We start from the raw sequence: 116034 nt of genomic DNA, 5'->3' as shown, positions 1-116034 counted from the left end.
TTGATGGGGGAGCAACCTCACTATTCATATTATAACTGTCATGGGCTGACCAAAGGTCCGCCGATCAATACTGATGTTGACTGCTTGATATTCTGATGAGTCAAATTCAAAAAGGGTAACTTTTTTCCCCAATCATCGCAATAATGTAGTTTATTTGAATTGTAGTCAATATCAGGCTATTGATACTAGAGTTTATGAACAACATTGTAGGATACTAATTACTAAAAAAAAAAAACCTAAATTGTAAGAAGTTTGACACGATTCAGTTACGGAACACCCCTTTGACGAATCGACTAGTCCATTGACCAACGTTTTTCTTTCATAGTTTTTGTATACCACCGCACAAACACGACAGGTGTCTGAGGCGTCCCTAACAAACGTGGCGTGTTCAATGGTTCAATATCTACTACTATTAAAACCGAATTGTCCTACACACAGGAAGGATACGTTATTGTTGTCTGGTGCGAGTAGTAGTCTGGAAATATCAAGAAAAACGCTGGGATTTTAAACAAAGGAATTTATATGATCGTGTTTTGCAGAATAAATCAAGGTAGGATTTCAGCTAGTTTCTTCTAAAAAGATTTGTTTGAATTTTAATATTAGGTTTATTTTTGATTTTTACCCATACACACATCGGTATTTTACGTTTTAATCTTTATTAAGTATATAAAGCTTATTGAATTTGATACAACTTCACAAATAATGTTAAATAAAGTTTGAATGCTTACATTTTATGTTGACACAAATGCAACTTTGTGTTATAAAAAGAAAAACATAAAGACAACCCAAATCCCAATTTTTTTTCTTTTCTTTTTTTTTTTTTTTTTTTTTTTTTTATCCCAGGGATTCTCATTTGATTTTCCACTGTCACTTGTCTCAATATTCGTACAAACAGTTCTTACATGACAAATACAATATACAATACCATTAACAATAAAAGCAAGTTAACCTTGGCCTAAGATAAAAAATGAGTCCCATTTCTGATAAAACTTGAAGTTTACTCCATTAGTAAAAAACATAAATTTTTCCATTGAATAGTACTTTTTCACCTCTCGTTTTAAAACTAAAAGTGATGGGCGTTTCCCGATCATTTTCATTGTATACACATGAAATCTACATATCTACAGGATCGAGTTAACCACATTGCTATTTTTGGTATTACCAAAAAGAAAGACTTCGTTATCCATTGCAAGGGAGAAATTAGTCTGTTCTTTTATCCATGAAAACACTGAGGACCAAAAAGAAATAGTATGGGTGCAGGAACAGAAAAGATGGAAAATGGTCTCTTCTTCTTTTTTGCAGAATGTACAGAGATTAGTGTCGATCTTATTGATTTTAAACAAAAATGAATTAGTGCCCAGGATCTGATGGATTAATCTAAATTGAAACCATCTTAGTTTAGTGTCCACAGTACATGAGTAGGGAATGTTAAAAATCAAAGACCACTTCGAAGAATCGTGGTTGGTATTAAGTTTGACGTTCCACTTGTCAATAAATTTCCTTTTGACCTGTTTAGATAGGACTAAAACATGATAGATTCTTTGTGACCCCTTTTTGTCCTTTAAAAGGACTTCAAGGTTGAAAGGTAAAAAAGGAAAATTAAGATGCGAGTGTTCTATCAAGATGTCCTTAAAGGACGACTTAATAGCTCTTAACACCCCACGAAGTTAGTGTGGACACTAAATGTGTTCTTGAAATCTTCAAGAGGGAGGAAATCCCCATTCTCGTCAATAAGATCACAAATAAACTTAACTCCTTTGCTTTCCCAATGTTTATAATAAATACACTTCCCACCAACTTTAATTTTATCATTAAACCAAAGCGTGCTCTTTAGTACCTCCACTGTAGTTGTGGGTAAGTGGACCCGAGTAAAATTAGACCACGATTTGAACACATCGAGCCAAAAATTATTATAAATTCTTTGCGTACCCACACATTTTGCTGAGCCACCTTCCAATAATAACAAACGAGTAATGCCAAAAATATGATTACATAAAGTGGACCAGTCTGACGACTGTTTAGCCTTGTAAAGTCTACGTAACCAGGTGATTTTTAAAACGTCTATATAAGCACGGACATCAACCATCCGCAACCCACCCAGACCATAATCTTGGAGCATTTGGTTTCTAGCAACACGGTCGTGTCCTTTCCAAATGAAGTTAAAGAACATAGTGTTTAATTCTTTGATCATATTACAGGGTGGGTCGGGGATGGTTAACACAAGGTAAGTAAGTTTAGACAAAAGTAAAGATTTGGCAACGGCAATTCTCCCTAGAACGGTTAAGTGTCTCTTAGACCAGTTGAAGATTTGTCCACGAATGGAACAAATAACTCTATTGTAATTTAACAAAACCATGGAATTTAGGTCAGTAGAAAACTCAATACCAAGAATTTTAAAAATGTGCTCATCCTCAACCCAGTTCACCTTAATCTCTTCACAAAGCTTTTCACCACAACCCTTCTTAGAACCAACCCAAATGGCGTTCGTTTTCTCAATGTTAACTTTCAATCCAGACATACTTGCAAATAGGTCAAGAATTTTAAACGCTGCTTGCAAAGACTTCTCGGTGCCATTCAAAAACAATACCGTATCATCCGCATACTGGGATTTTGTCATTGCATACCAACATGGATAAAACTTCTGCACACAAAAGGAACAAGTAAGGGCTTAATCCGTCTCCTTGCCTACAACCTCTTCCGATCTGGAATGATTCTGAAAGGAACCCATTAACTAAAACTGATGACGAGGCTTGGTTGTAAAGTACCCGGATCCATTTTGTAACTGAGGGACCGAAATTAAATTTATCGAGCACTTTAAAAATAAAATCGTGAGAAATGGAATCGAATGCTTTTTCAAAGTCAATAGAAAGAAGTAAACCCGGAATACTATTATTATCAGTGAGGTTCAGTAAATCGTACATCAACCTAATATTTTCTCCAATAAAACGGTCTGCCATGAATCCTTTCTGACTTTCATGAATGATAAAGGGAAGACAGGATTTCACTCTCTCTGCAATACATGCCGAGGCAATTTTGTAAGATGTGTTCAGCAGCGAAATGGGGCGCCAGTTTTTCAAATACTGCCGAGGTTTGTTCCCTTTTGGCAGGAGAGTAATAATCCCGTATTTCTGAGTGACCGAAAGTTGACCTGAAACTTAGGCACCATTTAATGAACGTAAAAGGTACCATGAAAGGTCGGGAGCAAAATTCAAAACTAAAACCGTCTGAGCCTGGGGACTTCCCCCCTTTCGCCCTTTTTAACACTCGCATTAGTTCTTCATGGGACAGGGGCCCCTCAATGCTATCACGCATGTTGTCAGAAAGAATACTCTTGTCAGCCGCAGCAAAAATAGAGTTTAAATCAATATTATCATCAATTCTCCGAGTAGAATAAAGTTTTTGGTAGACATTCCTAGCCTCCTGTAAAATGTCATTGGAACTAGTAAGTTTACAATTAGCGTCATTAATAACACATTTCATCGCTTTGTTGACGAAATTACGCTTCTCCCACTTTAAAAAGTGCTTTGAGGGTTTTTCACCACCCTCCATCCAACGAGTCTTAGACCTAATTAGAACACCCTCCATCTTAGCTTTACGGAGAGCAACAAGATCGGTCTGCTTAGCATTTAAAAGATCAACCGACTCAAGATCACCCTCCGAAACTTTAACAGAAAAAACACTAATCTCTTTCTCAAGCATGGACTCTGCTTTTCTGGTTTCTTTCGTCTTCCAAGCGGAGTAGGAGATCGTCTTGGATCTAATTTTCATCAATAACATTAACTTGATCATTAATAACAAAGTGAATGTCACGAGGATGCATTTTTCTTAGGCTGGAGCGTAAATAAGGGCAAGCGGCATATTCATCTACCAACTCCCCAATAGTGTCTTTAACTAAATCGGAGTAAGTATTATCAGTCAAAAGTGAGTTATTAAATTTCCAATACCCTTTACCACGTTCCATGTCGCTAAGATCCAATTTAATATCAACGAAAGAGTGATCAGTTCTGTACCCTGGCTTAATAGCACTACTAATAATTTTAGAGTTAAGCTCCGAGGAAATTAAAAAATAATCCAACCTGGATTGTTTCAGAGTTTGGTGTTGTCTCCAAGTGTATCTACGAAAATCTGGATTGTGAACTCGCCAAACATCTATTAAATCAAAGTCGTTACATAAACTAAGCACTCTGTTTCTAGCCAGAGGATTATTCAAATTAATGTAATTAACACAATCAAGGAAATCATTTAATATCAAGTTCCAGTCCCCACATAAAATAGCATGAGTATTATCCAAATCATTCAGGGCAGTACATATATCATCATAAAAGCCAGGGTCATCATTATTTGGCCCATACAGGTTAATCAGGGAGATATTGTACTCTCCAATTTCCAAATCCAAAATTAAAAAGTTACCATTGTCGTCATTTTTGACACGCTTGACTTTATACTCGAGATTGTTATTAAAAAGGATAGCAACTCCCCTGGAATTACTCCTAAAAGAACTAAAAAAACACTCAAAACCCCATTCATTCCGGACAAGATTTTCCATGCCCTTATCAAAATGAACATCTTGTAAACAATAAACAGAATATTTTTTACTTTTAAGAAAATGAAAAACATCTCTTCTCTTGGCTAAGTTTCCCAACCTTCGGCAGTTCATCGAGGCTATCGAAAACTGACTATTTTCCATCGCAGTTGTAAATTGTTGGTTTAAAAGCCGTCACTGATTAAATAATGCGTTTTTCCATTTACTACGGTCCATGCAATCGATCACAACTATTATAGTTCTGCCAATTGTGAAATATCACACCAGATTAAAAATTAAAAGATAGTACCACCACAATATTTAATTATGAGTCAAATTGTGCTACTATAGCATTCCAATAGCACCACGTCATCGTCCCGACACGTCCGGGTACACGTCCAAGGTACGCGGCTACCACGCGTCCCAACTCCTCCGGGCTGGAATGTGTATAGTAATATGATCACTAATCAATTAGCACGTACGACCTGCCGCAGTGGACATAAATACCACGAACCCATTTTCGCCTTTATGGGGTTTTTAAAAATAAAAATGAATAAGTAACATCCATTTTATCGGACCACCATAAAGTAAAGGCAAATTATAGAACTCCTTCTATTTTCATCATGTATAATTTGAAACACATTACTTTTAGTTTTCTTGCGTTTTTGTTTTAAAAGTACGTCAGATTCTCTTCTTTTTAAATTGAAGAAAGATGTAGCCTATATGAACGTACAACGACAATGGGAAGCTGACCCAACCTCCCCTCCCCACCGACAATTTCACCATAGACTCTCCATCAGTGCTTCGCGTGGATAGGCCTCAGCCCATTGAAGAGAGCCCTCTTTCTTATGTTTGAGAAAACCCGTGGCCAATCAAGTTCCTTGTGTCCTCTCTATCGTAGAAGCCACAGCATGCTTTATGTTATTTATGAGTCACGATGAAAATATTCCGAAATACCTGAGTAGGCCTGTAGGCTAATAGGTAGAATTTGTAATTACATTATCTTAATCTCTGTGTAGGTGTGTAGGCCTGCTGCAAATTCTAGTGATTAATGAATCCTTTCGTTAACTCGGAAAACAATAACCGGAACTATTTTGTTTCTGTTAAAGAAAGGGAGGGGTGGGAGGGGGGCGGGGGGGGTACTCCAGTTATTGTTTTTCTCAACATCCACTTTCAGTCAAACACTTTTTTTAACCGTCCTATAAAAGGAAGAAAACCCCAAATCAGCATTCAAAGCAATGCTATTCAATTCAGTTCCTGTGTGGTTTATAATGGCATCGATGATTTCTTGCTGAAAGTTTTCAAAGTTTTTTTTTAGGGGGGAGTTCCGGCTAGTTTTCTTTACCAGTCAATGGGCCGTTTTGTAAGTTCTCTTCCGGGACTGGAAGTAATGTTTCCAGTATCTAGAGGCGTATACCTAATACAAGAGAGAAATTCATGCTGAAAGACAATGGACACTTTTGGTAATTGTCAAAGACCAGTCTTCTCACTTGGTGTATCTCAACATATGCAAAAATAACAAACCAGTGAAAATTTGAGCTCGATTGGTCATCGGAGTTGCGAGATAACTATGAAAGAAAAACACCCTTGTCACACGAAGTTGTGTGCTTTCAGATGCTTGATTTCGAGACCTCAAATTCTAAACTTGAGGTCTAGAAATCAAATTCGTGGAAAATTACTTCTTTCTCGAAAACTATGGCACTTCAGAGGGAGCCGTTTCTCACAATGTTTTATACTATCAACCTCTCACCATTACTTGTAATCAAGAAAGGTTTTATGATAATAATTATTTTCAGAAATTACCAATAGTGTCCATTCCTTTTAAAAACAAAGCTTCAAATCGGGCCTGATGCCTAATTCCCAATGTTTGAATATAACACAAGATGACCTAACCTTATGCCTGCCTTCAGCGTGAAAAAACTACTTAATTTTAAAGATTTTCCTGCAGTCTGCAATCTGCCCCCCCCCCCCCCCCCCCCCGTTTGATATAGCCTTGTAAATTATCTCTGGTCTCCGGTGAGTCTACAATCAAGACAAAGGCGACTTTTGTCTTGAATGTATATTCATCAGAGAAAATTTGCACTTTTTACAGAGCTGTATGTACAGAAATTATTCACTGCTATCTCAAATGAATGAATCACAAGTTATTTTTGCAATCTGAGTCTGACTCACTGAAGTATTTGTTATAAACGTATCGGGTTGAAGGATGACTAATGAGTTGTCATTAAACTATCTTAATACAGTGGACGCATCAAAACATTATAATTATTGCCTCAGACTGGAATAACATAAGCGGAAAAATGAGAAATAACAAGAAAGGAAACAAGTTTCTCAGGTTCCTGATAAAATAACATAATAGTCCTAATTATTATTCAAACTTGATTTGTTGAGTTGTCATTCTCTGCAAAAAGCTGTACACGCACGTTTGTTCTAAAATCCAAAGAACGTGTTTATTAAAAAGTACATCATTATTAAAAAAAAAAATAACATCTTCATTAATTAAAAATTATTACACAGAGTATACATACGAAAACCAGTAGAAACTACCCCTAGCCACTTGTCAAAATAATATTACAGTTATGCAAATGATACGGATCACGTGACTAGCTCTAACTGCACACAAAATGCGGATGAATACCCTTTCAAATAGTCACTCGTGGATACACGTTTTCCAGTGTTAAAACACGCCGGAATTATTCTGAATACATTGTTAAAAGCTTGAATTTTAGTTAAGGTGAAGTTTAAATCCGTAAAGGTAAGTTAAAATGCGTGTTTTATGTGTTGTTTGTTTTGGGCGGATGTATATTAGTCTGGTAGAGCGGTCGAAATATGAAATGCAACGACTGTCCGCTGATTGTCTGTCTGCTGCACACAACGTGTGCCAAATACATGTACTTTGTGCATGCAACAAATACTGCAATAATAGCTGGCTACGTGGTAGGTTGCCTGCCGCGCCTATGGTGAATTTAGCACCGAACGTGTGTGTAAATGTGTCTGCATTCATATCATTATTTGCACACTTTGGGAAACAACACTTTGGCTCAGAATAGTGTGGTTGAAATAAGTAAGTACACTTAATTCCTGGTTTAATTTGTGTGATTTTTAACGATTTTTGTAAAGATGTTTTTGCAGGGTTTTTATTGTCGATCGTTTGTAGAAATGCATGTGCCATTTTGTAAAGTGGTTTACCGACCGTTTTTACGCGTGCGTTGTGTGTAACCAGTGGCGGGCCCAACCCACACTTTTACAGTAGGCCTACCCACATGTTACAAATACCGGGTGTCAAAATGGGGCTCGATCACTTTGCCTCAACAATCAAATCGTTTTAAGCCGAACAATCTACTTTGCATTTAGTTGTGTACTGTTTCTTAGATTTGCAGTTATTTGAGATAGCATATTTCTGTTTGAATGTACGATGAGTTTAAAGTATAATTTTGTACAATGATTTGGCTTGGGTTGAAAAAGTGACAGGTCAAAAGATGCGTTTGCTTGACGTGCAGTATGCAGACGCATGGGAACTTCCATTAACCAGTTGTGGTATGCACGGACATGTAAGAAGACCCTGTAATGAACTGATAAAGATTATCTTTATTTGAAATTTAATGAGAATCATTATCCATATGGATGGCATGCAAACAGGGCAAAATATGTTAAACTTTTCTGGATTTCTTTTTTTTTAAATAAAATTTAGAATTATAAATTATATTAATTATTATAATTATTATATTTTTATAATCAGATTCAGAAGTTTTAATTAAAAAGGGATACCAAAACTAGTTTTAGCTGGCAATGAAGCACCCGGTCAGTGCCCCAATAAGCTTTTTTATTCCGAGTGGGGAAAGTTTCTGTATGGCGCCACCACTTTTTCATTCGATATGAAATAGTATCTAATTTACCTCTAAGTCTAACTAAATAAGAGATAGGCCTATCCCTTTTTGTAAAAATAAGTGAAAAAGTGGTGGCGCCATACTGAAAATTATCCAATATTTTATTGCCAATGTGTCTTCGATAACACTACCAAAGTTATTGAGGCATAGGCCTGTCAGCTTACAAAGCACACTCAAATCCTTTTCAAGACATTGAAGTGTTTTTATTGATGTTGGAACAAATTACATAGTTTATTGAATTGTCACTTCACTAACTTTTGTTTTGTTTTATCTTTTTGTTTTGCAACTGACAGGATAAGATTAGTTCTTACATTTTGGATCATTACGTTGGATCTCTACACAGTAGTGACTTGCAATCATGGCAAGCAAACTGAAGGGAATTTTCCATCGTAAGCACGCTGCGCCCAGTGCGGAACGCCAGAAGCTACAGAAGGAGCTTTTTGCCTTCAACAAGGTAGGGGTTCATTTTAAACGGGGTCTGAAATTTTGGAGGGACAAGTCAAGAGGGGAGAATGTGTGACTCTGGAAATTGAGTCGTGAAAGAAAATATCAAGATTGCTGATGCAGTTTCAAATTTGAAACCAAGATTCCTTAAACCAGAATATTTTAATTAAATATCTTCTCTTTTTTTCTTCTTCACATTTCCCCTCCTTCTTTTCCTAAATCTAGTTTTGAGGTTGTTGTGATGATAAAAATCCTCCATCCTCCTGACTGTCTAAAGAGTGTTGGGAGGATGGAGGGTTACGATCATCGCAACTAGTTTTGGAGGGGCTTTCCATTTGGCATCAGAGCCAACTTTTACAGTTGTAGAAAAAGAAATCCAGCTTGTTGAATCATCGAGACCTATTCAAACAGTCCTCACTCACTGTATTCATTCTGTTTGTATTGCTAGCCCAAGAGCGTGATTTTTCCATTTTTTATGTGGGTACTGTTTACACTAATCTCAATTTTAAGAACCCCAGTCGCCATTTCAGAAATGCTGGCTGCTTTTTACTGGTGCCCGGTAAATACTTGTTAGCGTTTGCTTCAAACAAATACTGTCTGCTGCTGCAGTACAAAGTTCTTGCATTTTGTCTAAACACACCAGACTCGTGCTCGTTTTCTTGTCATCTTTGACCCATGGGTCCCTGTTGCAACCATGTATCAATAAACTTTACGCTAAAGAGATTTTGCGCAATTATGTTTTGGGTTCTCATCTGCAAGTAAAATCACACATGACGAACACCTGGTAGATAGGGGCTACTGATAGTTAAATCAATTAATCATCAATCCCAGACACACTAGAATAACGTTTTCAAGCTTGCAGCTTCGAGAAAAACTGACGCTGTCACTTTTTGCATTTGTATGGACGAGTTTTAAATTCCACTGAATTCAAAGACTAATTTTAATGACATAGTCAACCAATTCTTTAAGTTTAAGTCTTCCTAAATATTTATAAGCTATCTCCGCAAATTGCTCAGGATTGAATTTTCACTGTATACTAATGGGCGGTTTTGGGGAAAGAAAACAACAAAACCAGTTGCTGTGAAATTGGTCCCCTGGATTTATAACATTTGTAATACCCTGTTTTTTAATATATATTTTATTAGTTGCTTTTTGCTAGTATAATAATTTCTGGAGTTTCTTTCACAGTTTTCACTACTATAATCTCCCATTGCACAATCCATAAATGAATAACATGACACATGTAGCAGCAGTGAGTCAGACTTACTGAGCAAACACATTAGATCAGGGATGCAGGTAAAGTAGTGGGCATTATGCCAAGTGAAATCCCTCGCAGTCTGCAGATAGAATTCATTCAGAGTCAGTGCGGGGATGTCAACGACCTACATATTGATCGTCAATTTAGTATTGACTAGGCCAACCTGTTTGTCAGCTAGAGTCAGGGCGGCAACGGCAATGATGACTTTATTAGTTCAAAAATATTCACCGCGAATGATTTTTGTTTTGTAATTCAAACTGCTTTTTGTATTAAAAGTCGGTTATCAACTTGAGAGAGAGAGAGCAAGGGTTGAACTTTATAGAGCGTAAACAACAAGGTTTGAAGGTCTGGTGATGGAATGATCCTTTTTTAGTTATTGACATGATTGTGTCATTGAGCATCAATGGTAGGTACATGATCACTGATGTGTATCTTTTTGTGTGTACTTGCTAGCAAAAATGACAATGGTACAGTATGTTGATAAAAAAAATGGAAACAAGCTTCTTTCGTCAATATAAGAAAGGCAATGTTTTTGGTAGCATTATCATCAGTAACGGAAATCTTAACTGAATCCAAATTTACACGACAAGTTTAAAAGTGTTTAAAGCATGGCAATTCTCTTCCATCCATGAACATGAATGTTGAAAAGATAAAATATGACGTGCAAGCAAGCAAGCGTGTCTAAATGAGCCAATTCCCTTGGAACTGAACAAAAAGCTCCCCTCAACTTGATCCCAGAGTGACACATTCCATGGTAGATTGATGGCACAAATCCTCTGACAATCCCGCATCTTACATTCTCCGCATACCACACCACTCTATGATGTATCATTCATGCCTGGTTTACATCTCCCATCCTGCCAATTTAATTTTAATATTTGTTTCTTCTCTTCTTCCTTATTTCAGACTGTTGAACATGGATTTCCTCACAAGCCAAGTGCTCTGGCCTATGACCCCAAGCTGAAGCTGCTCGCTCTAGGCACCCAGAATGGAGTCATCAAGATGTATCCTTTTTTGATGTAGTTTTTTTGTGTTTTTTATTCTTGGGGATTTCACCCTGGGGTGTTTTGAGGAATGGCGCCAGTTCTCATCATCAACCAACCAAGGAGTAAGTTACATAGCATGACTTGAGGTAATATTCATCCTGTTTGAGGATTCTACGTTTACCCATATTTGGTTAGAAATTAGCCGTGACATTTATTACTAACGATTAACTATTCAATTTGTGTCCTATACGCTGTGTCTACAAAATGATTGCTTACAGTTAATTAAACCATATTGTATTTATATTGTATTTTAATGATGTAAATGCACCTTTGAATGCAAAGAATGAAGAGGACTGTTTGTTATGGCAGCATCTGGCAGCATACATAGTGGTAGATGGTATAGTACATGTAGAACTAATAGTTGGTACAAACCAATAAAAAAGATTAAAGTGGTGTTTGTGAAATCATACAAAGTTCAGTGACATTGGATGCAATCCCAGTCAAGGATTTCATCATCACTGAGTCATTTAAACTTTTAGATCAATCATAATTCATCCAATCGCAAAATGTACAAAATTGAACTTTGTATGTTTGCATTTTCACCATGCGTATAACACCCCCCATATCAGGGAGACTGGGTAAATAAGTTATTTTCCCGCCAGAGTACCAAATACCACTTCAATCTTTTAAAGGCTCGCTAGTGCTTGTTTGCCCCACCGAAAAGCAGGAAAAAAAGTAGACAGACAAAGAAATAAGACAAACATGAGTCGCTTTGTTAATTGTTGTCTAGAGGTACAAGGTCACCTTGTGCGTGTCCTGGTAGTTATTGTTCATTGGTATTCCACCATGCCAGCCATTACTTATTGTAAAGAGTTGGTTCACAGCTTCGGGTGCTTTGTGTGAAGTAAAAATGCGTATGAGGATTTGTCGGTCGTCAGACATTGGTTTAAGAGAGTGCTGGTTTATATTTGTCCTATTTGGTTAGTCTTTGACTCTTGAACATGTCTAGGAGTGGGTGGTGGTAATTCAAATTCAAGTTTGATTTAACTGAATTCTTTAGAAATTGTTTCATTGCTGGGATGAAATTTGACTCGATCTTTGTAACACTCCGCATGTCTTGCATTTTATGCAATCACTAAATGTTTCAAATTTGTTTTGTTTTTCTTTTTAGTGTTAATCACTTGGCACTTAATGTTCCCAAATAAGAGCACATTTTAATTTATTTAAGATCACCTGATGTTAGTAAGAAACAAGAAAACAAAATAAATGTCTACCCCATTATATTACGCTTTGTTAAACAACAAATAATTTAATGAACAATTTTACCCATGGGCACAGAGCCACAGTACAACTTTTACCCCCCCCCCCAAAAAAAAAAAATGATGATTCAGGTTTAAAATAGCAAACAAGGACCGTACATGTTGGCTCTACTCTTCTCATTGATTAATCTGAAAAGAGAATGTAAATGTACTTCCCAACAAATAAGTAACCAAACAGCTTTGATACAAACCAATTTACTGCGCCAGGAAGTTATCAATTTAGTAATCGGGGAGTATGGATGGAGTAGATTAGAATCTCCATGTATACACAGTCCCAGTAGCTCACTCAATGTCAGTGGAAAGTTATCCCTGGGAAAGTGTTGTAACTGGAAGTGGTGGGAAAATGGACAGTTGGTTTTCAGTTTGTTCGTGGTGAATTATTACATGTGTGGATTGTTGAGGATCAGGCTTTGAGTGGACCCACGTGAGCAGTAGCACCATACTGTAAATCTGTTTGAGAAATGTACTCATGTCGCAAATCTTTTCAAACTGTTGATGTTCTTGGTTTGTCCTTGCAAAAGTTCAGGACCCACTTTCCTAGACTGCTATTGCTAATAAAAAGCAGTGCTTAAAAACCTCTTATAATTTTTATAAAAAACAGGTTTTAGAGTAAAGAGGTTATCCCATAGGGTTGGAGATATATAGGTCATTTTGGTGCATGTAAACTTTGGGTTTCAATAAATCTTCATGAAAATTGGCACAGTCTGCTACATGTACAGTACTTGTATGCATGGGTGCATTGCTATCCTTCTTTTCTTGCGATGCTGCATGTACTGCACAGTGTTCCTGAAATAATGAATGAATCGTGACAAGGGAGAACACAAAGAGAAACCAGGCTCTGCAAGGTCTCCTTTAGAGTGGAATGCTGTTTATGGACGACTGGCAAATGTAATGCTGAATTTACTGTTTGAATAAACACCCAATCGATGACAGACCCTTGAATGGTCTGAACCATGGAATCTCATTCAGAAGTGTTGTTTGACCAATGTCAGATTTGACTCCAGGATTTATTATAATGCCGACTCGTTGAAGGTCCCAACAATAAAAATGAAGTGCACAAGGGAGCATGCACCCAATTATAGTTAAATTTTTTAGTTTTGACTGACTAGTTTTTGACATTAAACGCAAACCCTGTTGGCCTTTTTTGATGCAATCCCATCGTAAGAATTAGTATGATTTATTTAGCACTTTAATATTTTCAAACTCTGATAGATATCTTGATGTGGTTGGTGGTTACACAGCACTTGAATCTAACAATACTTAGGATTTGTCCAAGTTGCAGTAGTTGAAGAGTTAAAGGAACACGTTGCCTTGGATCGGTCGAGTTAGTCTTTGAAAAGCGTTCTGTAACCGTTATAAAATGCATGGGTAGAAAGATGTTGTAAAAGTAGAATACAATGATCCCCACAAATATGCCTTAAAATTGCACGATTTTCCTTTTACCTCGTCGACTAACACGGTCAGCCATTTTTATGGGAGTCAAATTTTAGACTCCCATTAATGGCCGACCGTGTTAATTTGCACAGTAAAAGGAAAACCACGCAATTTTGAGGCAAATATGTGTACATCATTGTATTCTACTTGTAAATCGTCTTTCCAACCAATGCATTTTATAACAAACGGTTAAAAACGCTTTTTACCAACCAACTCGTCCGATCCGAGACAATGTGTTGCTTTAATGATTCATGTTGATATTAGCCAATCTGGATTTCGTATCAAGACCATTTATTTAAATGATCGTTCGTTAGCGACTAGACAACTTCTACATGCATCATTCTTCACTTGGCTGATTCTATTGCATGTAGTCTCTACTTTACATGAACAGTCTGACCTGTATTAATGACATAACCTATGTGAGATTAATTACACTTGACTCACTGTAAAAGGTGTGACCATGTGTGACTGATCTAGTCATGGCTGCTTTTTCTCTCAACACAAACTGCACTTTTTTCCCCTCAAGGCAAGGAAGCCTTTCTATCACACATACCTGTACATGTACCTCTGTTTTTGTGTCCCCTGTTACTGTAGAGTGTCAAACAAACCTGGATTCAGAAGTCTGTAGCTTGTTTCACTGGATGACTCATCCATTCCCTGCCTTTGTAATTCCATAGTTTTTTTTTACCCTCGTTTTTTTTTCATTGAGGTGTCGTTGAATTGAATTTGAGATGAAGCGCCGTGCTTGTACAATGTCAAATGCAGCGACTTTTAAGTAGAAAAGGAGGTTGTTGACAATGTACTGTATTGCATATTAGGATGGGAGGCGGTAGATGAAAGACATCTCTCTTTTTTTTTGGGGGGGGGGGGAGGGGGTTGTATTTATTAGAATGAGAATCTGATACTGAGTTAGACGATAATACTAAAATGATAATGTAGTACATTGTAACTGGTCTCATAGGGACCTTTGTTTAGGTGTTCTCAAAAAAAAGTAGATCTTTATCAATTTGAATTTGAATTTGAATATCTGTAAGTTGCATACTTGAAACATGGAGCAATAAACTACTTGAAAGTTGTTTGAAAAAAATACCATTTAAGGCAATGACTTATTGTACACAGGTAAATTTTTGATGTGTTGTGTACACATGGCTTGAAAGTTAACTTCCTCCAACGAAAAACACCTAGGTGTCCATTTATTATGTTACAGAAATCTGTGCGATCTCCGAGTACATGTGTGTTGACTAGTTTTGTATGTAACAACAGGGTCAGCATTATAAGGGAATTTTTTTCTTTTCAAGTAATGTACCCCATCCAAAGACCCCCAAGCCTTGTTTTCAACAACCTTTCGCTGAATCCATGTTTAGATTGCACTTGAGCCGCATCCCAGACTCCAATTTAATTCACATTCGCTGAAAGACTCCGACTCTAAAAAGCGGACCCCCGTGTGTTTTTGATGTGTCTGTATGCACAGCATTCATGCACTGTAAGCCCGTCCCTTTGTCATCCGACAGCAACACATGCTGTGAATGTAATGTCAACATGTTCTTGAATGTGTAACCCGGATTGGTCACATGATTTAGTTTATGGTGGATGACTGAGTCGTGAGTGAAGGTTAAGCAGATTTGCATATGACCTGACCTGGCCTGACTCAAGGTCAATAGGATCTACTTTGCTTTAAAAAAAATCAAGGATACAATACATTCAGTAATCCATGTTGACCTTTAAAAATAAAGTTTCATGTGCGACATGTATGTTTCAGGTTGGGTCTACATTTCCCAAAATTGCATTACTGTACAATCATGCCTACTACATGTACTTATACATGTACACAATGTACTGTGTGTCTCTCTACTATAAAAGTATAGCGCTTTACAAACAGACTCAATTATAAACTTAGTAATAATTTTAACAAACAATGATATTTGGAGGCCATTTCCTTCATTGCCCTGTCCATGACTCCAGAGCCCTTCAAAATGTTCTCATGTTAGACTAAAGTCATTTTCAAACAGAAATGTCCTTTACGAAAATAATAGGCCTAAATGGCCTTGCTCCATCAAAAGACAAGGTTCCAGGCCTGGCAATATGTATTGAAGTTCATTGCACTATGCATAAATGGAAAACCTGGTCACAATGTACAATAAAAGCAAACCTTTGCCAGGCATTGGCCATCCGATACTAAATCTTGACAAGTTTAAACATGTAATTCCATAACCACAGCTACCATCAAAGGAATGCCTACTTCTACTTTAATACAAGATGTAACAAAAACAGTGAAACTGAAAGAAAAACCAGTAGCACACATTAAATCTATCTCATAATTTCATAAGCATAATGTATACAGAATCACCACAAGCTTTCCCCCTCGTCCAAGAATTGCACAATCCTGCTTGTGAAATCCCTGCATTGAGCAAACATTCTCACACAAAGAAACAGAAAGTTTGCTGTTGGTATTGTTCAGTCTACAAGTTCATTGCTTAACCTCGTTGCGTTACACAGCTGTGAGCATCGTTATAGTTTTTACCTTGGCCGTTATAGTCTTTACCTTGGCCGGACCCACCAAAAAAACACAATGAAGAACTATTGTTGGAGATAGACAGATGGTGCAGTTATCACACAGTGCATTGTTTCCTGGCGAATGGTCACATGCACTGTCTGGAATATGAATTTACAGAAACAAAAATTCATTGTCTGACTGTGTAGGCTTAAAAGGGTGTCCTATAGCCTAGAGATGTAAAACTGCAGGGCTCAATTTCATAAAGCCTATAGGCCTACACGTATAAGCCCATAAACTTACTCAGCACAAGAACTCTTGCTTAGCAATTTAAGTAGGCTGCCATCCTGAATACCGTACATTTAGCGTTGCTGTGACTGGTGGTACCCAACTAGTTTCTTGCTTAGCAAAGGAATTTGCAAAGCAGAATTTTTTGCTAAACAATTTTATGAAATTGGGTCCAGGAATGATCGTTCCCTGTCTGCAATTACATGAACAATGCGCTCATTTAAAATTTATTCATATTTGTTTATGTGAACAAATTACATTTTAATTGATTCAAAAGAGTTAGATTCTGAAAAGCAGTTTGCGTCTGTGATAAATAAAAATGTTTCAGTGCAATCACCTTTTTATATTGTATAATTATATTTTTATCATTGGCAGGGGTCTGGTTTTACACATCTTCTGATGACAGTTGTATACTTTTGTTTTAACCTTGACAGTCCCTGTACAACTTGTAACTATTGTGTATGTCTAAAGATTTTAAATAAATAAATGCCACCTTTTATTTTGGCCAAAGCTTTTGGAGACACTTTTTTTTACCCCGAGACATTAATTAGCGCACAGGGCCCATTTTCATAGAACTGGCTAACCACACAAAATCACTGATCACAACAAAAATTATGCTTACCAGATTAAGGTTAGCCAAAATAATATGTCACATGTGAATCTGTGACTGGTTTATTGCTTATTTTTGCTTATTTTTGCTTAGCAGAATGTTGTTGAGTGCAATTGTTTGCTTACAGGCAGCTCTATGAAATTTGGGCACAGGGCCCAATTTCATAGAGCTGCTAAATACAACAATTTGCTTAGCATGAAATTTCTTCCTTGATAAAAACAGAATTACCAACCAAATTTCCATGTGTTGCATATTGCTTTTTACTGGTATTCAGCTGTTGTTTGCTTATATCCTGAAAATCACGTGGAAATGTGGTTGGTGATCCTGTTTTTATCAAGGAAGAAATTTCATGCTATGCAAATTGTTGTGCTTAGCAGCTCTATGAAATTGGGCCCTGGTGTACATTAGTGCCCCACCCAGTACTTGTATGAGATGCCCAGACAAAGGAGAACAAAGATACATTATCTCTCCCCTCATCCATACTGCAGCGGTGGCAGTCTATATTAATGATACTTTGTACAAGCCCACATCTAGAGCATGAACAACTGCCTCTTTGTTCAGCTGGATTGTTCTTGGCCTCATTAATGTGAAGGGGCTGGCTGGCGGGGCCTGTGGATTGGTGGACGTGTGAATTGAATCATTCTACCATACATGATTCATTCGCTAATTTATGTTGAGTAGGAGATGGACTTGGGACATTATCATAAAGGGACCACTTGGCACAGATTTTTTTACTGAGCACAACAAAAAACTTGATCGTTATCATTTAAGGGCCATAAATGCACATCTGTTGTGACTGGTTCTGCGCTGATTTTGGCTATGTTTAGCTATTTAGTAAGCTGACTAGAGGACATTGCTTGGGAGATGTTATGTTGATTTTAATGCTAACACAATCATTGTATCAAATCATTTTTGTATACTTGCTATTTGATTGCGACTGATACAATGAATCCCCATGCCTGATGCTTCATGGCCCCTGGTCATTGCCTTGGTGCCCCTTGAACGTCAAAGAAATGCAAAATTTTCTCACAATTCCCTCAAAGTTGAAAGAAATTATGTGTATGTTTAAAGAGGATTGGATAGTTTGAGATATGACTCTGTCAGCTTGCAAAGTATACCCCCTTTCCTCCACGTATGGAAATCGGTGGCTGCAGCCTTGGAGGTAGGCATAAAATGTCTACAAATGAAAGCAAAGTGATTTGCACCTGAGAGTGATCCAACTGTCCCCCTGAGTGCACACAAGCACACAGAGAGACTCAAATCAACCTTGCAAGATCCCCAAGGTTGAGTAGGCTTAGTGACTCACCAGCCAACATCAATGTCATTTTGGTAACAACATTCATGTGAAACATGTTGAACATGATACAAGATTTGCAGACTTAGAACTCTTGCTGAGTCATGCTCTGAAATTTTGTTGTCTGGTCTTCGTCTACAAATGGACCCCCAAGGTGGTAAGGGTGTAACCAAAAATAAACACCTTCCTATATTTTGTGTCAGATTGGTTAGTGCTCAATGATCAGTTGAGTTGCCCCTTAACATTGGTCCACTGGCCAAAATTCTCTCCACCACAAGTTGGACCCCTGGCTTTTTCAGTGTTGAACAAGTATGTGAAATATGGACAAGTGAAAAAGACAAGCTGGCTTGTCTCTGAAAATGCTAAGGGCAAAACCCTGTGTGTGATTTGACAATGATAGGATGGGAGTGAGGGACAAAGAGATGAGGGGTAAGAGATCTACTTTTGCCTCCACAGTTTCTCAACCGACTACAATTAGCCTTTTTTTTTTTTTTTTTTTTTTTTTTTTTTTTTTTTTTTTTTTTTTAGTTCTTTTCTTTTTTATAGGTATGGTGACCACCTAGTTGACACTATAGAAGTATACTGCTTTGTTTGAGTGTAGATACCAACACATTTACCTAAACAATAACAGTGCCAATTGTATTGCTATAGTACCCTACAGCACTTTGTAAACCATTAGGCATACACAGTGATAGGAATGGGTCCGCATACCTTGCAGGAAAAATACTGAGCATTTGGAGAGGCCCATCAGGTCTGATAAAAGCAAAATAAGAACTCGGTATTATTGGTGTGCCCACCATACCTCACAATGGCGATCTAGTACTTGCCAGCAAGATAGACAGCTTTTGGTGGGTCCAGGATATTTATCCCTCGACCAACAGATGTCCTTTATCTATTTTAAAGATTTCAATTTCTTAAAATTTGCTCCTATTGCCCTGTAGACCTACTACAGTGGCTACTGTGTACTGAGGAGATACATTTTGTTTGAAGAATGTAATGAGAAAAGGATCCCCTCATTCCCATCGTTAAAAAAGGGGGCCAATGTGGCTAAAAAAATTCCTTTCCCTTTCCATATGTTTGCACCAAAGGAACAAAGAGATTCTAAACTCGTTAAAATTGGCGGGAAGACATACATGTAAACCATACATGTAAACCATCCCGAAAGGCAGCAGGCTTTAATAATAAAACTCAGATTTGCTTGGCTTCAGCCCACTAACCACATTTCGATGTTCATTCCATGATTCCCAATGTTTGTTTACAGGAAATAGAATGTGTCTTTTGTTTGGTCACAGAACCACCTGCTCTTTAGATTGACGTAACAATAGGAGATTCTTCAATTAATATCAACCTTGTGTGGTGTAAATAGAGGACCTCCTTATTATACCCAAACGATGGAGGGCATGATTGGCAAATTATGCTTGAAGAAACCCCCCATTCCACATAATGCACCCATACCACAGTGTAATTGTCTCTTTGTCTGTCTTTGTTTGGGATGGATGATCTTTGTTACATATATAGGGCCTACAATAATCACTGTCGTTGTGTTGGAAAAGCTGTTATTTTTCACCAGATGCCACGTGGACTTTTGTAACAGGGAATGCTTTTACGGAGTGTTCATGCATAAAACATCTGGGTTGGTTTTTTCAGGCTGCGTTTGACCATCGAATCCCTTTGGGAAATAACTCTACCAGTTTTTTTGATCATCAATGGAATGACCTATGATCATATTTCACAGTCAGCCTACTTAAATATGGCCATAACATTTTACTGCTGCCAATTTACAGCCTATAATTAATGGCATCGTACACTTTTAGCATGAATGAAAGTATTAAAGATCTATAAAAATTTAAATAATATCAGATTTTCAAGATGCAATCTGGGACAGAGCTTTGAGAACTCGAGCTGCAATTACAGACAAGATAATTGCTGTTTTAACTGAACAAAGAAAGAAATGTGTTTAAAAAAAAAAATGTTTTTCTTCGAGTGAGAACCAGTTTTACATAGTATTAAAAAAGGAGCTGGTTTCTGTTCAATCTAGACAACAAAATGTCATGGCATTTTGTCTGTGACTCTGCAATATGTAGTTTGCAAGCAATCTAATTATTGTATTCAGCTATTCATTTAAAGCCATTCATCATGGGCCCTTAATACCACAAGTCGGCGTCCCTCATTCATAAATTTACATTATATTGATGAGCAACTATTGATCTAAATAATTGCTTTTGTTACAGCTATGACTGTTTGTTTTCCAAACGCTTAGCTTCATTCAGTCCTAGTTCGGTAGTAATTAAGCAAGTATTGAATTCGCTTAATGCGAAGTACCAACCTCGACGTATACGATGGTATCATTAATCCGCTTTGAAATCAATCATGATTTGCAAAAAGTACATCCACCCTACTGACTCTGACTAGGTACTCCAACGAGTGGCAGAGTGGATGGCTCATATGCCCATAGGAAAGCCATCTTGTGCGTGTAGTACAAGAAGCACAGGTAGCACACGTACCGCACCCTACGTCATGGCAGTACAGTGTAGTGCAAATTTATTTGTTCACAATCAGCCAGGATTTTGTAGATGTGTGTACATAGTGCTTTGTCTGATCTATGACCTAAATTAATCATTGACTTATGTAAATTTTAGTCATATTTTTTTAATGAAATAATTCCGCAAATCTTCTGTAAAAGATACTTTCAAAGACAATATCCCATTCGACCAATACTTGTCTTAAGTCACAGTGATAAATCACATTAATATATTGCAATTTAATTAAGATTTAATTAAACAGCCTCTTCAAAAAGCTATGACTGGACGCTCGTGACAATTTTTCAAAGCATTTGGCGGCGAGAGTTAATGCAATTTTCAAATCTGTGGGTGTGAGACCTGGTGAGACGTGTCTAAAATAAAGGTGTTAAACCACCATCCTCTGATAACGGAATCTAATTTGTCTTGTCCCATGCATTGATTCTCTTATAAATCAATAGCAATTCCCAGCCTGTGGATGATCTTAAGCGGACCGTGAAGCAGCTTCATAAGTATGCTAAGCCAGGCGCTAGCGTCCCAACCCCCAACTGTCATAAAGTCACTCTGGATATTAATTATTGCCATGCTCTTCGATAGCCCTGCCAGGATTGAGCGGCAAACACATAGGTTATTTTGATGGGGGGGGGGGGGGGTAGGGGGGACAAAGGACAGGTTGTGTAATCACAGACTGCTAATTAGAGTTGCTCTTTATTGCAATACCGATTTGTTTTCGAGGGTATTCATTAGTCAAGGGTACAGATCGATGATCAAGTGAACCTATAAGTTGCATCAGTTCGAAAGAAGTGATATTCGTGTGTAGGTTTTACAGCAGCGGAGTATGTTTTGTCCATTTCAAATGGATGTGGGTTGTTAAAGGGAAGGTGTCTGTTTGGCAATACTCTTAAAATTATTGGCCATAAAAGCTTGCAGTTTAAACAAATAGAATGGTTAAAAAACCCACCCTTTAATTATTCTCAAATATCCATCAATCATTGGTTCATTTAACCACTGGGTTATTTCCACATCCAACCTCAATGAGGGATAGTTTTTTTTTTTTTCCCCTGTGTAAAATATGAGGGGAGGCTACAGGATAGGATCTAAAAGCAGTAATTTAACCCCAACGCCAAAGGTGAAACGGCTCGGCTTAAGAAAGGTGAGGGGCTCTAGAGAGATAGTATCTAAGGGTCGGGAGTTTTTAACCATCGCCTCATGTGGTTAGAGTTTACTAGGGGGCTACATCGATTCTTCATTTCAGACATTCTCTTGAGAAATCCATTTTTGGGTTTGATGGCATAGAGGCGCGACCCCGCCAGCCACCACTGTGTGTATTGTAGGCCCAGGCGAGTTTGGTAGTAATTGCAGGTCGTGCTGTGTATAGTGTGTATTAATATGTTACCCACGACCCCCGAGGCCAACGGGGGACAGTCTTTGCACACTTTTCCTGGTACGCTGTGCTCGATTCTTTGATCCGACTTGAACGAGTGACCTGAGAGTTTTATGTCTCATTGTCCTGCTGCAGTATTTAGGATATTCAGAGAGCAGGAGAATTCAGTCTGCAAACATGGACTTTTTTTTATAACCTAATTTTTGTTAATTCCCACGGCGCCCCCCCCCCTCTTAAAGTGAAAAAAGGAACTGATAACTTATCAATATATCCTGATGCAAATTTAACATAAATTCAGTTGCTGTAAATGCAACAGCTACTAGCTCCATATGGCCAAGCCTATTTAGTTTATTTGAAAAAATAACATATTTAGGAAGGCATTGTTTTCTTTGTTTGTGACTGATCTTCCTTATTGCCGACAAACTCACTGTGCAATTAATTCTAAGTTGAATGTAGTGTATAATAATAAAGTGTATGAAACAGGGAAAGTCATCGACAAATTTTCCAAAAGTTTTCTACACCACGTTTATGTTCAATCGTAAGATTACTTCAGTGGTGTGCAACTCCTTAGCCCAGTCAGTAGTCAGTCCAGTATCATGTAGATTGAGGTCACCGAGGTCAAAGTGTGCTGACTTTTGATGGGTGTTTCCCCCATAACAAGCCAGGCATACTTGTTTATCCTCGCAATGGCATTCCAGACTGAAGACTCTCAATAACTTGTGGTTTGGTGTCTTGGGTTACACCTTAAGGACAAGCAACCCTCATGCTGTGGTGTTAGAAAAGGAAATATTACTTTACACTCACTCAGGGTTATTTTAGTTATTTTGGCACTATTGTTTTGGTGTAGTGGAGAGCCTTGAGAACTTGTCCTAATGTAGATAATTTTGTAGGAATTTGAAACTTTGTATGGTGGAAGTAACTAAGAGAGGTTTGCGGTAACACCATGTGAAACCTGTAACGGTGGTTGTCAACTCCGCGCTGTGATCAGTGTGCTCTGATCATCTTCAGATAAGTTGATTTTTATGTCAAATAGCGTCTAATATTTAAAAACAATGGGAATTATTCAAAACTGAAGTTGATCTAATCAGGCCATTGCGACGTGACTGTTTTATGAGCAGGGCAGTAGTAAGTTTTGGATACAGGCATCTCTACACGAGAAATATTTATTTCTACAAAAACATTTGAAGGCGCATCAAGGCAATGACCTGTACAGTGGGACAATTGCCTCTGTTGCCTTCATTTGCCCTCAAGGTTAATGCATGAACACTTCCAGCCCCTGAAACATAATTTAAGAATGGGTTTTTTTAAAAGCGAAAAGCGAGCATGGTCCTCAATCAACTGTGGGAAGACTTGTACATTAACGCCTACCCAAAGGCCAGGCACAGTGACCTTCGACCGTGTTCAAACACTAGCGTCTTATTTTGCTGCCACGCTGGGCCTAATTCGCTGGCCATTATGCCCGCTAGTCCCAGAAGTATTCCCTGGTCCCTACTGCTACTTGTAAATGTGATGTGTTGTAAAATAATAATCAGCTTCCTCTAATGGTTCCCTACAGCAGTTTTTGAGGTTGTTTTGTTTCCCCCTTTGGTGCAGGATTAGCGTGTTTTTGTTTCTGTTACATTGCAGCCTGTGTTGGCCCCGAAGCAGTGAGTAGGTAGATTGTATGGTACTGTAACACATAATTTGATAGTATCATATAGCAGTTAGAATTGTTTGGCTTTGGTATGAAATATGCCGATGGATATGATGTGGTTTAGTCACTTGGATTGTAGAGAATGGACCAAGTGAACCCCCGAGAAAGTCAGTGGTTCATGCACACCTTACAACTAATAAAAAGCCTTGTACATGGGGCACGATGGTGTAAGCCTATTATTACATGGGTAGAATTGTGAATTTTTTTTTCAACCATGTATTTCTGTGGTTTATACAAATTCTCCAAGTCCAGGGGTTAAATTTCAAAATACTCACCACTTGACCACCATAGGCTGGACCAGAAATAATTTCACATGATCAAATTTACATATTTCTACATCACGCATTATTATTTTTAAAAAAGAAACACCAGATGTACTATTTGTTTTGGTTAAATGCTAGAGTGCAGCACTTGTTCAGTTCTATCCAGCCCATTCCTTAAATTATAGGACTTGGTCTAGTGGTTTTAATTGTGCCCACTGCTCACTTTAACCCCAGGTACTGAGCTAGTTATGTGTATTATCCAAACGAATGACTCAGTAAGCCGCGCTCATTATCTATTTACACACTGGGCATTGCTTGTCATGTTTATTTTTTTCAAATACTGCTGGTATGCTCCAAGCTCAACAAAGCGTTTCTCTTGCTTCCTGCTTGCTCTGGGCACTGCACAGAATGAGCGGCTGCTAAACAAAGCTTTTCAGTGATATTTATTCAGTCGCTATACACCACAACAAGGAACATGCTGCACAAGATCCATGAAAGCACCTCGTACAGAAGCCATTTCCTGTGATCCTCAAAGTCAGTGGATATTTCTGTTCTTCAAGTTTACTCGCCCCCACCCATCCCCTCACCACAATCCCTCCTTGAAGGCCAAACCATACTGTCAAGATGGGACAGCACAACAATCACAGAAGGCACACTGAAAGACATTCCTCTTGGGATTAGCCTCTTGTTTCTCATGTCAAGCAGGGATGATTGCTGCACTGGTTTATTTTCGGAACTATTTTTTCTTTTTGGGGCCAGAAGTGTTTGCTCTTATCACACAATTGGAAATAGGTCAGAAGGGTTGAGGGAATTACCAGAAAAAACCTTGAATAAAGATGTCTTTTGAGCTTTGGTAGTTAACACCATGTTTGTACTTGTCCAATATATTCTAAGTTTTTTTAATTTTATACACTTGTTGAAATGTTTCACTTTCAAAGAAGTGGCTCTCTAAATTCGGAACCACTCTACCTTCTTCTTCTGATACAGTGATACTCGTACTCATACCAGGGCCACACATGCACAGTAGTTTAAAACCAAACTACAAGTGAATGTAAAGTTCTGTAGAATGGTACCTGGCTACACTTGCCTACCTTCCAATCTTTCCACTACCCGAGCGATCATGTAGTGCTACTTCAAACAGTGTTTAGCAACACATGAAAATATCGTTAATGAATTTTCTATTGCATTGATGATTGTTAAACAGAGTCTCAACATTACGGCGTTGCTGCTGTCAAAGAAGCTTCACCCAGGTTGGATCGCCAAATTGTTTCTATAGTGTGGTTACTGCTGTGTTTGATGTGCTGCCTACTATTGCTGTGGTTACTTAGATGGTATTGAGTAACTATTAGTATTGCCAACCTGGATTTTTTGCTGCCGAATTGCCGACTTCACTGTTTAGTATTTTAAAATGTTTCCGCAGTAAAAATTCTGTACCTACCCCTACCTACATGTACCTGGAATGTTTTTCTCCGGCAAATACCATAACAATGCTTGCCCAGACAAGAAGCCTTAATTTCATAAAATAAGACTATTATTTCATATACTTGACATTAGATCACAGAAACATGGACGTAAACGAAATGTAGTGATTTAATTACTCAAAGTATTCCCTTTTGCTTAATCGGTTTCAACATTGAGTAGCTCAGGAGATGGGTTACTGCTCTTTGGTTTTTATTTTTAGCTGCAAAATAGAAGAATCTGCAAAGTTGTTATTCAGTATCTGCTGTAAACACCAAGCATCAAGGTGCTTTGGGTTAATACCCGTTAGGGTTGTGTAGGTTTAAGGGCACTTGAGTAGAGAGCGTGTTGTTAATATTACACGAGTATGGTGGTGCCACAGGAATTGTGACTTCATAATGCGATAAATCAAAGTACATTAATGATAAACAATGAAGAGACAAGTACAGAGATGAATGAGTGACATGTAGTAGGCCTACATTTAACTTTGGCAAAGTACCAAGGGTATGTTACTGTTCAAATATAAGTCATTTCAAATATTTAAGAGAACTTTATTCAAAGCAAACTTGTCAATAATGATGGAGTACCCTTTTCTTTAAAGCAGCAAATTTGTCGCAATGAGCAATTCTTTTTGAGAAACAAGTCGGCATTATTATTCTCTTTCACTTTTATTGAAATCGGATACAACCTTGTGCAGATCTCTTTTGGAGGAGTGACTTCGTTCCAGTTCGAAAGGTTTTCTCACGCCAATTCCAGTTCACACAAAATTCTACGGTCAACGCTCCTTCAAATATGCTTCTCCTAGACTATGGAACTCTCTTCCCAACAATATCATAGACTTTGCCAGGCTAGAAACATTAAAATCTTAACTTAAAACCCATCTTTTCAATCACAGAAGTGCTTAGAGACTTTAGTTTGTAATATGCGCTATATAAGAACTTTTTATTATTATTGTTATTATTAAAGAGCCGTTGGGATGGACTTGATGTTTCAAACAGTAACCTCTGCTCGTCTTCAGGAAAATAAATGCACGTCTTCGTCCCAAAGGACATTGACGCATTGCTGCAAGGTTTCTTATTCTAGGATGTACACCATGCAGAGATTCAAACACTGCTTGTTGTGTGAGCGTCCCTTGAACAAATGTAAATGTCTGAGCGAATTCTTGGCGTACAGCTTAAAAATCTTCACATGCTGTGAATTCATTCAAGAATTTCTCCTCTGCCCACAGGATGACCTCACCCTGTCGGTCCAATTCTCTTTCACCTGGTCCAAAACCTTGTTACAAATTGATGTTAGCAGAGAGGATGATGGGGGGTTTGTGTGTATGAAGTACTAGTATTTGCAAACCAGCGAGGTGTGAAGGTCCCTGGCCCTCGTGTGACATGAAAAGGGAGTGGTTTGACCTCACCCTGGGAACGCATGGCTGGCTGACACAGCAGCTGGCTGGTGAAGGATGGGTTGTCAGTCCAGGTGCAACTGCAACCAATGCATGCATCCATGAGGTCTCAACTGTCAATGGTTAGAAAATTGTTTGGAAAATCGTTCATATTATCATCATTTAAGCCTTTTTCCTTATTTCCAACCAGTTGAAAGTGTTTCATAAAGTATGTTTTCATCCACATTAAAAGAGATGGAGTGACATATTTGAAGACCTTAGTCAGGGTCAGGGCTTGCAGTGAGAAGCCAGCAAGACTACTTTTCATTTGACTAGTTCCCAAGCTTTTTATATATGTCTGTGTTCATAAATAGTGATACTTTTGAACACATAACTCACCAGCCGGACTACTTTAGTGAAAATTCTGACCAGACTAGTGAACCCCTGTTGGTACAACGCTGGTCATAGTGTTAACTAGAGGGTTTTATGCAGTTATGGGGTGTCTTTTGGACACCCTTTTTGCAATTTGGACATCCAATTTGAATGACCAATTATAAAATTTCCAGCAAATTTGAACACCCTTTTACCAAATCCTGTCCAAAACCTCCTCGCTGGTGGCATTGTACGTATGTAAACAGCATATTATATTTGCCACTGGTATGGTTGTACAATTGTGTACACTCCATACTGTGGATAGATCATTGACTGATAACCTACATGTACAAATGTATTAATATTTTGAAATGACTGGCAGATATAACTGTTGACTGGCAGCTTGTAGCTCCGTTGTACGGTGGTATTGCACTGTGTGTTATTTGTACCCAACCATTGCGGCTTAATCAAAATGAGATTGATCATCTAAGCTCATACTTGCCAAGTAGTTTGACATCATCTAGGAAACCTGAATCCCTAGTAAAATGCCTGATGGGCGGTTGCTGAAATACCTTGATTGACCCTTAGCAATAAAACATCATAAAACTGATATCACTGATCAGCACTTGAAAAAAATTCTGTTTTCCCTTTATTTTTCCAATTTCCAAGTGATCCTTTTTAATGTCGATCAGGTTGAAGGATGTTTACTGTACCAGGATACATTAACAACATTTATTCTTGTAAATTTGTCTTTGTTCAACTCAAAATCAGGATTTATTTCATGCAAAGTTTCATTGAAAATGGAAGCAAGAAAATAGAGAAATGAGTCGGTTGAAAAGTTTTACATCGTACTAGCTTTCCTAGCCGCATAGAAACTGGTCAACATGAATTCCCGTATGAATCATTGAGAGCTCAGCAGGTGACTCGTCAATAACGATCGGTGTTTCTTAGAAGTGACATTGATGAAGACATCATCATTTAGAGAATGAGGTTGTCTAGGTGACTCATCAATGATGTAGAACCTACTGTAATTCCCATGATACAAGTACTCGATAATAACACATAAAAGAGGCCAGTCAATAGCTAAGGGACGATAGCCTTGGTTTGACTAGTATGGTAGGGAAACATATTGCTTGTCATTATCAGCCTCGACCTCGACATTACGGGAGGAGCTGAAAAAGCTTGAGTCAGAACAAGAGGTGATAAACAAGAGGGAGTTAGAGTATAGATCAGAGTATAGGTTGGATAATGAGATACATACTAGCTATATAAACCATTTCTGAGTAATGTCTTCTACTACAATGACTTTCTTAGTCACAAGTTACTGCTTACATTTGAATTCCTCAAGAGTGTAGAGACAGTTGCTATGTCAAATGTTTCAGGGCAAGCCTTTGCAGAGCAACCTCCAGATGAGCAAACCCTGCTGACTTGTGCTATACAAGTACAAACTCATTGGGAAAAGTGTATGGGTGTTCACCGTCTTTTACTACATACTACGCAAAAGCAGGCCCGAATCACATAGCCTGTCTTTATAGTCAAAGGGAAGTCGATTTTGATCAAACACGTCATTGTACCAGACATTAGCAGACAATATTAAAATCTAACTCGCTAAATGGCTCATTCCATAATATTAGGTTTGGGAAGGGACCTTGCCCTTGAAATACGTAGCAGTAGACTTTTACCATTTGACTTGAATTGTAACCCGAGTAGTTTAAGGTCTACTGTTAAAATATCAACATAATTCCCCGTGGATAAGAACTATCTTGATCATTTATCATCGACATGGACAGGTTTATCAGTAATCAGATGGTGATTAGTTCTTCAGTCTCAGATCAAAACAAATCCATCTGAAAGAAACAGTTTGAGGCTACACAAATATTGATGTCATTATATGTGTATTCAGTTGAGTGTTTGCTTACTGAAGATACACCCAAGCCATGACCATGGATGAGAATTACACATATCATTTATGCATGGGTTCTCATGGTCACACCTTGAAACCCTCTGGGAAATAAAGGGCAAATGATGGCGTTATTCAGAGTTCAAGTTGAAGTCATCCGTGCGTATGTAGGCATTAGTTTTCCTTCCCCAGGGGACGCCGTTTCAGGGTACATGTAAGTTCATTTAAATCTTACACCACTCACTGTAATGTAATTGTTTAGAGTCTTTGACAATCAAAGCCCCTTCGTAGGTTAAATTTTAGGTTATTTAGCCCTTGATTTTCATTCTTTTTATCAAGGGGCACAGCAATTTTTTGTTGGTAAGAGGCACTTCTACAAGCAAATTGTAAATTTGTATTGAAACTTTGCAAAGGGCACCACAGCAAAAGCAAAGGGCACCACAGCAATTGCTGCGGGTGACATGGGTTATTTCGAAGCCTGGTTACTGTCATATTTTTCCTCATTTTTAATTTTTTGAGTCTACTTTGCTCATACATTACCTGTAGAGTGAACTACTTTATTGCATATTTCCTAGACCGGCCGGTAATCGGCTGGTATTCGCTAAATTTGTTATCTTTGTATTACTTGGGATGTTCCTCACAAACTGTAATTTTATTCACCATGTGGAGAGAGATGCTCAAAGCTTAGTGAATAGAGGCTCCGAAAGGCCTCGAGAGGTTCGGATCCAGATTTAAAACCGCAGGGTTGATGATTGTCTTGTTCCAACATCTTGAGTATGCTCATCTTCCTCATCAATCATCATCACTGTTGCTATGAGACAGTTGTTGCTATGATGCCATAGCCCGTTTCTCCCAGGGTCTCATCGGCCAGCAGGGTTCTGCGCCAATGTCACTCCTCATCTTACCCAGGAGTTCGTTTGTTGTCTCTCCCGGTGGGGACCAGAGACAAACTCTTGAAAGTGTGAAGACACTGTCATCGTCTTACTCTCTCTCTCTCTCTCCCTGTTTCTTCATCTCTATTGTATCCTGTCGATGTTGATTGAGAATGACACAAACACTCTGATGAGTCCTTGAAATGTGACTTATTTGTGGCCTCGTTAGATGGGATTTCACAAGTGCATGGGGACTGTCGGTTCATCTATCATTTAGTCAGTCAAGTTAATAAGTAATAACCAGGAATTATTATTTGCGAATACCTTGTAATAGTTTTGCAAGGGGGCCTTTTGGAGGTTGCCGTGCATCGCATTATTATGACACGGCATAGAGATGTGTAATGTATATTTGGTTAGCAGTATTATGAGATGGAGGTAGAAATAGCTGGGTCTTGAGTGTTCATAAAATATTTAGGCCTTGGATTTTGTTTTGTCCCCCCCCCCCTCTTTTTCAAGATGTTTTGCTTAAGTCTACAATATTGTGTAACCAAGGCCACCGTACCTGTTTACTTCTTGGTACATAATCAACTCAGACGGGTCGACCAGCACATTTTACAGGCATCACAGACTAATTAAAGTTGTTTACCATTTTACAACTGCACATTTTTTTCTCGTATTGTCATTTGTGCATGTTGATTAGCTATTTCTACTACTACACTACACAAATGTTTCAGTTTCTGTTGTTAGGTTGAAATTCACCAGCATGATGATATCAAATTCATATGTTAAAGAAGGTAGAGTACATCCATGCAGAATGATCATAAAGGCTGTGTGAGACGACATACAAGAAGTGCATTTACTTCTGCATGTACTGTGGCATGCCCAATTAAGCAATTCATTTCAAAAGTTTCAGTTTCGTTTGCAGGTTAAAAACACTATTCTAAAACACATACATCCAATGATGGCTGACAAATGCAGTCATGAAGAGGGAATAATGTGTCACTTTCTTGAACAATGTCAAATTATTCGAAACCAGCCTTTTCCCTCCGACCCCTCCCCCTTTGTCTGCCCGCCCATTGTTAATGTTTACCCCTTGCTTTTTAGCTATGTACTTTCTGACTCTTTTCTTCTCTATTTATGTATTTAAAATACTTGACTGCTTATGTTACACATTATCTGTTCATGTGTGTTGTGTTGTCATTTAGACTTTGAGAAAGACTGCTAGGGTTGAAACGTCAGACCAATAACTTATTTTTGCAAAATTATAACAGTATTAAGAAGTTGATTTGTGTTGGGTTGATGAGGAGGTTTGTAACAATTTGGACAAGAACGAGATAAGATTTCAAAATACTTCAAACCGATCATCATTGTGCCAAGATGGTGTCAAGAAGTGCCTTTAAGCATTCTTCTATAATATCCAAGAAGTAACTGGACCGTACCCTCAACATCTGTCTTCCTATATTTAGACAAACAGCCAGCCAACCCGTTTACAACAACAATGTCCCTAGTTTATGCCTTATGAAGCCTATAATAGTATCATCACATGGTGTCAGCTCGATCAGTGAAGCCACTGCAACTACCTTTGATGGACGAGTGATGACAAGAAACTGATGTCTGGTGTGAGGTTTTAAGTGTAATGAACAGAGCTGTAAATGAGATGGTTTATAATAAAGGAGTACTGAATGAACGAACAGTATAAGTACATTGTACATCTCTGCATAGACACAAGATATTCGGACACACCTTCATTATGTTAGAATCATAGCACCTCTATTCTTAATACGTAAGCCTTATGCTGTCTGTAGGGACTCATTGGCTATTTAGAGAAAGCCATATAGGAAATTTGAAGGAAATTGGATTGCTCCAGAGAATCTCCATTCAGTGCCATTTCCTGTGCAAACCTGCAGTATTTATTTTCATCTAGTGTGGCGTGTCATGGTTGAGAGCGCTGGACTCAGGCTCTTGTGTTTCTAACCAGCAGAGTGTGGGTTCGAATCCCGGTCATGGCTCTTGTGTTCTTGAGCAAGATACTTTACGATAGTTGCTTTGCCCTCCGGATGAGACAGGAAACTTAAAGGAACCCTGGACACTTATTATGGAAAAGTAGCGGTTAACTTGTTTTTTTCAGGTTCAACGAATTGCCCAATTAGGACACATTTGCATGTTAATGACAGAATAAACTGGGTGTCCAAACTCAAATTAGAATGTCCTCAAAGACACCCAGATGTCCCTCTATAGCTAAAACTTGATGCCTTTCATAATTGATGGAAACCTGAAGTCAGGTTTTCTCCAGGAATGTTTAGAATGAACCCAAGTCAAAGTCATTGATGACAGTTTGTGTATTATTCCAGTCCTGGGATAGGATTTATGATGATAGCGTTGATAAAGGGGGGGGGGGGCTCTCTCTCTCTCTCTCTCTCTCTCTCTGCCTGGGAAGTCACTCCCCTCCCACCTATGAGCTACATATTGGCTGAATCTATTAGCAGTGACTGTTGAAGGCACTGGACACCTTTGGTAATTGTTAAAGTCTTCTCACTTGGTGTATCCCAACATATGCATCAAATAACAAGTCTGTGAAAATTTGTACTTAATCGGTCATCAAAGTTGCAAGAGAAAAACACCCTTGTTGCACAAATTTGTGTGCTTTTAGATAACTTACCTTTCTCAACAACTACGTTACTTCAGAGGGAGCCATTTATCACAATGTTTTATACCATCAAGAGCTCTTCATTGCTTGTTACCAAGTAGCTTTTATGCTAACAATTATTTTGAGTAGTTACCGATAGTGTCCAGTGCCTTTAAAGAACTCTGTGAGGCACCCCTCCTGGCCAGGGTCCAATTATCAGGGGGATAGAGATCTATGGCTATGACCCTTAACATGTACTTCATCATCTTGCCTGGATTTCGCTATCAGTCCTATCATAATGCTTCATTATTCATGGTTATCCTCATCTGAATGCTTATTTAATCATGAACTATTGCCATGGTGATGGTTTGAGAAGAAGAATTTCCTTGAAATTTAACGGTTACAAAGGTTACTTGTACTTAAATTTTGAGTCAGCTCAAGTTAAACACTCTCTTGATAAGAACAGTTCCAACTCAACTTCAGTCAATCAATGTTTGCCCTTAATTATCCCCTGTGTAATTTCTTCTTCTGTACTGGACTTCATTTTCAAAGCCTGGACCGAATAAACACGGCCTGCTTCAGTTCACCACCTTGGCTCTCTTTTTCTCTCTCGGGCATATGGCTTGATATACGTGGGCGGGTTCAGACAGAGGACAACGTGTTTGTCTCGTCTTAAAGGTACTGGACACATTTGGTAATTGTCAAAGACCGGTATTATCACTTGGTGTATCCCAACATATGCATAAAATAGCAAATCTGTGAAAATTTTGACTCAAACTCAACTGCTTGGTCATCAAAGTTGTAAGATAATATTGATTGAAAAAAAAAAAAAACCTTGTTGCAAAAATTTGAGTGCTTTCAGATGGCTGCAAAAATAAGCCTTTCAATACTTGAGTAAGGAATTACCTCTTTCTCGAAAATACGTTACTCAGAGGTAGCCGTTTCTCACAATGTGTTATACTATCAACAGCTCTCCATTGCTCGTTACCAAGTAAGTTTTTATGCTAACAATTATTTTGAGTAATTACCAATAGTGTCCAGTTCCTTTAAAGTGTGCTCTACCCACGGCCTGTTTAGCTACTAGAAACCTTATTGGCTTTCCTCTAGAATAGTTGAGGAGAATTTAGAAAGTGGTTCATGTTTCTGGAATGGACTGGTGCCTGGTCAAGCAGATGATATGGCCCTGTGGTGGCCTGGACTTGTAACTCTGTTGTGTAGGTAATGGTGGCCCAAGGCTGTGAGGGACATGCACTTTCTGGTCGGTTCATAGTGTACCGGTAATGTGCATACATTTAGACGGTGTTCTTGCTACTGAAATGGTTTCACATATATACCTGACAGTGTAAATTATTGGGCTTTTGTTTACATTTTCTCTGGTCGCTTTTTGTTTGTTTTTGCATTTGGAACCTAAACTGGCCAGCATTTTGAGCTTTTTCAAAACTCTGTATCAGGATAATTAGTCTTTCACACCAAACAAAATGTATCAGGCTGATTTGTGTTGCCTTGGTACAGCCCAAAGTCAGTAGCATTTCTTTGAGTGATAATGCCCGCTCATGATAATGTATGTATTATGGGTTGTACATGTACTATTTATGACACTTTTTGAGTTATGTATAAAATATCGTACAAAACGATAATGGCACTTTTGAAATACATAAAATAGATCGTACATACACTATAACCTTAACACTGTAAGAAGTTAAAAATAAGCATTTGTTGTACAAGCGTTTTAATACAGGCTCATGTGTGAGCTTATTGAAGTGAATAACGCAGTCATGCACACACTACAGACTAGTAATCATCTTCTACAGTCAAATTTCCACTGTGTGCCCCCACTGCATTTTGAGATTGCTACAATGCTAGTGACATTTAAGAGTTGCCTCCTACTGACATTGAGGGGACGAAAAAATGGGCTTTGTTAAAAAATTAAAAAATGGACTGGTGCCGATGATGCAGTGATGCACATCACAGTAATCATCATTATACCCTCAGGGAGCTAAACAAAAAATGTCCAGGATGGAAAAAGAAGGCCCTTCAAGGCGGCAGGAGATATCTCAAATCAATACATCGTTGGCGATGTTTTCTTGGGTTGCGACGTTTTCTTGGTTTGCAACGTTTTCTGGGTTAGCGATGTTTTCTGGGTAAGCGATGTTTTTCTTGGTTTTCGATGTTTTCTGGGTGTGCAATGTTTTCTGGGTTTGCAATGTTTTCTTGGTTTTGCGACGTTTTCTGGGTTAGCGATGTTTTCTGGGTTAGCGATGTTTTCTTGGTTTTCGATGTTTTCTTGGTTTGGGATGTTTTCTGGGTTTTGCGAGGTTTTCTGGGTTATCGATTATTCTGGATTAGCGATGTTTTTTTGGTTTGCGATGTTTTCTGGGTTTGCCTAGCCACAACTAGAGTCCCATGATTGTTGACATAGTTTGCTCATTGTCTACATCCCTTTATCAATTGATCACAGGATGTGAATCCGCTACAATGTTGTGCCAAGGAAATATTAACAAGAGTTTTATTGCATTGACTTCCTTTGAGTGGGCTGCTGAGGAATCATTTGGATTATACACCATTGTATAGTGACCTGAAAAACAAATATTGAACTCTTGGTACATGAGTCAGAGATAGTTTTTACTGATAGCGTCACTAAAAATGTGTCTGTTTGAAGCTTCATCTAATAATATTGTGTCTCCAAGTGTTGGATATCATTTAAAAGCTCTCATGGGGCCAGTGATACTCCTTTAGAGAAATTTGTAAATTTGTCCTGCAAACTTTTCTATTCATCACAAATACACGGTTTGACAAGACTGAATTGAACTTCCACCAGACAAAAACTAAACGGTACATCATTCAGAATCAGAGCAGTTTACTCATTACTGGTTTTATACCAAAGACTGGGCAAGCAATGTTGATAATGATAGAGTTTCAGTTTACAACTTTATCATGCAGACAAACAAAGTACAATATTTCAGCCGTTTCATGGCTCAAAAAGGAATGCAGATCTGGTTTACTAGATCAATAAATTTTGCTGACACAACTTTAAAAAACGACATAGAAAATAATTGGCATAGTTAGTCTGCGACTGTTTGAAACCTTGCAGCTTTCTGTATGCTAGCAGTGTGAGAGGTTCCTTCTTGTCATTATACAAGATGCTTTATGTAGGAACAGTGCCATCTTAAGACAGCTGATATTAATCAAGGTCTTATCGGCAGGCAAGATGTAGCAAGAAGAAGAGGAGCTACCCTCTAATCATCCTCTCTCTACTACCCCTGAGCAATCTGCCCCTCCAATTAGGGAGATTGAGAAAGGAGGGTCTGGATAGTGTGTTCTTGTTTGATCAAAAAGCAATCTTAGATGGTGTTCTAGACACCTGAATGTTCCTTGAAAATAAACCAATCTTTCCATATTCGGATGATTTTTGTTTTTTTAAAGAAAGATCTCCCTGATTTTAGGCCTTGTACTGTACTTTCCGGAGGCAACGAATGCGATTGCCTCCATGCCCCATCGTCATTGCCCTGGGGCCCCTGAAATGCTCCAAAGTTACAATTGCCTCATAGCCGGTTGCCCTTTACCAGAGGAGAACATGCCTTGGTGCCCTTGCCCTGTCAAAAATGAAGCATACACGCCTGTGATTTGTTGTACAAAGTCTCCCTGATTGCAAAATGCAAATTTTTGCAGCTCTGGGATTCCAGAAAGATGTTGGGGTGAGAGGGAGAGGTAGATTTAAGTACTTAGCCAAATTCGTCCCATGTTCACCCATTGGGCCAGATCGATTCACCCATTCTTGGTTGCTCCTCAAGAGGAAGGTGTTTGCACAAACAGGTCATTACTTGTAAGATGTCTAATGCATACACAATTTTTTTTCTGAGCCACCTGTGAATATTCCAACATGCCTAATTACCTCTCCAGTCCAGTGTGGCCATATGTGCTGACAATAATAGCGCTCATTCCTAGCAGTTTTGAAACTCATGGGTATCCGTGGATCATCAAGTCTGCAGATCTGTGATATATGTATGTTTGTGATTTGAGCAATCGTGCATAGTGATTTCGTGGCTGAAAATTGCTTTTGATTCCATTCGGTGAATAAACCACCTTTCCAAATGAAAAACTGTCCTGGAATTACAACAAGGGCATGGCCTCTGTTGCCCCTACTATTGGCAGTGGTGCCCTGTCAAGGATGAAATTCCAGGCCTGATTAGAGAAAAAATATTTGAGGTTCAACAAAAAGATCCGGCAAGGCAAGGCCACTTTTAACTTCGGCAAAGAAAAACCTTATTTTTCTCTCATTTGACTGTATGGAATTGACAGCTGAAATTTTTCAATTACTTTAAAAAAAACTTGTGAATTGACATTTGGTAGTCTTTCCTTTGTGAGGCGCACCTCATCACACAGGGGCATCTTGTATTGGAGCATTTGAAAGGGCACCAAGGCAATGACCTGGGAGTCATAGAGGCACTTGCCTCTGTGAAGCACAAGGCCTGACTTTCGGAGAGGTTTATCCATAAAGGATCGTCACAGGATGAAGAAAGTAGTCTCGTTTAGTGTGGTTGTTAATATCCACATGGGGAGTTTTACTTCTCATCTCCGGGCGTCGACATGATGAATATAATCTCATCTGGTTGTCCGTCCTCCCCATCTCGTTTGTTTCATTTAGTCTCAAATATCGTCTCTGTCAGCATCAATTTGGGCCACTGTTGCTTCAATAGCCGGCCGCTGCTCTTCTCTTTCCAGTGGGAGTAACTGAGATCTTTATTCAGGTGTGATATTTCTCCCTCTTTCAGTCTTGATTAAGCTTGGGCGATACCACGATATTATCGAATATCGCGATACTAATTTGGAAACGATATCGATATCGGATCGATTTTGTATTAATCAAAATATCGGTAAATCGCGATATCGACTAAGTATCGCGATGTATTTCCTAGCCGAGACGTCTTGCGACAATAAATCTCATAGTGGAGATAATCTTACATCATCACTAAAGAGCTGCGAGTCACCTGCGGTCTGTGACAGTCACAGACGCAACCGCAAGATTCCTTTTCTGTTGTTAGGTTAATTTGTTTAGGTCCTATTCTCTGGTTAACTAAATAAAAAAATCAAAATCAGAAATGGTGTATCGGGTATTGTAATTACTCGGATGGTTGACTCTCATTGTAACTTCTAACTAAAAGCCCTACATTTACACAATGCACTTGAAATAATTGCAGTCTGGCAAACAGTGTCCATGATGGGTACACATGTAAATTCAATCAATTAAATATAATTGGTTGGATTATTAACTACATGTACAAGGCATCTGTGGGCAGGCTATCCACTATGGTAATCGGACAGCCATTCGTTGTTGCTGCATCCCACAGTCAACATTCTTAGAAATTACCACAAGACTGTTGGGGTCGAACAAGGCCTGCCTAGATCCGCTAAGCGAGATTGATACCTCTCGGTGGCATTTTCCTCACATCTCTGAGACACTGATCCTGGCCACTCCTTTTGAGTGTCAATTATCTTGGAGTTAGTTGAAGTGATTAAGAAATGTTATCTTATTTTATCATCTTCAGCCATTTATCAATTATGAAACAACTTTCATCTGTTGTTGAACTTTTATTTATATTGAATCATTTCATTATGAACACATATAAAGAATTTATAAGCTTTTTACATTTTAGGCTATTAAATTATTTGGGGTCAATCATATCCCATCTTATGAAGCTAAATGCAGATTAGTTTTTCCCAAATGTGTGAACAAAATACCGTAAGCTGATAAAAATGTGAATTCTACATTATGTCTTGTGTAAATCTGAACTAATACAGAACCATTCTTTGCTTCATTTCATTGAACCATTCCCCTCCACAATCATCATCACCATTTCTACTTCTTTACACATTTCAATTCATCCTCAGCGCACATGTTTTTTAATCTCACCATCAACATTAGAATAATAATATCACCCGAGGACACTCCTTCCATACCTAGATTAAAGTCTGCAAGACTGCAAGGGAACATTTCTCTCACAAACAGAAAAACATCTCTTCTCTCAACCCCCCCCCCCCCTCCTTAATATCTCTGTGCGTATAAACACACAACCCGTGTCTTAAAACCTGCCTTCTCTTCTGTGTATAAACCGTGGGGATAGTCCGTGCTTGGGGTGGGATCTCGGCTGGCTAGTTAGTCCGCATTTCCCAATGAGTTTGATTGTCTGGGCTGGAGTGGGATGCCTTTAAGGTATCGGTGTCTATACAGACGAAGCGCAGGTGTAGCGGCTGGAAATGGTATGGATTCAAGCAGCCTAACTGACACTCCTCGGATAGCTCGTATGGCAATAACATCCATTTCCCAATCACTATGGATTCTTTTATCGGATTCTCCCTTAGTGAGATCATCTTCAAAGTTGTTTTGTTTATACATGTTTATATCTTTACAGATCAGCATGAGAAATAGACGGGATATATTTTCAATTTTTTTTTAACCTGTTGAATTTGTGTTGACAAAATCATCTTACTGACAGATGTGTGGGTTTTGTCTTGGGCAGTGGAGCTTGCATACTTGTAACTTGATAATTTTTCTCAGTTCTCACATTATTAGTAGATCATATTTTTAATTATCTCAGTATGACCATACTGTATGTTTTTGAGTTGGGGATCTTGCATCTTGGAGCACAAAGCTCACCATATGTAATATATCTGCCTAGAATTGAAACTTATGTAACACAGTGTGTATTTTTCGGGCCTTGCTATTAGTTTTTTATTTTAGCCCCTCTCTTCCCACTATTACACACTCAATTAAAAATAATAACAACAACCCCCATGTACATTAACATTTTTTAAGGTGAAAAAAAAAAAATCATTTCAAATTTTGTTTTTCTTTTGTAACAAATCTTTAGACCAGGTAAGATTCCAGATCAATAATTCGCTGTGCGCATCTTTAAGATCTCCCTTCTCTTAATGAAATTTCATGTCAATTTAAAAAATTGTTTTGCAAGAACCCAGAGCTCCTGAATGTACTCAAGTCGGGGTAAATGATTGTGGGCTTTGGCCAGAGTACGTGATTAGGCTTGATAGAGAAGTTCTTCTTGTACACTCAGTGGCGAGTCGTCGGTGTTGAAGTCCGACAAGATGCCCCCCGCTGGGTCTGTAGCTTCTTAATGAATATCCACCATGCGGGAGTGGGTGAATCGAGTTATTACTTTTCATACAGAGAGACAGCCTGGTGACAATCATGGGAGTTGATTTGATTGTTTGCGCTCAATTAAGTTTTCATTAGCTATCTAAGCATTAGTTTTAAATGGAAAGAAGATTGCTGTTGGTAATTGAACCATTGTTTTTGAGATGCACTATTCAGAATTGAGATGTAGATATTGTGTTTATTGATCAAATCTGTTTATCAGGATCAAGTGATCATGGAAATAGTTTCTATTTTCAAAGAAGGAAATTGTTTTAAGGAAATATATAAATAAACCCTAAGTAAGTCTTTTAAAAAAAAAACTGAAGATTTCATCCGCTTGAAATATTCTTGTTATGTGTGCACATTTTTTGTTGTGAGAGTGCCTTCTGCACACTAGGTCTACACACATTGTTTGAGCAGCAATTAACTCTGTTTTGCCATCCTACGTGTATGTGCATGTTTGATTGAAAATGCCTGGGGATATTTCATTGTTTCCACTATCCAGACAATGCCAGAGCTGTCTGATTCTCCGGGAGAATTAAAGTGGCAAGTCTAGACACGTTGAATTCTTAAGCGGTGAAAATGTCGGGATGGCAGCCCGAACGTCAATAATTTTGGAGGTGAAACGCAGGTGATGAAAGAACATGAAGTATGAGTCGACCGCCGTCAATGAAGCGGTTGCCGTCTTGGCTTTTGTCTGCTGAAGTCCATAAAAGAGAAACTTTTGAACGGGAAAGGTCATTTTCATTTCGCAAAGGGCACTTTCGTTGGAAAATCTTAAAGTCAATGGGAAACTTTTGAAGGGGCACCAAGGTCAAGATAGGGGGCAAGCGTTCCCGTTTAATTCCCTTCCTGTTTAGTGTTTTACAGCGTGAATATTGCCAAATTGTTGTGTCAAAAGCTTTCGCCTCTTATTAAACAGTAATTTGATGGATTTATTAGGATTGCCAAGTGATTTGGAAATAATTCTTTTGCAAACATTAATATCAGCAGCCGTGGCCTTTTCTTCTCTCAGGTGTCGATTTCTCAAGGTGTTTTCTTAACATATTGATTTTTATCCTCAAATATCTTACGCTACATTTAATTTTCAACATGTAGCTTTTTGCATTGGCAAATATTGCATGGCGCTTTTATAATCGCACTTCAAATTAGTTGTTCATTAAAAGCTTGCTTGGAAGTAGGTGAAGTCTTAAACTCAATGTTATTTATACTTAGCTGTGCTTCAAGTATGGGGGTAATATACTGAAAACCGCAGGATTTGTAGCTCATAATTTTGACTGGACCAGAATTTGAGTCATGGGACCAGGCTCAATCTTAGAAAAGACGCAAGAAGACCGGAATCAAAATGACAACAGCCTAAATATAATTTAGTTTAGATAAGCGACCATTTATCTTATTTTGCTTAATTAGAAAATAGACTACTTTTATTTATAATACACTAATTGCATTAATATCAACATGTAGGCGAATCTAATAATAACGGAACTAACATTTGAAAAAAATGTTGATGATAATAATTTGAGCTGATGACAGTGACATCCACCTCCCATGTTGATTCGTCTCCTTGGCTAACATTACACATTGTAAACCGAGTCCCCCTGTATGGCGGATTATATTTTTGGATCATGTTCCTTAACCCAAGCTTGACACAGATACGGAGCTGCTGGCGTGGAGTTTATCGGTGTCCATGAAGGAGAGAGTGCAGTGTGGCAGCTTTTCTTCCTCCCTGAGCAGGTAGGTGTTGAGAGGATCTTGTGTCTTCCAAGATCAATAGACCATCAGGAATAATTCCTAGGTTTTTTTTCAATGAGTGGACTCATTTCTATATATAGTTTTAAAAAAAAACTTACAACCAAACTGTGAACATTTCCACAAATTGGACGGCTAAATTGTATTAGATCTTATGTCTCCCAAGATCAATAAACCATCAAAGGAATAATTCTGATGTTTTTTTTCAAAGAGTAAACTCTTTCAATATGCTCTAGTTTAGAAAAAACCCACCATACAACCAACCTGTGAACATGGTGAACATTTCCACCACTAATTTTACGGTTACATTGTATTAGATCTTATGTCTCCCAAGATCTTATGTCTCCCAAGATCTTATGTCTCCCAAGATCAATGAACCATCAAAGGAGTAATTCATACGAGTAAACTCTTTCCTATCCTCTAGTTTAAAAAACAAAACGCCATACAACGAACCTGTGAAAATTTCCATAAATTTGACGGCTAAATTGTATTAGATCTATCGCTCCCAAGATCAATAAACCATCAAAGGAATAATTCTGATGTTTTGGCAAAGAGTAAACTCATTCATATCCTCTAGTAAAAAAAAAAGAAAAAAAAAAAGACAACAAACCTGTGAACATTTCCACAATTTGACGGTCACATTGTGTTGGCAATTAAGGTAAAAAAGAGAAACTGTTTCTTCTTTGTGTAAAAGGCATAATATTCTTCCTACTTAAGACTGATTTTTTATTGTTTGCCCCTTTGGAAAAATCAGAAATAGCCTGAAAAGTCTAGATTAAACCCTATGTAGTTCACTGTTTTATAAGGATCAAATATTTTTGGACTGCAGCTAACAGTAACCTTCTGGGCGTCTTTAAATGCAATCTTGTGACTTTGACAGTATTTCAGATGGGAACATAGCCCTGGAAGATTGACACGTACATGTATGCATACTGCTAGTGCTACATGTTGAGTGTGAAGACTTTTTAAAATCAAAACTACAATCAAATTCTTTTGGAATATATCACTCAAAATCAATATACCTAGACTGACTTTACATGACGCATGAAGTGATCATCAAATGTTTGTTTGGTGAATTTAGGGTGGATTTGTTTTACCCAATCGTAGAGCTGGGAAAATTGTGTCGGTGAGAAGTGTTGCTTGTGATTGCCGTGGTCTAGTCACGCTTGTTGTTGTTGCGAAGGAGTCAAATCCGGTTTAGTTTATACTTGGATAAAATAACCACCTGCTCAAATAGGAAGCTTGTAAGGGAGGCAGTAAATAAAATACAATCTGGATCTCAACTTTTTTGAGAGAGTATAGGCCTAAATAGATACACTAATGTTTTGAAGTTCTTAACCAAACCAATAATGTATGAATATTTTAGAACATCATCTTGGTTGCATTGTTTCCAGGTTTGAAATTTCTATTTAAAAGCCAATAACCACTTGCTCGAATAGGAAGCTTTTCAAGGGAGGCAGTAAGACTAATACAACTGGGTCTCTACATTTTTGAGAGTATAAAAAAAAGACGCTTTTTGTTTTTGAAGTTCAAAACAGAACCAGTTTTGTATAAATATCTTAAGACATCATCTTGGTTCCACAGTTTCCATAATTGAAAGCAATATTTCAAAAGCCATTTTATATTTTGCTGCCTGCATCTCACACCAAAAAATACAAGCCAGTGAACACCGATCCACTGAATTCTGTGCATGTGTTGTCTGTCACATGGCATTCTTGCGCTATGTGGACAGTTTGTGTGTTGCAAACTGAACGTCTGGACATTCAAGACTCTTTCAATATTTGGTCGAAGCGAGCAATTCAATCTTGAAGGAGTTGCTCAGATTCCAGCATCAACAGTCAAAATAGTCTTGGTGCAAGACAGTGTTATCAACTATCCTGATCCAATTCTCCTTGCCGCACACTTTACTATCAAACTGCAGCGTGCGCTGTTGGAAACTTCCAAGAGCAGGGGTCGAAATTGAGGGAACTTTCATGGTAGTCAGCAGGGCTAGTCATCCAGAATTTTTAGTAGTCGTGATGAGATTTTGGTAGCCCGAAAAATACATTGAAGTCTTGAGTCACGGCACACTCAAAACGGACTCGCAGCTTACAGAAACAACTTCTATCAATGGGATAGTCGCGACGTTTGTGCTCATTAAGTGTATGGGGCCTATGGGTTTTACCATCTCAACAAGAACGTCTTGTGAAGTCAATGCTGAGATAAGAGCACAATGAACCTCAGCAAAGGCCACAAGTGCAGATGGAGAGCCATCCGTCGCAGACACAACAAGAGTGACCCACTTCTTCCAGTTTCATATTTACACAATTTTCTTGACTCTTATAGGAAACTTGCCACAGGGGCTGAAGTACATGGTACTGTTTCAAAAAAGGGTGACATTTTTATCAGAGTGTTGGGTTGTTCTATATACAAACTGAAACCCAAGTGCAGCGGCACTTACATGTAGCTTTTGAGGAGCAATTAGACCAAGGCTGAGAGGTACTTGTATTACAGAAGCTTCTTGGATACCTCTGGTGTTAACTTTGTGACCCTAAAGGGTGTGCACATTTGCCCTCTCAGATTGAAAAATGAGAGTTGTACACATGGATATTTAGTCAATGCTTGAATGATAAAACAAATCTTTCTTTTGGCTGGAGAAGATTGGCAAAGAGGAAACAAAACTTGTGTTATAGCGCTAAAAATAGGCCTACCACATGTTACAGGTTCATGTGTAAAGTGCCATTTTGATAGTGTTACAACAAGTGCTGCCTGTGTTTAATATGACCACAGGTGGTTTAGGCATTGAACTATTTACAGAGTGCATGATGTGTTATACATGTGTAACTTTCAGCGGTGGCTTATTGACTGGAATTGGGAGGAAATCTCTTGGAACCAGTGTTGATTTTACAGGATGGACCAAAATGGGTCACAAGAAGCTCACCAACAATTTGAGAGATATAACTTGAATCACATGGTTGAAGGGGGTCATAGAGAGGACTTGAACAAGTGAGTCCTCACTCAGGCCTTGAATTCACCCACAGCAGTTGCAGTGGTGCCCGTTGCTTTTGCTATGGTGCCCTGTTGCAAAGTTCCAATACAAGTTGACATTTTCCTCGTAGAGGTGCCCCTTACATGCTGTGCCCCTTCAAGAGGGAAGTTCAAGGCCTGCTCACTCTAGGTATAGACAGTATTGAATATGACGTCACCGCTCAAATATCTGCCCTACAACATGGCAACAGAGGAAGGCCAAAGGCGAGGTGGACAGATAACATTCGTGCACTTAATGGGGGGAGTCTGTATGGCCTGAGGAAGACCGCACTGGACAGGGACGCGTGGAAGGAATTCACTTCTCGGATCACCACGGGACAGCTGACACCCTAATGGACTAAAGAAGAAGACAACATGGCGTCTGTGCGTGCGTGTGTGTGTGCATGTGTCGTAGAAATCAAACTGGGAATGCTGCGTGTTTTGGTAGCTTTATTGGTATACGCGTTTGGACGCGCATACGGTTTGTCCTACAAGATGGCGACTTTCATAGCAAAAAAGGGGGTTATTCAATACGGTCTATTGTGTACATGTAGATGGATCACCAGCTAACACAGCTAGTCAAAAATATATTTCCTTACACATTCAAAGGACGTATACTACACTAATTTTCTGGTTATCATGATGACTCCCACTGTCTGGTTCTTGAACCAACCGTACTACATGTATCTATGAGATACCAAAGGAACCGTTATGTACTATTCTGTTGGCAACCAACTGCAGTACACGCGACAGGACTATTTTGGTAGCACATGAGTAATTTTTCAATCATGCACCCAAAAATATGTGAACATTCAAATGTGAATGGATTCTCTTCTTGGAGATTGGTTGCCTGTAATTTGCCTAGAGTGAGGTGATCCTTATGATGAGTTTTATGGTTTTAGTTATCATCTTAGCTAAGGTTGTTGTCTACAGGTTTTCATCCTTTTGTTGTTTCTCATTGTGTCCATAGGGCCGCATCATCAGCCTGCTCCAAGACAACAGTCTGCACCTGTGGGAGGTGAACATCAAGGATGGAAACTCAGTCCTTGAAGAAGTCAAGTCAACCTCCTTGGAAGGAAGGTAAGAAAATGTCACTTAGCCCCAAAAGAGAAATTCCATCAAGTTGAAGGCTGTCCAGTTTTTGTATCGGTTGTTGTTAATGAATAGATGATAACTTTTCTTCGGGATAACGAATGATACATGTAAATGTGTTTTTAATACCCATGCAACAACAGACACATCCCTGCATACAGATGCCAGAGCTGCAAAAATGAAAGAAACGATCTTGCCAGGTTCTGATGAGCAAATTTAATAATCTTACTGATTATGGTAACCTTTTCTTTGTGTTGAATGTAATCCTAAGAATGCCCCCTGATTGGCGGACAAAATCTCCCTGAGTGCAAGATGCAAATGTTGGCAGCTCTGCAATGTATAAACTCAAGCCAGCCACATCTCTTAATCCCATTTAACTTCTTGTCTTACAGACTCAAGAAGATCTCCGTATGCTGTCTATCATCGGACTGCAAGATCCTGTACCTGGGCACGGAGGGTGGTAACATCTACCTGTTGAACGTGGCCACTTTCGACATGGATGAGCTCATCATCTACCAGGACGTCGTCATGCAGAAGTAAGTACAGGGAGAGCACAGGTTGGGGATCCCTTCTCTGGACAGGGTTTCTCCACTAAATGATTCCCTTTTGAAGTCGTGTCCCCCCCCCCCCCCCAATGTACCAAGTGCAAGAAGATTCCTTAGTATGAAGCTGCTAGATCTTTTGAACTCAGTGTCCATGGTTAAGAAGAAAATATAAAAAAGGGGTAAACTTGCGGGTACAATTATGAGCAAGTTCGATCAGCGACCATTTGTCAACCACTAGTCAATGTTCTATGGTTACCTATGCATGAAGTACATCCTGGGTACCAGGTAAAATTGCCCAATGGTCGACAATAGTCAACTTTAGTCCCTTGATCGAACTATACTTATTAACTGTTACCTTCTTGCTAAAAGAAATAGGACATGGCAGACTCTGTTGACAACAGTCTCATCAGAATTAGCGAAACTTTAGTCCGTTTTCCAACATCCAGACGACAGTTGAGTTTTCCTTCATTCACAGTTCTAGAGTGCAAACCTCCCTGGAGCTTGCTGACCATTTTTCAGACAAAAGCTATAAATCCGCCGTTAGTGTCATGTATGGATTTTAACGCATGATCAACACTCGACTACGAGTAGCCTAACTACAAGTTGTAAACGCAAAGTGCACGACTGACAAACGTAGAATCGATGCAGACCTTCTTGCTCATAGGGTTTTTGTACTTTCTGCCCTCATATTCTTTTGCTGAAAGTCTCTTCATAGTGAGGATGTCTTTTTCCCTCATTTGAAATTAACTTGCCTTTCTCGGAAAAATTTTGTCAACATTTCTGAGAAAACTCTAGCGGGAATGTCAACATTCTCGCGATACTTCTCGGCAATGATCTTCGAACTGTAAACCCTTATAAAGTACAATGTCGATTCCCTCGCCGGCCAAATTATTAAATCAAATGCAATGGTATTGAGTAGTGAAATAGGAGCACTTTACTTCTGGCTGGTAAAGGTTTTTTCTTATACTGGTGGTGGGTGAATCTAATCTAACACAGTATAGTCATTCTTTTATTTGTCTTTTTAGAAAACAAATCAAATGTGGTGTTTGAATGTTGTCTGTCATGCAAACTCTCTGCAATGGTTTTATTTGGAATGCTGTCTCTTAAAAAAACAAAGTTGATATATTTTTTTTTGCTCTTGCTCTTCTCATCAAAAACAAAAAACGCATCTATAATTTACTATTTTATGACAGGATAGGAGCATACAAGTGCACTACGCCTAACACAACTGGTCAATATTGAACTCTTGACTGCTTCAACTTGCCCAGTTTGTGTCAGCCCTAGTGACATTATGCCTGATACAGCTAGAGTACGGCAACCCAATATTCAGCCTTTTGCTGCCTTCTGTCCACTGTTCATACAAACAGTCTGTTTAGCTTGCTCTAGGTTTCCATAGAAAAGCTGTGCATTGATCTCTCACACTATGGTATTCAGTCAAGGAGTTCAGCCACAAACAAAAATAGAAGAAAACCTAACCGCCAGAAAAAATGAAAGTGGGGTGTTTTTCCCAAGTTTGTTTATGAAGCTCCGCCATGGCTTATATGGGTGACAAAAGAAGAACCCCCAAGCAGTCTATTAAACCTGTATACAATTGGTGTACTACACATTGTCCCATGTTTGGGGGGGGGGGTTACTGTCGTAATTGGTCGAGGTGTGAACTTCATAGTTTGAGTGCCTTGGGTTTCCTACTTTGAGAAATCTCTGTCAAGGTTGATATTTGAGATGCTGGGTCTACAGTGTGGTGAAGCTGTTTTGTATAGCACCTGTATTCATGTCGATCATGACTCATACTCGGGATTTAGTCACCTTCATTCTTATGGCGTCTATGACAGGATCAGAGGAAAACAGATATAAGTGAGAAATTTTCTCTGAGTGGGAGTTTTGTTATAATCGGTGTTGAACATGTGGAAAATGGATGGATTTCTCACACTCTCGCATTTTAAAGTGTTTTTATTTTTTTAATATTACATGAAAGCAGAACATTTGTCTTTATTTTTATACCTTGATATAACTTGTAGCAGTGATGGAGTACAAGTCCGGTAGAAGTTCACTTCAGATTTATTTTGTTACAACGTCCTGGAATACAAGATGACCCATGTGTTTGCTTCGCATAGACTAGGTTTGACAGTGATTGGGGAAGGAAAAAAGTGAATAAATGTGTACCCCAGCATGTACTTTACTAAATGGCGTTTTCTAAACATCGACTCGGGTTGAATTGTTTCTCCAGGTCTGTTTTGGCTTGTGTATTAATCGAGATCCTCCACTGGATGAAAATTTATATAAATTCAGTTGATCTTATGTAGCTGGAGAGAAGTCGTGTGCTCATTGTTACTGGATGACCTTCAGTATATTGTACTGCGCTAACCCATTACAGACCATACATGTAGATGCTGGCTAATCTTACTCTAAAAATAATGAATTGCATGTTGTAATGCAAGTAATGTCATTTAAAGGCAGTGTACACTATTGGTTATTGTCAAAGACTAGTGTTCACAGTTGTTGTATCTCAACATATATGCATAAAATAACAAACCTGTGAAAATTTGAGCTCAATCGGTCGTCGAAGTTGCGAGATATTGATGAAAGAAAAAACACCCTTGTCACACGAAGTTGTGTGCTTTCAGATACTTGATTTCAAGACCTCAAATTCTAAACCTGAGGTCTCGAAATCAAATTAGTAGAAAATTACCTCTTTCTCAAAAACTACGCCACTTCAGAGGGAACTGTTTCTCACAATGTTTTATACTATCAACCTCTCCCCATTACTTGTCACCAAGTCAGGTTTTATGTTAATAATTATTTTGAGTAATTACCAATAGTGTCCACTGCCTTTCAACCATGAAGGAATTTCTTCAGTGTGTATTCTTCCGCAACATAAAATTTTTAAAAACAAGTGAGAATACTGGCCTTAGACAATTACACCAAAGGTGTTCAGTGCCTAAAACATTTTAAGCTGTTTTTTAGAAACGAAAATTCAATTTGCAAATATGGCTTTTTTTTTTAGTTGTCACGTTTCCTGTCATGACTACTACATGTATGTAGTAAATCGCTTCAAAGATGAAATGGACGGACATTGAGTTGATTTGGAAAATACACAATTTAGATATGCAAAAATCCCAGTTCAGTTAATATTATATTTAGCTTCTTTGTATTAGCAGAATGACCACAGCGGATCTATACTGATTTTTCTATAGCATTTTAGCGGCTTCACCATTATCAATAATAGCCTACCCTCAAAGCTATTTCTGTTTTTATTTTGATCAGGCATTATTAAGAAGGTCCCCTGTGACATTTCAGTCTGATTCATCGAATGGTATTAGATGTGGGGGCAAAAGAAGCGACATGTAACTGCCTTCAGAGTTAAGCCTACTTGTCAGTCCAGCCACATCAAACGCTAAATCCCCGGGCGGGGTTTGTATGCAAATGGCGTTCCTTGTGGACACTACCGGAGGCAGTCTTACTGGGGGTAAAAATAGAGGAGAAACAAACAAACTAAAGAAAGAAGAATAGTAATCTAGCAGGTCAGTTGATGCGACTGATCAGTGTGACCTGTTAGTCAGCTTCAAGAATTATGTCAAGATTGGCTTTTAAACGTCAAGGAATATTTTGCACAAGTAACAAGAAATTGAATAGGATGGTGTTGAATTGCTGATATAATATTATCTTGTCAGGGCAGTCTGTTCTAAAAGAAGGTCTAAAGGCTGAGTCACATTGCAGCAATACGAAAAAAACGACGCAATGAGAAAGCAGTCAATTGGTTGAATTGCTCCGTGCAACATTCGCACACACTCATTCAACCAATAGAATGCATTCTCTTTGCGTCGAGATAGCAGTGTGATTCGGCCTATACTGTTACATTTTAAGAGGGAAATCACATTTTTCTGGACTTGAAATTTGTAATACGTCTTCCACTGGTTGTCCCTTCTTCTTTAAAAAAAAAAAAAAAAAAGTACTGCAAAGCCAAACAAAATTAAGATAGATGCCTTTTCTAAATCATATCTCAAATGCACAAAGTCTGTTGTTCACTTGATACATGCAGACCACAGGTTTCTCCCTATTTACTGTCCATTTGCACAACGACCCACAAGTTTCACCTTGACATTTCCATCATCACCTCCAGGCTAGAAAGATGTCAGCTAATAATAATATTAGGAAAAAAACATGTATAAATGCCAACTCACTTGAATTACTTTCACAAAGAATCGTCTTGCATACATTGTCAATGAGATCTACTGAAACGCAGAACAACACGTAGGCGTAATATTTTTCTTTTCCTTTCTACAATCCTGTAAACTGAGACACGCCCAATAGATTCAATCTCAAAACGGTGAATTTACAAACGGGGTATGGATAAAAAGTTAAAGGCAAGTTGTAAGCATATTATTGTTATTTCCAATCCGCAAGTTTTCATCAAGAAAACATGTTTTTGGGGCTGTACATTCATTCTATCGCATTAGACAGTCACATAACTGCGGAAGCACTTAGAATGTAATACAATCCGTTAGTGCACAGACTTGATGAGGTAAGACGAATCAAGAAGTGGCGCACTTTGTCTTAATATGCATTATGCATGCTGATCACTGTGCTCATCAATAATGAAAGAAGATCTAATGATGATGGTGATGATGATGAGGCAGATAGTTGAACATCATCATTACCGTCTCTTCATCTGGCGGAGCAGTCTTGTTATTGGCCTTCCTTAATAACGAGATCGCTTCTTAGTAACATCCCAGTAGCCCCTTCATCCTTGCCCTTCAAGTCTCCTCATTCAGGGGGGGGGGGGCACATTGATGCTTATTTGCCCAGCGCAGTCTCTTCGGGAATAGCGATTTTAGCTGGGAGTAGCTTAGATGGGCAGCAACGAGTGCCCGTATGACTAATGACATCATGTGATAATCAATGGAGGTTGGACATTTATTGGGTGTTGGGCCACTGGGGGGGGGGGGGGGGCTGGGTATGACTGAGTGACTGGAATGAATGTGTTTCTGTTGTGCTGGTGGGCCCGCATTAACCCACGGCACCCACAGCTGTTGCAGCCTGTGCTTTTGCTGTTGTAGCCTTTGCAAAGTTTCAATACAAATTTACATTTTCCCTTTGCCAGAGGAAATTTGCTGTGCCCCTTTAAGAAAGAAGTTCAAGACCTGCTTGTGTGATATGTGGATTTTAACTTGCTGATGCATGTGCTTAGAGTTGATGATTTAAACTTGAACAGTCATCCAAACATACTGTAGCCCCCCAAAAAAAAAAAAAAAAAATATATATATATATATATAAATAAATAAATAAATAAATAAATAAAATAAAAATTCTTCATCAAAACTTGGATGAGAAATGGCAGACTATTACAAATTCAGACCTTTCAAAGTCTGCTTAGTAAAAAAAACTAAAATTGTACTTTTCTTAAAATAAGTTTAGTTATGTTCTTTGATCTACATGTTTTTAAGCTCTGCAGAGGGTTTCCGAAAGCTCCTTGGAATCTACATGTACACACATGTATAACTCCAGGGGGATACCAAAAGGATTGAAATGCCATCATTTCATGTACTTTCTAAGAAACTGGAAAATTACGCTACTTCAGAGGGAGCCGTTTCTTAGTGTGTTTTATACTACCAACATCTCTCTATTACCCGTTTCCAAGTAACGTTTTATGCTAAACATTATTTTGAGTAATTACCAATAGTGGCCACTGCCTTTAACACTCTTACACAGCAGTGACTCTCTCGTCTTTTATAATGACACTCAAAAGCCAATAAACTAATTTCAGCGCATTAAAATACACTTGAATACTTCATTGTTACTAGTATTTTTTCACACAGGGATCCTGTTCATCCTCATCGTTATTATTGTTTTTACATGAATCATCTATGATTTGTGAATGAATATTAAATAAGCACAGACGCTCATGTAACATTACACATGCAAGAAGCTTTAAACAGTTTTCATCTGCTAAGCCATGCATGCGGCTGTTTTATATTTTACATAATAGCCACCTTTAGACCTACTGAGGTGTGAGGAAGGAGAGAGAATCACGCCCGGTCTGGCCAGACTTGTTATCATTACGCCAGATTTTTTTTTCTGTTTCTTTTCTTCTCGTCATTTATTTAATGTTTGTTTGTTGTAGGGTTTGTGTAGGGACTATTGGTGTTTTTGAAGGGTGGTTTACCAGAAAGTACCAGGGATGTGTCGACTGTCGGTCCGTAATCTGAACAGTGTGACATCATGTGCATTATATGAGTCGATTTTGGCTCGATTGAAGAGTTCAAATTGACTTGAGCCCCTTTCATACGTCTGTACGAGAGCAATTTAGCAAGGGTCCCTTGCTAACTTGTAGCTCAGTTGTAAAGATTTTACAAAATGTAGGCCTACCTCATGTGAAAGGTTAACCATTTTTTCTACTGTCCAAGTTCTCATGCAAAATCTTGTCAAACATTGTCAAAGATTTTACAACTAAGCTAAAATTAAGCAAGGGACCCAAGTGAAATTGCTGTCGTGTGAATAGCACTTTGGAATTCATGTTCAATGATGTGAATATTGTCAATGGAATTAAATTCCGGGGAAGGATTCTTTTTGTCTGCAGCCTTAATCTATGTATTGATTTTTATCCCGATATCAAAAGTGACAATTGTTGGATGAGACAGAGAACAATTAGTCACAAAGGATTATTGATTGGGCTCTGTCTGGTAATTTTTTTGTTTTTATTGAATTTTTGTATGGCAGTTTTTACACTCAGTGACTCTGCTTGTTTGCAGCCAATTACTTAACCTTAAAAAAAGTCTCTGTAGGGAATGTTGGCTGGTAGTTTGTCGTGGACAGGCATGATATTTGTATGTTATTTTTGTTTTGCCTTAAAAATATCAGCAATATTGCTATTAAATAGCCTGACAGGCCTATCAAAACCTATACCATAATGATGTTCAAGTTTATGCCAGTTTTTGCCTGCAAAAATTAGTCATAGATGTGAAATTTCAGACGTTATCTGAATTCAGACTTTTTGATCTATATTTTGGGGGTTGAACAAAGAATTGACTAGAGTGGGATTCGAACCAACGACCTCCGGATTAACGTGCCGGCGCTCTACCAACTGAGCTATCTAGCCCTATAATGGCGGTGTCCGCTATTTTGTCAATATCTTTGTTCGGGGTGGCTTATATCTATAAAGTAAAACAAATGAGGGGGGGGGGGGGGGGGAGTGCTTTTGATACACTTCTTGAGTACTGAGGATAACATTTGCTTTGGAATCTGTCACCCAGAGAGTTACAAACATTCTGAAATGCCTTCATTTCAAAAGTTTCTGGTTTCATACCCCTTTTTCAGCAAAGACTCTTTTCTGTTGAATGTTCAAAGTGAATTTTTAGGAAAAAAAGCAAATTTATATGTTTTAAAATTAATTGATAAATTATTTCTGCAATATGCATGTCATCTAATTGTATAAACTTATGGCTGCCAGTACATACATTTACTCATACATGTACACTGACATTATCCTCTTAGAAAATAAAAATAAAAGGTGAATTTTTTATTTTCCCCCTTCTTTCTTCTAAAAATATTAACAATAAACAAATTACAAGTTTTTTTCTTCCCATTTCGTTGTTACTGTTGAGAAGCACAAAAATGCTCATTCAGTGCAGAAATTTTTTCCCATTCCAGAAATTCTGATGCATACACCATGTATGTACATCGAACAAATCACCCAAAAATAATTAGCAGTTTGTTTGAAGTGGAGAGAGTAGTGAGATATGCCCATTGAGATTGCAAAGCGTATGACTAGTTTAGTTTATGATTCAGCATGCTTCCCTAAATGGCAACAATTGACAGCGCTGTGTGCAATGCCAGGGCTAGATGGATTGGTACATGTAATATTCACGGCGTCTGAGTCACTAGGGAACAACTGTTAAAGAAACACAATTTCTTGTTTTACACAATTTATGGTTCACTGTCTTTGAACTTTTCTTTAAACTTTATTTTTTTTGAAGGATTGTCAGGGCTTGAACAAAAAATTGTATGTTTTATTTTATTCCATTTTTTTTCCTGGGATTGTTTGGTTTATTATTACTTTTTGGGTTTGACCCTTACACTGATGTCTCTTAGTTATTTTTTTATATTAATAGTTCATGCCAAAGAATTTTATACCAGAGGCATATTAATCATTATAAATGGTACCCAGCGAAGTGGCCCCATAGGAGCTGACCATCCAGTTCATGTAACATGCAGTCAGAGATGCACTACACAGCAGCAGTTGGAACATATGGTCAGGACAAAAGTGGGCGGGGCACTCTGTGCTTGCTTTATCGTTGTTAGGAAGTGTTCTCTTTGATGATTGGAGTGGGTTTCTATGGCCAACAGGATGAAAATTAACAAATTTCATTAACAAATTTGGATAATTTTTATAGAATTTATGATGAGCTATGGGTAAAGGGGTTGGGTACTTTTTGTACGACACAAAACACAACCGTCCACAGATTTACATTAAACTTACACGGTTGAAAGATAATGATGGTAGAAAGCTTCCCTGAAAATATTACGTGCTGAGGTGCTGTAATTTGTGAGAATGCACACAAAAAAATGTTTAAGCACATACAAAGGATGTCCTGAAAACAAATTGCTCTGTGATTTTCACTTTTTTTTTACTCTCTTAAAGACTTAGCGACTAATGAAGCTGAAACTTCTACAGGTGAATTTTGTTATCATTCACAGTGAAAAGTGATTCATGTCATGGCCAAAAACTTGATCTACAAAGAATATTAAAACCGTTCAATTGCAAAAGTTATTAGAAATAGTAATAAAAATGTATGATGAGCTGTGGTTAATTGCAAAAGTTATTACAGGCGATAGTTACCTTCAGGACCTGAGAAAATATATTCAGAATGAATTTATTTTGCTTCATTTCAAATAAACAACGATTGATTGTCAGACCAAAGTCTGAATATGAGCCTGATTAGGCCTGCATAAATAAATGTCATAGAATTTCTGAAGTTATGGTAAAAGCTAGAATAGATTGGGTCTGATAGTGCAGGCATCGTACCCATATTATGGAGACATCCCCTCATGCCCTTGTCTGTCTCCGCATAATCCTAACTCCTGAACGCAGTGAAATTGAAGTCTTCAACACGTACTTACCGCATCAATCCGTATGCGTCTTAGACTCTGCCCTCTTTGCTTCTTAAAAGCACTAGACATCTTTGGTAATTGTCAAAGACCAATATCTCAACTATGCAAAGAAATTCACCTGTGAAAATTTAAACTCAATTGGTCGTGAAGTCACAAGAGAATATTGGAGAAAAAACCAACCTTGTTGCACAAGTTTTGTGCTTCCAGATGCTTATTTTTTAGGGCTGGAAATCAAATTCAAATATTTTAGTGAGAAATTGCTTCTTTCTCAAAAACTACGTTACTTCAGAGGGAGCCGTTTCTCACAATGTTTTATATTATAAACAGCTCTCCATTGCTCGTTACCAAGTAAGTTTTTATGCTAAAAATTATTTTGAGTAATTATCAATAGTGTCCGGTGCCTTTAAAGAGAACAGGGATGTTCAGCGGACTTGCAGCCTTGTTTGTCTTCAAATGGCCCTGGATGTATCAAGTCAAGAGAGTAAGAGGAGAGAGATGGAGTCCTCCAGAGGTCGCTTGAGACATTTTTCATCTTTCCCTTCATCTGTCTTAAATAGTCTCCGTCCCATGCGAGGCTCCCAAGTCTCCTGTTGTACACTCTTGATTTGCAAAAGTCAACAAAAGGCCACCCCTGATAATTTCGGGAATAACTTCTGTATAAGTTCAAATCTAGTGAATTTTGTTTGTTTTACTTGGCACTCAATGCTCTCAAGAATAGCTTTTTGCTACTATTACTTTTTGTCGATATTATTTTCTTCTTTTTCTTCCTTCTTTTTTTGAAACTTTATTCTTTTATTCTAACCAGTAAAATCCCTTTAATATGTTTTGTATGAAGAAAAAAAACCCCACTGATACAAGCGAGAGCACAACCATAAACAGGGCATTAAATTTTACACTCGCAAATTATTTAAAATATTGGTGTAGAGCAAAACTGGAACCTTTCTTTTAATCCCTGATGCTATAATGAAATCGGACCTGTAGTTTTGTAGGTTTTTTAGCTGTTATCCTTGAGCCTGTCTCTTCACATGTCTGTAGTTGATTGATGGTAGTGTATAATGGTCTTCACTGATCGTCATCTTGATGTTGAAGCGCTATGAGATGAGGGCACAGCGTGGAGGTTGTGTGTTGTAGATCAATAGTAAGTCGGTGTTTGCATGGCGGGGGAACATTAGCACTGTCTTGTGGAACTTCAGGGGGCTGTATTTGCTCTGACTCGTCTTATCGTCCGAGGCTGGGACTTTACACTCGCAGATGAGAACACGGAGATGCTGTTGTCCATAGTTACAGGATGGTTAGATGTTATTGATCAGTGGGGAAATTTTTGAAATGTTTTTTAAAGAAGTTAAATTGTCCCGCTGTTAGTACAGACGTCATCCTCCTACATGTATGGGTATCCATTTTACATTTTGATGAGCCTTGTCTGATATTATGATTTAAAATTTAAACATAAATGTATATAATTTGTTTTTACCCTTTATGCATCGATGTGTATAAAGCACTGTATACTCGATACTTTCTGTGAAGAAAATCCACAGGCAAATCACCCGGGTGGGATTTGAACCCATGTTCTTTGCATAACACGAGCAGATGTCTTACCTCTTAACAAGACTATCGAGCTAGCCCAGTGGCTTGAGGCAGATTGAATCCAATGTGTACGCAGTGGGTAGTTCCACACAGGCAGGTTGCTACTTTTTGACTTTAGGTTGGCTATACCTAGTCTAGAAGCTCGCTTGACAGTCCTCGTGATCACTGTTTTAATACGCCAGGCTGGTTACTAAGTCAAGCATGTATTTGTACATGGTTCAGCCCTGGTATGTCCTTGTATTCTTTCGCTTGTTTTTCCCAAAGGCCAAATATCTTGCCTGTTCAAGTCCAAGATTGACACAGACGCTATTAGTGCATGTACATGTAGATCTGAAAATCATGAGGTACTTATACTTCTTTGAGTGGTCTCTCAGTCGGTTGTGTTTGGTCTGAATTGGTGCAAAGTAAGGTTTAACCCTAAATGTGAACATGTCGATATGCTTGGTTGACAAGGCGGCATCATCTCCACCTTACAGGGGGTTTGTCTTATTTAAGTACTGCCTATTTGATGGATCACCCATGCAGTGAGAATGTTGTCATAGTAACATGAACAAATCCTTCAGAACCACCTGCTGGAAACCGAAAGAAAAAAAAAAACGTTTCTCGGAGTGACAATAAATCTTGAACAGATTGTCATTGTCAAACATTCACTTAGCAGACGTTGGAATTGACATTTACATATTGATGATGTCAGGCTGCCGCCACCTCAGGCGTGTCTTTCGCATCGTGTCGTATGCTCGTCTGGATAGTATTCTAGTCGGTTCCCGGTTTGGGGTTACCAGCTAAGGTGTGTAGTAGAGTCCCAGCAGGACGAGCTCGTGGGGGGAGGCTGGTGCAGTGTGCATGAGCGAGCTTTGCCGACGACGCACGCTGACTCACCTGATGGTGGAGTGGAAGGGGAGGCCATGAATTTTACATGAGTTTGACATTTCTGAATCAATCCATACAATCCACATCACTTGCTTATTTATAGTAAGTGGATTTATAGTAAATTCAAATCGTTATGTTTCACAAATCCTTTTAAAAGGCTTAAACTAAGTCAAGCATCGTGTGGTTTGTTAGTTGGGATGAGTTTCTACAGTTATTTGTTGGACCTTTTCTTCCAGCCTGTTTCCCCCTTTTCCCCCCTTCTTTTTTTCGCTTTGTATTCTACAACTGATGATGCCAATTTAATTTCAAAACGTTTCTTTGTTTGTACACATGAGCTCTTCAGAAATGTTGGCAGCAGGTGTCATAACAAAGATATGAGCAAGAGACGAAGATGGGTGTTTGTTAAGAACTCTTGAACAAAAAATTGTTATAGCTTGCACAATATTATTATCTGATATTTTTAAGTATCACATTTGTTTTGCAAACAGTTATAGATAGATTGACAAATCATATATAAACTATATACAGGAACCGTCGCAAGTGGACTCTGGATAAATATCCTATCAGTCTCTACTATAGAGAGTATATTCCTGAACAAACGATCACCAGCAAATCAGAATGCATACAAAAGAATGGCTGACAAACGGATGTTCTTTTAATCAATCCTTAGGACTCCAGATGTTTAGCTTCGCTGTTCACTACTAAAAACCCATCTAAATATAAGAAAAAAACACAGTTGGTGGACTCGCTAATGGGTTATTGGTATGAATGCTTAGAAAAGGGCGTGCCAGCTGCTTGCGTAGAATAATGGGTGTGGTCATCTTTGAGCATTGAGCAAGCTTTGGGAGCAATATAACTTGGGTGTCACCCACTCATTAAACCCATGATCCAGCTTTTGTCTGCCTTTACAGACGCTCAATTTATTGCAGGATTTACCCTCTGTGCATTTGATTCTTTTAATATGAATTATATTATTCCTTGGGTCGATTTCACAAAGAGTTAGGAATCGTCTTCTCTCTAGTTAGGACAAGGATTAATATTCAGGTCTGCATGCTATAGTGCAGGGTTGGGACTCGTCCTAAGTCCTAAGATTAGTCTTTCTTAAGTTAGGAAGAGTTTTGTGAAATCGACGGCAGGTCTGAGCACACTTTTGAAAAAATATGTAAATTTATTGTTCATCTATTAATTTCATCTGCACCAATCAATTTTAACCAGGCTGCATGATTTAAACATTAAACCAATAATATCAAAAACACTACTATCATCCAAATCACATTGACTTTTAATGACTCACATGACTCTTAATATATCACATGACCATTTATATGTCACATGACCAATTAATCACATGACCATTAATCAATATTTCACATGACTATTAATATTCAACCAGTCATCTCAACCTAGTGACAGGTTGTTCTGGAGGTAGGGGCTGTTTTTTCTGCATCAGCTAAGAATAAAATCCTAAAAATTAATGGTGCGATACTTTTAATTGTTTTTAGAAGGCATTAAACCTCTCTTTGATGCCGCTTCAAAACCCGGCCATGCTTAATAAGCTACCAGTATTTATTTCTCCAGGTATAACTGAGACATTAAACAGTGCTTCCCAGGGGTAAATTGCTTTTGACTACATACATTAGTGTCAAGAACTGACAATAAATTCTGTAAGCCCTGAATCGAATAATCTTTATGAGGTAAAAGTTGGACATTTCTGTTGACCTCATTTCACTTCTCTCTACCCTCAACTAAGCTACTCACAACTACTGTGGCAATCGCCTGCATCGTTTTATAGTATGCATAGGTTTATCCTTAAACTAATTTACATTTTTGCAAAACAAGACTTGACACATTTGAAAATGGCAAAGTTGGGATGTGAGATTTTATCTCTGCTATTTTGTGTTTTAAAATGTAACAGGTGGTGGTTTAAAATAAAATGTGGTGCACATGTTACTGGGAAAGAAGTATTTATTTACTGATGAATATCCTCAAATTGGAAACTTTCTTGTCGGAGGAGGGCTTGAAGTCGGAATGAATTTTGGGACAATCTTTTGATTTGATGCCATTGCCTACATGTAATTCCAGGCCTTTAAACTTGGTTATACCATTTTTGGTAGTCAGTGGTGACAGTGTAATGTTCTATCCCTGGCTTGTAACCAGTCTTGTGTTGGGGTGGGGGGGGATGGGGGAACCAAGATAACAAATTATTGACTCTTGGTGAATGGTGTCTTGGCTTTGGCACCTTAATTAGATATGTGTATATAGGATGTGTGGGTTCAATCTTAATACCATTGGTTCAAATCTCACTCTGTCAGTAATCAAAGCTAACATTCAATCCAGCCCTGCTAATGCCACCTGCATTGCTCCATTGTAAAACACGCTTCTCCGCTTAGTCAAAATGCGCTACCCAACCCTGAGAAAATAACTGCATACTGACTCTTAGAAATCAAACAGAAAATAAATGAAAACTTGATTCTGTCTCCTCACTGCTATGTTTTTCCCAAATCAAAATTTCCGAGAGGCTGTCTTGGACACGCCCGTTGAGGTGAAGTCTCCTACAACCCTTGGTAAAAAAATGCATTAGGTGTCTGCATCACTTGTTGAAAGGAATTTGCAGTCCACTCAACAGCAATGAACAAAAACCAAAAGCAAACACATCCTAACCGGATTAAAGAATCCGGAATCTAACCCAATTACCCAGCGGAGCCTTTTTTGCCATGATGTTTTGCAGCGAGGTGGTGGTGTTAGCACGGCCGTACCATTGCTCTTTTTTTAACGTTACCATTTACTTTCCCATAAGGGGCCTATTTCATAAAGCTGCTAAGCTAACAAATTTCGCTAAGCTCATGAAAAAAAAACTTGCTCATCAGCACCAGGTTACCAGCCGACAAACACACCATGTAACATGCGTTACTGGTGGCTGGTTTCCTGTCAAATTTGTATTTTCGCTTAGCAGATGAATTTGTTAGATTGGCAGCTTTAGGGAATCGGACCCAACCTCTCCCCCCTGTGGTTCGCCTTTTTCCTCTTCTCACTCACTACACGCTTCACATTTATTTCCAACGACTACTTGCTTGGTTTCTAACCCTATCTCTAACCAGGTTACGTGATTCCTCCTCCTCCTTCAGCGTTCCCGATGACTACAAGGTCAACCCTGGCCCAGTAGAGGCCATCGCCCAGCACCCGACCGACGAGGAGAAGGTGAGGGCATTGAGAAACAAAACAAGTACATTACTCCACATTTATTTCACACTAACAGAATATTACAGAGAATGTCATTTCAAGGTGCACACATTACATCTTTTCAGAAGTAATACCATATTACATGAATTTGATATTATGTTGTGCAGAAATATCATCTTAATGTTATACATCCTGTCAGTATGGTCTTTAAGACATCATTTGAGATTAAGTGAGTTTATAAACTGCTAACAATTTATCCACAGCAATGATGATACACTACATTAATGTTGTTGTTTTATTATTCATCAAATCCAGCCGTTTTGCATTGCAAAAATATTTTGACTGAGCTAGATTTTGTGCAGAATGCTAGTATCGAGTAGCAATTGATGATTTTTTTAGAGGCAACTGAGACATTGTATGTAGCATTTTGCTTTGCTATACATGTACATTCAATGGAAAGGGTTTACTGCACATCTAAGATGACGGATTTTGATGAAAATATTTTAAATTCATACTGTAATAAACCACAAGGGAAACTGACTTGGTAGGTTGTAATTCATTTTAGGTATATTGACTAAGAAGCAGGATTTGAACCCTGAAACCTCCGGATCAATGTGCCAGCACTCTACCAACTGAGCCACCTAGCCCTGAATGTTGGCAGTCTCCTTATTTGTCAATAACATAAGATATACAGATGGATTGCACTAAGCGTCATCGTCCGCCATATTTAATGGAATGTGCTCGCATGCAATGCTATCATTGGCTAAGAGCTGTGCGTAGCGCGTACACTTATGCACTTTTGCATTGTGCACTTTTGCATTGTTTATACATCAAATATGGCGGTTGATGACGCTTAGTGCAATCCATCTGTTGGCAAAATAGGAAGACTGCCAAAATTAGGGCTACATGTAGATTAATCACGAGGTCACAAGTTTAAATCCCGCTCTTGTAAATTTTTCTTAGGTCAACCTCCAAACTAATATTTTAAATTCTAAACAGGTCAACCAGAAAACTAATATTTTAAATTCTAAACGCTTCTGATGAACAATTTTGAACACCCACAGTTTTTGATTGGATACAACCGGGGTCTGATTGTCGTCTGGCACCCGAAGGAACTGACTGCGGAAAAGACATTTGTGAGCAACCAGCAGCTTGAGTCTCTGTGCTGGCATCGTGATGGACTGCGCTTTACCAGCGCGCACAATGACGGCAGCTACTGCGTGTGGAATGCGCAAGATTCATCGGCGCCGGAGAAGGAACCCGTCATCCCATACGGTAAGGTTCAAATCCTAAGACTTGATCGGGATTTTGTCCCGATTTAGGAAATTATCATTGGTTTCCTCTCTCTTGTCTTCAGAGAAATAAGTGGAAGATGAAATGCAAGACAAGCAAGAAAGTAAGTTCTGTCTTCAGAAAGTGTTGGGAGACCAGTTTACCCCCCCCCCCTTACATATTTTTTAAGGACTTGTTCATCTTTCAAGATGGCAGCAGGTTGATTTCAATGTTTGTTTAGATCAATCTTCCCATCAAGGAACTTAAAGGTCCATTGATTGGAATGCCAGCAGTTCAACAACACCCTGGTTGGGTCTGATCATTTCATACGGTCAGGTTTTAGTCTTTAAGTCTAAATATCAAAGGTTTGATTAACAAAGCGAAATTCTTGAATAGAATATCAACTTTGACACTTCTCAGCACCAGAGGAGAACACAACAGTCACTCATTGTAAAGGGGTTGGTTTCTGAGAAGTTGGTAGATCTTGACCTACATCTTGAGGAATGCATTAAGTCATGTTAAGTGGTAAAGGAGAAGTAACTGGTTGTTGGTTTAACAGGGAATAGTGGATTAGAGCAGGTGCCGGGGTGTGGTGTGGTTTAGTGTGGTGTTGGTTGTGTGGTTTAGTGTTGTGTGGGTCAGTGTATGGGAATGCATTGTGGTTGTGGTTGGATTCCAAGAAGGTTGAACATATGAGAGGCTGTCACAGCGACTGGGATTAACAACCTAGAGGGGAGTGTGGGATGGGCTGATGCAGGGTTGGACAGGCATGAGCCTGAAGATCTATTGGTGGATCGGTATCATGCAGTCAGCTTTCTCATTACTAGTTTCTCCTGACAACAACCAGCAACGATCATCAGCAACGCATTGAAGATATTGCCAGATCCCAATTCCACATAGCTGCTTCAGCACAAAAAGTAGCTAAGCATAACGAAGCTATGCTTACCAGAATAAGGTTTACCAGCCAAGCTACCATGCCATGTGTACAAATTGTGACTGGTATCCTGCTCATTTCTGCTAAGCAGAAAATGTTGTGAGCTTTTTTTTCTTCTTGTTTATAAGCAGCTCTATGAAATTGTGAAAAGTGAAATCTTTGATGAAAAACATTGGTCAATGTAAAGTTGACGGCTACGTTAAAGAAAACATTTGATTGGTTTGTTAGTCGTCATATTGAGTGTCATTCAAGTGGTATGTTTGCATGCATTTGTACATTTGACCTTGCATGGTTAATAAATGAGCAAAACAAAATTGCATGCCCACATTTGTTAGCATTGGAGGAATGAGATATCAAAAATCTGTCAATAAGCCATTTGCGTGTTAGATTTTGAATATTGTCTGCTACAATGACGTGCTTGATCACAAGTTACCACTTAAATTTGAATTCCTCAGACTTTTGAGACAGTTGCTATGTCACATGATGCAGGGCAAGCTTTGGCGTAGTTACGGAAGAGCCAGTGAACAGTACACTCATACACAAGTCTGAATGGATGTGTGTAGCTTAATGGTACCAGGGTTTGCTCATCTGGAGGTTACTAAAAGCTTGCCCCAAACCATTGACATATGTAGCAACTGTCTAAGGAATTCAAATTTATGCTGTAACTTGGGCCTAGGCAAGTCATTGTACCAGACATTATTCAAATCTAACTTGCAAATGGCTTATAGAATTGATGTCATTAACAAGCATTGATTTTGGAGAAGATTGGTTTGGTTACAACAAAGATGTCCCTGCTTAGCATGTTGCATTGAGTTTGTGCAGACAACTGCAAGCTCTTTTTAGGTTTTGTTTAACTGTTTTTTTTTAATTCGACAGGTGTTTGGTTTTTGCATATTAAATGGATACACAAAATTAATTATGTACATTTTAACAATCGTCTGATCACGACTACATGTAAAAGGTCAAAAGTGCAATATGTATGGATTTCATGAAATTGCTTTTGCATATTTTGGAGCTCCTGGTGAACAGAGTTTATTGATCAAGAATGGGTCTTCAAAGCCTCTTTTTTTTTTATAATAATAGAAACATTCATTTACTTGTTGATTAAGACTTTCTTTTTCAAATTGATATAAATGCAATTTTCATTTAGTGACCTTTTGATCAATATGACTATGAAATTACAAATAATGACCTTAAAAGTACATTAACGTATCACTTAGCGGGCGTATTGTAATATACACTTTGTAGTGGGCAACCCTGGAAAAATACGACTATTTATTAATGATCGAGGGGTCTTTGTAAGAACGAGAACGAGATAATTTCATTTTGAGGTGTCATGCTGTCTCAACTAAAAATGGTTAACTTGGACTATTCCGTACAAATTAAGTCTGCATGCTGTAGCCTAGAGTTGGCTTTTGTGCATGCTAAGACACCCTTGCATTGTGGTTTATTGCATTGAATTGTGGCATGGCAAACTCATCGCTTTATTCTCTGAAAGATACTGGGCTCCTTACTGGTTAAAAAATTCATGAAGAAAAGGCGTCATCAACATCTCGCTTGCTGAAAAACTAAACTTTCATTTTTGAATCGGGGTTGAGTTATCAGGGATTCTTTTCTCAGCTTTTTTTATATTTTTTATTTTTTTTATTTTTTTTTACATGATTTATCACTGGTTTTCTTTTCAGAATAAGTAAAAGTGTTTTTCTTTCGTTGCAATAATATCCCAACCCCCTTGACTTTTAGCCTCACTCACCATATCAACCCTCATGTAATCAATCGTAAAAATATTCCTAACTCACACCCCGTTTTGTTCACTTTTATGTTTCTTACCCTTTAACTCTTTATGTTCCCTCCCCCCAACCTCACCAGGGAGCAAGAATAGTCCATTAATAGACGGGGAAGAAATGAATGGTAAGATATGATGTGCAAAAAAGAAAACACAAAAAGGAAGGGGAAAATCCTCTGAAAATAGTTCCGTTTGGTGGTTTGCTCTTCACCCTTGTGCTAGTCTTGGTTCAAGACTCTCCTGGATTTGTGCTACCAACCACGAACCGCTATCACCCGAGAACCGCTATCACAGGAGAGTCTTGACACATTCGTTAAATCTCCCCCCAAATAAAGGGGCGGGCTCTGCGGGAAACGTACGCACGCGCATTATGTTTCCCCCCGATTTTGGGGGGAGATTTAACGAATGTGCCAAGACTCTCCTGTGATAGCAGTTCTCGGGTGATAGCAGTTCGTGGTTGATAGCGGTTCGTGGCTGATAGCGCGTTGGGGGTGATAGCGCGACCTCTTGTGACAAATCCAGGAGAGTCTTGAACCAAGACTACCCTTGTGCCTGCTTTATCCCCCCCCCCCTCCCCCAAACCCACCCCATTACACACGTGGTCTAGGGATACCCACTTTGCATTGTTCATCATATTTGGGTTGTTGACACCCCGTAGTACCACCCCCACCCTGGAACCATGTGCACCCCTTCCATGATAAGCCTGTGCATCGTAATTGTCATTTAAAATTCCTGGTAACTGGGTTTACCACACACTGTCGGGTTACCTTTATTTCACAAAACATGCTCTTTTTGGCAAGATGTTTTTATTGAAAATATCACATCATCAATTTATAATTTTTTTGGCATGTGGTGACCAAAACATACACTTTTCTAACTTTGGGTTTCAAAATTGAAGGACAGATATCAAAATTCTGGTCCCCCAGAATTGAGCTCAATTTCTAATATTTTCCCCTGATAAAAGTGTAGTCTTAAAGGCAGTGGACACTATTGGTAATTACTCAAAATAATTATCAGCATAAAACCTCACTTGGTAACGAGTAATGGGAAGAGGTTGATAGTATAAAACATGGTGAGAAACGGCTCCCTCTGAAGTAGCTTTTAAAGAAAGAAGTAGCTTTCCACGAATTTGATTTTGAGACCTCAAGGTTAGAATTTGAGGTCTCGAAATCAAGCATCTAAAAGCACACAACTTCGTGTGACAAGGGTGTTTTTTCTTTCATGGAATCGTAGTTATCTCGCAACTCCGATGACCAATCGAGCTCAAATTTTCACAGGTTTGCTATTTTATGCAATATGTTGAGATACACCAAGTGAGAAGACTGGTCTTTGTCAATTACCAATAGTGTCCACTGTCTTTAAAACTAAAGTTTATGTCATTTCAGGAACCATAACACAATGTGGTAAACCCTACCTCGAGCACTCCTTTTTTTAAACTAACCCATGACACAAAGCTCATTCAAATCTGGACTCTGTTTCATTGAGCCATCAAGCAGAAAAAAATAGCACTTAGCAGGTATTTTTGGCTCTGTAATGAAAAATAAAGAACAAAACAAAAAATGGAGCACTGCTCATAACTATGCGAGCGCCATAGCATTTTGGTTGGAAACTTGTTCTGCTTAGCAAATATTTTTCTGAGCTAAACAAACTGCTGTGCTTGCTTTTATGAAATTGGGCCATGCAATCACAGTTTAGCATACACTGAGCCCAATCAGTTAAACTCGCTAAGCCCAATCAGTTAAATCCGCTAAGCATTAAGCAGTAAATAATGCTTGTCAAGTATTAGCAGGTATTCATCTGCGAACCAGTTACTGCTAAAAGTCTGTAATGTGCTTAGCAAGTTTTACTGCTGACATTTAGGTTCATTTGAAATATTTGACAGTGTTTGATTTGGTGCCTCTGGCTGTTACTTGTGGGTAGCCGTTACACCAATGCATGTTAACATGGTGATTTAGCTGTTGCAGCAGAATGGGCGACTTTTGGACAGTCCTTTTTCACACTTTTTGCCACTAGTGTGCATGGTCAGATCTACTCGGGCAATACTGAGCATGGACATATGCATGCTCGGGGCCACAAACAAATCCCGTTTTGTCTGCTGCCTCTAGCATCTCAAAAGTTTCCCATTGTCATTACTCCTAACAGCATGGAATATTGTATGCAGTAAGCACTGTTGTTGGTTTTTTGGGTGAGATGGTTTATGGCTGGTATTACATGAGAATGATGATCACATGTATCTGAATGAATTTAGTGTGGAAGTGGTATGAAAGAGAAGCAGTCAGCATGTGTATTTATTTACTTGATATATCAATTGAGTTGGTGTTTTTCCCTGTTTATCGTTTAAGCAACATTTTGAAACAACTCTTGAGTTTTTAAATCAAACTTACTCAAACTTAATGTCTTGATTTATAATCTTATGTGCAATGTTTTCCTAGATGTGTAAGATTTACATGTAGAGTGATGTAGACCCTTCCCACACTGCTGTGGGAGAGAGGGTTTACATCTAATGGGGGTCCCCCATTGCCCCTTCTCTTAAAGGCAGTGGACAATGTTGGTAATTACTCAAAATAATTATTAGCGTAAAACCTTACTTGGTTGCGAGCAATGGGGAGAGGTTGATAGTGTAAAACTTTGTGAGAAACGGCTCCCTCTGAAGTAATATAGTTCGAGAAAGAAGTAATTTTCCTCAGTTGATTTTGAGAACTCAGATTTAGAATTTGAGGTCTCAAAATCAAGGATCTGAAAGCACACAACTTCGTGTGACAAGGCTGTTTTTTCTTTCATTATTATCTCGCAACTTCGATGACCAATTTAGCTCAAATTTTCACAGGTTTGTTATTTTATGTATATTTTGAGATACATTGTACAGTGAGAAGACTAGTCTTGGACAATTACCAATAGTGTCCAGTGTCTTTAATCCTTGTCCCTCCCTGAGGTTCCAGGTGAGGTACATGTAGGCCAACTCCACAAACCATATCAACTATTAGTGGGATTTTTTACCACAAGAACCTTGACACTTTGATCAAATCCTTCGTCTCCTATGGTCCACTGTCCTATACTGTCGGCAGCTTTAAAATAAAAAGCCAATGTCACTTTCTTCCAAAATCTTGCTTTGCCTCCGACTCTAAAGCCCTTTCAATGGAGAAGTTTATCAATGGAGAAGTTTATCAATGGAGAAGTTTATCTTTGTGAGGCCCTATGAGTAATGGCTAGGGCTTTGGCTACAGCTTGGACTTTTCCCAAGGGCGTGCTAAGTATACTTCAATGCGTGATGGTGCGGCAACGGAGCCGTTGCTTTAGCTACCCATTAGAACGCAACCTTATTTTCTGTTGACTGTGTTTTTATGCAACCCTGTTTTTTTTTTAATGATCTCTGCAGGACCATTCCCGTGCAAGGCCATCAGTAAGCTGAAGTACCTGACAACCAAGAGGTAGGTTTGAGACGATCCTTCCCAACCTTGTCCAAGTGGTGCCATGTTTTTCCCAGATTGCCTTGCTCGATCATTCCCAGTGGTGCCATGTTTTCCCTGATTGCCTTGCGGCGTACTCGGAGCGCGCTATCAACTGGTCCCCTCTTATTTGCATCTTTTAGGGTGAACAAGTACAAAGTATCACTCATTTGGGTTGGATTGGGTATAAATACATGCAGTCTAACATGTGCGCACTAAGTAGTTATCTGAGTTTCTATTTTTGCTTTTTTTTTGCTTTTTTTTCCCCTCGAAAAATTCTGGGACATTGTTAGTCATATTCTATATGTATTGGTTCAAGTTTTGAAACGAGCTGTCACAGTCTGAAAATGTTTATAAGCCTAGCAGGGGGGGGGGGGGGGGGGGACATTAAGCACTAAACATCTTACCATACATGGTGCCTCCCAGCCCCTCATGTTGCATTGAGACCAGTCATGACTTCTGAATTGCTCAATTGGGGGCATGTTAACAAGAGGAAACGGTTTACTATGCCCCAGGGAACCATGAGGGGGAAATCACCCAGTTAGGGTTATTGCTAGTGATCAATTGGCTTAATATCCTGTGTTGGTGGAAATCCACTGGTGGAAATCCAGAGCGTCAATTGATTTCGGTAAATAAAAAAAAAAAACTAGAATTAATTCTCCTGGTACTCGTTAGACTTCAGGATTTTTCTTCATTAGAAGTTATTATGCCTACAAATGTTCTTGAAAGAAGTAAAGCAGTATTTAAAGGGAGTAGGGAATCAACCACATTTTGGTACATTTTGGTTTTACATTGGGGATAAAGAATATAGTTTGTGTTTTTGTCATACACTAAGCACTGTATACTCTGTACTTTCCCAAGTTTTGTGGAAACAAATCCACTGGCAAATCACTCGGATGGGATTCAAATCACTCAGATGGGATTCAAATCTCTCAGATGGGATTTGGTTTAGCGAAATAATGTTTTCGAGTGTATTAAAGCGTTTTTGTAAAGTGGAATGCGATGATCATCATGTTTTAAATCAATTGTACATTTTGATTATTGTTTGCGTTGTCTCTTTGTAGTGACCCGTTCATGATCTTTGCCGGTGGAATGCCCCGTGCTAGCTACGGTGACCGCCACTGTGTGACTGTCATGCAAGGCAACAAGCATGTTGTCTTTGATTTCACATCCAAGGTGATCGACTTCTTCACAATGTCCGATGTGGACTCAGTGTACGGTAAGTGTTTGTGTGAAAAAAGGTAGTCGCCATCTGTGAGAATTCTGTAGTGTGGCCATTTTTTTCAAACAAGATTTCATGCAGTGGTCTGTTGAACTAATTAAAAAAAAATGACTTGCTGTGGCTTTATTAGTCGTAAATTTTTATGATGACAAAAAAGTGAAAATCACAAAGCAATGTTTTCAGGAGAGGCGCGTAAATCCGTTGTACACATGCTAAAATAATTTTCACCTCTCTAAGACGAGAATTATTTCTGTGAAATTGTTAACTCATTTCTCAAAAACTACAGCACCTAAGCAGGTAACATTTTAAGGGAAGCTTTCTACCATCATTATTTTTACACTGTGTAAGGTTAATGTTAATTTGTGGATGTTGTGTCTTGTGTCGTATTTAAATTACCCAAACCTTTATAAGCCTTTTTGAAGTATGGCGGACGTGATGCTACGCTCACCATGTACATGTAAACGCCGCGTCGCCTAAAACGCGCCTTTCACTGAATAACATACGTTCTATTTCTATGGTCAATATGCACAAATTTACCACAACTTTACAGTGTTGTAGCATTGTGTCCGCCATACCTCAAAAAGGCTTATTAGATAGTTTTCTACTAAAGACTGATTAGTCAAGTTTCTTTCATTGTACAGAGTTTGACGAGCCTCACACCTTGGTTGTTTTGGTTGAAGAGGAGATTGTCTTCATTGACCTTGAGACTGATGGGTAAGTACAGACATCAGTTACAAGATTTTTGGGTAATAGTGCCAGGCCTCGGAGTAACCCGCAGTACCCACAGCAATGGGACTTTTGAGATGCTGGTGTCAGTAGACATAACGATCCTTTTTGCGGCTCTGAGCTCAGTATTGCTCAGTTTGGGGCTCGTAGGTCGGGGGAACCAAGGCACACTAGTTTTTTGGGGGAATGGTCACATTGGTCAGAGCCCAATTTCATAGCACTGCTTAGCGGCCGATTTTTTGCTTACTGTGCGATTTCTATTTCAAAGCGCTGCTAACCATAAGCACACGAAAAGGCATGCTTACCGCACGAAAATAAATGACGTCACAATGCAAATCCACAATAAACATGCAATATGGCCGCCCAATTTTTCTGCTAACCTGTGAAATACGCTAAGGCTTAAGCAAATTTTTTTGCTACAGTAAACACGCAAATTTGCTTACCGTTAAGCAGCGCTATGAAATACAACCTTTCTTGGTGACGAGTAATGGGGGAGGTTGATGGCAGAAAACATTGTGAGAAACGGCTCCCTCTGAAGTGACATAGTTTTCGAGAAAAAAGTAATTTTCCACGAATTTGATTTTGAGACCTCAGATTTAGAACTTGAGGTCTCGAAATCAACCATCTAAACGCACACAACTTTGTGTGACAAGGGTGTTTTTTTTTGTCTTTCATTATTATCTCGCAAGTTCGATGACCGATCGAGCTCAAATTTTCACAGGTTTGTTATTTTATGCATATGTTGAGATACACCAACTGTGAAGGCTATTCTGTGACAATTACCAACAGTGTCCACTGTCTTTAATAGGCATGATATTGTTCTATTTTACTCTGTTTCCTTCCAATTTTATTTTGCCCTTGAAAACAATCTGAAAAATTGTACCTGATAAGGCCTGAGTAGTCTAGCCAACACCATGTAGGGCACTCCTTGTTCGCAAAACAATTATTTCCTACTTTTTTCCCATGGACCAAATTTGCCTATATTAACCCTCCTACATTGTACGCATTGATAATAATGTGTTGTTGTGATGGACTTTCAGATGGACAACTTTCAATCTGCCATACCTGTCATCCCTGCATGCCTCTGCTATTACCTGCCAGCAACATATCAGCAATGTCCCTAGTGAGCTGTGGGATAAGATCACCGCAGCCGGTGAGCAGCAGATGGCTAGCACCACCTCACAGAGGGTAAGATGGAGCTCCCAACCCCTTCTCCTCTTCAAAGATGAAATTCCATGCCTGAAAGGGTGGACATGGTCAAAAATGAATGGTTTGAAACAAGGACCTTGTTCCATCTTCTTTTTAATAATGTTGAACAAGTCTCATTTGCTCCAACAATCCCTTTAGCCAATTTTCAAAAAGACTTGCTGGTGAAGAGAGTGAAATGACAACTTCAACAAACATTCTGCCGAGGTTGAGATTTAATGCCCGATGCTTTAAAGGCACGGGACACCTTTGGTAATTGTCAAGAACCAGTATTCTCACTTGGTATATCTCAACATATACATAAAATATATGGACTAAATTGGTCATCGAAGTTGCTAGAGAATAATGAAAGAAAAAACACCCTTGTTTGTCCTACTTGATGCCTAAAAAACACCTGAAGTCTTTTAATATTTTAGTGAGAAATTACTTCCTTCTGAAAAACTGCGTTACTTAAGAGGGAACCGTTTCTCTCAATGTTTTATACTATCAGCAGCTCTCCATTGCTCATTACCAAGTAAGTTTTTTATGCTCACAATTATTTTGAGTAATTACCATTAGTGTTCAGTGCCTTTAACTTAATCTGTGACAAACTTTCGGTTTTCAGGATTGGGCGATGAGCGGCGGTAAGAACCTATCGGAGCCTAGCACACCTCATGATCTCTTGATGACCGGTCACGAAGACGGTACCGTGCGCTTCTGGGACGCCTCTACCATCTCCCTGAAATTCCTCTACAAACTGACCACTGCCTGCGCCTTTGTGACCGAAGCCGATCACGCTGACGCCGGAGCCGGCGAGACTGAGGGAGAGTGGCCACCATTCCGCAAGGTTCGTTTGTCAGCACAATATCGTTTTGAAAGAATTTAACCCTGTGATTTTATACATTTTTTTACTGCAGAGAGATAGTAGTACATCATATTTGCCTCAGTGATACCACCAAATGTGTTGTCTTGTGTCAGCTGTCAGTTTATCTGTTCATACAATAATGATAACAGTCTTAATTGTTGTGTGCTAAAAAGGGGCAGGGCCCACTTTCATAGAACTGCCTGTTCAGCAACAAAATTAGCTTAGCACAAAAAAAGTTTTGCTGACCAGATTAAGGGTTGCCAACCAAACTACCATGTCACATGTACCATATGTGACTGGTATCCTGTTCATTTTTGCTAAGCAGAAAAAGTATCAGCTTGTCATTCCAGTCTCACTTTCGTTATGTCAGGACAAATGGAAGAAAAATATAAAAGTTTCATATGTGGACCTAACCTTTTTTTTCTGCAACCTCTTGTCAATGAAATAGAATTCCACAAAGTATTTCTGTGAAGACCTTAAGGTTTTTCCGATACACTCTCTGGCCAATCCTAGTCTTATTTTTTCTTATCTCTCTTTTTATCCTCTCTAGGTTGGCAATTTTGACCCCTTCAGCGATGACCCTCGTCTGGGTATCCAGAAGATTGTGTTGTGCCCCATGAGTGGCACCTTGGTCTTGGGTGGAACAGCCGGCCAAGTCATCATGCTCAACATCGGCACTGAGGAAGTGGAGAAGACTCTAGAGGTAAGATGCATAGCAGTCGTGCTCTAAGGTTTGCAAGACCTCTATATAAGAGCTAGTTATTATTATTATCATTGACTTTTGACATGGAGGTTGAAACTAAAGCTGATCTCAATTTGTTTGGTTCCCTTTGCAGACCTACCCGATACAGATCGTCGGTGAACAGGACAAGTTTGTCTGGAAGGGACACGAGTCCCTGGCCGTCAAGGAAGACTCCCTGAAGTTTGCCCCTGGCTTCCAGCCAGGCATGATCCTCCAGGCCCAGCCTCCTGCCTCCATCACCGCCCTGGCTCTCCAGAGCAGCTGGGGTCTCAGCACCCTCGGCACCAGCCACGGCTTTGCCCTCTTCGATAACATCCAGAAGAAGATGATCATGGCGCACTGCACCCTGAACCCCAATGACCTGTCGTCAACCGGGCAGCCCATGACACGTAAACGCTCCATGGCAAAGTCTCTACGCGCCTCCATCAGGAGGTTGAGGAAGAGGAGACAGGGTGCTGGAGGATCACCCAAGAAGGAGAAACCAGAGGGGGCTGCAGGTGGATCGGGTGAAGGTGTGCCCACCACAGACATTGATGTTGATAAGGTACAGATTCAAATTGATTTGGATGAATGAACTGTTTGTAGTATTGGTGTCATATTTATGGCAATCATTGTTTGGGGCTTTGGCTGCGGCTGTTGCTTGCTGCTTCAGTGTTCAGCAATGAACAGATACAGCCATCTTGACATAGCCCCAGCCAGAACTGTCCATTCAGACTCGACGTAAAACATTGTGTTTCAAATATCAGGCATGCTATTCTTCCTACTTTAGTCTGAATGTTTTGCCCTTTGGCAAAGAAAGATTAACCTATCGTCCTGCAAGACATTAGGCTTTGAGAGCGCCCTCATGAGTTCAAAAGTAAGGTTAATTAAAATGTGTTGCCACCATACAATGAGTTTTAATTTGATAATCTTATTGAATGCTAACTAGTTATCTTTTCTCTTCTCTTCATAGTCCGAGGGTAAGGAAGACAGTGGCGCCAAGGCCAGCCCAACCCGTGAGCTTGCCCAGGGTGAACGTAAGATTGAAGCCAGAGGAGATGACACTAAAACCAGCATGGTGCGCTATCTCTACTTTGCCAACACCTTCGTGCGTGACAGTAAGTTCACTCTATATTTTTATGAGGAAATATAATTAGCTGCTGCAATTTGCTTACCAACCAAAAAGACCTATGGTATAAGTGCACAAAACAGCTGATAGCAGAGTCTTTCTTGAAGTCTAAATTGGTTGCCTTGTAACGAACAATTTAATCTTCTTGGTTGTTTTCAGATATTAAGAAACAATACTCTCGGATCTTCAGATACTGTTCCAAAAAGCTCATCGAAATCTTTAATTCCAGGAGTTACAGAAAAATACCTTTTTGTCAACAATAAATGACTGTTGAGGCAAGTAACAAGATAACTGTATAATTTATTTCAACAATTTCTGACCTTCGTTTCCTTTTTACCTTCATAGGTCAAGTAGCAACCCCATCTCTGTGGTGTGGAACCAACGCTGGGTCCATCTACATCTACGTGGTTGGAGTTCCTTCATCTGACAATAGAACACAAGACGCAGTCACTGCAGAAATCAGTAAGTAGCTTTCTTTTCTTTTTTATGTTGTCTTGAGTTCCCCTTGAGATCTCACTTTGCAATCAAAAGTTCTAAAAGACGTAAAACGACCATGGAGGATAGAAAGACATAGCCCAGCTTATGTTTGGCATAATATTCTTCCTATTTCTATTTGTTGTTTTCTTTTTTTTTTCTTCTTTTTCCTGAAAATATTTATCCTCAGAAAGGTCAGCAAGAGCATGAAATGTAGCGGCCTATACCATATGTTTATGTAGGCCAGCTCTTGTATTACTTCTTTTTACTTTTCCCCCAAAGTAATGCCCGTAAGGGGCAAATCTCTGAATTGCGATTCATTGTGAGACTTTGTGAATCCCTCAAAACACAACACCTATTAAATTGAGGTGCTTGTTCAGAATATTTCATATGACTTTGAAGTCTACCTTTTTTTCACAAGATTGTTTTTGTTCACTCACCATCATGTATATTTTCCTCCAGTGTTTTTTAATGAATGTGTATTGTTTCCCTACCTTTTTATATTGTATCTTAAGTACATTTTTGTAGTTGTTATTTAATCTGGGACCCATAGTGGCTTTTCTTCTCACTAAATGGATTACCCAGGATGAACAATCAACATATAAATAAACATACCTGACATTTGATGAATCTTTGTGGCCTTCTCCTCTCTTCAGCTAAGGAGATCAGGCTGAAGCACGCTGCCCCCGTTGTATCTCTGGTGGTGATAGACAGCGATGCATACCCCTTGCCAGATCCCATTGATGTACAGAACGAGAGAGCAAAGCCTCCCAATATGAGCGGTCACAATCTCATCGTGTGCTCAGAGGAACAGTTCAAGGTCAGTACATGTTTAAAAAAAAAAAAAAGAAAGATGGAAGTGTGGACTTACGAGTTTACTACATTTCTCTACCTGTAGTTTGACAACTTAAATAATCATCTCTCCATTCTGTAATCAAATTGCCATGCTGTGATTATTCTCAATATGGTATACTCTGGGCCCAATTTCATAGAGCTGCTTAATCAGAAAGTATTGCTTACAAATTTTCAGCTCAGCAGAAATGAGCAGAATACCAGTCAGAAATTGTACATTTAACCATGTTTTTTTTTTTGTGGTAACCTCATAATGGTAAGCATGATTGTATTGCTTTTTGTGCTTAAGAAACCCTTTGAAATCAGGCCGTGATTGTAATAATCTTTCGGTCTCTAATGAAAAGTGAGACTATTAATTATCATGTTGTAGTCACCACTGTTTTTGTTTGCGTTTTGTTTGTTTTCTCCCAAGAATAGAACCATGCATCTTTTTACAGAAATATCCGATTGCATCCCTGTCGTTCTGACTTCTTTTACATGGAAAGTGGTATCAATATCTACACCCTACCTCTAGAGTCTTTCCCCATTTACCCTAACCCCTGGAGCTGTTAACCTATCAACACATATTTGAAATCTGACCTTGTTTGCCTCAGGTTTTCCACCTGCCTAGCTTGAAGCCGACCCGTAAGACCAAACTGACTGCTCATGATGGATCCAAGGTCCGCAAAGTCAACTATATCAACTTCAGGAGCCGAAGTGGTAAGCACCTAGAGACAGACATCTTTAAGGGAAGGTACACGTTTGGTAGTTACTCAAAACAAATGTTAACTTAAAAACTGACTTGGTAACGAGCATTGGAGAGCTGTTGATAGTACAACACATTGTGGGAAACAACTCCCTCTAAAGTAACGTAGTTTTTAAGAAAGGTAATTTCTCACTAAAAATAATAAAAGACTTCCAGCTAGAAGTCTTTTATTCCTATCTGGAAGCACACAAATTCGTCCAACAGGGGTGTTTTTTTCTTTCATCATTTTCTCGCAACTTTGATGACCGATTGAGCCCAAATTTTCACAGGTTTGTTATTTTGTGCATATGTTGAGATACACCAAGTGAGGAGACTGGTCTTTGACAAGTATCGAATGTGTACCTTCCCTTTAAATAAAAGTCGATACCTGGGAGCTCCTTTTACGCAGTCTCGTAAATACTTTTCATTGCCGTGAGTTTTAAGTTGTTATTTGCTGCTGGAAAAGGTATCTGAGTTGTTTGATTTTTCCAATCCAGATCCTTTTTGTGTGATAATAAGCACTCTAAACTGAGTGCTGTCTGGTGTTAATTTGGTGTTACCCCTACACCAATGTGTGATACCATAGAGTGTCATGGCCGAGTGGATAAGAGCATCGAGTTCAAGTTCTGGTGCTGATTCACCGGAGTGTGGGTTCGAATCCCGGTCGCGACACTTGTGTCCTAGAGCAAGATACTTTACTATAATTGCTTCTCTTCACCCAGGGGTATAAATGGGTACCTGCGAGGGTAGAGGTTGATATTGTGTATGAATTAAAGCCACAAGCGCCTTACAGGCAGCTCAGGGCTGTATACTCCCAAGGGAGCTGAGAAACATTACAGGGATGTTATTGGCACCATGACCAGGGCACTAATGTAAAGAGCATTGATACGGTTATTGTGAAATGCGCTATACAAGAATTTGTTATTATTATTGGCTTACTCAGTGCTATTTGATGTTATTTCTGTGTTACACAAACATGAATACGTGTTAAAAACAGGCATGTTGATCTTCCTTCTTAAGTTTTTATTCATTTTGTTGTTTCACCCTTGGACAAATTTGAAAAAAATCTGTCAAAATGAGGCTTGACTAAAAAAAACTCAACTTACCTAAATTTTCAATATATCTCAAACTCTGGTTGATTTACTCGGTCTGCACTGATGAATTGTCTTCAGTAGTCTACTCTGTATCACTTGAAACACCATATTTAGGTCTTGAAAAAAAGAATGTTCCTAGTTTGTTTCAAGGACCAAATATCATGCTTGTATGAGTACAATGCTTGTATGAGTACTGTATAATCACTGCTCTCTGGTGGTACCCAAACACCGATGCGTGGTATTCAGTACGCGCTAATCCACCAATCAGAAGCTCTAACTACTAGGGGGATAAAAACATATATGCTACGACCTGTGTTTTATACCCTACTTCCTCTGTTTTCATTACACAGTGCGTATTGTGAAATGTCATTTTGTCACGCTCCCTATACGGACAGTGCAAATATTACATTCTAAACTTTGTGCGGGTGAAATAACGCTCTGAAATTTCAAATTTTGCACGTTGCAAGTGAGACTGGAAGATACAAAAAAATATCCAACTCGGCCTTCGACCTCGTTGGATATGGGATGCAGACGCGCTATATTTTTCCGCATTCCACTCGCGCTTGTGTGATAACTTATAGTATTTTACTTGACATGCATTTATAACTCTTTCTTTTCACACTTTTTCATTTCACCAGATGACAACTACTCGGAGAACTGCATCAGTTGCCTGACCAACCTTGGTGAGCTAGCTATCTACAGCATTCCAGCCTTGAAGAAACAACTTGGATTCTCAGCCCTGCGCAAGGAGAATGTTGCTGGAATACAGTCTCTCATCTTCACATCCCGTGGGGAGGGATTCTATCTTCTCTCCCCATCAGAGCTGGAAAGGTTGGTTGCAAACTTACTTGGAAGTTGCAATAGTTTTTTTCTGAAACTTTCAGTTTTAAATTGACTACATTTGTCTTTCTTTTGCATTTCTATTATATTGTGTCTGACTTTATAAAGTGACATCTCAATTATGTCACTTAATCATGTTTTTTTTTTTTCATTATGTGTCACTATATAAAGTGACCATATAAAGTGACATCTCAATTATGTCACCAAATCATGTATTTTTTGCATGCCATTTATTACCAGTTTGTCTTTTATAAAGTGACATCTCAATTAAGTCATTGAATCATGTCTTTCTTGCCTGCCATTTATTACCAGTTTGTCTTTGTGGAGTGACGTCTCAATTAAGTCATTGAATCATGTCTTTCTTGCCTGCCATTTATTACCAGTTTGTCTTTGTGGAGTGACGTCTCAATTATGTCACTGAATCATGTCTTTCTTGCCTGCCATTTATTACCAGTTTGTCTTTGTGGAGTGACGTCTCAATTATGTCACTGAATCATGTCTTTCTTGCCTGCCATGTATTACCAGTTTGTCTTTGTGAAGGGACGTCTCAATTATGTCACCAAATCATGTACTTTTTGCATATCATTTATTAAGTGTCTGACTTTATAACATGACACTTCTATTATGTCACTGAATCATGTTTTTCTTGCTTGCCATTTATCACTAGTTTTTCTTTGTAGAGTGACAATTATGTATTTTTAATTGGATGTCATTTTGTCATTCAGAATTGCAATTACTGTATCAAAAATGTGTTTGTATGATTTTTGTATACTTTTTCCCAAAGATTCACCGCTGTTTTGTAATATCAAAAGTTTATGTCTCATCTTCTGCCGTTTTCTTTATGTTTATTTGTGTCCTTTATAATTCTTTGTATTTGCATATCTCAATGTGTAAACAAATGTGTATTTAAATGAACTGCATTGAACAATTCTTATAATCTATTTTATGTAACCTGAAATATGTTATTGCGATGTTTCCCATTTGTAGATACCAAAGCAGAAATCCGGAAAGTTTCTCGCTGAACAACATTTTAATCCTTCCAACATTTAAAGGCTAATCATAGTTCCATAGTTTTTTTTTATTTATTTGTGCTTTAGAAATTACAAAACATGGATTTTCATACCAGGTTTTATTTTTTTCACATTTACAATATGAATATTTACAAAATGATAAAATGTATCAAGAAATTGTTACTTAAAATTTCTATAGATTATTGTTAGTATTATTATAAATGTTGGTATAATATTTTGTGCAATTAAAATCAGGAATGAATGAATGTACAGTCGTGCAACCAACATGTTGAATTGCAATATACAGTGATACATAAACTAGGAATTAACTTGGAATAGAGTTTAGTAAAATGTTAACATATTAGATAAACAGACAATACTCAATCAAGTTGACAAAAACAAGAAGTCAATGTTTGTAACGATGAAATCCAACCTTCCTTTCATACCAGGTTCTCCCTATCTGCTCGTTACTTCACCGAGCCGATGTGCATGTTGGATCTGCCCGAGGGCATGCGTCCCCCTCCCCCAGAGCCTGAGCCAGAACCTGAACCAGAACCAGAGCAAGCTGAGGAGGTAGTGGTTCCACCTGTCGATGGACACCCCATCGCTGAGGAAGCACCTGCAGCTGAGGAAGCCGCAGAGACCAAAGCAGAGCCTGCCGCTGAGCCCGCTGCTGCTGATGCTGCTGCTGCTGATGCTGCTGCTGCTGCTGAGCCAGAGGCTGCTGCTGCTGTTGTTGTTGAAGAGGAGACCGATATGGATGACCCAATGGCACAGAGTAAGTATAGAATCCCACACATCGTTGCCAGAATGCTTCTAAGAGCTTTGTCTGTCACCAGGCATGATATTCTTCCAACTTAAGTCTGTTTTCTGATTTTTTAACCCTTATTTGTCTCCTGAAGAGTGCTGCTTCTTAGAAAAGAATTGTGCACATTGTGGTTAAACCTCTCAGAAAAGCGAACTTAATCACTGTACTCGCCAAGAACCCAATGGGGAGAAGACAAGAAAGGAAGTTTCAGTTTTAGATGGGGGAGGAAAACCCCAGAGAATTATTCAAGAGAAAACACACGCAGTTAGGTAGGGACTGAAAACTCAATTCACAAAGTGCACCAGGTGTGATTTGAGTTTGGTCCAAAAGGTGGGAGGCGAGGCAAGATGTGAGCACTAAACTTACCAGACCCCTCATGCATCCAAAAAAAAAGGTTAACAAAATTTTGGTCTTTAACTTCGGTCTAATTCATAAGAAAATGGAACACCTCAGATTGAAGAGTAGGGCTTTTAAAAACAAAGATAAATGTATGTTAGCAGGCTTCACACTCGCAAGCTTTCAGGCTTTGTGCTCATAGTTCCGGTTTTCTTTTCAACGACCTTTTTCTATCAATCTTTGTTTGTGTACCAGGCTCCCCAATGGTGATCACCACAACTGGCTCGTCCACTGTGATGACCTCTAGTACCACTGTAGTCAAAACTTCAAGGACGGTCATCTCTTCCAGCTCATCAGGAGGCGGTCAAGCAACTACTACTACCACACAGGAGACCTTCGTCAGTAGCAGCGGAGATCACCAGACAGCTGACGGTGAGAAAATCGGGGTTAAGCATAAATGGGTCGTGGGTCAATATGAGATGTAACAATGATACTAATAATAATTTATTCTTGATATAGCGTTTTACATAATACCCCCAAAATCAGTAAATAAAATACAACACATTGGGGGGAGGGGGGTCCCATGAAAAAAGACAAGATTTTTTTACTTATTTTGTTTGAACCCCCTGATTATGGAAATATTTTGAGGTTGAATGTAGTTTTAAATATCTACCTGATTGCAAGATGCAAATATTGGCAGGTTTGGTTTTCAGTTCTCAACTTTCAAGTTCTCAAGAGAAAAGAATACTTTTTTATTGATGTATACCTTAAGTGATGACTGATGATCACCACTTCCATGTGTTAATATTTTAAGGGTTGGCTGAAGTGGTCCTTTATTTAATCTAGCATTATGTGTCAATCATTTCTCCTTCAAAATCACTTTAAAAAAATTGTTGACCCTTCAGAGCTGGGTGTGTAAATTCGATGTGTTGTATAAAAAACAGATTTGCCAACTCGCCCTGATTCCGCAGAAAGTTCCCTGAAAATAAACCACCCTTTCCATGTGCTGATTATAAAAACCATGTCTACTTGTAGGTCAGTCCTCGTACTTGATAGAATATTCTCCTATTCTTGATCTTTGATTTAAAGGGAAGGTGCCCTCGCCTCTCACCAAGGTGACCCCGGTTCGATTCCCGGTCGGGGGCCATATGTGAGTTGAGTTGTGCGTTGGTTCTCTGCTGTGCCACGAGGGTTTTCCAGACTATCTGGTTTTTCTCCCTCAGGAAAAAATCAAACACTTTCGATCTTGGCTGTGCTCCGTGGTCATAATGGGTTGATGTGGCTGGCAGCTGAATGCACCCTTGCATGCCTGCTTCTTGAACATGTTGTAGCCGCGTCCTTCGCAATTCAGCTCTAGCTGCGAGTAAGGACGATTAGCCCCCCAAATTATTATCATTATTTTTTATTATTACCCGCTTGGTAAGCTGTGAAAAATTGAGCTCAATTGGTCATCGGAATTGTGAGAAAATGATGGGAGAAACAACACCCTTGTTCGACGAATTTGTGTGCTTTCGGATAGGAATAAAAGACTTCTAGCCAGAAGTCTTTTATTATTTTAGTGAGAAATTACCTCTTTTTCAAAATCTATGCTACTTCAGAGGGAGCTGTTTCTCACAATGTTTTATACTATCAACAGCTCTCCAATGCTCGTTACCAAGTCAGTTTTTAAGTTTATATTTGTTTTGAGTAATTACCAAACGTGTACTTTCCTTTTAATTCGAAGTAATAGATAGTAAGAATCCGTTGGCTTTGGTAGTTAGCATTGAAGTATAGGCCTATTTGGCAATCCAGCATAGCAACCGGAGCCTTTAATCGGGCATGTTCATAATTGGGATTTTCCGGTGTGGCAGGAGATACTGCCCCCCCTCCATACTGTGTACAAACTTCTTCTGATAGCGCCCTCTTTTGAATCATCCTCCTTCAGCCCATGTTCATTTCCCATAAGGGGGACAGAATCTCTGTGAGACAGTTTTTCCTATGACATTGGCATACTTTTAGGTTGTTCCATTTTGTGAAGAGATAAGTTTGTTTTGTTGTTCACAAAGATTTAAAATGTGTATTCATTCTTTTTTTATTTAGAGGTGTTTGTCATTGATCGAATCAGAATATAGGCCTAATCAATCTATACAAATCATAGAAACTTTATACATGTAAATGTACATTTAACTAAGAAAATATTTATGACTTTTAAAACTTGCGAGTGGGTAAAATTTATGTGCAGTTTGGTTCTTTTTAAATTATGTTTATCATGTTTGTATAATTTCTTTTTTAAATGTAATTTAAGTCAACAATCTGCTGGCAAGCATTTTTTCAACTGACTTCCACTTTTCTTTTTTTTAAATAGTTCCCTAGAAAAATAACAATAAAGCGTTGATGGCAACTGCCTCTTCTCAAAGTTGCATCCCATAAATGTGTTCCTTGCGTTTGAAAAAGGGGTGTTGAGAAGATTTCAGTTAATTCAGTTGTAACTTTCACAGTTGTTTCCACATTGAGATCACAAGTGACCATTTCCATTCATTCATGAGTAGCATTTTAGTTTCTTGTAGACGGAGGGCTAGCCTCAACATTTCTGTCATAATAAATCTGTGACGCAGTCCCTTAAAAAAACAAGGTCGTTATTAACAAAAGCATGATCAAAATATATCGGCAACTCCATCTCACTTCAAACAAGTCACTGGCAACATCCATGTCATCACGTATCGGTTACATCCAAAATTAATTATCACGCGGTAACACTATATGTCTGTGTCCACACACGACCCGTCCGCAATATCGTTCATTTACGATCTAAATCCACGAGCGTACATGGTTGAAATGATTACTAAATACATAACTCAATGACAGTACAAATAATACCCTCATGAAACAAGTTTGGTGAAGGCAAACCTTGGAACGGGTGACATGTTTATTATGAGGTTGACTAAACAATCACCCCCTGAATGTTTGCCCTAATTGTTGTAGACCCCGGTTTAGTTCCTAAAAGTAGATCAAGAAGATTCACTTACGTTTGACCGACATTAATGAAGACATTCGATTCAGGGCAAGTTTAAGGGTGCCATGCCTGTGCTGTTAATGTGAAGAAATAATCACTTTCCTCTGAAGTACTTTATTGTGGCTATGTCTGGGCATTTTGCATGGGGGATTCATGGCCCAATTTCATGGCTCTGCTTACCGTTAGCCCAAAATCGGTGCTTACACAACATTTGTGTGCTTTCAGATGCCTAATAAAAGGCTTCAGGTCTGAAGTCTTTTACTACTTGAGTGAGAACCTACCTCTTTCTCAAAAACGATGTTACTTCAGAGGGAGCCGTTTCTTACAATGTTTTATACTATCAACAGCTCCCCATTGCTCGTAACCAATTAAGTTTGTATGCTAACAACTAGTTTTTAGTAATTACCAACGGTGTCCAGTGCCTTTTAGAATGAAAGTAGCGGGGAATATACTATGTTGGTCAAACTTTGTGTAGCTCCTTTAGAAGGTGGTTAGAGTATCATTGTACTAATCCCAACTCTAAACCCTAACCCCCTTAATAAAAACAGAACTCCATAATGAAGTGGATGAACTCCTAGCTAAGATCCCCAACATCAGCGTGAACATTGAGGGCGACACAGAGGAAAACCCCGACATCACTCTGGATGAGGTCAAAGAATACAAGTAAGTAGGGCTCCCTCTATCGGGCCGTGAAGTTCAGTCTAGGAGGGGCATTTTTTGCTGGTCAGGGGCACTTCAATGAGAAGGACGAGGAACTTTTCAAAGGGCACAATCGCAAATGCCAGGACACTGCCAATTGCTATGGGTGACGGGGGTTATTTCGAGGCCTGCTTTGTGGTGTCTATCAAGAGAGGGGGGAGGGGTAAGGGAAGGCAGGGAGGGAAAACATGAAACCTGAAGCAGATTATGTGGTGTCATTCACAGAGGAGAGGAAAGGGCACAGTGAGTAGTAGACTCGGTGGGGAGGGGAAAGAACGGCGTAAGGTGCATATTCTGGGGAGAGCTTGTCTAGGGGAGGGAGTTCGGTTGATGAATAGGGTGAGAACATTTTTAACTGAGAGGTGGCGTATACAAGGAAGGGTGGGGTACAGGTATGTTGCAGGGCATTGGGTCAGATGGGACCATGTTACTTAACCTTCCAGCCTCGGTTTGGTTACAGAAAGTTGAATAAGGGAGACTGGATGCCAGCCAGCATAAGATGCACATGATACTGTTGGGGTTAGGCGCTCTTTTCTCAAGGTTAAAAGAAGGTTGTTCATTGGTCAATCCTGTCCGCAGTGCATATAAACTTGTGGGTGTTGATGTGTTTTATTATCGTTTTACCTCTAAGATGGCAATGTGTCAAGGTCTACAGTGCAACTTCAAAGGACCAAATAACATGTATTTATATCTCTGATTCTTTCATTTATGAAATCTTGACGTTAATGGTTCTTTCATTTTTGTTTTTGTCTTTACAGCAAAGACGACCAAGGTAAGCCCATGCTTCCTTCTCATTTCACTCCACTCACACTCACACACACTCATGACTGACACAATCTCATCTTACTCCTCACCACAGAGAATTACTAAATGTTCCAAGAGTTTGCTAAAACTGGGTGGTCAGGAACAAGTTACTCAAAGTTTAATTTTTTTGGGGGGGGCAAGATATTCTTCCTTTTTAAGTCTGTTTTTCGTTTTTGTTTTGCCCTTGGCAAAATCCGATTTCTTTTTTGTCTAAGGGGTGGTCAGGACAGGAACAAGTTTCTCAACGTTTTTATTATTTTTCAGGAAAGATACTCTTCCTAAAAAAATCGGATTTTTTTTTATAAGGCCTGACAAGTCTTATACAGTATACACTGTGTACATGTAGGTCATCCCTTGCAATACTTGATAAAATTTTCCTACTCTTTTTTTCAAGGACCAAATATCATGCCTGTTTTTTTCAGTAGAGTGTACATTGTGTAAGTCGTGGTTTTGAGGGTTTCCACCTGTTAATCACCTTTGATTTTGCTGTGGATATCTTTTGCCACAAGCAAAGCACAGTGTTTGCCAAATTTTTATCGAGCAAACATGAGCAGCAATCTCCCGTTACAGAGTTCAACTTGGCATATGCCAGGTAAAGGCAGTGGACACTAATGGTACTTACTCTAAATAATTATTAGCATAAAACCTTATTTGGTAGTGAGTTATGGGGAGCTGTTGATAGTATAAAACACTGGGAAATAGCTCCCTCTGAAGTAACATAGTTTTTGAGAAAGAAGTTATTTTCAACGAATTTGATTTCGAGACCTCAGATTTAGAATTTTAGGTCTCGAAATCAAGCATTTGAAAGCACACAAATTCGTCTGACAAGGGTGCTTTTTTCTTTTGTTATTATCTCGCAACCTTGACGACCAATTGAGCTCAAATTTTCACAGGTTTGTTATTTTATGTCTATGTTGAGATACACTAAGTGAGAAGACTGGTCTTTGACAGTTACCAATAGTGTCCACTGTCTTTATAAACACCTGGGGACCAGTTCGAATCCACTCCAAGTGGTCCGGCTGACTTGTTCAGTCTTGAAAAGTATCTCTATTTTATTTGAGATATGGACAAGTGAAGAAGTTGATGGACTAGTAAAATGCCAAGCTGACTGTCCCTGCTGGCTGGTCATTGAATACATTAAGAGCACACCTTGTTTAGCACTTCCAAGTCGGTACTAGAAAAGAATGGTCGTCATTTTAACGCGTGTTAATGGAGTAGTGGGATGTCTAATTTTGGAATTTGTGTTTTCTTTCATTTAAGAATCTTAACGCCTGTGACTTGAAGCAATACAAACAAATAACGACCATAGGATCATACCAACCCTTAATTAGATTAGAAAACAAGGCAAATTAGGACAAAGAATAGGGTTGGAGGCCTGTTGCTTTGTATTTGAAAAGGTAAGAGCACTGAGGCATTTTCTCTTTGGTAAAGGGCACCCTAGGAGGACATTGTAAGTTCCTACAGGATTTCAAGGGCACCAAGGCATGGGGGCAAACGCCTTCATTGCCTCCGTGAAGTTTGGTAGTCAAACAAAATTGAAAATGATGTTTCAACCTTGAAGTTAAAGTATTAAATCTCCATACCAAGCCTCCAAAGAAATACATCCTTGACAAAACAGTTGGTTGTCTTGTGGTTTCTTTTTAGTCTCTTAAAATATTGAAGATGTACGGTATTTTCAATTTAATGACTCGTTACTATGGTAATCCCATTTAGGTCAGATCTGCATAGCATGCTTAACTTTAAGTGGAAGTCATTTTAAGGGTAGTTTCTTTTCTTTTTTTCCTATCATTTTGGAGATAAATAGTCCCCATTTTTTTCTGACTTAAAGATGAGAAATGTCTATTTGTTATGTATGTACAGTGGAAGGTGTTTTCCCTTCCTCGCCTGGAAATTAGCAGATTTTGATGTTTTTTTTGCGGGGTTTTCCTTGTCTTTCAGTCTCAAATCCTTGTATATGCAGTTGCCAATGTGGAGAATTCAAAAGGACTGGGCCCAGTTATTGTTTGCTTATCACTGGGTTAGGCATTCGAGTCTTAACCAAGTCGAAACAGTTTCATGTCGAGTGGCATTGGAGAAAAGAATAATGGAGCATTGAGGCAACATGCTGAACAAATATATATACACTCTTGAAAGCCACTGGCGCCCTTGGTAATTGTCAAAGACCAGTCTTCTCACTTGGTGTATCTCAACAAATGCACAAAATTTGAACTCAATTGGTCGTCGGAAGTGCGAGAGAACTATGGAAGAAAAAACAAACACGCTTGTCGCACAAGTTGTGTGCTTTCAGATGTCTTGATTTTAAAACCTCAGCTGACGTCTTGAATTCAATTCAAATATTTTAGTGAGTAATTACTTATATTCTCAAAAACTACATTACTTCAGAGGGAGCCGTTTCTCTCACAATGTTAACAGCTCTCCATTAGAGTTAGTTTTTATGCAATTATTTTGAGTAATTACCAATAGCTCCAGTGCCTTTAAGAATATATGTTAGGAGTCGAAGATATTTGTTTACCAAGGAGAAATCGCTTAACTTCAGGAAATTACAACAAATCCTCAAGACATTTAAAATTGACTTAATGGGAAAAGCATACTTATTACTTGTATGCAAGTTGGGTTTGACATGGTTGAATAGAAATTAATATTTAAGGTTAGTTGTAGGATCAGCAGAGGTTTTCCTTTAAACAATTTAGATTTGCAGAAGGAAATGAAAGGAATCCAGATAAATATTCAGCCTCTGTTTGCCTTGATTTAATTTCCAATCTCTCTTTTTATTTATAGTTTTTTTTTTTTTTAAGTAATGCTTCAAAAATAATACTGAAGATGTTGTGTGTTGGTCTAAATGCACCCAATGAAATATTCGGGAAGCACAGTGGAAAATATCACCTTCTAGAATGGCAAAGGTTTTCAAATTGTTTTGGGGTTTTTCAAAACGGACTCTTGGGGCGGGGCAGAGACGTATATTTAGAGAATTGCGGCAACTTGCAATTTGAAGCTAATTTGGTTCAAAATAAAATGCATGTGCAAATAGAGGGTGCCAGCATACTAGTCTGCCCATTGGGTTGTGCTGCATTTGGACCAAAAAATTGTGTCCAGCAACCACGTGGTCAAATAACTATTCTCCACTTACTTGCTAGCGCCGAATTGCTGTGCTAGCTGTGTAAGGGTACAATGCCTAGGAACATGGAGTGCGCAGAAGCCAAAATTCCCAGCTAACCAGTAAAATCTCCTTGACATAAGCGCGGAATTCCCTGCTTCTGGAAGCGCCGATTCTTTGCTTACGGTAAGCAGAGCCATGAAATTGGGCCCTGATCACTTTGTGTTGCATCTCTCTGACTAAACGGCTCTGGGGTGGGGAGATTAGGGGCACCAAGTATACAGTGCTCTGTATTGCACATCGGTTGGAAGGTAAAACCAAAGCATAGTTTATTTATGAAATTGGGCGTGATCTCCATTAAGTGCAGCTCCTAATTAAGAGATATTTCTGTAGTGTTCCAAAGACCTCCGTTTAATGCCTCGCCTAACTGCAATTCTCCAGGGGTGGACTTCACAAAGAGTTAAGACTCGTCTTATAACGAGTTACTCGTCTGAACTTAGGACTAGCATTAAGTTTTTAATATCTCATAGGACTAGTCCTAACTCTTTGTGAAATCGACACCGGGTGCATGTAACACTTACCAACTACTCCAATCTCATGTAATCTGATTCACCACATAAATATATGTAACCAATTCAAATGTAACCTGCATGTTGATCTAACATCAAACATTGATAACAAACAAACAGCTAGTAGTGACAATTGATGACAGACAAACAACACTAAGGTCCAGTTGTTTCACCTTTGGGTAGTTACACAAAGGTGTTCATTTTATATTTTATTTTAGATTTTAATTCTCTGAAAATTCAATAACTATAAAAACAAGCAGCACCGTCAAGGGAAAGGCAAAAGTAGAAAAAATGAATATTGTAATGAAAATTTAAACAAGAGATGGCAAGTAAAAGCAAAACACAAACAATATATACAAGAACCACCGTATTACAAATGTAAATCTAATGCCCCCTATTTGACTCAATGGACGGCTATGTTGAAAACAAATGACAGTTTTGGTATTTTCAAGACTTGACCTGAAATGACAGCTTTAATTGAGGCTAGATATGTCAATGATTATTCTTAAGCTGTAGCCATAGCGCTAGCCACAATCTATTTTCTACACAATATAACCATACGGTATTTAAAAGCTGAGGTTCTACTAGTGTTGAACTAGCATTTAGTGCATGGCAATACCTTAATTGGCAATAAGCTTTTAGCTTAATCCATTTTCATTGTAATTGAAAGTAAATGAGCAACAACACAAATCTTAAGATTCGATGCCTGAATTGGCAGGAAAAGTTTTTAAAACGTTTGATCATTCATATTCTTTCTACTTTAGTTTGATATCAATTTCTTTTCTTTTTGCTGGTAGAAAATCAGACAAATAATGATTAAATGTCCTGAAAAGTGTCCATTGAAGCGTGCACCATTATTTACTTGTACGAGTAAGTGAGCCCTAGTGTACCGGATAAAATAGTCCTACTTTTCTGCAAGGACCAAACATCATGCTTGCTGATGATACTTTTGTGTGGTAGTGTCTTTGAGACAAAATGGAACGTTGTTTGATCCCACTATTGGGAATTTATGAATGCATGCACATTTTCTTCGTCATCACTCGAGTGTGACTCATTCTGATTCATTAATCTAAATTGTAGATTTTACGCTTAACTTCTTTAAGTTTTTCTTGAATCTTAAATCTGTGTTTAATGAACATTTTAGTTGTACAGTTATGGTAAACAGAGCATTATGTTTGACTGCTCATCTGGAAGTTTACTGCTAGGGATGTGTGTGATTTGAAGTCAAGTGCGTTCAACTTCAGTCACAAGTCGCTGCCTATACACCAGCTTATGGTGTCACAATTCCTTGAATTAGGAAAGAGGCTTACAACTTTGACGACATGGTTCATTTATTGTACAAGCTGTTGCCATAGAGAAACATGTATCCTTAAGTCATTTTTCCAGGAGCTGGGTAATGCTTTGGGAATTAATCTGTATGTGGTCAACAGCGGGAACTGGGTGTTTGTTCTTACGAGGTATCCCTGTAAATGTTTGATCTTGTCAGTTTCCCCATCGTCCCCCTCTTTGGGGGAGCTGTTAAAAAATGTGTATGTTGATTTGATTTGCGATGCTTTGTGGTATGTTGTCATGAGCTCTATGTGTTAAGTGTGGTGTAGGAGTGACATATTACGCATTGAAACCCAAGATCTGTCATTTCCAGTGAAAATTTTTTAAATTTCAGTGAACTTGTCGCTTTCAAATGAAACTTGGGACAAAAACCTTAAGCCCTTTTTGCACTACTCTATTCCCGGGGCAACCCAGGGGGGGAAACAACCAGCCCTTTCACACTTTGCCTTGGATCGGTCGACTTGGTCTTTGAAAAAGTGTTTGTAACCGTTTGTTATCAAATGCATATGGTTAGAATGATGTTGTAAAAGTAGAATACAATGATCCACACAAACATGCCTCCAAATTGCACTTTTCCTTTTACATCGTCGGATAACACGGTCCGCCATTTATGGGAGTCAAATTTTTTCTCCCATAAATGGCCGACCGTGTTAGTTCGCAAAGTAAAAGGAAAACCACGCAATTTCGAGGCAAATTTGTGTGGATCATTGTGTTCTACTTTTAAACCATCTTTCTAACCATATACATTTTATAACAAACGGTTACAAATGCTTTTTATAGACCAACTCGTCCGATCCAAGGCAACGTGTTCCTTTAAATCGCTTTACTACCCCTGATCTACCCCGGTAAATTGGAATACCCAGGGAATAGCTACATACCTCTGCTCTAATGTTGGGGTAAACGGTATAAAACCCTGGGGTATTCTTGAAATGTGCAACCGGAACCGCGGTGAAATCTGAACCTAGAAGGGTACACTGAAAGTGCGCTGGGGTAACCGTGGGGTTAAAATCTCCCAGGGCTGAATTACATGGGATTAAGAGATGCAGTGTGAAATGGGCTTATGGGGCAGACCACAGGTTGCACAACAAGCTATGAAATGTTTGACTGTCTAGTAAACAGAAAGGTTGTGATGAGGTCGCCTTGGCCTCGGACTACAACATTCAGACTGGTGGGTGTGAGTGAATGAACCAGTTCCATCACCTGCTCGCTCATATTATCATGAAATATCAATCAATCAAATACAATCAAAATCTGTCCCTTCATGCTATCGTCAAGTCTCCTGAAATGTGAGGATGGCAATGAAATTAAAGATTTAAAAAAAATCTGCAACTAAACTTGTCCTTGTCAGCCAACTGCAGGGCTAGACATACTTTGACATTCTGGTAAACCAGTTTGCGTTATCTGTCCTCCTGATGTCTGTTATTGATTCTTCTATGTACATATATACACCCTGTGTCTTTGTTTGTCAGCAGCCGGTGACGTGAATTCTGCCGACAATGCAGCCGAGGTAACTGACCAGGTTTAGACTAGTCCCCCTCCCCCAAAACCATCTTCCCTCACCCCCCCCCCTTTCCTGGCTTGCACCCTCCCCCCCTTTCTCTCCCACAAAACAAAACACTTAGGGATGTTGTGCTTCAGTTACCTGCTGTAGAATGCTATAGATTAGTATAGGGTTTTTTTTTTTTTTTTTTTGCTGTAGTGCTTTACATTAATGTGTTTAGTGCAAGGGGCTAGTTCAGTGACCATCCGAGTGTTTAGAATGCAGCCTGTTTCAAAGTTTAGTGTAAACATTGGGGGAGAAAACAAAACACTGAAGCAAATCAGAGTCAACATGCATTTCTGTTTGTACTAGTCTTAAGTTTTTAACAACTCCTTGTCTAATTACAAGTCCTAAGTTAGAACTATCTTTGTGAGATCGACCCCCTTGTACCTTTGAAATGTTGCAATAATGTCTACCCATGGAACTTATGCACGCTTAACTCAAATTCAAAGGGACCTCAGACATCAGTGAGGGGGGGGTTAACACTTTTGTAAAAGAGACTAGTGGGTAATGTTATGAATAGTTTTGGCCGTGTCCGAATTAGCTGGCTGCTATGGCTAGATTTCCGCGACATCGTGCATTGAAGTATCAGACGCCCTTAGCAACACACGTAGCAACAGCCGTAGCCGTAGCCGCTAATACGCCTCTCTTAATATTTATGCGTGATGTCATAATTCTTACCCAAGTCCTGCATCACTTGCAGTGGCTGCGCCCATCGCCTTGTTTTGGGGTAGCATTGTGACGTACCTCATGCATAAATATTAAGAGAGGCGTATTCAGATACGGCCTAACCCTGGTTGTTGATGTATGAGTTGAGATACTAAACTGAGCAAGCCCCAGTGTGTGCACAGACTTCATGGCTTTGACTTGCTTGCTTTGTAGTCAAGTAGAGACAGCTCCTTCCTTGGGTGTCATGGGTAAACTGAAGTACAACAACCTTGGTGTTGGTTTTCAAGACCGGTCGATTTTCGATTTCACACAGTGTTTAAAAATGTGTGGTACGGGAGTTTTGCAGACTCCATAGTTATGCCCGCTCCCTCCTCCAAAAGAAAAACAAAAAGATAAGGGAGTAAAAAATAAAAGATTTGTATTTTCCCGCTATTACACTTTCTTCAAGAGCTGACTTGAATTTTGAGCTTGGTGTGTTTTTGTGTGGGTCAAACCTAAAGTAGCCTAGCCTAGCCTAGCCTAGCTGCCAGACTTTTGCTAGACCATCCGCTACATCTTGTGAATGTGTGTGCATTGTTTGTGTATCTGTTGGTGGTTTGGACATCCGGGGTATTCATGGACAACAAACAAATAATACAGTGACATAAAAGGCATACAAAATGTACGTAGATTTTTGCGTTTCTAGTTAACGGCAAAACACAGCAACACTGCAGCTTCTTCTATGCATAACACTCTCTCTGAATCAAGTTACTTGTAAAGTATTTGTGAAAAAGACAAAAGTGTGTTTACTGACTCAGAATCAAGATAAGGTACAACATTGTTAATTAGTGGCCAATTCGCTACTGCTAAGAGCCCCTTTCACACGAGAGCAATTTAGCAAGGGTCCCTTGCTAAATTGTAGCATGGTTGTAACATTTTACAAAATGTACCTTGTGTGAGAGGACAAAAATTTGTTCTACTGTCCCAGTTCTCTTGTAAATTCATGTCAAACATTGCTTCATTTTACAACCATGCTTAAATTAAGCAAGGTACCCTTGCTAAATTGGTCTCATGTGAATAGGGGCTTGTGTATCAAGATAATGTACAACATTGGTACTAGGGCCAAGCTAAAGCTGCTAATATGTTTATTACATTTTCACCTAGATAAGGTACAACATTTTTACATTCACAAATTGCTGCTGTTACTCTACTGTATTGGCGAGTATGGCAAAAGGCCCCCTTGCTTCTTGCTGGTTTCTTTAGTCTAAAGCTCAAATGAAAGAGCCTGAATGTTGTCCATGACGACCCTGTAAGCTTTTGACTGCATGGTGTGAGGGCCAAAAGTGCTGATTCATAGTCATCATGTGTAGAGTGTAGTTGCGCTTGCTTCTCATGGGTGTTATAGACACTGGACACTATTGGTAATATATTGTCAAAGACCAGTCTTCTCACCTGCTGTATCTCAACATATGCATACAAAAAAAAACCTGAAAATTTGAGCTCAGTCGGTCGTTGAAGTTGCGAGATAATAATGAAAGAAAAAACACTCGTCACACTTAGTTGTTTGCGTTCAGATGCTTGATTTCAAATTCTAAATCTGAGGTCTAGAAATCAAATTCGTGGAAAATTACTTCTTTCTCAAAAACTACTCCACTTCAGAGGGAGACGTTTCTCACAATGTTTTATACTACCAACCTCTCCCCATTACTCATTACCAAGTAAGGTTTTATGCTCATAAATATTTGGAGTAGTTACCAATAGTGTCCACTGCCTTTAAATGTACCTTCTCAAAGTGAAAGGGTCTGTACACCATTGGGAAGGAATCAAAATGTGTCCTTTGAAAGTACATTAAATACACGAAAGTAAGTCAAGGTACCACACTAACATCCTGGGATGTCATTCTAGCTTGAATGACTTCAGTGTTTTTAAAATGAGGACAAATAAATTGGGATCTGCACTTGCTGTTTTTGTGAAGAATTTTGACAAGAAAAATAAACATCCATTTTTCCAGAGTATGCAACTGCTAATTGTCAAAATAAATTCTTAAAATAAATACTCCCAAAAACAATTATTTGCCTGATGTTTCAACCCTAGCAGGGTTCTTCTCAAAGGCTAAAACAAACATTCCAAAACGTGTGTTCGAAACCACACAAAGATGTTGCCAAAAAAAGTCTTGGTTGTACACACAAATCTATTGCATCATTGACCAAATTACAGAGAAAATCTCTTGTGGGTGCTTCAATGCTAATACAAAATCAAGATAAGACAGTTTGGACATATGAGGAAATTTAGATTTCAATAAATACGCACTTAATGGACATGTTTTGATTTGACTCAAGGTGTAGAGTTCCTTCAACTTCCAGTGTGTATTTATTTAGTCAGGGGGCTGTTTTCTATGCAAGGATTAAATGGACATTGAGAAAAAAATCAAAGAAAGTCATAATTATGACATCTATGTGTGTTGAGGAATTGCATGGTGAGGGACCAATATATTATATTTGGTTTGCGGTAACACCATGTGTGTCTTGCCAGATAGAGCTTGTTTTTTAGAGAACTGTCTTGCATATTATATTCTATTATATAACACCCAAGCAGATCCTTGCCATTTGATTGGAGGATTGTCTGTCACGTGATAGCAAATAAAAGTACCATTGCACGCTGAGTCACTCACCGTGTTTTTTCGTTCCATCCGAAAAAGCTGAGTAAAAACATCACTGCGTGCGCGTGCCTTTGGTAACGCAGCAGGTGTTACTGCAAGGCATAAAAATTTGTAAAATTTGTAGCATTCGGCTTCTACAATTAAAAATTTTAGGCCTACGCTTTGTTTTGAAAGTTGTATCTTTCAATCAAAATGACAAAGATCTACTTGGATGTTATATAAAACAAATAATGAATGTTTTTCATTCGTGCAATGGTGCGAATATGTTCATTCGTTGAAAGCTGGAATGTTCCGTTCAACTCTGCTCCGCCTCGTTGAATAGAACATTCCATCTTTCAACTCATGAACATATTCGCACCATTGCACTCATAAACATTCATTATGTGTATATTATCATAGAGTAGATGTTTCGGACTGTTCGTGAGTAGAATATATAGCAAGACAGTTCTTTAAAGAACAAACTCTACCTGGCAAGTAGATGCACACATGGTGTTACTGCAAACCAAATATGATATTTATCTCATCATTTATGAGTTGGCATTAAGAGATATGTATGACCTTGTGTCATTTAAGTCATATTAATGAGATAAACATAGGTCATATTTATGACGATTTGTACATAAAGTCAAGTCATGAATATCAGATGTAAGTCCTAATTATAACTGATATTTTCTTGTTCCTAATGTCCCTTTAATACTTCCATTGTTTTCTTAATAACAATAGCTACATAACTTTAAAGGCGTACACTGTAGTGAACAGTTTCTTTAGTCATTTTTTTGTTCATTGCATTTTGTTTAACCCTCTAGTCCCTGCACCACCCGAGTTTCTGAAAACCAATTTTTCAAGATTCTTGCAGTAAACAACTGGAATCGTAGTTCAATTTTTAACAGATAGCTTAATATTTATGCACAATTTTTTACCCTTTCGGTAATGTTTGTATAAAAGTACAAGCTCCCATTGGGAACAATTATCGGCTCTCTAATATTTTTTGGTAAGGATAAAATGGACACAATAGCTTTTCAAGGCCTTAACATGTATCTGACTCTCTAATATTTGCTAAGCAGAAAATTTTTAAGCAATATTTTCTACTTGAACAGCTCTATGCAATTGGCCCCAATGTCTGCTCCAATATACGTTCTTTAGTGACTGATTGCAGTAAGAGAATTTAATCCATGCATTTTGGGGGTGGGGGAGGTCATTTATAAAAGAGCTTGCAAATTACGAGTGTCAATTTGCAGGCAAATAACACACATCGCTTATTATTGAGGTAGTTTGTGTATGTTTACATGTTTCATCAGCTGACACCACATGTAATATCAAATTTACCAACGTCTTAAACTTAATCATTTGTAAACAAAGTACGAGGTCCATACTATGAGTGTTCTTGAGTTATCTTGCAAATTTGTTTTTAAGTCATAATGATACCTAAGTCAATTGAGATTCCACGAGCCTGGTGTACGTTTCATTGTGAACTTAAGAGGCTACATTTCGATAAACCTTCTCGTAGAAACAGAGTGGTGTTCAATCATCGAGATATTCTGATCATTTATCAACAAACTTAAGAATTTGTAAACAAAATGACGATTTCTTTGGAGGGGTTACATATGCGAGAACGTGTTGAAAATAAAAGTGACCACACGGTTGCTGTGAGTGCTATTTCTACTTGGTTATTCGGCCAACTATACAGTCACGCAACAGTTTTGCTTTGTTTTTGAAGAAAGAAAATTATCCAAGAGTCAATGTTTTGTCTGCTAAAAATCTGATTTTAGTCAAGCCACCGAGCTTGTGGCCTGATCTTTCGGCCCCCAGAAGATTCTTTCTCTATGGCTAAATGACAACACAAAATTGGTATTACAAAAGCAGTCAAGTAGAAGAATAGCACACAGAGAAATTATCCACCAGTCAGTGCTTTGTTTGTCTCAAATCAGTGAATCAATCAATTTGATTAATATCGCTAACAAATGGTTAGTGGCCTGAAGTTTCCACCCAGTAGAGTTTTTCTTGAATGACAAAACACAACAAATGTAAACAGGTAAACTGGTGTAGCAAAAGCAGTCAAGTGAAAATAGATGATATGCAAAAAAAACACACAGAGAAAGCAAGCGATGAACCAAGAGGAGGTTAACAAAAGGGGCTGGAGTTTGGGTGAAGGGGTTTGTTTTGACCACTAGGGAAACACAAAAGACAAAGTAAATGATGGGAAGAGGGAGAGAAAACTAATTAATTTGTTAATGAGGCAGACTAAATGGGGGATATCATGTGGTAAAAAGGAGAGGGCCGTGACAAAACACTAATATTGTCCTTCCTTGATGTTTAGACCATGTGGTTGAATGGTCTAAAGACGCCTGATCCACAGTTTCTCCCTAATTGGACACAAACTTTCTCTGTGGTTAACTAGTGCCTAAAAAGCCCTGTCAAAATCATGTCAAAAAATCAACCATTCGATTAATTGATTAATATTTATTGGTTAGTAACTCTAAGTGTTTTGCTTTTCATTAATGTGTATGATTTAAAGAGTTTTTCTGGGTCCTGCCAAAAATAACTAAAGTGGCAGCCGAGGTGGGATTTGAAAGGTTAAAAATATTTATTTATGTTTGTAAATGGAATAAAATAGCTTTATCCAAATTAGCAATTGACTGTATGCCGTACAGCAGGTAACCTAGGCAGTTCACAATAATCAGATACGTCCCCAGCTTACTCAAAAAAACTGATGGTAATAATATTACATATTATGTAGGGATGATACAACATTAATCATAATTTCTTGTTCCCTTATAAATAATAATAATAATATAACAATCATTGTTTCATTTGCTGACTCAGTAGTTTGAGTTTCCAGGGGGGGGGTCCACCCTTGGTAGCAAGATGTTTTTGAGGGGATTATTTTCCTCTAACCCTCCCCCTCAAAGACACTCTTAATCTACCATCAAGTTTGAATGTTGAATTGCTCGTTGGAACTAAACCGCTTTTTACTAACGCACTAACTTGTGTGGTATTGATGCCGTAACTAACACGCCGTATCCTTCCTCCCAAAAAGCTCTGTAGCTACCATCCGTTCAAACACTAACCACACAAAGTGCCATTATCAAGAATCTTTCGGATATTGTTTTGTTTGAACTCTTGGGACTGGGGTGTTGCAATCCAATCGAAGAAACCTCGGCCCGTTCACAGAAAGAGAATTATTTCCAGCTACCTAACACTTAAGTTTACAGAGTAAAACTTAAGGTGTCTGCTGATTTGAAATCAGTCATGTGCTCATGGACACTCTCGGGGAAACAATCTTGCAGTGTGGTTTTCAGTTCGCTTTTGTTGTACAAATCCCATGTGATCCACGATTGATCGGCCGAAGTGATCCAATTGTTGTTGATCACAGATGTATATTTCCTGGTTGTTAACTTGTATTGAGTGGAGGCTTAATGGGACGTGGAGGCTTAATGGGACGTAGTAGCTCCTATCAACTGCAGGATCTAAGTGGTGTACCTTTTAAAAATTCAAGGTCGGTACGACTCTGGGGTTTTTCTAAAACCTCCAGGGAGCGTAGTATCCGACGATTTCTTCCTCGCAATTGAGATGGTTCATGGTCGAGTGGTTCGGTTGTTTAATGAACCATCAATGTACTTGCAATTACTTTCCAAATACTGAAACATATCAATTTTCTAATGACATGGGATTTCTACTGAAGGCTGAACTTACTACCTTTTGGAGAAAGTTTTGGAGGGAGAGAATAAAAAAACGGGGGAAACATTCAAGATGTAGCTGAGAGTACTTTTTTTTATGTTGTGAAATTCTTTTTAATCAAGTATGGATTTTTGTCTCTTTTCTTTACTATCTTTAGAGTCATGAAGGAAAAGGAGTGGTAGAATTACAGATAACGGAGGAAACTGACTGAGGTGGAACTGCCTGTTTGTTGTTTCAAGTCAAGAATTTCCAAGTCGTCGTCATCTTGGCACAGCGTCTTTTAGTTTAGCGACATTTGAGTATACAATTTTTTCAATTAAATTTTTCTTTTGTTTTAAAACTTACTGAAAGTACTGTTACATTATTTGGTAGAAATTGCAATTGTCAAACAATAAGAAATATTCCTTCAGAGTTGAGATGGGATTTAAATTGAAGCAAGCAATTAGCTTTAGATGGAAGCAGAACATGTAGAGTGTTGGACTGAAATCAGTCAGGGAGTGAAATAACAATCAATTGCGAGAATGTTAAGATTTAAGGATGCTTTTATGAAAAGCGGTTTGTTCTAGTACTATTGGCTTTAAAAAGCTTAAGTTTCCGCACTGGGTTTAGCTTGAATGTGTAGTTATGGTGACACGTTTTAACCAGCTGTAACAGCAGAGTTAAAATAAAAAAAAAACACACACACTACAGCCAGCGGTTGATCTGTAGGACCAAAGAGTTGGATTCGAAATTTTATTGTCCATTTTCCATTTTCCAGAATTTGGTCATGTGATTTAAAATGAGAAGGAGTTTTTGGGGGTTATGACTGGATTGGTGTTGAATTTTTAAATGAATTTTTGACTGGATTTAAATTTTCTTGCTTGTGATCATGTTTATGGTCAACTTGTTTACCCGAAAATGAAACTGTGAATTAAAAAAAAACCTCTATCTTGGTTATTGAAATTGAAAATAAAATAAACGAATGTAGTACTTGTTTCAAATTTTTGCTATTTCAGTCATCGTTGTGCTTGTGTTAAAAAAAAAAAAAAAAAAAAAAAAAAAGGGAGGGGAAAAGTGGTGAAGAAGAACATTGTGACTTTGTCTGGGATTGAAGTCTGCCTTTCTATTTGTGACTCAAAGTGTAGCTGTAGATGTAGTCAAACTAAATGTTATAAGTACATTTCTTCATGGTCTTGTATGAACTATTCTTAAATAGTTAAATAAAAAGAAATCGGGGGCCAATTTTGTTTTTCCTTTTTCACAAGGCGATTTTTTTATTGATAACCCATTCCTGGTTTTCCTGTGCAGATGTTTGAATATTTAGAGAACTGCACATTTTTCTTGAGATTTTTTTCTTTTGGGTGATTACAAATACATTCTTGACCAGATGTGATGTGAGATCATTGTGATCACGATTTTATAAACTTTTAAGATTTCAAAATGAATAACTTTTGTCTGGGTTTGGCTTTTAAGCTGACACAATACGGAGCCTCGGCTAAATTTAGTTTAGATGTTACTGTGTAGCATAAAGGGATATGAGTGCAGTCACCCATACCTTGCTTGTATTAGTATAGTATGGTCATAAAGAGTCGAGTATAACTTACTGTTCTCAGTGTTAAGGATGCACCTCTAATTAATGTACTATATTAATAAACCTTCTTTAGAGTACTTCTTTAGGATAATGATTACTTGAAAGATTCGGTAGTTTCTACAACTTTAACGATTCATTCACTGTAAGTCCTTTCATGATGTGATGAGCACTTGTGTTCTTCTTAATTTTTTTTTTTTTTATATAACTCTTTTTTTGTGAAGTGCCACTATCTTTTTTTGGATTACTCCCTTTATGTTGCCTTATGGAATGAAAACCTGTATAAAGTATGTCATTCAGAAACTAGACGGTTTGATGGGGGTTTGGTGTGGAAAGCTGTGCGTTGGGGTTGGGGTCGGGGAAGGGAAAGTGGTGATAATAGGGGGGGGGGTGTCCTGAATCCGATCCTAGGATCTAGTTATCGGACTCTCCCCCTGGAGTATGCGTTTTTGTATTCGTATTCATGAGAATAGGCTGGACTGAGATTTAACAATTGGACATATGTAATTATTAAATATTATGTGGTCTTGAATGTCGCAGTTTTCTGATTAGAGATTGTATGTTAACAAGAGAAGAGAAAAACCTAGTTAATCCATAGTGTAGACAAAAGAGTTGCAGTTATTCAAAGGTATTCTGATTGGGAGCACTTGTAACCCTTTGGGGTATATGGTTGGTGACATTGACCCTGTGAGCTTAAATATTGTGTAGACCGGGTGTCATTGTCACTAAGAGACCGGTACCAATCGGGTACTGTACTAACCCTTTGGTTCCTGATTGGGGTATTTCATGAATGCTGGCTCTGATCGGGGTACTGTATTGACTCCTTGCACCAACGTCACATGCAGCTACTGTTCTCAGGGGTCGTCATTTTGGGATTCAAATTGTGCGTAATTATATGGTTATTGTGGAAACACTGTGAGGCCTAAAATGCGCACTTCACTGTATAGCACACAGGAACATTGACTCCCACAATGGTGGAACCAAGATTATTGTGCTGACGACCTCGGGTGAATTGGGTCAATAAGATTAGCCCAAAGGGGGTATACATTTGGTGATATTCATCCTTCGAGCATAACTAATGCAAAAAAGCCCCCATCGGGTCATTAAAGCCCCCTTGGAGATCAAGATTCCTGTTTGGGTGACAATATACCCCATTCGGGATAGGTTGTACTGGGGACAGTATCCCGATCGAATGAACATTCAGATGAATGGCGACAAACAACTAACCAATGTATGTGCAGTAGATGATGTATACGTGTTGGCCTATATGAAATATAAATGTTCGGTAAAGCTGTAATTTTACTGTTGTATTCTTGTAGCTAATAATTAAAGCGATTTCATGTCGGGAGAAAGGTTCTTGCTTGCGCTAAACAGCAGAATCGTGTTTAAAAAAAAATAAAAAATTACAAAAAATCACATCTTGTTTTTTGAGACTGTCAAAATTGGCCTTATTCCTGGTTTTCTTTTTTAAAGCGCAGTGCAATTTATGCATACATATCTTTAAAATTAACAATCTTTTTTGCGTATCTTGGTAATAAAAAAACCTTAACAGCACGGTAGATTCTATACTTCTAGCAATCAGCCTGTATTATTCCACCTTTTAGATTATGGTATTCTTCAGAATAAAACTTTTATAATTTTCATTTTATAAGCACTTTGGTAACAATGAAGCTGTACAACTAGGATTGCTCACAATGCTATCCATCACATAGTGACTATAGTAACTATACACAAAACACCGTGTGTTTTTTTTTGTTAAGAAGCTAAAATATTCTGTGATGACATTTTGAACTGACGTTAGTTCCCTGTAGTGTTTAGGGCTTGTTTAAACCTAAAAGCAGATCATTTTTCTGGCTGTGTATTTGATGTACATCGGTGTGTCCGGTTATTATAAGAAATAAAAAATAAAACATTCCTATGCTGTGATGTTTAATTAATCAGGGTGGCGCAGTAAAATCATTAGACACATAAAACAGCCGTGTCATTCAAACCGGCCTCCCGGAAAACGTTGTCAGTTTGTCTCAAAGTTCTTACCAGTGTTTTGTTTGGGGGGGGGGGGGGGTTGTTTAGGAGTCCTACTTTAAAAATATTTACCAATGAAGCCCCCCTTGATATGACGTCACAAACAGCGCCCCCAATGATAATTAGGCCCAATATGGGGCAGCGGGTACCCCCCCCCACACACACAAAAAAGTTCTTATTCTTTAACACGATGTTCCTAGTGCACATTAGTAAACCGCCCCTCCCCCTGAAATCCTCTAAAGAACGCACTGAGGTAGTCTTGATTTGTAGACTTGTTCTCTTCGTTTAAAAAAACAAAACGGGTACATATTGAGATGACTAACAAACCCAACAGTTTCATGTTTTAATAGACATCTAAACATGCGATGTTTGAACTAAACTTCCCTGATAGTGACACAACACACACAAGGGAAGTGTGGGCTTACGGGAGGGTCCGTGTGGGGTATTTTACGCAATTGACCCAATGATTGACCCTTTTAAAGAAAAATAATAACAGCAGGACCCCACAAACCCATTCCGTTAGGTTGTGCACACATCATTTTAATTTCGCGATTCAAAAGGGGAAACTATGTTGATAAACTGCTTAGGGCGAGATACGTACGAGCAAGCTATGTGGTTTGTTTGCGTTTATTCATCCATTTGGGGGACGCAGGCTGTTCCAATATTTTGTGAAATGGAAATATTATTCAGTATATAGACAGGGAACGGATGGTATAAAGGGGATACATGTATGTGCCTCGTGTCTCTCACCCGGTCAAGTTAATAGTATACACCGGGGAAGTAGTAGTCGTCCCTCCCCTTGCGTGCGTTACTTTGGTAAAGAATAAGTGGACTGCATGCTTGATGTAATTGTATTCATTTTCCCCGCACACCTTCCACGAGTTTTTGATTGTCTCTCTATCCCTCATCATCATCATGATCTGTACCTATCTGTCCTCCTCACCCCTCATCTCACCCCTCATCTCACCCCTCATCTCACCCCTCATCTCACCCCTCATCTCACCCCTCATCTCACCCCTCATCTCACCCCTCATCTCACCCCTCATCTCACCCCTCATCTCACCCCTCATCTCACCCCTCATCTCACCCCTCATCTCACCCCTCATCTCACCCCTCATCTCACCCCCCATCTCACCCCCCATCTCACCCCCATCTCACCCCCATCTTACCCCTCATCTCACCCCTCATCTCACCCCTCATCTCACCCCTCATCTCACCCCTCATCTCACCCCTCATCTCACCCCTCATCTCACCCCTCATCTCACCCCTCATCTCACCCCTCATCTCACCCCCCATCTCACCCTTCATCTCACCCCTCATCTCACCCCTCATCTCACCCCTCATCTCACCCCTCATCTCACCCCTCATCTCACCCCTCATCTCACCCCTCATCTCACCCCTCATCTCACCCCTCATCTCACCCCTCATCTCACCCCTCATCTCATCCCTCATCTCATCCCTCATCTCACCCCTCATCTCACCCCTCATCTCACCCCTCATCTCACCCCTCATCTCACCCCTCATCTCACCCCTCATCTCACCCCTCATCTCACCCCTCATCTCACCCCTCATCTCACCCCTCATCTCACCCCTCATCTCACCCCTCATCTCACCCCTCATCTCACCCCTCATCTCACCCCCTCATCTCACCCCTCATCTCACCCCTCATCTCACCCCTCATCTCACCCTCATCTCACCCCTCATCTCACCCCTCATCTCACCCCTCATCTCACCCCTCATCTCACCCCTCATCTCACCCCTCATCTCACCCCTCATCTCACCCCTCATCTCACCCCTCATCTCACCCCTCATCTCACCCCTCATCTCACCCCTCATCTCACCCCTCATCTCACCCCTCATCTCACCCCTCATCTCAACCCATTTAGTTGATATCGATCTCCTGAATTATGCCAATCATGCAGCATGTTTTTTTGCTTAAAGACACTGGACACCCATGGTTATTGTCAAAGACCAGTATTCTGACTTGGTGTATCCCAGCATAGGCTCTGCGTAAAATAACAAACCTGTAAAAATTTAGACCCCATTAGTCATCGATGTTTTATACTATCAACAGCTCTCCATTTGCTCGTTACCAATTATTATTTTAAATTATTACTAATTGTGTCCAGTCAGTGCCTTTAACCAGACGAAGCAGCTTTGTCTTTATTCATAGAAAGACTTAAAACCCACCATCCCAGTAGCCGTAATTTCGCGTGCACGACCAACCTATTAGTGTTAGCGACCGAACAAACCTTAAATGTCACGGTCAACAAATGACCATGGCCATGGCCGGGACTAAAGAGGAGATATCGAGACCATTCTACCTCCATGTCGAGACGTAAATTAAAACGTAACACCTTGAACAAACCTCTCGCATCACCGCTCTGGATGCATGCTTTTAATTTTATCTATCAGCTACTCCTCACTCGGTCATGGTCAACCTTGAAACTACAATAGCCGGACGGAGTACTACTCAATAATTCAATTAAATTCAATCAGTTTATGGTTATTTGCTCTTTTAACACGCTCTACAAGTGAGTATAAAAGAGATAAACGAATGAATAAATTTAATATGGTTACCCTTTTGACACTTATGCAAGAATGGATAGGCGTAGTTCAAGTTCATTCGGTCAAATACTGCGTCCCTTCTAAAAGGTAATTTGGCTCGTTTTATTTGCTTCGTGCGTAAACAAAATATAGTGCATGGCGTCCCTCGTGGTGTTGTACGTGGAAATTGGCTTTGTATTTTCCTGTGGTTGCTTTATTAATATGTGAGGGAGTTCGGCAAACTTAAGACTGGCCCCCTGTCGTTATGCTGAAGAACCAGTGATTTCATTTGACACAATGATTTCATTGTATAAACGTGCAGTGACGTAAGCTTTCTATATCTGCGTTTTGATTGGTCCGGGGTGACGTTCGTCTTGTTGACCTCAACATCTTTGATTTACTGACAAAGTTTTAGGTTTGAACTTTACATTATGAATGACATTGCTTAATTTGCACACACGCTTTTTTTTAAGTCTTCTGCCACACAGCCTCCCCCAAAACAGTTTTCCCATTAGTCTGTTCTGAACGTATTGCAATACTCATAGCAGACAAAGTTGCAGATTAAGTTAATTATCTTACTCATAATGTCATTGTCTCTCTTGTATTTCATCTTCTTCCGTGAGAGTACAGTCCACCCTCTGGTGTGTTACAATAATGTGGTTGCTGGGTGAATGCATGCGAGGGTGTGGATAGAGCGCAGGTGGGTCAACAGTAAACGTAGACTCGTGCGGCTAAGAACCGCTCAGGCTAACTTAGCCGAGCTGGGGACGATTTCACACAGCACTAAGATTCACCAATAAGATGAGTTGTCATGATTACTATTTATTGTGATTTGTAATGTGATATTGTATTTTTCACAGGTTTGTTTATATGTGCATAAGTTCAGATACACCAAGTGAGAAATGTCTTTGAAAATTACCAGGTGTCCATGTCTTTAATAAAAACCATTATCACACCCCTTAACCACTAAGTTCATGCTACTTCATGTGTCAAATAATAACTAAATTCATTGTACGTAACAATATTCCTCCTTCCCGCCTTAGTTATGTCACGTTGATTTGAGTGGGAGAAAATCAAGATGGCCGCACCACGGTATAGGTATATATAATACCAAGGCATGCAGTAAATTCAAAATTATTACGGCTCTGGCTCAACTACGTTCTCACTCCACGGCAACGCTTGACTCTTGGTTTTTGGTTCTTCGTCGTTTTAAAATTAATTCATGGAGGCGCGTCTCCACGAATTCGTTGTCAAATGCAAATTCCAGAGGGAGTTATTGGAGTTGCATTCCGGACTCTCCCTTCTACCTTTTTTTAAATTTGGGATGGCGAGTGGAAGGCACTTGTACAAGTCGTAAACCAAATTAGGCATATAGTCATACTTGAGTTAACGGTAAAACAAAGTGCAATATGTACATTTTTGCTCGTAAAAGTCAGTGACAGGTTATATCTTAAAGCCATTATACACTTTCGGTAAACAGTATTGTCCAAGTACCACACTTCCTGTGAGAATTTAGGTTCAATCGGTCATCGGAGTCGGGAGAAAATAACAAGAAAACCCATTCTTGTTTTCGCGCGTTTCGCCGTGTCATGACATGTGTTTAAAATAAATCCGTAATTCTCGCTAACGAGAATTTATATTGTTTTAATGTTTTCTCAAAAAGTAAAGCATTTCATGGAACAATATTTCAAGAGAAGTCTTTCACCATTACCTTCTGTAAACCCTGTAAATTATTTGTAAATCTGTGAACTTTTTTTTTTTCCTGTACCGAAAGGGTATAATGGCTTTAATGAGGCAGGGAAACCCATTTGAAGCAGGCTATAGCCAATATTCATCATAGTCAAGGTTTTGGCCCAAATGTCTTCGTGCAAGTCCAAATATTAGACAACATGTCGCGGCCAAACTTAATTAGTATATAGGCCTCATAGGACACGAATATCACGCTCGATGTAATGACTGAACGACACGGGTGTCAATTACATGAAGGTCGCATCAAAGGTAAATTTATGGCGAGCCAAAAGTAGCATTTGTTGAAATGAGAAACATCTTCAAAATATGTTAATAGGGGTCGTCATGTCTTCAATGTATTTAATGATATATTTAATACTTTTAAAGATATCCCCATTGTTCGTTTCCTAGTAAGTTTTTAAGCTTATGCTTAATTATTTTGAGTTATTACCATTAGTGTCCAGTGCCTTTAAATAAACCCTCTTGAATCCTGCCCATTATTGTCCTCTATGGTAAATGGATTATTAAAATGTCTTACTATGTGCACTCAGCCTTACCACGGTCAGCTCGCTAATTGGTTACTCGTATTATGCTTTCAAACCCTTTAAAGATACATTTACAGTATCTTGTTGATAGATATCGAAATGTTTTAAAGACATTAGAAACTATACCGGTAATTACTCAAAATAAGTATTCGCATAGTTACTTGGTAATATAAAACATTGTGAGAAACGGCTCCATCTAAAACGTAGTTTTTGAGAAAGAGGTTATGCCTCACTCAAATATTAAACTGTGTATTTTTTCGTTCATCATTCACTTGCAACTTCGATGACCAATTGAGTTTAAATGTTCACAGGTTTGTCATTTTATGCATATTATGTTTGGATACACCAAGTGAGAATACTGATCTTTGACAATCACCCAAATGGTCCAATGCCTTTAAAGACGTTTCTTAAACTAATAAATAGTACTTTTGGCTTGCCGTACAAAATGGCAGCTTAATGATTGATGGAGTTTGAAGTTACAACTACGGTTCAATAATTGCACACGAGCAAGTCCATTATATTAAAACAAACGAATGGATATTGAATAATCAACCATAATGATCAATACAGCACGGTATCCGTGCGTATGGTCTACACTGTAAGTTCAAACTGCTTTTTGACGCTCTTGACTTTAGATGTGATTTTTGTTTGAGTGATTAATTTACGGATAAAAGTACAGCGGCTGTCGTGGGAGATTGTTCTTTGCTCTATGGCATTGAATCTTAAATCTTGAATCTTAAACTGTTATCTTCCCTAAATAAAAGACTTGCTGCTGGCCTGGAGTGGGTGTTTTGCAAAATCTGTTTGTGCTTAGATGTGACCAGAGACTAGAAATTATCAGTTTCATTCCGAAAGCTCACTGATTATTAATTGAATACCAGTATTAATTCTGCACGTAAATATATCCATCTAAATTACTACACTGTAAACAAATTGGGTAAAAAATGCCCATTTTTTTACCCAATTAAGGGCGAATAGTGAACTCCTCCAATTTTTGGGCAAAATATTACCCATCAAAGTTAGGCACTCTGATTGCCAAATAATTGGGTAATATTTTTTCATCAATAGTTGGGTATATTTTGGTAACCAACAGTTGGGTAATTTTTTGTTTACCCATTTTCTGGGTATTTAATACATTATCAATAACCCACTAATTGGGCGATGATTTTATTAATGATTTAACCCTTTTCGGTGTTATCCAACAAAATGGTGAATGTATTTAACCCTTTGATTTACAGTTTCTTCTGTGATACGTCATACCATAGAGTAAGGACAGTACACGCAGGCGTAGAAAATATAATTTCCACGATGGCAAACGGTGGTGAGCTGTGACCTTCCAAGGCCTTGGCATCTCTCTCAAAATCGAGAGGGTGCTCAGTGGTTCGTAGATGCTTTGGAAGGTTAGTTTTTAACTAAAATACAGTTTGTTTCCTGTTCAGTTGTTGTACACAGTCGTGACAGTTGCAGCGCAAGCACACGCATACATGCCACAACCGGCGTTGCACATAATGGCATGATAAAACTGAAACTAAAAACTGAAACTAATTCAATAGTAGTGTCACTTTGTTGCTCCCTCTGCAACTCACGAATATGTACGACTGAATAGAAAACACAACTTCATATTTAGTTAAAAATTAACCTTCAAATTTGATCTATATCTACTGGAAAACCCCGCTCGTCACAGCCACTCATCCACTCGCCATGTTGGAAAATATCGATATGTTTTTTCATACCTTGCCCAACTTTTGGGCAACTCTTTGATCGTAGTGCGCATGATCGGATGATTTTAACCAACTTATGTGCATCATTTTAACCAACAATCGAAATTAATTAAAATTACCAAAAAAGTTGCTCCAATAAATAAACAAAAGTGTAACCAACAGTTATGATAAATTCAGATTACGAATTATTTGCCCAACACTTGCCCAAATTTTGGTCCGCTTTTTAAACGAAAAATTTGCAAACAAAATGTTTGTCCAAAACCAATTGGTTTTGTAGGGCAATTATCGACCAATAATTGTTGAAGTTACTTTGCCCAACAAATGATTTGACCAACGTTTTTTGCAGTGTATTGTTTGCACATCAATCTACTTGTTGAATATTTCGATTGGTGTCAAAGCTCGCATTTTCGGTATCTTAAGTATACCAAGGGGGGGGGGGAAAGGGAAAACAGTCTATCTACAGAGGGGAATTCTACAAAACTGGGTGGGGTACACCCCAAGAAAATGTGTGTTCAAAGTCTATGTGAAGACGGATAATAAGTTAAATGCGAGATGCATGTTTGAGAATGAATCAACTAAGGGGTTTTTGAATGTCGTTTCATAGCCTTAGAGCTCATAGTAATTTAGACGGATATATTTACGTGCAGAATTAATACTGGTATAAAATTAATAATCAGTGAGCTTTCGGATTGAAACTGATAATTTCTAGTCTCTGGTCACATCTAAGCACAAACAGATTTTGCAAAACACCCACTCCAGGCCAGCAGCAAGTCTTTTATTTAGGGAAGATAACAGTTTAAGATTCAAGATTTAAGATTCAATACCATAGAGCAAAGAACAGTCTCCCACGACAGCCGCTGTACTTTTATCCGTAAATTAATCACTCAAACAAAAATCACATCTTAAGTCAAGAGCGTCAAAAAGCAGTTTGAACTGACCGTGTATGACAAACAGTGACGTAATCAGAAAATTCGTTTTGGATGGGGCGGGCAAAGACAAAAATGGGGTTGTTAAATGTATTGAAAACAGTTCATTTGCGCAATTTAAGGTTTTAGATGGAGGGGAGGCAATAGTTGGGGGTGGGGAAAGCGTTCTGAGCTCCAGCCCTGGCCATCCCCACATAGTAACGCTACTGCTGATAACATTAGTGGTCATTTTGTTTTCACATTACACTGTATCAAAATGACTTGGCCAAGTTTCCATCAACATGTTGTAGCAAGTGTATTTAATTCTCAAAACAAACTATGTATATAACGCCCATTATATTCTGCCTCGAATCAGAATTGGGTTATAGCAAGCACGTCACATGGTAATATTTTGTATCCATATACCCATGGTAACTAATGTATACTCGAAAGGACGGAGTTATAGCGAACACCTTGATCTTTAAATAATGCAACCGGCCAGAATCCGCGAGACTGAGGGCAGCATGCCCTTTCGAAAAACGCGAGGATAATCCTATAATGGACCCACCAGTTTTCCCGTCACGACACGCAGCTCGCTCCCGCCAACTCCTCTTAATTAAAGACACTGGACACCTTTGGTAATTTGAAAGACCCGTATTCTTACTTGGCGTATTCAACATTATGCATAAAAGAACAAACCTGTGAAAATTTGGACTCAATTGATCATCGAAGTTGTAAGAGAATCATGAAAGAAAATACACTTGTTTTACATTGTGCTTTCAGGCCATAAGTCTAATTTGAGTGATAAATAACCTCTTTCTCAAAAACTACCTTACTTCAGAGTGAGCCGTTTTTCACAATGTGTTACACTGTCAACGGCTCGTCGTTGCTCGTTACCAAGTAGACTTTTGTGCTAACAATTACTTTGAGTAATTACCAATAGTGTGCAGTGCCTTTAATGTTCGGTATAAAACCTGTAAGTGACGTTACCAACATAACCACATCGATGCAGTGCTGCAGTGCTGTTTTTTGATTGGCTTAAACTTGAAGCATCCTACAGGCATCTTTTGGACATGCGCATTGAGGAAGTTGCACTTCAGCAAAATGAGCAGCCGACAATATTGCAGTGCCACAGTCACGTTGTGTTGGTAGTTTATTATAAACTATCAGCGTGTACACTGACCATTACTGTACGTGTATGTTCCACCCTTCAGCATGTGGCACACACAAGTCACGTAGGCCTGGTGATTGAATAAATTAACTTGAGAATGGTAAAATTATGAGGCAAAGTATCCGTCTGCATCATCATAAGACAATTTCGTCTTACGCGGTGACATCTACGAGAACCGGCTGAAAACTTCATTTTAATTCAGTCCGCGGTAAATTCATGCGTAGATCTTCCCGGACACGTCGCAACATCCTCAGCAACCCTCAACACGGCTACGACGACAATCCTTAAGTTGACTTGAATCAGTCTTCTGGTGACATTCTTTTGGATCGAACAGCTTAATTTATTTCAATGGAAAACACAACCTACGAAGCTAACGATGGGACAGTGGTCTTTAACCTCTCGACTATACTGGTAGCCCAAGAAGAAATGCACACTACAGCCGCCCAGCAAAGTCTGTACACCCAGTCCTCGTTCACTTCGGTCGTAACAGAGGAATGGATCACATTTGAAAATGAGTTTGACAATAACGGGACCTTAAATTCCACTGAAGCTGTTAGTGTTAGTGTCCAACAGTTGTCCGACTGGCAGATCTTCATTGCTTCAGCGAGTGCAGTATTTTCGTCCATCACTGTGCTCGGCAACCTCCTTGTCCTGTATGCGTTCTGTGCCGAGCGTCGCTTACGCACCTACACCAATTACTACATCGTAGGTCTCTCTATAGCAGACCTGGTTGCAGGAGCATTCACTATGCCCATGTACACTGTGTACTGGGTGCTAGGATATTGGCCACTTGGAGATGCACTGTGTGATACCTACCTGTACGTCAACCATGTGTTTCTCCACGTCTCTGTTTTGGCGATTCTGGTCTTGGCATTTGATCGTTACCAGGCCGTCTCACAGCCCTTGAAGCACCTTCAGAGACGCACCCTGAGTCACGCCTGCTACATGATCGGCATTGCTTACGTTGTACCCATCCTAATTTGGCTTCCTTATATCATCATCTGGCCGTACATAACAGGTAGTACAAAGACAGCATATACCTGTATTCCATATTACGTAATCGAGAGTCTAACTTTCTCAATCTTGGCACCCATAATTTTTTTCTGGATCCCCTTCCCAATTATCTCGTTCATGTACTGGCGAATTTACCTGGTCATGAAGAGCAAAAAGACTCAACGTAGAGGTCGGGTGATGATGCAGGAGTTGAGTACGAGTACGTCCAGAGTGACAGTAGCCGGAGATACAACCCCTAGTAACATCAGCGTGAAGGTACAACCTCCCCAACGACAGCACACCGACGACATTGCAGACGTGAACATCATCCTAGACAACGGAAACAACCAGCAAGAACTTGGCCAAGAAAACCCTGCCTTCGATCTGAACGAAGAAGAGCAATACGGCAATATTCAAAACAATAAGACGGCGCCCTCTGAGCCTAACGTCTCAAACCTCCACCCTCAACGGAACCAGCAACCGATTCTGGACCCCAACATCCAAAGTAAGAAGCCCATCAGCTCCAACGGCACGGCGCAACAACAGAAGAAGACAGTGGCAAGTACGAAGAAAGACCGAGAGAGTCGCAAGGAAAGCAACCGGGCAACCCGTACCCTAACCCTCATCTTCATCGTGCTCATGGTCTCGTCGCTACCATGGTCGATCCTCGTAATCATATGGTGTCTGTGCCCAAAATGTCTACCGTTTACGCTGTATCAGGTAAGTACCGAACACAATTCAATTAAAGGCACTGGAAACCTCAGGTAATTGTCAAAGACCAGTATTCTCACTTGGTGTATCTCCTCAACGTATGCACAAAATAACAAACCTGTGAAAATTTGAGCTCAATTGGTCGTCGAAGTTGCGAGATAATAATGAAAGAAAAAACACCCCGTCACGCGAAGTTTTGTGCTTCCAGATGCTTGATTTCAGGACATCAAGATCTAATTCTGAGGTCTCGAAGTCAAATTCAAATATTTTAGTGGAAAATTACTTCTTTCTCGAAAACTACGTTACTTCAGAGGGAACCGTTTCTCACAATGTTTTATACTATCAAAAGCTCTCCATTGGTCGTTTCCAAGTAAGTTTTTATCCTAACAATTATTTTGAGTAATTACCAATAATGTCCAGTATCCTTAAAGACACTGGACACCTTTGGTTTTTCGATGAAAGTCGATGTAATAACTACAGTGGGTTAGTTTTATATTCATTTTTGTTTTTATCCATATACACCGATGTGCGTTAAAACTGTATACTTACCCGAGTTCACTGAAAAAGAAAAAAAGAAAAAACGGGCATTATTACTCGGGTGGAGTTCGAACCCACAACCTTTGCAATTCTAGAGCAGTGTCATACCAACTAGACTGCCGAGACTGCCAGGTAGCTAGAGGCAGTTCGAAATCCCGTCCAAACTGGGGGAAATATTTTCATAACCGTATAGTATTTAAGGTGAAATATTTCTCAAAATGCATGCTACATATCCAAGGCTGCTATGATTGTTAGCACGTAAGTTTTTATTGTCAATATAATTATTTCCAGAGTCAAACGTACAGCCCTTTAAAGACAGTGGACACTATTGGTTATTACTCAAAATAATTAATAGCATAAAACCAATTAAGTTTGTAACGCTAATGATTGTTGTGACCAGGTAATTACCAATAGTGCCGAGTGCCTTTAGATCGCTCTACGGAATGGAATGAACTGTCATGGTTACTGACAAGTTCTCTGCTCGCATTTCACCGCCTCCAAGCAAGAGAGTCCTTAGTAACCAATTGGAAATCGAAACGTCAGTATGAACCAACACGTATATTATAGATTCCACTTTGTTTCTCCCGTGATGTTAAATTAAAGGCACTGGACACCTTTGGTAATTGTCAAAGACCAGAATTCTCACTCGTTGTATTCCAGCATATGCATAAAAAGACAAACTTGTGAACATTTTGGCTCAATTGGTCATCGAATTTGCGAGAGAATAATAAAAGAAAACCGCCCTTTTGCATTACTTTGTTTGCTTACAGATGCATAATAAAAGATTCAGCTGAAGTTGGGTATTTTATTATTTTTAGGGAGAAAATACCTCTTTCCCAAAAACTACGTTACTTCAGAGGGAACCGTTTCTCAAAATGTTGTTATACTATCACGGCTATCCATTGCTCGTTACCAAGTAAGTTTTATGCTTACAATCATAATAAGTAATTACCAATAGTGTCCACTGCCTTTAAACCTTTTTGTAATTACATTTTCGTCCACCGATGCAGAGTGGGCAGTGGTCGACATGTCCACACTTGTGAACGGAAACCAATAAGTGTGATACGTATGAACAGACCTGACAACGAGAACATATTAGCCAACACGAAAACCGAGTCGAGCAACGAAAGCTGTAAATTTTGTTATACTAGAGCTTTTTCCTGGCTTGTTCAGACCACGTCCATTACAACAAAATGGCTCAAACGACTACCGTAAATCCGTAAATGAAATGAACGTTGAAAGTTTTTTTTTTTTTTTTTTTTTTTTTTTTTTTATTGCACTAAAAAGGTTTTTCCAATCAACCAAGCACAACTTGTACGGAGTTCAATCGTACCATCAATTGAAACGAACAGAAATAAGGTTTTTATTGGGGGGGGGGGAGGTGGGATATGAAAGAAAATGAACATCAGCGCATTGGTGGGGACGTCTCCCTTAAAATTAAGTTGCTGACGACTAAGGCAAATTGTACGTAAAAGCGTAGAATGGAACGGCTATTAACTAAAAAAGTAAAACCATACAAAAATACACTTACGTAAAACATTGCATAGGCCTACTGTACCGATCTCCAAGCCAAAGTTCTCCCATTTTTAAACATTGCATCGCTGTATCATAATGACATGAATCACATGGGCGTTTAACCAATGCGGTAACGGCTAACAGCCTTAACTCGCCGGGGCTAAGGGAAAAATGGTTATTGTTTTCGTGTGTTTACTTTTTGAAAGAAAAAAAAAAAAAGTGGGTAAATAGTAAACTTGCGGGTTCAACCATGTGTAATACTTGTTAGGGTGAGAGTTGGCTCTGAAAAGAGCAGGTTAGGTCGCTACTTAAGCTCCACCACCATCAGCAGTCCGGAATTCTTCTGAAGACGAGCTGAGTATACTGTCGAAACGTCAAGACCAAACCAGCTCTTTTCAGAACCAACACTCCCCAAGAGATTTACACATGGTTGTACCCGCAAGTTTACTATTTATTTATAGTTTCTTCGTATTATACTCCACACCATGCAAATACGTACACAAGTGGGTGTTGACAAAACGGATCCACGGCTTCGGCTTCAGGTTCGGCTCAGGCTATAGCTTGGCCCCGTGGTTGATTTGACCATTTGACAATATTGGGCGTTTTTTTTTGACGAGTAGACGGAGCCTGAAGCCGAATCCAAAGCCGAAGCCGTGGTTTCGAAAAGAGCCCAAGACAACTGAATCACTCAATAACCATGGTGATTCCATTTACAATATCAACTTTTGTTTCCACCGTGAAAAGAAAAAAAGAACTGTTTAAATAACAGGGCGGTAAATTACTCAGGGCTTAACACTGTTTAAAACGGAAGACCTACATTTTAGTCATGATTTCTGTCTTAAATTTCTGCTTCTCTGAGCTCTCTGCCTCCGCGATTCATTAAATTGTCACGGTGTACTTCCCAACATTTTGGGGCTTTGTCACTCTGTGAGTTGGTCTAGAATTTTACGCATGTTTTGAGCCGCATTTGTTAATCTGCGGAAATGTTCGCGCAGTGAGGTTTGTGCCGTCTTTAAAGTGCAAGATGCGACAACGTTAAATTTGTTGAAAAAACAAATATGCCCTAAATATAAATATTAACAAGATATATTTCGACTGACAGCGCGTTGCATGGACTTCGGAATCTGGCTTTGAAGTTGGGGTGTTTGGGGTGTGTTGCGAGACCATTAGGCCTATGCCACCACAAGCTATTTCATAGCATTGTACTCCACCTTTTGACGAATTTAATGAAAACGTATCGAGCCGGCGAACAATGTTGAATGTGTAAGTTTCTCCATAAACCATTGGCCCAATTCCACGGTATTTTGTTGTTTTTATATGTTGAGTAATAAACCATGCACCCAGACCGTGAACATTA

General features: G+C 38.9%; 2 protein-coding genes across 7 annotated transcripts; both read left to right on the top strand.

The window, feature by feature from the left end:
* Positions 1-376: 376 nt before the first annotated feature.
* On the top strand, positions 377-102219 carry LOC117292477 (LLGL scribble cell polarity complex component 2-like). 6 transcript variants are annotated; one of them, XM_033774527.1, is made up of 27 exons: positions 377-550; positions 8703-8863; positions 11018-11115; positions 41798-41879; positions 45871-45980; positions 46385-46528; positions 61198-61297; positions 62344-62554; positions 65355-65396; positions 68648-68699; positions 69782-69936; positions 70581-70653; positions 71706-71853; positions 72476-72697; positions 73266-73418; positions 73552-74001; positions 74410-74554; positions 74911-75027; positions 75696-75859; positions 76485-76590; positions 78348-78540; positions 80009-80337; positions 80959-81135; positions 84244-84358; positions 85153-85166; positions 91663-91697; positions 98873-102219. In XM_033774527.1, the coding sequence occupies exons 2-27, from the start codon at positions 8768-8770 to the stop codon at positions 98924-98926; spliced, it is 3585 nt and encodes a 1194-aa protein (XP_033630418.1). In that variant the 5' UTR covers positions 377-550; positions 8703-8767; the 3' UTR covers positions 98927-102219. The 6 variants fall into 6 exon arrangements, with proteins under 6 accessions (XP_033630418.1, XP_033630419.1, XP_033630420.1 ...); XM_033774528.1 differs by lacking the exon at positions 377-550 and adding an exon at positions 7183-7277; XM_033774529.1 differs by lacking the exon at positions 377-550 and adding an exon at positions 7379-7586 and having other exon boundaries at positions 61225-61297.
* A 9050-nt stretch (positions 102220-111269) lies between these two features.
* LOC117292396 (muscarinic acetylcholine receptor M3-like) lies at positions 111270-112533 on the top strand. Its single transcript, XM_033774425.1, has 2 exons — positions 111270-112320; positions 112421-112533. The coding sequence occupies exons 1-2, from the start codon at positions 111270-111272 to the stop codon at positions 112531-112533; spliced, it is 1164 nt and encodes a 387-aa protein (XP_033630316.1).
* The last annotated feature ends 3501 nt before the right edge of the window (positions 112534-116034 follow it).

This window comes from Asterias rubens, chromosome 7, assembly GCF_902459465.1.
Source record: "Asterias rubens chromosome 7, eAstRub1.3, whole genome shotgun sequence".
NCBI classification, from domain to species: domain Eukaryota; kingdom Metazoa; phylum Echinodermata; class Asteroidea; order Forcipulatida; family Asteriidae; genus Asterias; species Asterias rubens.
Note: the sequence above shows the minus strand (reverse complement) of the source record. Positions and strands in the feature narration are given on the sequence as shown.

Coding starts and splice junctions, on each gene's coding strand:
- LOC117292477 (XM_033774527.1), top strand. CDS start 8,768: ATGGCAAGCAAACTGAAGGGAATTTTCCATCGTAAGCACGCTGCGCCC. Junction 74,555..74,910: donor CAACACCTTCGTGCGTGACA/GTAAGTTCACTC, acceptor TTACCTTCATAG/GTCAAGTAGCAACCCCATCT. Junction 75,028..75,695: donor CGCAGTCACTGCAGAAATCA/GTAAGTAGCTTT, acceptor TCCTCTCTTCAG/CTAAGGAGATCAGGCTGAAG.
- LOC117292396 (XM_033774425.1), top strand. CDS start 111,270: ATGGAAAACACAACCTACGAAGCTAACGATGGGACAGTGGTCTTTAAC. Junction 112,321..112,420: donor GAACGAAGAAGAGCAATACG/GCAATATTCAAA, acceptor CAACATCCAAAG/TAAGAAGCCCATCAGCTCCA.